The following is a 142,975-nucleotide window of genomic DNA, read 5'->3' on the forward strand; positions in this document are numbered from 1 at the left end:
CTAAGGGCTGGTGTCGAAGTAGGCCTAGCTAAAGGTTTGGGTTGTTTTAGGCGAACCCAAGAAGAAAGGAAAAAACTATTTCTTTTAGGCTGAGAAAACCGAGGCCCAATTAGGCTTGAGTTGGGACCAAAAACACCCATAGTTGTAGCTGGGTGCGCTCGTTGGGAAAAAAGATCTGCATCGTCGCTTCAGGCGGCTATGTTTTGGGACAAAAACTCTCGGGTGAGCTCGCGAGGCAATAGGGATCACGAATATGAACGGAGATAGAGGAATCTCAACGTTTCAACCAAAACCCTAGAAATTCGAATTGGAATTTCAAAGAAAATCCAACGAGATTCGAAGGAATCTTGGTTAATCTACGTCGATGGATGAGCTTCAAGCTGTCGAGACGATGACCCAAGGTCAAGGTTGGGCTATAGGCCCACCTGTGATGTGAAGACACCATTGAAGGCATCGGGTTTTCTGGGTTTCAAAACCAGAAGCCCATGACTCCAGCTCTATGGTCTCGCAACTCAGCTCAGCCATACAGGTTGTAGGCCTGGGCTAACAACTCGAATTTGTAGCTCAGGTCATGGGTTCAAAAAACCCTAGAAAATTTTTTATTTTTTTTTAGATTATAAAATTCAATTGCATGCATATTCAATTTAATAATTGAATGCATGGATATATATTTGATGCAATTCATGGCAATATCAAATTCACATAATTCAACAATTATGGATATGATGCATACACAATTTATGTAGAATCTAAAATTCAAAAAACGTAAAGTTGGGTCATGCATTATGGTGAATGTTCATGCTATCAGGGCCACAAAAATATCGAGATAAAAACCGTTGTTTTGGAAGAACCTGATTACGTGATGATATTGGTGAACTAGTTTGATGCAGAAAACTTCCACGTCAGATTCCTAGGTGCAACGGTATGAGCGTTCTGATAACGCGTTGTAGCCTATTTTATCTGACATGGGATGCGGGCCGGCGACATAGAGAGAGATGTGTTTGTAGGGTTGTGTAGAGGAATGTGTGTTATTCCCTCTACGCAATGCCGCCAAAAAAACCATCACCGCTGCCGCCACTACCGCCATCACTCTCTATCTTGAGAATTTGAACAAGAAGAAGAAGAACAAGGAGGAGCAGCATAGTATCTACTAGCATATTAGATTAGAGATTGATAAGACCGACCACTGTTAAAGGAGAGAATGAAAGAATTAAGAACTAGGAAGAATGTTGGGTTTGGCTGGCACGTGACACACACTTTTACAGTTTTACTTGCAGTTAAATGTTAAATACTACATTTTCTTTCTGTTTCTTTCGCTAACTTATCTGTGAGAAACTTGTTAAAATTGCGGATAACAATCTCAGCTACAAGAAATTTTTCATTGTGATTCTCACAGATAAGGTTGTTATGCGCAATTGTCACATTTTTAAACGTTATTTTTTGTTGTATATGAAATTAAGACTTAAGACTTCAAATTTTTTGAATTTGCATTATGAACTTATTGATTAATTTTTCTTTCTAGTGTTCGAAACTTTGGAACGTTTTTTAAAGCATTGACAGGATTATTGGGCCAAAGTCTTACAAGTTCATATCAATAGAGAGGCCCAATTCGTCTTTTCCTTGCTTTGTATTACCCTTGTGTTGCTTTGGTTTTTACATTGTTATTGTCCCTTTGGCTTCGGCTTCGGCTTCAGCTTTTGGCTTTTGGCTTTTCAGAGTTGTTTAATTTGAGTTTTCCTTTATATTGTGTTCTGTTTCATTTCATAACCGCTTGTTCGAAAAGAAAACCGTGCACGATGGAGGATCATCATCCCTATAAGGCTACATAAGTCTGCTAGCCATGAAAGATTTTTCAAAGTGACCGAAATGCGGGATGGTATACCACGTGTTACTATATAAATAGTGGGATACGTTCCGGTCACAATGAAAAATTTCTTGCTAGACATAACTTAGTTTCATGTGCTTTCATTTCATTGCCAAATACCAAGCACTGCACTAGCAGTTCAAATTTAATAATCTTGGTCAAATATATATGTTTATACCATATTTAGGGCCTCGTATTTAGATCTCATACAAATACTTGTGGGACTTAAATGTAATTATGTGATAAAGGAATAGGCAAATATGTAATAAGTGAGGAGTCCTTATTCTACAAAATGACCCATCACCCTCACAATTGAATGAGGCCAATTCCTAGGCCCTCTCAACCCTCTCAAAGCTCTCACTCTCAGAGCTTTCTCTCTCACCTCTCAGATAAATACATAATCAATGTGGACGTAGCCCAAACCTTGGGGTGAACCACGATACATCTTGTGTTATTTACATTTCTTGCAGATTCACGGTCGGATTTACGTTGTTCCAAGACCTCTGGTTTTGTGCCTCAACGATATATACACAAATATTGGATACATAATTGCAGTAATGGAAGCCTGCTAGCTGCTGCATCTACATCATCGATCCTTCAAACATAAAACCATGCATGTTACATGCATCTCATCTCATCTCGATCCCCCATTCTTAAACATACACACACACACACACACATGATTCCTTTTGAATTCTATTGATGGATCGCAGCGGAGTTAGAGGTTCTCTTCCTTAAACAAGTCTAACAATGCAAGTGCCTGCAAAAGTCAATATTCCAAACCATAAGTTTCAGAAGCAAGCCAACCCAAAAATATTAACTAACTTTCACTATAAAGCAATACATAGTTATATATATATATATATATATATATATATATATATATATATATATATATATATATATATGTATGTATGTATGTATGTATGTATGTATTCTGGCATATATAGAATTGTAAAGAAACAAGTTAATTGTGATGAAAAATGACCTCAGGCACAGAGAGTTGTAAACGGAACTTGGGGCCATCATAATGGTAGAGTATTGGCCTAAATGCATCCTCTTCTAGTGGCTTGCACCTTTCCTTCACTCCAATTCTAAACTGAAATTAATCAAATCCAATTCATTCTCAATTTCAAATGACCGAATCGAAACCTTAAATAAATAGTATGTCAATTGAACTACTAATTGATACCTACTAGCACTGTACCTGTGCTGGAAATCTTGATTCTCCTTTGCACTTCTTGTCTTGCCACGCCGTTGGGTCAATGTTTGATCCTCCAAAGCTTACAGCCTTTTTCACAAAAGATCACACAAAGGTAGTCAATCCAATTCTTAAAATTAAGGATATATATATTATATATGCAGTTGATTATTTGATTATATAGATATAGATATAGCATTATACTAGAAAACTTCCTGCACTCTGTTGTGGGTTTTGAAACTATAATGTAGGACAAGCATAAATTATTTCGACAAAATTATTAATAGATGTATGGTGGAGATTGGTTTATGATCGAATCGTGGAGATTGGTCTAGTAAGAGTTTGTTAGAAGGTTAGAGTTTTACTTTGTAGGCTAGTATAAATTGTAAATTCTCTCTCATTTTCTGTAATTTGTTCAACTATCAAATACAAGCTTCGATTTCCTTCTAAACCTTCATCTTCTTCTTCTCTGTAATTTTGATAGTTTCATGCCTCATCCACTGTAGTTAACATGGTAGGTTCAGGCCCGTGCAAGCCAAGGAGCTTGTCACCAAGAAGGAAACAAGCCATGACTCTTAACATAGAGCCGGCCACTGAGTTCCATTGAAAACAAGTTTGGACTCCATTGGAGCCGACCTTTGAGTTTCAATTACCGATATGTGGATCTCCACGTGTGAACCACTAAATGGGGTTACACGTGAGGGGGAGTCCCACATCAGTGGGTGCAAAAGAAACCAAGGGGGGTTTAAATAGGATTACCCCACTCTAACTAATACTATTAAGACCTTTTGTGATAATACCCTACACCTGACGGATTGGGCAGGTGATAAAGTTGGGGACAGTATTGGTGTCGTTAGAGTGGGGCGGGCCCGGCGATCCAAAAATCCAACATGGTATCTAAGCAGAAGAGTCATATATTGGAGTCTGAACCGGGTGCAGGGCAGACCACTTTGGAGATTGCAAAGATCAATAAGAAGCAGATGTCTCAAATTGTAGTACTCAATAATTTATCTCATACTCACTTTGCTACAATCTCAAACTGGGATACCCCAGTTGAGATTGGGGGGGAGTATTAATAGATGTATGGTGGAGATTGGTTTATGATTGAATGGTGGAGATTGGTCTAGTAAGAGTTTGTTAGAAGGTTAGAGTTAGTTACTTTGTAGGCTAGTATAAATTGCAAAATCTCTCTCATTTTATGTAATTTGTTCAACTATCAAATACAAGTTTTGATTTCCTTCTAAACCTTCATCTTCTTCTTCTCTGTAATTTCGATAGTTTCATGCCTCTTCCAATGTAGTTAACAAAAAAGACACACAAATTGTTGATGATGGCATGTTTTAACGAATCATATTCAAACGCTGCCCTAGAATAGGATTTGAAAGTGCATTGAAGACGTCATAGAGTATGGAACCATCACAAAAATTGCACCATTCCAAAACTTGAAGACAATCCATGGGAAAATAGAACTACAAAAATAATCACAACATTGTAGAGTATGAGTTCAAATGTAAAACCAGAACCATAAATAGACATTGCATTGTAAAGTCTGACTCCAAATGTAAAAGCATAACCAGAAACAGTGATTGCAAGGCAGAGTCTAAATCCAAATGTAGAAGATAAACGAGAAACGAACACTGTAATGTAGCGTCTGAATCCAAATGTAAAAACAAAATAAAAAACAGAACTAGGAGACAAACGTACTGCAACGTAATATCTGAATTCACAAAGTCATGCGAGGTGTGAAGTGTAGGAGACGTGTAAGTGGTGCATGAGATTGACCTGATTCGAAATCAAAGGATTTGCACGCTAGCAGCTGTAGTGGCATGAATTAGTAAATTTTGTTAGATTGACATGTTATAGTGTACCTTAAAGTCTCATTGAAATTTGATTAATATATTGTCAATATCATAACATTATATTAATTTTATAAAAAAAAAAAAAAAAAACTTTAGAAAATAGCCTAGGCAACAAGACCAAAGAGTAGATGATGATCAAAGACAAAGTAGATGAAATGGATGAATCTTGAGAGAAACGGAGCCATATGCATTTAGCAAATTATTCATGTCATGCAAGTGGCATACTATAATTAACTAGCTAAGCCTAAGCCTACATTCGTGGTTGGTCTCATGCATGGGTTGACAACATTGTACGTCAAAGAAAATAAAATCCTCAGATTAAACAGCTTAAGATGATAAGTAGAGAGTAGTCCCGAACAGAAAGGATAATAAATAAATCAAATCACAATAAAACAGAAAGGAAGAGTGCAGTTCAATCAAGTGGCTTGTTAATCTGAAGCCCTTGAAGTTGAAGGTCATCCCCCTACATACATCATACATGTGCGATCGAGCTCTAGCCTCGAGCTATGGCGACTGCATCTCCAACTGTTTGATATTAAGATTTAAGACCAAACCCAAAACCATTAAACCTAATATGAATATTGCCAATAATGCATATAATATTGCAGCCGTCCAAATAAATGTGAAAATCCCAAGAAGGCTTAGTAGTTGGTTTTCCAAGCATTGCTTTGGAAACAATCAAGTATCCCATAGTTATATATTGCTTCTTATTTTCTTGGGATCGTTTATTGCTTTAAATATATAGTTCCTTTAAACTAACTAGAAAACTAGTTAACAAGAGCTACTCCAGAGTCACAATGGAGCACGTGGATTGTATATGATCATTAAGGATCAAACTTCAAATTTGATGGGGCTCATTGGCTTAAGTCTCGATTTAATTACTTAACACTTTCTGTATGTGCTTACTTGAAAATGGAGGAAATCATATGAATCGACATGAGTAGGAATGTGGAACAGAAATGAGTATGGGTTGCACGACATCCCATTACAGGGTGGAAAATGCTTGTATGGACACTACATTGCATCCTCTCTAATAAAAGTTAGACCTAATTATATTGGTGAGTCTTAAATCTATTAGAGAAAGAGTATGTACAGTATAGGTCTTCCTAACATATCATATGTTTGATTGATAAGTGAAGCAGGTGATTAAGAATGATGAATGTTGATGGAAAGTTTGGTACAGATAATCAAGGCTTGATAAAGATTTGGTGGAGTACTCTATTGAGAAACAGACTGATAGGGAATTTACCACCTGCAAAAGTATGGATAAAAACACTTTAAAATACTAGCAAGAGTACAAGGTTATCATAGTATAGCAACTCAAGCAAGGTCGATCTCCACAGGCATTGAATGAATAATTTATGTTAAAACCAAATCTTAATTAATTATTTGAAACAAAATTTCAAAGAGGTTGATTTTATGATCTAAAATATTGAAAACGAATTTAATTAAAAACAATTAAATAAATTGGGAAAATAAATAAAACAAAAGAAAATAGTTTTGAAAATAAATTTGAGCACTAGGGTTCCGCCGTCACCTTAACAATCCTACGTAATTCTTCCAATTACTTATGAATTACACATGTATATTTTGAAGGTTAGGTTTTCCTAAAGTATATCCTACTTGGAACCTCCAACATAGAACGTATATCTAACATGCAACCCGTCTGTCGCGTCCAGATCGAATGTGAACAAGCAAGACTCATTAAGTTTTGTGAAATCCTTTTGAAAAATCATACAACCCTTAACACGTGTCGTCCATCCTAAGAAGTTACACAAATTAACCACAAGAAGCCAGCGCCAATTTCAGGGACAGCCCTCCGCCAAAATTACATCAAATTAGTTTTCTAAATAACCTAATGGTGGCCAATCATCAAGACAATTAAATAGTTTAAAGCACAGTGATTAATAATTCAAAACTTGCATGCATAATATCATAAGCAAATTGAAAATTGTTGATGCACAAAATCAGTGAGGACTTTGGTACAACAGAAAGTGTTAAGTTTGTGACCTTCGCTAGATTGCTTCGGTCACTAGTATGGATAAGTATGTAAATGGATAGAGATAGGGAAGCAAACACAAGATGTACATGGTTCACCCAGATTGGCTACGTCCACGGAGTGGAGGAGTTCTCATTAATTGTGAAGGGTTTACACAAGTACATAGGTTCAAGCTCTCCTTTAGTGAGTACAAGTGAATGATTTAGTACAAATAGCATTAGGAAATATTGTGAGAGAATGATCTCTATTTATAGAAGAGAGTTTCTAGTTTCATTCTGACATTGACATGTGTCGTGTTGTGATTGGCTTCTGATGTTGACACGTGTCGCGCTATGATTGGTTTTTTATGTCGACACGTGTCGCGCTGTGATTGGCCTCCTAGTTGGAGGGAAACTCTTCTGGGTCCTTGACGGTATAACGTTGACCGGTGCTCAGTAGTTTCGAGATTGGTCAAGTATGGTACAAACAGTGCTCCTCTAAGTTCCCGAGTGAGGGAAGCTCCTCGGTTAAGGACTTGCAAGATCCAAGCCATTGAGTAATCACAAAACTTCTAAGTACCGCAGTGTGGTATCATTTTCACTTGCCTTATCTGTCTCATACGTAGATGTGGCATCTTCTCTGGAAGTACTTTTCCTCCATCCAGGGGTGGTATCTTTAACCGATGAAGATGCACAAGGTAATGTATCAATTTCACTTGAAGCTTACTTGTAGTTTCGGGCTTGGTCAAGTGCGATACAAAACCCTATAGTAAGAGTCCCCAAGTCGCCGAGCTAGGAGATTTGCCGAAAGAGGTAACAGACAAGGTAAGCAATCAGACTTCCAAGCAAGCAACCTGGATCGGAGGTTCGATTTCGGCTTCTGGTTGATTGTTCTCCTTCTCCTTGTGTTGTAAACAGCAACAAGGATAAGGAGAAGCAAATGGAGAAGAGATGATATAAGATACTTTTGCTTTTGAAGAAGTAACTTTCCATAGGCTTATTCTTGAACTGGGCTGGAGGGTTTTCTGGTTTCCTCCAGAGTATAAGGCCGACTCAAGAACTTGAGGGTCAAAACAAGTTCATCAAATCAAGAGTGCGTTCGACCTTGATGATATGGGATACTTTTACTGTTGACGAAGTAATAGATGAATCGGCATGTGTTCTGTTGCGCTTGTCTCCACATGCTTCCTTGTATCCTTCTCACTTGCCCTATTTGTTCCTCAGGCAGATGTGGTATCTTTTCTGGAAGCATAAGATGTTGAAGATGAGTACTCGAGAGTAATGCCAGGTAAGTAATCAAACAATGGGTTCCAGGCAATCAGTTCCTGATTGTAAGTTTGATTCCAAGTGCTGACTGATTGCTCTCTTTCTCCTTGTCTTGCAGGTAAGAACAAGGGCAAAGGAAAAGACAGGGAAAAAGCATGATATGGGATACTCTTGCTTTTGACCTTGATGATATGAGATACTTTTGCTCTGGTGTGGCTGGTTTGCATAGGTATTATTGGAGGGAAGAAAGCTGAGTATTTCGAGAGGTTTCGTTAGGAGTGCCCTCTCAGATATGAGGAAGGGTTGAGCATTTTTACAGGTCTGCCTGTCCGTGGAGGATGGAGGTCGACATATATAGGAGTCTCCCTAACAACAAGTAGTAATGTTATTCCTTTACCCTTCTTGGTCGTAGCAACGTAGTGGGAGCTGCAAGCTTCACGTGTTTTAACTTTGTCAGGGTACTTTGAAAAAGTGGTATGTGGTATCTGGAAAGCTAATGTTGCGTGTGAAGATTGCAGACAAGCTTTATCCAAGGAAATCTGGCTCTCAAAGTTTGGAGAGCGATGCCTCTTCGATTTTCGAACAAGCAATCCTGTCGGGGATTTGGCTCTCGAGATTCGGAGTGCGGTGCCTCTTCGAGATTTTTAAGAAAGCAATCCTGTTGGGAGTCTAGCTCTTGAGATTCGGATAGCGGTGCCTCTTCGATTTTTGAGAAAGTAATCCTGTTAGGAGTCTGGCTCTCGAGATTCGGAGGGCGGTGCCTCTTCGATTTTTGAGCAAGTAATAATGCTATTCCTTTACCCTTCTTGGTCATAGCAATGTAGTGGCAGCTGCAAGCTTCACATGTTTTAACTTTGTCAGAGCGCTTTGAAAAAGTGGTATGTGGTATCTGGAAAGCTGATGTTGCGTGTGAAGATTGCAGACAAGCTTTATCCAAAGAAATCTGGCTCTCGAAGTTCGGAGAGCGGTGCCTCTTCGGTTTTTGAACAAGCAATCCTATCGGGGATCTGGCTCTCGAGATTCGGAGAGCGGTGCCTCTTTGATTTTTGAGAAAGCAATCCTGTTGGGAGTCTGGCTCTTGAGATTCGGAGAGCGGTGCCTCTTCAATTTTTGAGAAAGTAATCCTGTTGAGAGTCTTTTCTCGAATGTGAGTAAAGGTTGGGCATTTTTGCCAGTCTGCCCTGCCACGGAGCACGGAGGTTGACACACATTGGGACTTTCTAGTTATCAAGCAGTGGTGCTGTTCCTTTACCCTTGTGGGTAATAGTAGGGTAGCTGGACCTTCAAAATTTATGTGTCTAAACTTTGTTAGAGATCTTTGGCAAAGTTATCTGTGGTACCCGAGGAGCTGATGTTGCGTGTGGAAAGTGGTGCCTCTTCGAAATCCGAAGAGTGGTGCCTCTTCGATTTTTGAACCAACGGCCCTGTTGCCCTTTCTTTTATAAGGGCATCAATTGTGTGCAAAGAGTACATTCAGAGAGTTATTGCTTGTAGGAATTTTCCCCTTACTTCAGATATTTATTGCACCTCATTTCTCCTTCATCATTGGCCCCCATCCTTCTCAAGACAACATATGGCGCCCATCTTTCTTATCCTCTACTGGTCCTCTTACCGTTAGGGACTCTGTGATGAAGAATGATATGATCGCTGCGGTGGTGGCCAGGAACCTTCTCACTCCCAAAGATAACAGACTACTTTCCAAACGGTCTGATGAGTTGGCTATTAAGGATTCTCTGGCTCTCAGTGTTCAATGTGCAGGTTCTGTGTCTAATATGGTCCAACGGCTATTTGCTCGAACCCGCCAAGTTGAATCATTGGCGGCTGAAGTGATAAGTCTCAAATAGGAGATCAGAGAGCTCAAGCATGAGAATAAACAGTTGCACAAGCTCGCACATGACTATGCTACAAACATGAAGATGAAGCTTGACCAGCTGCAAGAATCTGATGGTCAGATTTTACTTGATCATCAGAGGTTTGTGGGTTTGTTCCAAATGCATTTATTGCCTTCGTCTTCTGGGGTTGTACCGCGTAATGAAGCTCCAAATGATCAACCTTCGGCGCCTCCTCCTTCTGGGGTTCTACCTAGTACTGATGCTCCGAATAATCACCCTCTGGTGCCTCCTCTTTCTGGGGCTCTGCCGACTGCTGAGACTTCTCCTGAGCAACCTTTGTGAAGGCTCCCTCCCTCTTGTTTATTTATTTTGATTCATGTATATGTACATATTTGTAACTTATCGGAGATATCAATAAACAAGCTTTGCTCCATTTTAACGTATTGTATTAAATACACCAAAGCCTTCTTCACTAAGTTCTTTGAATTTTTCCTTTTGTTGAAGCTTGTATGTTAAAGCTTTGTGAGTGAAGCATGTAGGTTGAGGTAGTGCTCCCTTAATTTCCCGAGTGAGGAAAACTTCTCGTTTGGAGACTTGAAAAATCCAAGTCACTGAGTGGTCGTGAGACTTCCGAGTATCAAGGTGCAGTAGCATATGGTAGGAGTCCCCCAAGTCTCCGATTGAGGGAGTTCACGAATGAGGCATTTCCTTTCTAAGTGGTAGCCCAAAACTCCTTCTTCATATATATTTGTTACGAAAGTTGTTAGACCCAAAGAAAATGAGGCCTAGACAATTTTTTTTTTTTTTCGAATGATCTAGTACAAATGAGTACAAATGACATTAGGAAATATTGTGAGAGAATGATCTCTATTTATAGAAGAGAGTTTCTAGTTTCATTCTGACATTGACATGTGTCGTGTTGTGATTGGCTTCTGATGTTGACACGTGTCGCGTTATAATTGGCTTCTGATGTCGACACGTGTCACACTGTGATTGGTCTCCTGGTTGGAGGGAAACTCTTCTGGGTCCTTGACGGTATAACGTTGACCGGTGCTCAGTAGTTTCGAGATTGGTCAAGTATGGTACAAACAAAAATAAACTACATATTCTTGCTAAGGCTCATGGTCTCGTCCTAGCAAACGAAACTAGTTATGAACAATCATAAAATAAAATATTATTAAAAATGTGGATAGAAAACACCTTGAAAATAAACTTGAACTCAAAAGCTCTCTAAAGTGTGCGTATGTTCTCCCCCTTTTTTCTCCCCGTTAACATAATGGCTAAATATCTTATTTATACTAATACAAAATAAAATCCTAAAATGTCTTAGAATAAAACTAGGAAACATAATAAATAATAAAACAGAAAATAAAAGGTTTCCTATTTAAACTAAAATTCGGAATTATCAGAAAATTAGTCTTTTAACTGACCAAATCAACTCCGATTTGGTCCTAAAAGGTCTCTTTTGAAAGCTATAGAAGTCCGCTACAAATCCTCAGAATGAATATTCCTCAAAATATGCCGTCTTGACCTTCAAAATACCCAAACGTCCAGGAACGTCAATCTGGGAAAGCTGCACGCTGGGCCTTTATTTTTTCGCCACTATCAAACGGCTTGGTAGAAAAATCTGGAATTTTGACACAATCATTATGAAAGGCACATGAACATCCTCCAATTGGAATCACTCCAAAATTGATCCGTTTGATCACTTTCTGCTCCAGAGGAAGTCGAATATCCTACATTGAGAATACATAACAAAGTATCAAAATTACCAAAATAACCAATAAATTAATATTAAGATTATGGTAAAATATATAGTATAATATTGACTCATCACAGACCTTCTTTATGTTCCTAAACACCAATGATACAAACAGGTCGCCAATTGTAGTTGTATTGCCTCTAATGATAAAAAGAGACATGCTAATTATGTCTCTATAAACAAGATAGAGACAGTTCCACATATGTAGCTATGTAATGAGTTGAATGGATTAACTGATAGATCAAATTAAGGACAGTTAACAAATATATACCACATATGTACCTCTATACGTACATCGAACCGAAGCTAAGAGTTTTATTTCTGAAAATAATGCTCCTTTAAACTTCAATTGGTAACCAGATCTCTACATACCACATGAAGGTGTGACCCAAAATGCCGCATATTGTAACAAAAGGCAGAAGAGTAAGGTTATCTTGGACAGTTCGAACTATGAATTACTTAGTCTCTTATCCATCACGCAACTCGCGTTCAGCATTGGGCTAACCCCAGTAGCTTGAAAGGTAATCTTTTTGCTTTTAAGTACTATGAAACAAAAAAAGAAAAATTAGTATCTGGTCCCTAGTTACTAATGTTTATTGACTGAGATCTTATTAGTTTTCAAATTTTAATTGAAATCCCTATCATTAATGTGATAATGAATTTACATGTTAATTACATAATTTTTTAAAATAAAAATTAGTAATTGATTTAGGGTTTTAATACTCACACTTCTATTAAACTCCTAATTAATTTTCGATTCAAACATTTCCAAAAAAAATAATAATAATACACATTTCAATTTTTAATTTTTAATTTAAAAACTATAGTAACTTACATTATTATATTAATGTCAAGGAATTCGATCAAAATCTAAAAATAGATAAAGTTTCAATAAAAGAATATTGATAGTTAGGGACCACATCCAAAGTGTCCCAACAAAAAATTAATACAAAGTAAAAACTCCAAAGGTGCATGGCGCTGTTATTGATGAGTAAATTGGAGAGAGTGTAACCACTCTCCAAGTTAAGCAGGTGAAGAAGATCGCACGAAGTGTAAATTATAGCGAAAAAGCCATCCTAGTCGTCTCATTCCGTAGACTTGAGTTTTACGATAGCTTTAACCATCTCCGTCGGCGTCGTCACCGGCCGTCAACCATTTCCCATAAATCATAGCCCCCGTTGACAATTAGAATGATATTTAAGCCCCATGACAACATCCCCACGTAAAATTTGATTCATTGTTCAAACTCAAAACACAGAGAGAGAGAGAGAGAAGGGCTAAACCTCTATAGCACTATAGAGCTAGCAAACTTGATTGTTTAGTGCAAATATCTATTTTACATTGAGATTGAGTCGTATATATATATTTGAGATTGGTATAAGTGAAGATTGATGGCTAATTCATCGAGTGGTGGTGTGCCTCCGGGATTCCGATTCCACCCCACGGACGAAGAGTTGCTTCACTATTATTTGAAGAAGAAGGTGTCCTTTCAGAAGTTTGACATGGAGGTCATTAGAGAGGTGGACTTGAATAAGATGGAACCTTGGGACTTGCAAGGTATGAAAACTTTTTTATGTTTTTGCAATTATATTAATTCTACTTTGAGCTCAATTACGATCTAGTTAATTTGCTCAAGAGCTTCGTTTCTAATTAATAAGCTGGCCGGAAACACCCAATAAGCTTCGCTTCTAGTTAATTGAGATTAATATATTCAACTTTGAACTTTGTTAATGTTTTTCTTCAAGATTGTCTTTACTCGATCTTAATTGGTTTCGGTTAAGATTTTTTTTAAGTAATTGTAGCTGGAGTAGAAAAAATTTGATACAAAGAGGAGAAAAAAAAAACGTTTAAAAGATTTGAAGTTTCTCAATTTATGCAATTCCATGAAAAGTAAAAGGGTATGCTAGAAAGATCAAATTCTTAAACCAAATTTTGTAAATTGAATGATGTGATTGTTAATAATTGGATTATTACTTAACTGTTGACTAGCGCGTTTATTTTCTATTGGTGACACATTATTTAACTTGCAAATTTGTTTTAAAAAAAGTATGTTAGGAAGACTAAATTATATCAATATTGGTTGAGTCTTGAATAATATGCAGCGCGCACGACTTAACAATTAGATTCAAAGAATGGTTTGGTTGAACAATTTATATATGAATATAAACCAAGGAATATTAACAAATGCATCATATAACTTAACACTCAAGAGCGGGAATTTACACGTTAAAAAGTTGATGGAATTAGTAAACAAAAATATTATTTATACCATTATTTATTTGTACTATCTATATTCCATATATGTTGATGAGTCTTACCTCTAATAGTGAGATAATACACATAATGGTATAAATAGATCGTAAGTATAGCATTTCTTGTAAACAAATAATTAGCTGGTCTTCCTTGTAGATACGGCTTTCTCAGGCAGTCAAGTCAACCGGTTGCCCAGGACATGCACATTTTGAAATTAATTTTTAACTTAATGACACACACATAATATATATATATATATATATATATATATATATATATATATGCACACAAAAAAAAAAAAACCAAAAAAACCAATTCCTACATAATCTGTAATTATTATTTTTTTTTTTTTTTTTTTTTTTGGTGCAAGTACACAGAGAGATGTAGGATTGGGTCAACTCCACAAAACGAGTGGTACTTTTTCAGCCACAAAGACAGGAAGTACCCAACAGGGTCGAGGACAAATAGGGCTACAAATGCTGGGTTTTGGAAGGCAACAGGGCGGGACAAATGCATCAGAAACACCTTCAAGCAGATTGGCATGAGAAAAACCCTTGTTTTCTACAGAGGCAGAGCTCCCCACGGCCAAAAGACTGACTGGATTATGCACGAGTACCGCCTCGAAGATGGCGATGATCCTGATGGAAACCTATCTAGTGTATGCACTACTATCTCCATCTCCATTTCATTTTCATCAGTCTATATCTCGATCGTCACTTTATGTTATATTATTTATAATAAGGAAATTAATTAGCTAGGGTTTAGGATTTTTGTTACCTAATATATCTTTCATTAATTCGGAGATTTTAATTGGTCACGATAAATATTGCAAACACATGCAGGAAGATGGGTGGGTGATCTGCAGGGTTTTCAAGAAGAAAAATTTATTCAAGGTTGCGAATGAAGGAGGAAGCTCTAGCATGAACTCTTCAGACCATCAGCAGCTCAAAAATACATCAAGCAACAGCCAATTGCAAGCTCGCTCCTTCATGCATAGCCACAGAGACAACCAGTACTTACTACGCCAACAACACCATGCAGCAGCCCAAGCATTCGAGCTAAACAACAACCCAAGCCTTCACTACGCCCACCTGCAGCCACCCCCTCCCTACTCTCTTTTCCAATCCCAAGCCCTTATCCCCACCCTCGCCCACAAGCCCCTTTCCGCCTACGACGACTACTCATCCCAGCACCCCTCCGACGATTCACCTAGCCACGGCATGGTCAAGCAGCTCATGACAAACCCTAGAGACCGCGAAAGTGGCAGTGAGGGCCTCCGGTACCAAGCTTGTGAGCCAGTGTTAGAGGTTGGCACGTGCGAACCAAACCATCAACTGAATACGGTTGCAGGAGGAGCTGGAGCAGCTGGCGGAAGAGATAATAATCATGATCACCAGGGGATGAGTGAATGGGCTATGCTCGACCGCCTGGTTACTTCTCATGACCTTGGAAATGATCAAGATTCGTCGTCCAAAGGAGCAGCCAGGTATGAGGATGCAAATGCACCCTCTTCTGTCAACCAAATTAACCCCCAGCACCTCTCGTTGCGTGGAGAGATGGATTTTTGGGGCTATGCAAAATAATATGGATTAGAGCTAATTACCAAACCAAAATGGCTCTAACCATGCATATTTTATATATTAAGGCAAATATACCAAATTCGACAGCCATGGAAGGAATTTATAGTTGTTCCTTTTAGAGAGAAATTAAAATATTGGACGTTTTTCTGGTTCTTAATGAATTTATTGTGAATTTTCAATTAATTATTTTAATACAAAAGCACTTGATTGAAATGGTTGTCTGCATAGGCCCCTTGTGTTCTCACCTAACGGTCCATCAGGAGAAGGATTCATAATCATTTATTGTGTGCGATCCTTATAAACCGTATATTATAAACTTAATTTTTCATATAATATTGTATCTGTAGCTATTACAAATGCTAAATGTGAACCCTCGCTCTAATTACAGAGCTGAGATTATACACATACATAAGTGTCTCTTTCATGGTATGAATAGCCTGCGTCTAATGCCAAAGATTCAATTTTTTTTAAGAGTGGGCCCAGATGATATACCGATCGAAGTGTGGAAAGTTTTGGGAGAGACAGGTATAGCATGGCTCACTAACATTTTCAATAGGATTTTGAAAACAAAGAAGATGCCAAATGAGTGGCGAAAGAGCACTTTGGTGCCTATCTACAAGAATAAGGGCGACGTACAAAATTGCATGAACTATAGTGGTATTAAGCTAATGAGTCATACAATGAAGCTCTAGGAGAGAGTCATTGAGCATAGATTAAGGCAAGAGACACGGGTTTCGGACAACCAATTCGGGTTCATGCCAGGGCGCTTAACCATGGAAGCAATCTATCTCTTACGAAGATTGATGGAAAGATATAGAGAGGGGAAAAAGGATTTACACATGGTCTGTATAGATTTGGAAAAAGCGTATGATAGGGTCCCAAGAGACATTCTCTGGAGGATTTTGGAGAAGAAAGGAGTACGAGTAGCATATATCCAAGCTATAAAGGATATGTATGAAGGAGCAAAGACTGCCTTAAGAACTCATGAAGGACAAACCAAAAGCTTCCCCATAACTGTAGGATTACATCAAGACTCATCCTTAAGTCCTTACCTTTTTGCTTTGGTAATGGATGAGTTAACAGGACATATTCAAGATGATATTCCTTGGTGTATGCTTTTCGCAGACGATATAGTGTTGATAGATGAAACTCAGGAAGGGGTAAATGTAAAGCTTAACCTTTGGAGAGAAGTGTTGGAATCTAAAGGTCTTCGTCTAAGCCGATCAAAGACGGAATATATGGAGTGCAAGTTCAGTGCAAATGGAGGCCAAAATGAGTTAGGGGTGAGGATCGGAGATCAAGAAATACCAAAGAGCGACTGCTTTCGCTACCTAGGATCTATCTTGCAAAAGAACGGAGAATTAGATGGAGATCTCAACCATAGAATACAAGCTGGATGGATGAAGTGGAAGAGTGCATCCAGCATGTTGTGCGACCGTCGTATGCCACTGAAGCTCAAGGGAAAATTTTATAGGCCGGCGATGCTGTATGGCACAGAATGTTGGGCGGTGAAGCATCAACACGTACACAAAATGGGTGTAACGGAGATGAGGATGCTTCGTTGGATGTGTGGGCACACGAGAAAGGATAAGATTAGGAATGAGGATATCAGAGGTAAAGTATGAGTAGCCGAAATTGTAGGAAAGCTGAGAGAAAATCGGTTACGGTGGTTTGGACATGTGCAAAGAAGGCCTACTGACGCTCCGGTTCGAAGATGTGACTATAGGACAGAGGTTCAGGGCCGAAGGGGTAGAGGAAGATCTAGGAAAACTTTGGAAGAGACTCTAAGAAAAGACTTAGAGTACTTAGATCTAACGGAGGACATGACACAGGACCGAGCACAATGGCGTTCTAAGATTCATATAGCCGACCCCACTCAGTGACTTGGATTTTTCAAGTCTCCAATCGAGAAGTTTTCCTCACTCGAGAAATTAAGGGAACACTACCTCAACCTACATGCTTCACTCACAAAGCTTCAACATACAAGGTTCAACAAAAGAAAAATTCAAACAACTTAGTGAAGAAGGCTTTGGTGTATTTAATACAATACGTTGAAATGAAGCAAAGCTTATTTATTGATATCTCCGATAAGTTACAAATATGTACATATACATGAGTCAAAATAAACAAACAAGAGAGGGCATTCACAAAGGTTGCTTAGGAGAAGTCTCAGCAGTCGGTAGAGCCCTAGAAAGAGAAGGCACCGGAGGTTGATCACTCGGAGCCTCAGTACTGGACAGAACCCTAGAAGGAAGAGGCATCGGAGGCTGATCATTTGGAGCTTCATTACGCGGTACAACCCCAGAAGACGAAGGCAATAAATGCCTTTGGAACACACCCACAAACCTCTGATGATCAAGTAAAATCTGACCATCAGATTCCTTCATCTGGTCAAGCTTCCTCTTCATGTTTGTAACATAGTCATGTGCGAGCCTATGCAACTATTTATTCTCATGCTTGAGCCCTCTAATCTCCTGCTTGAGGCTCATCACTTCAGCCGCCAATGATTCAACTTGGCGGGTTCAAGCAAATAGGCGTTAGGCCATATTCGACACAGAATCTGCACACTAAACATTGAGAGCTAGAGAATCCTTAACAGCCAACTCATCAGACCATTTGGAAAGAAGTCTGTTATCTTTGGGAGTGAGATTGTTCCTGGCCACCACCGCAGCGGTCATATCATTCTTCATCACAGAATCCCCAACGGTAAGACGACCAGTAGGGGATAAGAAGGATGGGCGCCATATGTTGTCTAGAGAAGGCGCGGCTGCATCTTCACCAAGGTTCAAGTCAAAACAACGGTCGGAAGGGCCAGACATTTTCAAAGGTGTTGAAGAGAGAAGAGGTCGGACAAATCAAGATCTTAGAATTGCAAGAATGAAGCTTCTACTGGTGGAGATTCAAGTGTGCTTTGGAACTTAATGCCAGCCTTTATAAAAATCTACACTCGACGGAGCTTCAGAAATCGAAGAGGCGCCTGCTCAGAAATCGAAGAGGCGTTTGCTTTCTCAAAAGCTGGGCTGCTCAGAGACCACGAGGGCCGATCTCAGAAATCGAAGAGGCACCTGCTTTCTCAGCCTTGTCAGCACCTGTCACATGCACACTTAGCTTTGCGAAAATTACGGGCAATCTGTCGAAGATTTCTGGTGAAGTAGAAAGCACGCGAATCTTACTGTTCAATCATCCACTTTCCACACACAACATCAGCTCATGGGTACCACAGATAACTTTGTCAAAGATCTCTGACAAAGTTTAGACACGTAAAGCTTGCAGTTCCCACTATATCGCTATGACCAAGAAGGGTAAAAAAATAGCAAAGAAACAGCACTAACAAAGTTTAGACACATAAAGTTTGAAGGTTTAGCTACCATATTATTACCCACAAGGGTAAGGAATAACACCACTGTTGGATAATTGGAAAGTCCCTGTGTGTCAACCTCTGTGCTCTGTGGCAAGGTAGACTAGCAAAAATGCCCAACCTTTACTCACATTCGAGAAAACACCTCAACAAGATTGCTTGCTCCAAAATCGAAGAGGCACCGCCCTTCGAATCTCGAGAGCCAGACTCCTAACAGGATTACTTTCTAAAAAATCGAAAAAACAACGGCAGGATTGCTTTCTCAAAAATCGAAGAGGCACCGTTCTCCGAATCTCGAGAGCCAGATCCCCAACAGGATCACTTGTTCGAAAACCGAAGAGGCATCGCTTTCTCAACTTCGAGAGCCAGATCTCCTTGGATAAAGCTTGTCTGTAATCTTCACACGCAACATCAGCTTTCCAGATACCACAGATCAGAGTTAAAACACATGAAGCTGGCAGCTCCCACTACAGTGTTATGACCAAGAAGGGTAAAGGAATAGCATTACTACTTGTTGTTAGGGAGACTCCTATATATCTCGACCTCCATCCTCAACGGACAGGCAGACCTGCAAAAATGCTCAACCTTTCCTCATATCTGAGAGGGCACTCCCAAAGAAGCCTCTCGAAATACTCAGCTTTCTTTCCCCCCGATAATACCTCTGCAAACAAGCTACACCAGAGCAAGAATATCTCATATCATCAGGGTTAAAAGCAAGAGTATCCCATATCATGCTTTTTCCCTATCTTTTCCTTTGGCCTTATTCTTACCTGCAAGACAAGGAGAAAGAGAGTAATCAGTCAGCACTTAGAATCAAGCTTCCAGTCAGGAACTGACTGCCTGGAACCCCTTACCTGATTACTTACCTGGCATTGCTCCGGAGTACTCATCTTCAACATCTTATGCTTCTAGAGAAGATACCACATCTGCCTGAGGAACAGATAGGGCAAGTGAGAAGGATACAAGGAAGCATGTGGAGACAAGTGTAACTGAACACGTGTCGATACTTCCACTACTTTGTCAACAGCAAAAGTATCCCATATCAGCATGGTCAAACGTACTCTAGATTTGATGGACTTGTTTTGACCCTCAAATTCTTCAGTCGGCCTTATACTCTGGAGGTAACCAGAAAACCCTCCAGCCCAGTTCAAGAATAAGCCTGTGGAAAGTTACTTCTTCAAAAGCAAAAGTATCTCATATCATCTCTTCTTCTTTTCTTCTTTTTATCCTTCATGCTGCCTGCAAGATAAGGAGAATAAGAACAATCAGCCGGAACTCGAAATCAAACTTCTGATCTGGGAGTGATTGCTTGGAGCTCTGATTACTTACCTTGTCTGTCACCTCTTTCAGCAGATCCCCTAGCTCGGCGACTTGGGGGACTCTTGCTACATGGTTTGTATCGCGCTTGACCAAGCCTGAAACTACAAGTAAGCTTCAAATGAAATTGATACATTACCTTGTGCATCTCCACCAGTTAAAGATACCACCCCTGGACGGAGGAAGAGTACTTCCAGAGAAGATGCCACATCTACCTATAAGACAGATAAGGCAAGTGCGACACGTGTCAACATCAGAAGCCAATCACAACACGACATGTGTCAATGTCAGAACAAGGCTAGAAACTCTCTTCTATAAAAGGAGATCATTCTCCCAAAATATTTCTTAATGCCATTTGTACTAAATCATTCACTTGTACCCATTAAAGGAGAGTTTGAACCTATGTACTTGTGTAAACCCTTCACAATTAATGAGAACTCCTCTACTCTGTGGACGTAGCCAATCTGGGTGAACCACGTACATCTTGTGTTTGCTCTCCTGTCTCTATCCTTTTACATACTTATCCACACTAATGACTGGAGCAATCTAGCGAAGGTCACAAACTTAATACTTTCTGTTGTACCAAAGTTCTCACTGATTTTGTGCATCAACAATCCTTAAGTCCTTACCTTTTTGCATTGGTAATGGATGAGTTAACAGGACATATTCAAGATGTTATTCCTTGGTGTACGCTTTTCGCAGACGATATAGGGTTGATAGATGAAACTCAGGAAGAGGTAAATGCGAAGCTTAACCTTTGGAAAGAAGTGTTGGAATCTAAAGGTCTTCGCCTAAGCCGATCAAAAACAGAATATATGGAATACAAACGGGATGGATGAAGTGGAAGAGTGCATCCGGCATGTTGTGTGACCGTTGTATGCCACTGAAGCTCAAGGGAAAATTTTATAGGACGGCAATAAGGTCGGCGATGTTGTATGGCACAGAATGTTGGGCGGTGAAGTATCAACACGTACACAAAATGGGTGTAGCGGAGATGAGGATGCTTCGTTGGAGGTGTAGGCTCATGAGAAAGGATAAGATTAGGAATGAGTGGGTTGGACATGTGCAAAGAAGGCCTACTGACGCTCTAGTTTGAAGATGTGACTACAGGACAGACGTTCAGGGCCGAAGGGGTAGAGGAAGACCTAGGAAAACTTTGGAAGAGACCCTAAGAAAAGACTTAGAGTACTTGGATCTAACGGAGGACATGACACAAAACCGAGTGCAATGACGTTCTAGGATTCACATAGCCGACCCCACTTAGTGGGAAAAGGCTTTGTTGTTGTTGTTCTCCTGTTTTTTCTTTTTCTTTTTCTCCGAGTGAGTTTGCACTAATAGTGTTTGCCAGCTCCATCATCTCCATGGCTTCCCTGTAAAACATATAGAGAATTTGATTATGAACTTTGAATATTATATCACAGTACCAAGTTAACCACTTACCTGTAGACGATGACATGCTTGTTGGGATTAGAGTTCTTCTGCAGCTCTCCTCTTCAGTATGCAAGGTCTCAAGAATAGGGTTTGAGTTTCTGTAATCTTGCGTAATCAGAGAGAGTGCAGAGACCCTAATACATATACCATACATAGTGGTAATCAACTAGGACTCTTCCCATTGAGTAATCCTGATTGATCTCAACCTTATCACTATGAATTCCTTTATTCATATTAGCTAGAAAGACTTCTAGTAATATCATGAATGTTCCGGCTAATGAATCCTAACATACATGTTCCTTATCAGCTCAGAAACATTGTCAATCTTGATCTCTAATATTCCCACGTGAATAACAAGTGCTAACCAAGTATATAGCTCTCATCAGAACTTACATTCTCTCACTAGAGGTACACTTGGTTAACCATTGCTAACCTTAATGCGAGATTATTCTTAAATGGCCACAAAATCAATATTGACACAAATCATGATTCCAGGCTTAGGTCATTAACCAGCATCTGTAAAGGACTAAAAGGTAACATACTCTTTATCTTGAATAATATTCCCATAATCACATTTACAAAGCTGACTAACACATTAAACCCCAACGAGATATGAAATTATAGTATTGAAAATGTCTGCAAATGTATTTATCATCATCTTAATACATGGTCCTCCTTCGAATTGAAAAATAATTCATCTTGATGGTTGTTAATCTTGATAACAATTGCACATATTGTCATACCATTATGCAAATAAAAATATATACGAACATTCTCGACTAAACTGCATATTGAAGGGAAAACTTTGACAACCTCACAGTTTCAACTTTATTAGTCAAGAATCCTTAGTAGTCTTTAAATAAGATAAACAAACAACCTTGGCAACTAGAAAACAAGAAAATTCTTTAAATAATACTTAGCTCCCACTAGTCAGCTGCATCGAAACTTGCCAAAACACCCATCTTTGCGACATGCTTCTTGAAAACTGAAACTAGTACAGCCTTGTTCAAAGGATCAGCAATCATAGCCCCAGTTTCTAAGTAGTTGATCTTTATTAATCCAGCCATCACCTTCTCTCGAGCAATAAGATACTTAATATCCAAGTTCCTTGTTGCTGAAGATCTTTTGTTATTCTTGGTGAAGAATATGGCTGCATTATTGTCACAGAAAAGCTGAATTGGTCTTGAAATTGAATCAACCACTTTCAGACCTGGGATGAAATTTTTCAACCAAATAGCTTGATCAATGGCTTCACAACAAGAAAGATATTCAGCCACCATGGTCGAAGCTGCCACATTCGCTTGCTTTACACTTCTCCAAGAAATAGCACCGCTTGCCATTGTGAAAACAAACCCCAATGTGGATTTAAGATCATCTGGACACCCAGCGAAGTCTGAGTCACTATAACCCTCAAATACAAGATTATCAGTGTTTCTGTAAACCAACATGTGTTCTTTGGTCTTCTGGAGATACCATAAAACTCTTTTTGCTGCATTCCAGTGAGCTTCACCCGCGCAAGATTGAAATCTGCCAAGCACACTTATCTTGAAGGCAAGATCAGGTCGTGTGCACACTTGTGCATACATCAGGGTTCCAACAAGAGAAGCATATGGTCTTTCCTCCATGTTTTTCTTCTCTAAATCGGTTTTAGGGCACTAAGACTTGCTTAGTTTATCACCCTTTGAGATCGGCATTTCTATGGTTCCACAAGAAGACATGTTGAACCTTTTAAGAACCTTTTCGATATATCCTTTTTGTGACAGCCCTAGTAATCCCCTCCTTCTATCTCTTTTAATTTCAATTCCAAGAACATATGTTGCTTCCCCGAGATCCTTCATTTCGAAATTCTTCTGCAAGAATGTTTTAGTTTCATTTAACAAACATGCAGCATTGGTGGCAAGGAGAATGTCGTCCACATAAAGAACAAGTATGATAAAATTGCTCCCACTGATCTTCATGTAGATGCAAGCATCAGAGGGATTTTCAATGAAACCATACTCTTTCACCACCCTCTGAAACTTAAGATACCACTGTCTCGATGCTTGCTTGAGGCCGTAGATAGATTTCTTCAACTTGCAGATTAGTTTCTCCTTTCCTTCTTCTATAAACCCTTATGGTTGTCTCATATATATATTCTCATCTAAATCACCATTTAAGAACGCAGTTTTAACGTCCATTTGGTGTAAAATTAAATCATAATGAGCAACAATCGCCATGATCACCCTAAACGCATCCTTGGTTGACACAGGGCTGAAAGTTTCTTTGTAATCGACACCCTCTCTTTGAGTGAATCCCTTGGCTACAAGTCGTGCTTTGTGTCTCTCCACATTTCCATTTGAATCTTTCTTTGCCTTGAATACCCACTTACACCCTATTGGTTTCATTTCTTCCTTTTGCTCTACTAATTCCCATACCTCATTGTTCTTCATCGAATTTAGCTTACATTGCATAGCTTCCAACCACTTTTCAGAGTTGTTTATACCATATTTAGGGCCTCGTATTTAGACCTCGTATAAATACTCGGGGGACTTAAATGTAATTATGTAATAAAGGAAGGGGCAAATATGTAATTAGGGGAGGAGCCCTTATTCTATAAAAGGGCCTCCTCACCTTCACAAACCCTAAGCCTCTCCTATCTAGAGCAAAGCTTTCACACTCTCTCCCTCACTTCTCAGAGAAATACAATACAATCAGTGTAGACGTAGCCCAAACCTTGGGGTGAACCACGATACATCTTGTGTTCTTTACATTTCTTGCAAATTCATGGTCAGATTTACGTTGTTCCAAGACCTCCGGTTTTGTGCATTGACATTTGGCACCGTCTGTGGGAAACGACACGAAAAGTTATGTCGGTTCTCCTTCATTTTTTCATCTCACCACCATGAATCTGCAAAAACCTAAGAACCAAATACCTACACAGTCACTGCAAAATCCATACACTCTTCCTCCCACTCATTTCTTATTCAATTATTCATCCTCCATTTCAACTAAATAAGCCTAAATGATTACCTGAAAATCCAAAGATACCCAAATCCATCTTGCTGCTCTCTCTCTCATCCACACACATAGTGGTTTCAAAAAAGACAATGAAATCAGTTCAGAAATCATTGCAAATCCTGTCTCGTGCCTCAAAATTCACAACCACACCACTCTCATTTTCCATCTCCTCTTCAGCTTCTGAGCCAATCACTGCACCAAAACCAACCAAGCAACCCCAACCTGATAGCCTAACCCAAGAAGATTTCACAAAGATCAACCTCATACTCCCGCACCTCTGCCTCTTGAACCACCTCGACACGGCAACCCATCTCGCCATCACCGCCCTGCTCGTAAACCCACCTCTCGAATCCGTCTCAAGCACAACCCACATTCGCATCCCCACCTTACGCCCATCGCAACCATGCCCATTGCCTCATACATTAAGAAAAACAGACCCAGAAAGGCATTCAAGGTGTTTAGCTGGTTGGTGAGGCCAGGGTCCCAGTGTGGGCTCGATGAGAGATTTTGTGAGGTTTTTGGTTAATGGGATTTGTAGGAAAGGGATGGTTCGTGAGGGTTTGAAGTTTCAAAGGGCAATGCTAGGTGCGAATATCATGCCGGGAGGCGGTGTGAGGAAGTGGGCTTATAGGGGGTTGTTGAGGGAGGCTAGGATTAAGGAGGCGGTGGAGTTGAATGAGGTTTTAGGGTGGGTCGGACTTGGGGCGAATGATGATGAATCAGAGGGTGTGAAGAAGGTTTTGGCTTTGTTGGATCACATGATTTTCAGTTGTACAGACTAAAGCAGGTATAGATTTCTGGATTACTACTTGCATTGGCACCGATTGAGTGATCTTCGCCTAGTTGAAACCGAAGCAAAAGCGAAACTGTCCGAAGGAACACATGTGACAGGTGACGAATCTTTCCCATGGCAGAGGAAGGAAAGCCAGATGCCCAACTATTTTAGCTCCTCTTTGGTGTCCTCCAACAAGTGGAAGCATGGATCAATGAAGAAGAAGTTGAATTGCGTTCAAAAAATTGAAGCCCTTGGATTGGAGGTTACAAAACTTCTGTCGCAGTCAACGCAACATCTGGACGAGTTGGAAATAGCCAAGGATTTGGATAAATTATCAGCAAAGTTGGATGATGTGGATGAGATGATTTCTTCAGCGATGGCTACAGATCCCAACGACAGATGACAGCATAAAAAGCAAAAGAGAAAGGCAGTGGGAAACAAAGTGAAAAAGGAAAAGGAAAATATGCTTTTACAAATGGTATCTTCTTGCTTTTACAAACAGGAGCTGGCTACTTTCCAAAGTGGAAAGGAACAGCGTCACGAAGTGGAAGCCAGATCTTTGGCAACACAGAGATAGAGTAGAGAGGTGCGGTGGAAAAGAAAAAGCAGAAAGCAAAAGCAAGGAATAAACACCCCACCAGAATGATGTGATTTACTTTTCTTGTTTTTGTATGATGTAATTTATTTTTCCTATCTTTCGGAGACATCTGTATAAACCCCATCAGAGGGTGTAAAAAAAAAAAAAACGGAAAAGCCCAAAATAAATGGGCTGGCATGTTGTGGAGGGCGAAGGCCCATAAGCACGAAATAGCACCAACCAAGTCATCAAAAGTACGCCCAGTACTCCATAATTATTCGGCAACCTGCCGCTATTACCACCAACCAAGTGATCAAAAGTACGCCCAGTGCTCCACAATTATTCGGTAACCTGCCGCTATTACCACCAACCAGGTGATGAAATGTACAACCAGTACTCTAATATCATTTGACAACTAGCCATTCATGCCACCAACCAGATGATCAAAAGTATGCCCAGTACTCTAAAATTATACATGAGCATTACTCATGTCATTCATACATAAACATTCATGAGTATCACTCATGACAAACATACATAAACATTCATAACCATCATTCATGTCAACATTCATGAGCATCACTCATGTTAACATTCATGAGCATCACTCATGACAACATCCATGAGCATCACTCATGTCAATCAACATAAACATTCATGAGCATCACTCATGTCAATCAACTTCAAAAGCTTCATTTACAGAGCTCTAGCTTCAAAAGCTTCATTTACAATAGCTCTAGCTTCAAAAGCTTCATTTACAGAGCTCTAGCTTTGAAAGCTTCATTTACAGAGCTCTAGCTTCAAAGCTTCACTTGCAAAGCTTCACCTACAAAGCTTTAGTGCAGGGTATACAAATACCGCCTCCGAACAACCACCACTTCAGCCCATACATGGATTCAATTTGAAGTCTTCAGCCAACAGACTCTATTGACTGAAGACTTGGGGGACTACATTATGTACCATATATTGGGCCTCAACTGGGCCTCATGAAAAATACTTGGGGGACTTAGCCCATTACTTATGTATTGAGGAGTAAGCCCTTATTCTATAAAAGGGACTCCCTCACTTTCATTAGAGAGCACCCATTATTCATGTACTGAAAAGTGAGCCCTTATTTTATAAAAGGGACTCCCTCACCATCATTAGAGAGCAACGCCGCCAGCTGAGCAACTGGATCGTCGCGAGTATCACTCCTAACCCATCACTTATGTATTGAGGAGCGAGCCCTTATTTTATAAAAGGGACTCCCTCACCATCATTTGAGAGCATCAACTCTAGCCCATCATTCATGTATGGAGGAGCGAGCCCTTATTCTATAAAAGGGACTCCCTCACCTTCAAACACCACAAGCCGAGCCAACCAAGGCAACATAAGCCACGAGCCGAGCAGCCTCGCAGCGTGTGCTACTTCTACTTGAGCGTCATTTCAGATTGAGCATTGCCTCATATCGAGCATCAGTTCAAGACAGCATCTAGTTACTTCGGCCTACACATGGACTGAATTTCAAGTCTCCAGCCAAAAGACTCTCTTGACTAAAGACTTGGAGGACTACTGTTTATACCATATTTAGGGCCTCGTATTTAGACCTCGTATAAATACTCGGGGGTTTTAAATGTAATTATGTAATAAAGGAAGGGGTAAATATGTAATTAGGGGAGGAGCCCTTATTATATAAAAGGGCCTCCTCACCCTCACAAACCCTAAGCCTCTCCTATCTAGAGCAAAGCTCTCACACTTTCTCCCTCACTTCTCAAAGAAATACAATACAGTCAGTGTGGACGTAGCCCAAACATTGGGGTGAACCATGATACATCTTGTGTTCTTTACATTTCTTGCAGATTCACGGTCGGATTTACGTTGTTCCAAGACCTCCTGTTTTGTGCATCAACAAGAGTTAACACTTGAGACAGCTTCTTTAAAAGATTTTGGATCATCGAACTCAGACAAGTCTATATCATTCTCAGTGTTTTCAGTCATATAAACGAAATCAGTTAGGGCAGTAGTTCTTCTTACCCTAGTTGATTTTCTCAAGTTCATGGGATGAGCTTGGATTGTTGTTTCTTCTTCTCCATGTTGTTCAGGTTCTACCATTGTCAAATCTTGATTAATGACTTCATTTGCAGTTGTGGGCCCTTCCACTTCATCATTGTGTCCTTGTTGCAAGTCATCTGTAACTTCTTCGACATCTTTAATTGCATGCCCAGGTATCTCAATATAAGGCATTGAAGTTGACGTAGTATTTGCATTTTCCACTTCATTCTCTTCTTCAAAAATAAAATCATCATCATTATTCCAACTATCTTGTTCCAAGTTGTTCTCCATGAACATAGCTTTCCCTGTTTCTACAATTCTAGTATCATGACTGTTAGGGCAATAAAATCTGAACCCTTTTGATCTTTCTGAGTAACCAACGAAAAAACAACTAATAGTTTTAGGGTCAAGTTTTCTTCCATTGGGATTATATACCTTGGCTTCAGCCGCACACCCCCAAATGTGTAAATGGTTTAAGCTAGGTGTTCTAGTAGTCCACAATTCAAATGGTGTAGACTCAACGGCTTTTGAAGGGACTCTATTAAGCAAATAATTAGCAGTTTTCACTGCCTCTCCCCACAGAGTCTTAGGCAAATTCACCCTACAAATCATACTTCTCACCATGTCCATTAGGGTTCTATTTCTTCTCTCTGCAACCCCATTTTGCTCGGGTGTGCCTGGGGTGGTATATTGAGCTATGATTCCATGTTCTTGCAAATATAAAGCAAAGGGTCCAGGATGTCTACCAGTTTGTGCATATTTTCCATAATATTCCCCACCTCTATCAGACCTAACAATCTTTATTTTTCTTTCTAGTTGATTTTCCACTTCCTTTTTGTAAATTTGAAAACGTCTAAAGCTTTAGATTTTTCAGAAATTAAGTATAGGTAACAATATCTTGAAAAATCATCAATAAAGGTTATAAAATACTTGTATCCTTCAATTGTTTGTGTAGGGAAAGGACCACAAATGTCTGTATGGATTATTTCCAAGAGATGTTTGCTCCTAGTCGAACCCTCCTTTCTTTTATTTGTCATCTTTCCCTTAACACAATCAATGCAAAATCAAAATCGTTGAAATTCAAAGGAGGCAAAATTTGGTTTTTGACTAAAAGTTCCATTCTTGGTTTTGATATGTGGCCAAGCCTTTTATGCCAAAGGTTTGATGAATGCTTTGGATTCGACACTTCTTTTTCAACATTAAAAACATTCTCAAGATTATTAAGTTTAAATTTAAACATTGCATCACACAAAGAACCACTTCCAATATGAGAAGACTTGTAAAAAACGTTGAAGCCAATGTTATTCAAAGTAAAATAAAAACCTAATAAAACTAGCTTAGAAACTGAAACAAGTTTTCTTCTCATAGTTGGTACGTAGACCACGTTTTCTAGTTCTAAAATAAAACCAAAATCTAACTTTATCCTAGCAGTCCTTATTGCCTTGACTTCAACTCTTCTTCCATTGCCAACTGAAACTTTGACTTCATCCTTATTTGGTGTTCTCTTTGTTATGAAGTCTTGCAATGAATTCGTAACATGAATAGAAGAGCCAGAGTCAAGCCACCAAGCATTGCTAGGAACATCAATTACGTTTGACTCAAAACAAGCAAAAACACTTGAAATTTTATTTTTACCTTTCTTTGCCTCCTGTTTTGCAAGCCATGCCTTGTATTTAGGGCAGTTTCTCTTCATATAGCCTGTCTTTTTGCAAAAATAGCATTTGAAAATTGAAGAATTGTTAAGTTTTAAATTCTTTTTAGAGATTGGAACCTTAGCACTATCCCTTTTGGTAGCATCAGACATGGAATTTTTGTAGCCCTTGTTGTAACTTTGAACATGGTTGACTGACTCCCCTTTTTCCATTCTATCCTTTTTAATCCTTACTTTCACCCACACATATAGAGATTAATTCATTCACATCCCATTTAGCTTGCAAAGCATTGTAAGATACCTTCAATTGAGTGTAGGAATACAAGGAAGGTTTCAGAAATTGGTACCTCTAGCCTCTTGAGCTTTCCAGCAATATCGATCACTCTGAGGATATATTCACGCACACTTCCTTCACCATCATACCTGATTGTAGTGAGTGCATTCATTAGATTGCCTGTTTCTGTCTTCTCAGATTCTTTGTACTTTTCTTCAATGGATTGCATAAACATCTTGGCGTTGGTTGCCTTACGGAAACCTCCATGAACAACATCTGTCATGGTTCTCTTGATTATCATCAATGAGATTCTATTGGATTTCTCCCACTTCTCATATTTTGATCTTTGGCTAGAAGTACTTCCATCGGCAGGCAGTGGGGGTTCCTCAGTTCTTAGTGCCAAGTCCATATCCATAACACCCAAAACTATCTCCAAGTCTTGTCTCCATTTCTTATAGTTGACCCCAGTGAGTGGTTCAACAGTATTCAAGTTCATGGAGTTAGGGTTCATGGTTGAACAATCATGTAACATGAAAGATATTAAACTTTAATCCCCAAACTTTATATCACAAACTCAAGAATCTTTGGATTAAGAGTTGTATGAAAATTTTCTTGATCATGACACTTTCACATCCAATATGCGATTCTTTGTAGCCATAATTACTAACCTTTGTGGTTGCAATAAGTGACTTGGTTAGCATATCGGTATATGAATTGTCATGCCACTATGAAATCAATACATAAACAACTAAAACATCTTTAGATGATCAGTGATTATATTTTGACCCATAGTGCCAATTCTAATTCGTAAACTGTATAAAAAACCATGCATAGCACAGATAGCTTTAGCTACCGTGTTCGAATATATGTCTTTCCTGTATAGTATACCATTAGACCTTAATCTGAAAATTCACACAATTCCTTATGCTTTCTTCTTTTAGGGTTAGTTGGTATGTGAAAGCTCTGATACCAAATGTAAAATATATGGAGAATTTGATTATGAACTTTGAATATTATATCACAATACCAAGTTAACCACTTACCTGTAGACGATGACATGCTTGTTGGGATTAGAGTTCTTCTGCAGCTCTCGTCTTTAGTATGCAAGGTCTCAAGAATGAGGTTTGAGTTTCTGTAATCTTGCGTAATCAGAGAGAGTGTAGGGACCCTAATATATATACCATACACAGTGGTAATCAACTAGGACTCTTCCCATTGAGTAATCCTGATTGATCTCAACCTTATCACCGTGAATTCCTTTATTCATATCAGTTAGAAAGACTTCTAGTAATATCATGAGTGTTCCAGCTAATGAATCCTAACATACATGTTCCTTATCAGCTCATAAACATTGTCAATCTTGATCTCTAACATTCCCACGTGAATAACAAGTGTTAACCAAGTGTATAGCTCTCATCAGAACTTACATTCCCAAGATTATGGTTTTTCTCCTTCCTCAACGTCCTTTCTTACCATTAAACTTGATCACAATAACTATCTTTGGCGTGCATAGATTATACCACTTTTTCGTAGTCCGAATTTTGTCCAAGATGAAACAAGTGTCATTCTCCTGTTCTTCTTGATGAAAATAAAAAATAAAACCGACAAATTATATGAAATTAATGCATGAATCTTATAAGGAATGGAGTTTCCATGAAATATCTTTCCATCCTGGAAACGGAACCATTGAGCTAATTAATTACTCATGTCATGCATGTCCTAATTTACTACCTAAGCCGACACTTGTGGACGTGTCTGTAATGAAATAGCCCATCATCGCATGCATAATATGTAAAACAAACTCTTAAGAAGTGTTTGAATCAAAACCTAAACTTTGGGCTCGAGGAAAGTTGGCCCAAGGTGCAGCCTAAAAAGGAAGAAGCCCAGCCGAAGTCCAGAAGACAATAGAAGCCCGTTTCTGACTAGGTGCAAGCCATGCAGACTACTTGCTCACCTACCCAATGGCCAAGTGGTATAGACCAGCCAACTAATCAGCCCAAAAAGTACTTTTAAATGGCAGTACAAGTAAATAGCTGATGAGTCACTATCCTTCAAACTACATTTGGGCAAGATTATTGCTACAGGAGGCCAAGCCAAGGTGGCTATAAAAGGAGAATGAGAAGTCAGAATCAAGGACACTCAAACAAACAAACAAAAGCACAAACTCTGCTCAAAGCCAGATTTGCCTTCAAAACGAAGTTGTAGTCAGCCCAAACCTTCATCCCTTTCGGGATAAACCCTTTGTAATAGCTCTTCCTGTTCAAACTCTTGCTGTAGTATCGATTTCTTTTGTAAACTCACCTCCCAACCCATTTTCTAAGCTTTCAAACCTTCTGTTAACCCACAAAGATAGGAAGTTACAAGACGATCAGCCTTGCCCGACAAGGTTAAACCTTGCCCGACCTTCTTTGTTTTTGTCTTTTTCATTCATTCGACTAGCAATATGTTGTATACTTCAAGTTGTATCCAAGTTATTTCTAGTAATATGGCTATTAAAAGACTCTCTCAGTGCTTGAATCCGACTTGAATATGTCTTCACAATTCAAGCCAGATCTAAGTTCTAAGCCTTCGGGCATATAAGATTTGATCACACTAAAAAGTCCTTGGCCTCAAGGCATAAAAAAAGAACCTGATGTGGACTTAACCCATCCACTACAAGCTTTGATAACAAGAAGTCCGAAGTTACTTAGGGCGCAAGTAATCGACCTATCACTTAGTTTTATTACTGTTATATTATGATTACCATATAACGTTCGGGGATGGGATGAATTCTGATGGGAAGCCTCAAGGCCTATTCAAGGCCCCACAAAGGCACCTATTTGGATTCATCTTATTTCTCGGGCAAGAACATTGAGTATAGAAGAGGTTCTGATGGGAAGTTTCAAGCCTATTCAAGGCCCCACAAAGGCACCTATTTGGATTCATTCTGCTCTTTGAGCTCAGGTAATCAGAAGTATGATGGTGATAAGACCCATATAATCACCAAAAGGAACCTTATGTGTTTGAGTACTAAGTTAGTTACTTACGAGAAGCCTCAAAGCCTACACCTAAGGCCCCACAAAGGCACCTGTCAATAACTAACATAGTCTCTCGAATACATATGACTCAAACATCCGTTCTACATCTGCCATGCTGAAAATAGCAGTGGCACGCCTGAGCACTTAAAAGTTAATCTTGATTGTGAGCCTCAAGGCCTACACCTAAGGCCCCACAAAGACACCTTTCAAAGTTAACTTTGTCCTTCTCTTTCAGCCTTGCCCGACAAAGCTTTGCCCGACAAGCCCGCCAGTAAAGCAGAAGCCCGACAGAAAGCATCAACCGGCGTCAACCTCTCGGGGAGCTATGTGCTCGTCGGACAGGAAGCATCCTCCACGGAAATTCCCGCCACGAACAAGAAGTATATCGAAAATCAACTAAAAAAAAAACATTTTTAGGGCTTTACGATTTAGTGGTATTAATTTCTTCTCATTTGTATGTGAGAAGTTCAATTTTCGTCATAAGCGAATCAAATTAAAATCAATATCTGTCTTAAGTTTTTAAGTCCCAGATCAAAATTTCAAATGATGACCCATTGTGGATAGATGAATTGATATTTTTTTTCAGCAAATTGATATTTACTTTGCAAAACAGAAATTTCTAGTCCATGTAATTAGTAATCCTTGGAATCCTTGGAATCCTCGTTGTTATCGTAAATCCTATTGCTTTTGGGAGAATACATAAGGATTAAAGGGGCGAGTCAAGGCTCGGTCCAACTTGTCACGGGCCGGCCCGAACAAGCTCAAAAAGCCCTGGCTCGTGTGGACCGGTTGAGTCGAGAAAAACGGCAAGTCGTCTCGAAATTCCAAAGGTATCGAAGCAGAACTGCAGAAGCATTAACAGTGGCATTCCCCCTCTCTCTCTCTCTCTCTCTCTCTCTCTCTCTCGCAACAAAGATGTTGAAGGTGTTGCGCGTCTTGTCCTCTTCCACCACGAAATTCAGGTACCATTTCTCTTCCCGTTTTTTCTTTTACTAATTTCTGTTTTACTTTGAAGGAAAAAGGAAAAACCCTTACAATTTATCTGTTTTACTTAAAACCCTGAAAATATACCCTTCAAGTTCAAAACTACCTTCTCTAGAAAACTGGCTGCCAAGAAATGTAAATTTGCTTCCTTTTTGCAAATCGATAGGTGTATTGGATGTAAAGGCTGAAACTTTGAGTGGCAACGTTTTGTTAATTTCAAAATCTAATTTAATCTGGCATAAATAAATTCTGCCAGTTTATCTGTGTTGATACTAGATACCATCTACTTCCAGTTAATTCTGGTTCACATTGGTAAATCCGTAAAACCCAATTCTTGTAATAGAAGCACATCTCCAGCCTTTTTGCTATTGTTTCAAGTTAAGGTGAAAATCTTGCGATAATTCTTTCTTAAGAATGTAAGTTTTTGAATGGTTCTTCCATTGAATCCCGTTCCTAAGATTACGCTCCATTCTTCCGTCTCTCTTATTATTGTTCTGATTTTCTTTGTGGAAACCAGGAGCCATTTCTGCACTAGAGATGCTTCATCAATGTATGCTTATACTCATATCACCAGATTTTCAACTGCCACTCAGAAATTTTCTGTTAAAGGTAATTAGTTTATGCGGTTAATATTTCGAGTTTTACCTCTTATAGATCAAGTTTTACCTTTTGATCCTGAACCTTCAGGTCCCAGTTCTCATCAAGTATATGCTTCTTTTGATATCTTCAAGGGCAAAGCTGCACTCTCTTTGACTCCTGTTCTTCCAACATTCACTAAATTGGAAGTACGCATGTCTCTTTTCATTCGTAATTTCATTGATCTCATGTCTTTTGAAGGGAGCCAATACCATATCCCCTCATTCGTCTCTTTTTGTATTGCATAGTCTGGAAGTCTTGTAGTTGATCGGCGTGGTTCTGTCATGTTGAAGTTCACTCCTGCCATTGGTGAACGTAAGTATGACTGGGAAAAGAGACAGGTAACTTCTGTACCTCTTCTTATTTACATTATGTAGATGTATATATTGTTTACTTTCCAAACTACTCTCTCTTCATGCTGCTTGACTTATAATTTCAATGACATTTGCTTCCAGATGTTTGCTTTATCAGCTACAGAGGTTGGCGCTCTGATAAGCTTGGGTTCCAATGATTCTTGTGAACTATTTCATGATCCCTCAATGAAATCAAGGTTGATTTTCCTCCCACTATTGTGGAAACATATGTAACAAGGGTTTATTTCTTTTTTCATACGTCATGGAAAGAACCGGATTTTGATCAAAGTTCAAACCAATTTTCAGATGGCATAATATCGACCATGGTGCTTTAATATGAAAGCGTCACTTTTTTATTTTTCCTAAAATTGTTATTATTTTTGGAAATAGATAGTTAGACTTTAATGAGCAATCTGTGCTACAGTAATGCTGGTCAAGTGAGGAAGAGCTTATCGATTAAGCCTCATGCGGATGGCAGTGGCTACTTTGTTTCCTTAAGTAAGCGTGTTATATCTTCTCATATTCTCTTGTGTACTTAATGAATGTGAAGTCCTTAATAAGTGGATTATCTTCTCGTATTTGTTATTTTGTATGTGCTTTATATATAAGAAGAATAATATTTGAAGTTGCGATATATCCAGGCATCGACTTAAAATCTGACCGAGTGACTTGGAAGTTTTTATGTATTGATTATCACATACGTGTGCTTTTTGGTTACTGAAACTTAATATAAAATTAAGTTTTTGAGTCATTTGCTGATGTGGGGATTGATGCTATCTGAGTTGACATTTTCCTCCCGTTTTCATTGGCAGCTGTTGTCAACAACCTGCTAAAGACCAGAGAGAGTTTCTCAGTTCCTGTCACGACTGCTGAATTTGCTGTTATGAAGACTGCTTGCAGTGTATGACATGACTATAAATTTGAAGTTTTCTATAACTGGAAAAACAATGATTGATATGCACTTTAATATTTCAATAAAATTGTATTGCATGTAAGAGAACGAATATTTCTCATGCAGTTTGCATTGCCCCACATCATGGGTTGGGATAGATTGACGAACAAGATGCCAGCAGGTGGTGGTGGTGGTGGAGGAGGGCAAGAATCAAAGGCGGTTCCACAGCTTTTGGAGGAGTGGGATAGATGAAGTCCGCCTCTCGAATCTCATCTTTATAACAAGCTAAAGGAACTTGGACTTGCAAATTTGGGTTCCTACTAGGATGGACTTGTTATGGACTTATGGTGGTGTATGGTGTATTTTGCTGTGTTGCCAAAAGCTTATTTGACCTGGTGTAGGCTTTTCTTTTGGCTTACGTGATTATTTTCAGCATGAAATATATGTAACTTTAAGCTAAAGTAGGAGGTAATTGGGTGAAGATTTTTTCATGTTTACTTTGGTGATGTACTTGTTGAATTTTGATAGTTCAAGTGCCACCAATTGTTGTTATATATCCAACAACAGGAAGCAAGAAGGTGAATTCAACGATTTTAGTTTGAGTGACCCGTCGGATAAACCCCCAATCCCAATCCCAATCCCAATCCCAATCCCTCCTGACCAACAGCCTACGGTGGATGCCATTGCTTTAGTCATACACCCTAACTTTGCCAACGCTCGTTTGGTAAGCTTGGTTTCCTTTACTGCCGGCCGGCTATGTCCCAATTCTTTACATTCTTTCTTACTTTTGTTTTCACCAAATAGCGCCGCTGGAAAATCTCCGACACCTCAAGCGGGTGCACAAGAAATTTGTTCAAGGAGGTCTGTCTCTCTCTCTCTCTCTTAAACCCTAAACCCCCTTTTATGAGAATTAATTCCTTTCCAATTCAATTTTTACAAACAACAAAAACAAGAAACCAATTCAGTATAGTTGATGCATTGAACATCTTTTTACTGCTAATTGTGTTTTTCGGTTTATACCATATGCGGTTTATTCTGTGGTTCATTAAGTATTCATTTTATTCACTGCAACTTTTCCAATGATTTTGAATAAAAATGATAAATCTTAAATTTATTCTAGTTAGTTATTAAAAAGGGTTCATCGGTAGCGAATCGGAGATGTTCATATTCTTTACCAATGAACAAGTTTTTCTTCATTGCATTGCATTGGTCAGACAAAAGATTATTTACTGAGGGAAGGGCCGTAGAAGATTGTCTAACCACAAAGCTCAAAGCAATTGGTCAAACAAAACTACACATCTCTATGATGGATTGGGGCGTTATGTCCTATGTTACCTTTAATATCCTTGCAAACGTGTCTATCAGAACACAATAATCATCAAAGTAATATAAATGCACAAATAACAAATAATCTGAACAAATGTATCGTGCATTCTTATTATCTAAGTGTAATATCTTTTATTCTTTCATGATTGAATACATTATAACGACTAATTAATTAGTTCTTTAAGTTTGATTATCTACTGTATCGTCCATTCTTGTTATCTATTGTAATATTTTAGACATTATAATGACCCCATTTAATGGGATAAGTGTCACAGCCCGTTCCGGGATTTTATATATCGGGGACGTGAAATGACAGAATTACCCTTGACAGGTATTAAGGTATGTGTGTGTGGCATATTATTGGACTAAATTCATTCCTAAACTTTAGGAAAAATATTTAAGTTAGATTAAATTGGGTTGTATGTTTGTGTGGTTATGAGTTAGGAAACAAAAAAAATGGATGATGATGGGTTATGATGGACACACACAATCAATCCTTCTCTCTCTCCCTCCCCCGTGCCTCTCTCTCCTCCCTCACGGCTTTCTCTCTCTCTCTCCCTCTCGAATTGTACGGACAAGGGCCATACCCTCGAATCACCACGGATCGACGCCAACAAGGGAATTTCAAGCTCACAGTGAGCTTAAGGAAGTCCTCACGAGCTTCGGGGTACGTCGTTGGTAGGATGTGGACGTCGGAGGACGGAGAACGGAACTTTCAAAGCTTTTTCCGGTGAATCCCCGGCGAGTTGGGGGTCGAGGCAGGTATGGATGTGTTCATCTCATCAAGATCTTCATTTTGATATAAAGAACGTTGAAAATAGTGAAGAAATGAGGAAGATATAGTGGTTTAAAAATTCCCCAGAAACCGGCAACTTTTCCGTCGCCGGCGAAACCAGTCCGGTGACTGGAGGAAAAAGAAAACGCGCGTGGGGGCGCGTGGGTCCGTGCCCCTCCCGGCGCGTGGGGGTGCATGCGGCCTCAGAAAATTTTTCTAAAAGTTTCTCGACGTCCGTGACGTCGAATAGGTCGATGTGGTATATTCATATACCCAATTTGAGCACCGTATGAGAAGTTATTTTGAATTGTGGGTTATATGCATTAATTAACGTTTTTATAGTTGTTTCGCATATAGGTGACACCTATCCTGAGGACGAGCGCATTCAGGGACGTCACGGGGGTTACGACTGAAGGAAATTTTGTGAAAAACATGTTCATTTGAGCAACATCTATAGCATGCAATTAACAAATTAAAGGCGGAATCATGCTTGCATGCACTCAAAACAAAACATTACCCATTAAATTCAAAGCCTAGTATTTTGGTGAACCAAGACTCAACTCAAAACAAAGTGAGTTGAGATATTTATACCTTTGTAGATACCTCTTTGCTTAAGCAAAGGCTAATCACCCAAAGAGAGGGCCTTCATTCCTTGCATCTTAGATCTATGGATTTGGATGGATGAAATGGTTCTCCAAGTTCCCAAAATTGAGAACCTCTAAGTCTCTACACCAAGGTTAGATTGGAGAAGAAATGAGTGACCTTGGAGGAGTTGGATTGCTAGCTAATCCCTCCAAGGGGCCGGCCTCTTTAGAGAGAAAGGGAGAGACATGTTCTCTCCAATTTTCTCCAAAAGAAACCCTTAATGAATTTAGGCTATAAAGTCCTTTATATAGTCCCTTCAAATAAGTGACCTAAAGAACGAAAAAGCCATTCTTTTAACATGGCCGGCCAATTGAGGGATTTGGGCTTTTGGGCCCTTGTGAATCTTTATTCATTAAGTTGTCATACAACTTAAGTCCATGGGCTTTGACGTTCGAAGCCCATTGGGCCTTAAGGTCCAAAACTATCCCGAGGTCTTCAACGAACTTATTCGTTTGATTAATTAACATATTAATTAATCCTTGCCATAAATAATTAAATCATTTAATTATTATTACTCATCTCCATTGTTTCTTCAATCTCCACCTTACACGGTGTACGATCCATTAGGTTCCTTTTAGCGAGGCAGTGGGCGATTAAAACCATTTCAAATCGATTGTGAATTGAAACTTACTTTCAATTCTCCCTTTAGTGATTATACACGTTTAGGGCTTCCACAAACCATGAGTGACACCTAGCAGCATATCATGGTTACCCAAGCTAATCAGAAGAGGTGGAGAACCTATTCAGTTTAGGATTACAAATGCAATACGGTCTTTCTCTAATACAATACTTTTGACAACATTGTTTGGTTTGATAGTTTATTCATGTCTACTATCCAATGTGATTCGTGTGCTTATATGATTACCTTGAATGTGATTTGGAACGACTTCCTAAATCTCATTCATACTCTTGCCAGAGATTCTTAATCATATCATAGAGTATTCTCCCTCAAACGGTTTGAAGGTTAGAGATCCCTTATTGCGCATTCACTTGCCTCCATAGCTAAGTGACTTAACCCCAACTATGTCGTGGACACCCTCGAATAGAGTGACTTTGACATAATCAAAGATCAAGGACTTAACCACAAGACAACTATGATGCCTCAGGTCAAAGGACTACTTTGCATTATCCCAACCATAAGTTCTCATGTGACATGAATATGAGAACTCTTCGTTGATCGTGTTCAGTGAACTCATTCTCTATTGAGCACCTACGTACTTGTCTTGATGTCACACACACCAATGACTCGAAACTAGTCACTCTCCCTGAGAGAAGACACAGCACGTACTGATCTTAACGGACTGTCAATGCCCAATTGGCAATCCTATGATCAGGAACGTTTAGGATATGTATATGAAAGAATGGTCTCATGAATCTAACTTCTTTAGATTGCATTCTCCCAATCACATATTCCTTGGACTTATCGTTTAAGCATATAACATGTATATGAGACGACTAAAACAATAACCTTTTGCCCTTTATATTTAAACTACATTAGTTTAACTTGTGAAATGTCCGTAAAGTATCATCATATGATTGGTTTTAGGGCACATTTCCAACAACGACCCATCGACTTACCAGTGAGTGGGCAGTTTTGTTTTTCGTATTACCTATATACTATTGATTTTCCCAGAAATTGAATTCATATGAAAGTACGTTTTAAAATGCCGTGCATGCATATTATAGATATATGAATTGATATTGATGCATATATATATGCATGAATTGGTGTTGTGGACGCACAGGTGAGTATCAGGTGAGTTTTATGTTAATCATGTGAATCATTGATGATGTAAATTGTGTTGAGAGCTCATAACCTGCACCCCTGGTGTTAGTGCTTATATTATTCACCGCACCGCACGCTCACCTTGGATCCAAGTAGGTGCATGTCGTACAGACCATGAGAGGGTTCCGACATGCTAGTCGTACAGACCACTAGAGGTGGTTCCGACTAGTAGATGACCTTAGATTATGCGCGCAGATGATTGATGAGAGAAGCACTAGAGCGTATCATTACACCATTCTTGTCGTACAGACTACTTTAGGTAGTTCCGACTTATGTGCAGAGTAGTGCCGTACAGGTCACCGTGGTGACTCCGGCTGGGTTGGATATTGAGCTATGGAATTAACCGTACAGGACCAACTGCAGGGTCTCCGGTTAATTCATTATGTCACCTGTTATTTTGATGCATCCATGTTTTGTTATCGACATTTATGGCATGGCATATTCCTGAATTTGTGATAGATTGGTGATTTGTGACGTATGAGGTTTTATATACTATTATGTTATTTTCTGGGAAAGTATACAGGTTTTACAGTAAGGGGTTAGAAATGTTTTTAATGAAATGTTTTGGAAAACTTTGGTTTTACTGACCCACTCAATTTTGTTTTTGCGCCCCTCCAGGTTCTAGTTAGCAGTTGGTGGCTCACGAGGTTTTCTTCGGCATTCTGACAGACTTCTTGCATGTAGGACTCACATGCGGGTGTTGTAATTTAATTATAGTCCTACTTGACTGCACCTAGTTTTTTTTATGCTCTGAAATTGTGTATTGCACACTTAAACTCACTCTAGTATGCTAGTTGGATATTACTGCTAGTAGTTGGTTTTTCTTCCTTCGTATTTCTCATATCTTTTGCTTCCGCATCACACTTTTGGTTACGTCACACTCACGTGACGGCTAACACGCCTTGATTCTAGGATCGGGGTGTGTCAATAAGGCTTCGTTATTGTTGTTGTTTTATTTCAGAATGTAAACTTCAATGTTTCTCTTTTAAAATTATTGCACAATTAATAAATTTACATTACAAGTTAATTAGCTCGTTGTCAAACTATATGACTTATAAATCATCTATTAATTTGTTTACTTGCTTATGTTTTCTTTATGGAAGTTAGGCCTCCTGTTAATTTACATTAGGTAAGGCTACTTGATTACTTGAGGAACTTTTCTTTTCTTTCTCAAGATTCTTAGAAAGAAAGGAAAACTAATGAAAATGGCTTGAAAACTTTGAGTTTTAACGATAAGAACAAAATAAAGAGTAAAATGAATAGTATCAAGATTGACTTTCTAGTGTAAAAATGTGGTTTTTCATTAAAGTGAACAGTACCAGAAGCTTTTCGTTAAAATTCCCCTGTTAATGGGCTTTGGGGATGTATGATCAAAGTGTTCCCCCTTAGGTAGTCATAAGAGACAAATCCGTGGATTTGTAAGATATTAATTAGTACCACTATTATTCTTCGGTATAATCTTAGAATTGAATGGAATCATTGTAATTCCATTTTACTGAGTTCCATTTAGTGGGATGAGGCTTTGTTGCTGCTGTTGTTATTTTAATTGTGTTTTACTGAATTCCAATCTAGTCTTAGCATTTTGTTTACTTCATTTTTGTGCAATCCCTCGTAGGCCTTGTCTTGTATATACAATGATATGGATCCCTTCCGTATGAACTTACTATCTCATTTTGGATATTGAATCTGATTTGTTTGAGTGTTTATTATTATTAATAGTATCTGGAGAGAATTGTTATTAGCACTCTAAAAATCTTTTTCTACACTCCAAACTTTCTATATTGGGAAAAAAAATACACTTGTGAGGTGAATAAGATTTTTGGAGTGCCAATAACATTTCTCTATCTGAAAACCTACTATTCTTCTGGTAGTCTCCAAATTTATCGTTAAACAAGAATATGGCAAACATCTAAATCCACTAAATTTAGGTTTGCAAGTATGCAGCATCATCAAAAGATGAGTGGGAAGAACAGTGCAAGCTATGGCCAACATCTTATCATCCACCAACCTAGTAAGCTTCTGTTGGGAAAAAAAAAACCTAGTAAGCTTCTGCTCTTTTAAAATTAAATGTAATTTAAGTGTGTTTGTTTACCTAATTGTGTTTTGGCACTAATTTTTTTCTTTAATAATGTATCATTGCTGTTCAGGAGTCTTTAGTTTTTCCTTTCTAAGATTGAGGTGATGAGAAGGTGAAAGATGTTCAGTAAGGATGAACAGTAGTCCTAGAATGATTAAAATCTCGAGATACTATAAATGTTGCCTCAATGATACATGCATGAAGTTATGCTAACACCAACAGGAAAATTAGGCACTTACAAGTATAAGGCATTATATGGGATAGTTACATAAAAGTTCTTTTTTATCAGCACCTCTGCAGTGTGGGTTTGTTACTTCCTTTTTCTGCTGGGGGCTCCTCGTTCTGCATTCCCAGAATACAAATGCCAAATCATATTTGTTTAATATTGTCCTGACTCTTTTTTTTGTTTGTCCTTTACCTTTTAAATACAGTAATATCGAAGGCATTACTGGATTCAGTGAAGAGGACTCACATTCGGTCTTCAGCTTCATGAAGTATGCTATTCAGTTGGCAAAGTCTGGTGTAATTCGGTAAAGTATTACTCTCTCTCTCTCTCTCTCTCTCTCTCTCTCTCTCTCTCACACACACACACACACACACACCCATTATATTTTCTCGATCTCATATCAGCATTGTGCTTTCAGCAGTATTTACGTCATCCTTTTCTGATATGCTTTTAAATATTCAAAATGACGCTAATACTTTAAAAATTCCTAAATGAAATGGAAGGGTTAGGATGAATTTATTCTTGTTCTCTCTTGCAGTCTTGTTATTTACTTATTTTTCAGCCAGTACCCTGTTGTAGTCTTAGTGCTACTGCTGTTCGACATGCTTGGATCAGCATCAGTTTGAGGACAATACTAGCATACACTTGAGGAGATATTTACTTTTCCATTCAAGAATAATGATAAATGATAAATGACCTTAAAGGAGTTGATCATAATCTTGATTCTTAGTTTATTCTAAGCTATGAAACTAAATTCTATGGTAAACTTGTTAAGGTTGATGTAACGCTTTACAACGCAATGTTGATTCATATTACCGACGCATCCCTTCACAAGTGGTTTTATTGAGCAAAACACGTGGATTGAGTGATGTAATGTGACCAAACTGGTCTTAGCACATGGATGGATTAGCTGATAGGCTGATATCGTTTCTTGTGAAAGTTAAGCAATCCAACCTAAAACCAAACGGCAATGGGTGGAGAGTCCAAGGAGTTCATTTTGTGCAATGCAAGGCCTTAAATCAAGGCCCCAGTTCCCCAACACACACATAATGCCACCTCGTGTAGTTTTTCTTTTTCTTATTGACTTTTTAAGTGTCCTTTTAGGAGTTTTTAGAAGACTATTTCTTTCAAGATACCCCTTCTGGCTTTGGATTGGACATATAAGCAGGTTTTCCTGAATGGTTTTTTGGTTCAATCCTACACTGAAACTTAAGTCTGGGGTTGCAGGGGATGTCTCTACGTTTTCTTGATATTAAATGAAAAACAATGCCGTCAGAACATTTGAACAGGCTTTTATGTTTCAATTTCGTCAGCAGACTGGACTGAACTGGATCGGATCGGATCGACCCGGCTCGGCTCTTATCTAAAATATTCAATTCATGGTTTGATGGGTTCATGTTACTTCACATTCCTCTCCATTGAAATATGTTGTAAAAAATCTGATGCCCTAACATCTCTTTTTAATTTATTTGTAATATTATCGATGCCGCGTCATCATTATTTCAAGCAAATGTTCCCTTTGAAACGGTTTGCTCGAAGGGTTGGGCATGCCAGCCTCCCTTCTCCGGGCGAGGAACATGACCGGTTAATGCAATGGTCGGAATGCAAAGATTATAAGTATTTGCCTTGTTACTTGGAAGCCATCCATTCTTCCCCCAAGGTTGGGTCAAGGAAGAAACCAAGAAATAGGAAACATAGATGGTTTTAAAATGAACAAATATTAAACAAGAAAAAGGTTAAGCAAACGACTTTCCAACAGAATGCTTCAATCATTGCATGATGATGATGATGATACGATACACAAAGCACTACCAAAAATCCCAGCAGCAACTACAAGAGAATATTATGAAATTGCATAAAGGCATCCAAACGCTCCCTACTGACTCACAAGTTTATAATTTTCTAAATCTGCATATGCACAAGAAGCAAAGAAACTGTAGAACCAACTATATAACAAATTCCTCCACCATCTGTACCTTCAAATCAAATAGATGCAGAAACATCATTCAGAAGGTTAACATGCGACTCCCGTAGACTTCTCTGCGACAACTGTTTCTTGATGACATGATTTTCCACCTCTCCAGTCACGATCTCAAGCTCCACTTTAGACACCGATCACAACATATTCAACGGATGCACTCGATACCATGACAAATCCATAACCAAATCACAAACAGTATAACACAAACAGCTGCATCAACGGCAAGGACAATTCGCACTTGGCGGCACCACTTCTTTCGAATGCTTTGAGAACCTGACCTAATCCTCATTGATCCCAAATCCTTTTGTAATGCAATTGAAGAACCTGCTCCAGCTTGGTTATTGGAACCCGAATTAGCTGAGTCAATACTGACTCCTCTATCCGTAGATTTCCTATGTTCCTCCAACTCGATGTCTCTCATTGCAATCACATGCTCTTTAGCCTTCTTCTTGTCTTGCTTGCTGGACTTCCCCAAGAGAGGGGCTTTTGTAGAATTGGCAACTTCAATTTGACCATTGGCACTACTTGGTGATGGAGAAAGACCAGCATGAAGTGATGGAGAAGCTTCAGCTGTCCAATTGCTACCACCGTGAGAAACGTTCTCCAAGGAGGTGATCAAGCGGTGGATAACAGGAACTAGCTGTTCTTGTATGCCAACAGAACTCATAACACTCGACAAACTTCCCCTTGAACCCTTCCTGGATACCTTCTTGAATTCGTCTCTCAAATGCTCTAAAAACTGAAGAACCCCGGTATTCCCCAAACTATCATCAACAATTGTGAAATAAACATAGGCATCTTCAATTAAGAAACCATAAGTCCTTTTACCAACCGTCTCAAAATACCACCTATGAAAAGGAGGAGTCTTTTCCAAACACAAAGAAGCCAAGTTGTCAATTTCACCATCTCCGCTACTATGCACGTAGAGGATCCGGTTACCCCTTGACACACAACAGTAGTAAACTGTATTTTGAACGGAACCCATCACTAGTACACCGTTAGAGTTAATACGCAATTCCACTTGTAGTCTGCAAGCAATTACAGTAGAAGCTCATGCTCAGCATCACCAAAACCGCCTTGGTCTTTCATTCATTTTACCTAGTGTCAGACGATGATTTGAAAATTGGATTCCTTAAAGGGTTCCGGATATGATTTTATGTTGAAGTCAAACTCAAGGATCCGAAGACCATAAGCTATTTTCGTCATCAAAAAAGCAGGACCAAATGAAATGCAAACAACACATGCGCTACAGAATCAAAAGCATATCCAGAAAAAAGCAACAAGGGTGGTTGTTCAGCTAAGTAGTTGACGTCGGCGTTGTAGGCTTGTCCGACTCTCAGGAGCAAGATGAGAAACTAGTCTCTGAAGGTACTAATCCTAATCCGTGATTACAAGGAACGGAGAGCACTCAGGACATTGGAAGGAAGGTTTCAAATTAAACAAAGACATCAAGTTTGGGGTTTTCCACAAGTCTAAACCCCAAATTAAGTAAATTCAATGAGAGTAAGGTAAATTCAAATTGGTTATTGGTTGAGAACAAAATAGCAAGATGGCAGTCAATGAGTGTTTGCTAATTGGTACGGAGAAATAGTACAAATACAGGGCGGTGTGAGTTTACAAGATTAGACACAGATTTCTCATCGACCAACCAAACAGATCCAAAAAAGGTTCTAACAACACACAGATTCAGATTTACCTCCGAAAAAGGCAAGCCTTGAGCATACGGTGACACGTGACGACTGACCGACGAGACAGACACCTGGTGCCTGCTGCTGCTGCTGCTGCTGCTGCTGCTGCTGCTCAAACTTCAAACGCCAAACTCCAGACTCCAAACTCCAAAGTTCAAACTGAGAGGATTATAAGATGCGATGCGAGTTAAACAAGAAGTGAAGTCAAGTAGTACGCTACGCGTTCTTTCCGGTTGACATTTTGACTTGTCTTGCTTTGGGTTTGGCGACTTTGCTTGGGTCTTCTTACCATCACAAATACATGTTACAATACGGACGCGTAACTATGAATTGAAAATGACATGATAAATACTAGTCTTTCACACTCAGTATATCCGCTGCTTTTTTTGTTTGATTTTCGCTATTCTTCGTAAAAATAATTTTCATGATTTAAGGACAAAAGAAACGGAATGACCATATTAGCATTTTGTAATTACAAATTGAGATGAAATTGTGTTTTTTTTTGGAAGATTTAAATGGTCTTATTTGGGTGTCTAATCTAATCCATGCTTCTATGCTTAATGCTCATGAGTCTGAGAGGAACATATATCTTCTGATTGTCGATTGGAAGATTTAAATAAGACAATATTCTCAATTAGTGAGACTACGTAATCCTTGCAAAATACCATACAATGCTCGCTCTCAGTGCACACTAAACCCTTGTTCAAATCACGTCTTAATTCTCATACGCCAATCCATTGACAATCACATAACAGTGGATGTCGCTTATCTATTCATTCAGCAAATGAGAATCGTAGCCGCTCACAGTGTTCTTGGGCACGGGGATAAACTTGCCTACAACCAAACCAAAATTGTTAACTACGTTCCCACCCAAGCAAGACCAATGCCAGATCAATTTGGAAACTCTGCAACGAAGATGTGGTTTCCCATCTGAAAGCATCGATATACTTTGTTTGTTCCTGCATTCATCAGTTGTTCTTGGTACCTCCCCCCTTGCTGATGCGGAGGTCTAGGACCTCAACATCAAAAGAAACATCTTCTCGTTTGTTTTACTTTAGCTGCTTCTTGGCTTCTATATACAGAAGCATATGGCCAAATATTCTCTCAACATATGGCATGTTTGGAAGCTTTTATACTAACCGCCGCATCTCACTTGGATACTAGTATGCAGACTGCAGCAATTGAATTCTTGATGGTACCACCAGCTCTAATGCCTCAAATCAAGTCCATCTGCATGGATAGACAGACAACCAGATGTCATTAGCTGAAAATTTATCATATGGAATAAAATTAGTATATTGGCAGGGAAGGAGACAATTTGGACAATCTTCCTGACAAGTGGTTTGGGAAATGACTAAAACCAGATTTTATTATCTGGCAATCTACCCAGACAAACAATCAGCAGTGGAGGCCGATGACTTGGGAGATACAACGGATTAATTACTTTATTACTTTCTGTACTACTTGCTAGTGCAAATGAGAGGCATTTGTTAAACATATTCACAAATGAGAGTTAGTACAAGAAGTTGTGTCTCATAATCTTAAAGTTAAAGACAAAAAATAAGAAAAAGGCACAATGTGCATCACCATATGACGTTCAGTGGAAATGTAATAATCAAATTATGCTAATTGCATTTAAATAATAACAGAAAAACCATTTTTAAGCAAACTGTTCTGAAAAGGGGGGCAAGAAGGCAGGAAAAAGAAAATCAGTTAAGCTAATCTTCAGCAAATCACAAATTACCAGATGATCCACCAGTATGCTGATGCACTTGAGTTGCATTTCCTGCATCCCTCAATCCTCTCTTGCAATCAACCCACTCAGAACTTGCATCTTCTTTGGAACTGTTTTGGGCGCTTGTTGGTTCTCCATTCCTCAACCCAGAAAACTCTGTAGCTTTTGTTTCTTCACAAGCCTGAGGCATCTGAAGAAGAGATGTTAGACTATTATTCACTGCAACAGAAGATTCATGACTCGGTTCCACTGGTACATCAGGCGATTCATTTTGATATTTATGGGCAGAAAGGAGGGATGAGCGGCAGAGTGGACAAGTGCTGTGGGTAGAAAGCCAGCTGTCAATGCAATCAATGTGAAATGTATGGCCACAGGATGGTATCTGTTGAAGTCTATCCTCCGCTACATAGTCACCCAGGCATACTGAGCATCTGCAAAAAAATACAAAAGGTGCCTCATTTGTTGAGAGAAAGCTTAAGATTTGAAGGCACTATTTTCATCTAAAAATAGCACACTATACTGGAAGTAAATTTGAAGCTATTGTAAACCACTGCAAACACATCATGCTAAATATAAAATTATGGACAATAAGCGTTCTAGTTTAAATATGATAAATTATTCCAAAGTCTAAACAACCACAAGATGTCACCATCACCGTTACTTTCCTATTTTGTTTTGTTTTATAGTAATATCCTGAAAATATAATTCCTTATCATCAAGTTTCAGTACCGATGAGAAATCAAGGTAGGAGTGAGGGGTTGTGTGGTTGGTATAATTGCATCAAAGGAAAATGATTCAGAGAAATTAAATCATACTTATTTGGAAACTAAAGCCTATGCCTCAAACAATTTGATTTTGCACAAACAATCATTCACATAAGTCATTCCTATAGCCTTGTCTGTTTTAATATTCCTTCTTACGGATTTTCATACAGCCGATCCCACTTGGTGGGATAAGGCTTGGTTTTTGTTGTATGAAGTACATACACTCATTGTTTCACAACTCTTGTGATGTAGGACAATAAGAAGGGATAGATAAATAGAATAGAACTCACTCAGGCCTGTGGCATCACACCAAAGGTGTATTGAATCACTCCAATAGAGAAGTTAGAAAAATTCCGGCATCACATGGGCCTTCAACTTGACGCGGAAGATGCCTTGGAATCACTCCAAGGTTGTTGTGCTTCACACACAAGCAGGAAACCTAGAATTTCTGTTCTCTAACATTTAAAAGCTTACAAAGTAGCCCCTTTTATAGGCTAATTGGTACATGGATCTGGAAAGATTCGCATTATTATCCTTAGGAATTCTGAAGACTAATTTGTGGATAGTCATCTTGTCAACTTACTATATCACTCTTGTCTCTTTCTGTGGCATAATATGAGATTACTTAGAACAACATAATGACCAGTGATCTCACTACTGGAGTCAAATCTCCACACACGAAAAAATGTCAATAACTCATTGCTATCATATTGAAATCAATGAAATGTAAAAACAGTAGCTTTTAAAATGTTATAATCAACTGAAAACTAAAAGATCAGAAAATATAAAAATAAGTAGCTCCATATGATTCTTTATTGTATTACACAAGACAAATTGTTAATGCTCATCAGGAAACATCCAAATATGGACCCTTTGCTTCGGTAAAGTTCTTCCAGGCTTGAAGAATGATATTTACACTATGAATCAATGATATTCCTTTTTGGCGACTACCAAACATAGCATATGTCAAGAAGGATGAACCGATACGCAAGCTATAACTTTCTATTATCCCCGCACCAAAAACTGTACTTAAAATACCAAACTTGACCTCATCTATATTGCTTTTACCATGTTCAATGAAAAGCATTTCTGTCAATTTCAAATTCTAATCATATTAGAACTCATCGTCTATATTGCTTTTACTGAAGATATCATGTTGAAAGCCAAGCTGATAATTTTCTTATCACCTTGGCCCACAATTCAGTTACCGTATCATTCAAATGATAATTCCATTGATTGATTCCATGTTTCCAGGATACTGAAACAATCGATTGAATTCCCATTCCTCAAAGTTAAATAATAAAAACAAAAAATTAAAAAAAAAGGCAATATTAACTAAGAATTAAGGAAAGAAAAAGAAACCCCACTCACTGTGTATCTCTGACGGAGAAGCTCTCCTTATATACAATAATGGGCAGCATCTCCCTGAGCTCTTTCTTCAACCCCAACTCAACCTGACAGTTGCAGGCAGGAAGCCAATTTAAGAAACATATATAAATGGAAGAATGAATGAAAGAATGAGGTAACACTTACAGTGTGATTCCCCGGAGGCGGAAGAGATGTTGTCGTTCGGAGGGAGGACCAACTGAGGCGTCGAGGGCGAATATAGAACAAGTAGAAGACGAAAAGGAGGATGAAAGTGAACAAGATGGGGATGCAAAACACCAAGAATTGGTACATCTTGAACCAACTTTCCTCCCTTGATGATGATGACTTACTGTTGTTACAAGATTCTGAATTAGCAGAAGACGACCTCGGATATACATGATTATAACACATCCTTCCTTCTTCACTACAAATTTAATCTAATCGAATCGAATCTGATTATTACTAATATCTTGAGAAATGGCTAATACTTATGATAACTGGACAAGTAGAAGTTTAATTTGGACAAAACCCAAAACCCAGAAGAGAGAAGATTTGTCTAATGGAAGTGTACACAGACAGTCTACAGATTCAGAGAGAAAGAAGCAAAGAAGGAAGGGCAGGCAAGTGGGAAGTGACAAGTAGGAAGTGAAGAGGCAGGTAGGCTGGCAGATCTCATCTACGGATACGATACGATGACGGTCAAAACTCAAAAATATTCAAGACACAAAGAGCGTATCAAACTTAAGGGCGGTAATTGCTCGGGTTATCATGCAATTGGCAGTTTAAAAGTATTTTTACACTGGAAATGAATTGTCCGAACCATTGGCATTAAAAAAAAATTGAGAAAAATTAATATCATGTATAATTTCAAACTCTCCTAAGTTTAGATATTTTCTCATTTTTCTGTGCTTTGTTTTTAATTTTTTTCTAAATGAATAACATAGACCGTTGGATTATAAGTTTTTGCAACCCAACACCCCAGGTTGTGCCACGTGGGCTCAACCCTTTTTTACATTTTTTTTCTAAATTAAAAAAGATAGATTAACAAGGACCATCAAATCTAAGAAATCCAACGGCCCACATGAAAGACAGATTAATGTGGCCTGCAATGCCAAGCCCCGCAGACACTTTTTGGTCAGTCACTCTCCCCTAATCACAAGTGCAGGCCATGCACCCAACGCAAAATAAAATAAAACGTGTCTAATGCCAACATATCGTTAGATCACCTCAAGCAAAGCCTCAAGCCATTTTACCCCAACTACTTGGTCCATGGGAGTTAAGCCCATCCAATAGGTGGGCAATTGGCATACTTGAGTGTTCATCAGTTTTGATGGACTAGGATTCTCTCCCTTTACCTAACCCAAGGTGATCATTATCACCCCCTTCATGTCATTGTCATGTGTCAATTTAACTATCCATAATTGCCTATGCATTTAATTAAATATTTTATGAAAAAGAAAAACAATTGAATGACTTAAAAATAAAACTTACCATTTATTCTTTCATCTATATCTCACCTACTTGATTTGATTTTTTTTTTTTAACAAGCAATATTATGGTAGGGGAGTGGACTAAGGGGCGGTTTGAGAGTGAGGTGCTTAAAAAAAAAACACCCATGAAAAAAAGCTGTGAGAGTTTTAGGTGTTTGGTAAACTGAAAAAAAAAAGACTTATTTTGGAAGCTGCTGTGAGAATAAGCTGAAATCAAAGGAAAAAACTGAAGCTGCTATTTGCAGCTTTGGAAAACTGGCTTTTTTTCAAATCACACGGAGCTACAGTGCTCCTTTAATGAAAAGACCCACTATCAGACTGCTTTTTTTTCCAAAAACACTTTTACAAAAAAGTTTACTAAACACTCTGCTGATTTATTTCACAGCCGCTTATTCTCATAGCACAGCCGCTTATTCTCACAGCAACCTTTTTTCAAAGCACAGCAATACCAAACCAATCCTAAGCCTCACAATGAGTGAGCCATAATAATGTGATTCGAATTTGTTTTTTGCGAGAATCGAACTTAAGACCTCTCACTTATAAGTAATGAGAAATACTACTAGACCCTAGTATTAAGTGACATCTATTTCATTTGATTTGATTTGCTTAGTTTAATTAATTTAGATTAGCATTTGCTTACACACTTTTTGTGTATGAACACATTTTTTTAGAAAATGAGAATGAGAGGGGAGAGAGGGAGAGAGAGAACATAGGAGGAGTGGGACGTTTCTGTTTTTGGTATTTTTTTTTTTAATAGTGGAGGTATTTTAACATCACCTATAGATGAGGCTTCAATAAAAAACAGTAAAATTTGAACTTGTGAAATTACATTATTGCCCATCATATTTTTTTTTTTTGTGATAAAGGACTAATTTGTCTTTTCACCCTCTTTTGGTTGACAAAGAGGATTTCATTAATTAGTAGAGATTTATGTCCAAATTATTGGTTTTGATAACCAGAACTTAAGAACCCTAGCAATGCTCTTAAGTATGAAAACTCACATAAAATATTGAACTGTTATTCTCATTAATTTGTTGAAGGAAGATTACAATTTTAAAGGGAAAATACTGAAAACAAATAACTTCTCTCCCACGATCACATGCTGATTTCGTGGAGATCTCAACCCTAAGCAAACCAAGCAAACCTAATCGTGGCACAACTTCTACAAACTAGGACTTGTGCTTGACTAAGTCTCTGCATAATTAGTCAGCATTATTTAATTAAAAAACTTAATTAAAACTTAACTAAAACTCTTAACACCCTCTCTTAAACTAATTTCTACTGAAAAACTGTTTAGGGTTTAGACACCATCACGAAATCTTCATCAGCTTCTTCAACCATCACATATCCTGCCAGGTTTTCAACCCACTCCTTCTCAAGATGTTTGAGTGAATGCACTCCAAGTAGCTTCTTCAATTTCTCGAAAATGAGAGTGACTTTGTGAGTATATCAGCCAATTGATTTACACTCTTGCAATCCTCGAGCTCAACTATACCATCATTGCACAGATTTCTCAAAAAATGAAAGCGAACATCAATGTGCTTACCTCTTCCATGCATTACAGGATTTCTTGATAACTTTATGGCATAAATGTTATCACAGAAAATGATTGTTGAACCCTCTTGCTTGTCACCAAGTGCTTCTAGCATCATTCTCAGCCAAATAACTTGACATACACATGAGGCAGTTGCCACAAACTCAGCCTCAGTAGTGGATAGGGTCACAATTTGCTGCTTCTTTGAGGACAATGTAATTGCTCCATAATTTAGCATGAAAACATGTCCTGAAGTACTCTTCCTATCATCAATGTCCCCAGCGTAGTCACTGTCAGTGAAGCCAACAAAATATGAACCTCCTTGACTATTGTAGAACACTCCATAATCAATTGTTCCCTTTACATATCTCAGAATTCGTTTTGCTGCATTCAAATGCATTTCAGTTGGTCTCTCCATGTACCTGCTGATGACACTTACACCATACATTAAATCAGGTCGTGTGAAAGTCAAATACATAAGACTTCCCACGAGTTGCTTGTAGAATGAATTATCCATTGCTACTCCATTGATATCTTTACATAACTTCAATCCAGGCTCTAATGGTGTTCCAATCTCTTTACAATCAGCCATTTTAAACTTCTAAAAGATTTCCTATGCATATTTCTTCTGACAAATAAAATTCCCATCAGCCTTTTGAATGACTTCAACTCCCACAAAATAACTCATAAGCCCGAGATCAGTCATCTCGAATTCCTCCATCATAGACTTCTTGAACTCTTCCATCATCTCAACATTGTTACCAGTATATATCAAATCATTGAAATATAAGCAAAGAATTAACATTTTACATATGTTTGTACCATATTTGACCAATCCTGAAACTACTGAGCACCGGTCAACGTTATACCGTCAAGGACCCAGAAGAGTTTCCCTCCAACCAAAAGGCCAATCACAGCGGGACACATGTCGACATCAGAAGCCAATCATAGCACGACACGTGTTAACATCAGAAGCCAATCACAATACGACACGTGTCAATGTCAGAATGAAACTAGAAACTCTATTCTATAAATAGAGATCATTCTCTCACAATATTTCCTAATGTCATTTGTACTAAATCATTCACTAGTACTCACTAAAGGAGAGCTTGAACCAATGTACTTGTGTAAACTCTTCACAATTAATGAGAACTTCTCTACTCCGTGGACGTAGCCAATCTGGGTGAACCACGTACATCTTGTGTTTGCTTCCCTGTCTCTATCCATTTACATACTTATCCATACTAGTGACCAGAGCAATCTAGCAAAGGTCACAAACTTAACACTTTATGTTGTACCAAAGTCCCCACTAATTTTATGCATCAACATTTGGCGCCGTCTGTGAGAACGACACTTATTCCCACTATTTTCAGCTTTGTTAAGGTGGTTTCCACCATTCGTACACTTTCTTTTGATCAGGCATCCCTTTCCAACATGGGGAGCGAAGGAAGCCACAACACACAGAATGACACCCCTCTTGCACCTAGTGTGAAGCAACGAAAGAAAGAACAAAAGAAGTTTGCCCTTCAGGCTAAAGTCGATAAGCTGGAAGCTCAGAACAATAAGATAGCGATGAAGAATGAGATCCTCTAAGAGCAATATGAGAAGGTCTTCGAGATGCTCCACGAGGCTAGGTATATTAAACACACGAGCTCATCACCCATGTGGAAGTCAACCATCAACTGGGTGCCCCCCCAACACGGAGGGTCATTTGCCCTCGACATGGGTATTCCTGTTGAAGAGCGAGCTACTCATCGAAATGGTGATCAACATGAGACTTCTCATTGACTTTGGTTCTGAAGACCCATTTGACACCAATAGCTTTGTGTCCCTTAGGCAAATGTGTCAGCTCCCATATATTGTTCCTTTCAATGAACCTTATTTCACTTTCCATCGCATATTTCCACTTCACTTCCTTTGAAGCCTCTTCAATAGTGATTGGATCACTGTCTACAAACAGTGCAAAATGAGCATTGTCATCATCTGAGCTTGTGTAGCTTGTATCGTAATCCATCATCCAAGCTGGCCTCTTTCTCGAACATTCACCCCTTATATTGTATCTCTTTTCTTCAACTTGTAGTGGTACTTCTTCAATTTGAGGTGAGGTTTGAGCCATGGTGTTTTCACCATCAAATTCATCATCAACTTGTATATGTTGCATGGTTGTTTTGTTTGTAGAACAACTTCATTTTGCATTCTCATCAAACACCACATCTCGACTAATAATGATCTTCTTAGTTTCAAGATTGTATAACCTGTAAGCTTTGGATACATCACTTACACCAAGAAACACACACTTTTCACCTTTGTTGTCCAATTTCTTCCTTTTCTCATTAGGAATGTGTGCATATGCTATGCACCCAAACACCTTGAAATGCTCTGCAGATGGCTTTCTCCCATTCCAAGCCTCTTGGGGTGTCATGTTTTTAACAGAAAATGTGGGACTTCTATTAAGAACATGAACTGCCCAAAGAACTGATTCAGCCCAAAACTGTTTTGGAACTTCTCCTTTTGCTAGCAAGGTTCGAACCATGTTGAGTATGGTTCTATTTTTCCTCTTCGAGACCCCATTTAGTTGCAGCGTGTAGGCTATAGTAAGCTGCATTTTCATTCTACTTTCATCACACAAGGCTTCAAATTCTTTCGAACAAAACTCTCATCCACGGTCAGTACGCAAGCACTTGATTTTCTTCTCAGATTCATTCTCGACAAGAGCCTTGAAGCTCTTGAATGTATCAAATGCCTCTTATTTCTCATGCAAGAAATACACCCATGTTTTTCTATTGAAATCATCAATAAACAAGATAAAATACCTCTTCCTTCCATTTGAACGTGGATTGATTGGTCCACATAGGTCCGAGTGAACCAATTCCAAAACTGAGTGAGCCCTTGTTGCTTTCCCACTTGGAAGTGTTTCTCTTAGTTGTTTTGTTATGACACACTTCTCACAGACCTTAGTTTGGTTTGTGATTTTGGGCAAACTAGTCACCATCTTTTTCTGATAGAGTGTTCTTAGTCCATTGAAGTGCAAGTGACTAAACATGTGATGCCACAACCATGTTTCATCATTTTCCTTTGCAACCATACAGGTGTTTACACTATTAAGCTTCAACGAGAACAACCTGTTTGGTGATATCTTCACCACAGCGATAGAGCCTCTCCTTGGATCATATATTTCACATTCTCCTTGAAATATAGTGATCTTATACCCTTTATCTTGAAGTTGTCCAACACTTAGAAGGTTTGTTTTCAAATTAGGAATGAAAAAGACATTTGAAATTGTCTCAAAGAGATCATTTTTGGTCTTGATTTGAATCTCTCATTTTCCCATCACGTTCACTGTTGACTTGTCTCCAAAGCTTACAATTGTATGAAAGCTTTCATCCAAATTAACAAAGGATGTTTACACCCACTCATGTGATTGCTGCAACCAATGTCCACATACCAAGTCTCCTGGTCAAAGTTCTTCATAACATGAAATGCCATCAACGGTGTTTCTTCCTCATTTTTCTCAATAAAATTTGACTTCTCTCCCTTCTCCTTAAGAAGCTTGGTGTAGCACTCATTTATGTAGTGCCCATAGTTACCACATCTGTAACATTCAACTTGTGATTTGTCAAACTGCTCTTTGCCTTTGCCTTGACGATCATCTTCTTTCTTGGAAACATAAGATGATTTGCTATCATCTCTATTCCCAAACCTTCAACCATCTCGATTTCCTCGACCTCCTCTTCCACGACCACATCCACCTCTTCCACGTCATTTTCCTCCTCTTGAACTTGAAGATTCAGTGAAGGTGGAAACCTTAAAAGCTTGCTCTTGGGAGCCTCCACGGTTGAGCTTTTGCTCATGAACAAACAAGGAGCTTTGTAGCTCATCAATTGAGATATCCTCTATGTCATTTGACTCCTCAATTGAGCATACCACGTAGTCGAACTTAGGAGCCATTGATCTTAAGATTTTCTCCATGACTTCATTGTCTTCAATCTTGTGACCATGGATTCTCATCTTGTTAGCCATTGACATAGCTTTTCCAATATACTCATTCACAGATTCTCCATTCTTCATTTGAAGAGTCTTAAAGTCTCTTCTTATGGCTTGAAGCTGTGCTCACTTCACCTTTTTCGATCCTTGGTACTTTTTCTTCATTGACTCCCATATTTGGTGAGAGGTATCCTTCTCGAGAATGGTTTCAAGAATGGATCTATCAATCGCCTGGAATAGGTAATTCTTTACCCTTAAATCTTTCAGTTTCAGTTCATCAACCTTCTTTTGTTGTGTCGTTGTCAAGATATCTTCAGGTATGTCAATTCCCGCTTCCACAAGGTCAAAGTACTCTTTGGACCTTAGGAAATTTTCCATTAACATGCTCCAAAGGTCGTAATGACCATCGAACTTAGGAATGGCTGGTTGCACGAAGCTTTCAGTTGCTTTCTCACTTGACATTGTTTCTTGCTTTGCAAGTTCACTTTCTCACTTGTGTTTCTTTCTGAGATCCTTAAAAACTGGCTTTGATAACCAAAACTTAAGAACCATAGCAATGCTCTTACGTAAAATATTGAATTGTTCTTCTAATTAATTTGTTGAAAGAAGATTACAGTTTTAAAGGGAAAATACTGAAAACAAATAACAACTTCTCTCCCCTGATCACAGGCTGATTTCGTGGAGATCTCAACCCTAAGCAACGGAAGCAAACCTAATCGTGGTGAACATCATCATCCACGACTCCTACAAACTAGGACTTGTGCTTGACTAAGTCTCTACATAATTAGTCAGCATTATTTAATTAAAACTTAACTAAAACTCTTAACACAAATCATACAAGTTTGGTATATGCTTATGAGTTTTGTGAATGTCCAAATCATTGAGGGACCATTGCTTAAATAGGTTAAAGTTGAAAAACCATTTCTTGAGTTGGATTAAAGTTGAGGGACCAATGGTAATGGATTTTTAGTTGAGGGACCATGGCTACACGTTTTGATGAGTTGAGGGACTTGTCACAGCCCAACCCCAGGCTCCACCACATCTCAGGGTCGTCTCCGCTGTAGCACGATATTATCCACTTTGGGCTCCGACCACGCCTTCACAGTTTTGTTTCTGGGAACTCACGCGAGCAGAACTTCCCAGTAGGTCACCCATCCTGAGAATGCTCTGGCCCCTTTCTCGCTGAACTTCGAAGTTCCTACAGAACCTGAAGCTAGTGAGCTCCCAAATGACCTCGTGCTAAAGGAGGTGAGCATGCACATATAAGGCATAGAGGATCCACTCCCCTAGGTGATGATCTAACAGGACCAATGGTAATGAATTTTTAGTTGAATGACCATTGCTCCAATTAAGTTAAAGTTAAGAGACTATTGCTACAATTTTGGATTTTTAATAAAATATCATCCATATTCTATTTTGGGTTTTTTTTTTTATATTTAGAAATCTGAATTTGTCTCTTGTACTAGAAATTTATTTAAAACATAATATTTATTCAATTTAACATAATTTTACTATTGTATTCATATTGTGCTACTAATTGCTACTGAAATGTTGGCTTTTTAGCCAAAATGATCCTTGAGATTTGCATAACACATCACTTTGGTCTCTGAGATTGAAAATCAATAGAAATGGTCCCTAAGATTGTTCACCATCCATTATTTTGGTCATTTCCATTAAAAACTCCATTAAGTGTCCCAGAGCTCTTGGCCGAAAGTTTTGGTAATTTTCAAAGCTTCGTAACGCAATCGTTTCTTAACCAAATTCGACCCCTAATAAATCAAAATGAAGATAGGAAAGTGTTGAACAAGATTATGCCTATTTGGAAGCCCAATGGTTGCCGGAGATGGCTCGAAAATAGCCTGAAAGGTGATTGGTCTGCGGGAAAATTGGAAAACTCGCCAGAAACTGAGTAAACTTTAAATGTTCATAACTTCTTTAATACTCAACGAAATCGAGTGATTCAAAAATGAAAATCATAATTGTCGACGAGACGAAGAGAATGGTACATTTCTCAACACTACATTGCCGTGGTTTGGCCGAAAAACGACTTGAAAGTGGTTGTCTTGATCTCGAGTTAGCCACTTTCGAGTCGTTTTACGGCCAAACCACGACAAATTAGCCATCCAAAAAGGTACCATTCTCTTCGTCTAGTCGAGAAGTATGATTTTCATTTTTGAATCACTCGATTTCGTTGAGTATAGAAGAAGTTATAAACGTTTAAAGTTTACCCAGTTCCCGACAAGTTTTCCAATTTTCCCACAGACCAGTCACCTTTCAGGCTATTTTCTGACCATCTTCAACAACCATTGGGCTTCCAAATAGATATAATCTTGTTCTACACTTTCCTATCTTTTTGATATATTAAGGGTCAAATTTAATTAAGAAACGATTGAGTCACGAAACTTTGAAAATTGTCCAAACTTTCGGCTAAAAGCTCAAGGACACTTAACAAAGTTTTTAACAGAAGAATCAAAATAATGAATGGTGGGCAATCTCAGAGACAATTTCTATTGATTTTCAATCTTAGGGACCAAAGTGATATGTAATGCAAATCTTAGAGATCATTTTGGCTAAAAAGCCTAAAATGTTTTGATTATTGGAAATATGCCCTGAAAGTCAAATGGCAAAGTGATAGATGACTCTTATACATCAAATGGCAAAGATACTATTTAGGACTATCTCAATTAACGATATATGTCCTAAATAATGAATCCATGGACAGTGGATCGATTGAAGAAGTAATCTAATGATGTTAGACTACAGAGACCTTCTTCACATAACCATTATGTCCAAAAAGGTTCCTGGTCATTGAATTGTCGGAGGGATACTGACAATGCTTAGACCGGTACATATTGTGTCCGCTTCAAATGGAAGAATGGAAAGTCTCATCCGATTTGTGTAGTGACACTAAGACAAGTATGTAGGTGCTCATTAAGGGAATGAGTTCACTGAACACAATCGAACGAGAGTACTTGCATGGAGGTCTACTCACATGTCAAGCAAGTAACTCTAATGGTTGGAATAATGTAAGTAGTCCTTTAACCCGAGGCATCGTCGTTGTCTTGTGGCTAAGTACTTAATCTTTGATTGTGTCAAAGTCACCCCATTCGCGGATGTCCACGGCATAATTGGGGTTAAGCCACTTAGTCATGAAGGCAAGTGTATGCGCAACAAGGAATCTCTAATCCTCGATAAGAGAGGAAGAATACTCTAAGATATGATTCGGGAATCTTCGGCCGAAGTATCGAGCGTAATGAAGGAAAGCGTTCCTATACGACTCAATAGAATCATATAAGAAGGAATAATCACATTAGGGGTTTGACATAATATATCCATACCCTAGTAATGTGATTGAGAGTATTGTTTTAGAGAATGATCGAATTACATTGTAATTCCAACTGAATAGGTTCTCCGAACAACTTCTACATTAGCTTGAGTAGCTATGACATATGGTTAGATGTCACTCATAGCTTGTGGGTTCTTCTAGATGATTAAATGTAGTCATCAAAGAAGAAGGTGAATTAAAAGGAAGTTTTAATTCACTAAGTGATTGAATTAAATATAATCAATTGGATTGATGCCAATCACCTCACTGCCTTGCTAATTATAACCTAAAATGATTGTACACCGACACACTATTGTAGTGAGTAATTAATGGATGAATGAATAATTAATTGGATTAATTAAGTGTTGTGATTAATTTAGAAAGTCTAAAGAAATCATAAAAGCGATAAAGATCGTTTTGGGCTTAAAGAAACGTTCGGGTTTAATTGGGCCCATTGGGCCTAAACCCATTGGGCTTTTATTCAAGCATAGGATGACTTGAAATAATAAATGCCCAAAGCCCAAACCAAACACTAAAGGGCCGGCCACTTAAAGGGTTTGGGAGAGATATTTAGTCAAGTTGTTGACTAGGTTTCTTTTTGTCTATATAAGGAACTTTATAGAGATTTATTCCCAAGGGTTTTTTGTGTGTTTTAAAACAACAAAGAGGCAAAAGAAACATCTCTCTAAAACCACAAAAGGCCGGCCACCTTGAGGGTGTTTTAGCTAACAATTTTTCACCATTTTGGTTATTCCTCCATCCATCTCACTACACTAGTGGGTGTGGATCTTTAGAGGTCTTCTCCTTTGGAGACTAAAGGAGAACCTTGGAGCACTCTTACCAACAAAGTGGAGGAGGCAAGGAGGGAGGCTAGGCTCAAGGAGTTCAAGGAGCAAAGGGCTTGGAGGTGGTCCATCATTAGTCTCAAGTCTAGATCAAGAGGTATAAGACTAAACTTTCACTTTGTTCTTCTCTAAAATGTTATGATGCATTATATATAAACCTATGAACCTTGAAGGGGATTTGCATGACTATAGCTTTGATAATTTGTGTTAAATGCTTCCGCTGCTTTCGTATATTAAATTTGATTTGTATATGCATGATAGTCATTTGGAAATCCCTATGTGTAAAACTCATAATTTTCCCTTCAAGTGGTATCAGAGCCAAAGGTTTATGTATAATGTGTCCTTTTGGATTTTATGCATATGGGTATTAATATTATGTATGACATGATTATTGTTTCATTCAAAATATGTTTATCTTTTGTTTTTCAATAGTTGAAAAATGTTAGTCAAAAGTTGAGAAAGATATGTATGCAAAAAGTGTTTTGTATGCATGAATGAAAATTGAGTTTAGAACTAGTTTGACATATTATTTCTTCATTCAAAGTATGTTTATCTTTTGTTTTTCAATGGTTGAAAAATATAAATCAAGAGTTGAAAAAGATATGCATGTAAAAAGGTGTTTTGTATGCATGAATGAAGAGTAAGTCATGAACAAAATTTGGGTTTTTGAACCAAAGGGAGGGCACGGTTTTGGGGTGGTTTTTTGGGTTGTGTTTGTGTTTTATTGTAAACCACTCACACATCCTTTTAAAGCTAGAAAATAGAAACCTTGTCACTTTTGTTTTTGGGTTTGAAAAATCACCAAGAATACACAAATCTTGAAAATATGTTCATGGTTTTGTTCATGGTTGGTTTTTGGTGAAAATGGTTTTATTTGGTTTTGATGCATTGTTTTGTGGTTTTGGATGATGTTCATACCATCCATAACCATATCATAAATTTATAAAACCCTAGACTTGACTAGGAGGATTTCCATCACTCTTTTCACTAAAGTCTTCAAAGCAAAACCAAGTGACAAGCAAAATTTAATTTTTTCTACATAATGTGGAATTAATGCATGTTGTGTAAGAATGTGTAAGAGACTTCCCATCTCCCCTTAATGTGGCCGGCCTCCCCTAGTGGATTTATCCACTTGTGGGGCTATTTTGTAATTTGGAAAAAGTTGATATTTTATACTTTTGAGTATTTACGGTTTGACCCCTAACTTTTTCTTATTTGCATTTAGGCTCCTACTAACTAGAAAGTTAAAATATTTGATTTTAATTTTGTTAGTTGTTTAAACTCATAATACCATTATGCCCATATTCACTAAATCTAAATGTTCATGTTGCATTCCATTTTGATTATTTAATGTGATTAAGTAGTTAAAAAGGGTGACTATGGACTTATGCCCTAAATGATAATTGAGCTATGAGATAAGGCGCTAAAATCAAATTGTTTGAACCTTGGGAATGTGTTTTAATTACTGTTTTATTGGACCTTGTCACGTTTGACATTAATCTATCTCTCCCTCTTAGTATGTGTAATTTGTAGGAATTTGTACAAATCGGTTTGTAATTCTTATTATTTCTTAATCTCTTTTAGTTAGTTGATTGCCTCTAGTGCTAGACTAGAGTTTCTTTAACTATTGGTAAGGAGACATAACTAAAAGAGGGTTTTGACATGAGATTAAAGATTAAATGGGTCCAATGCCCTAATTAACAATGAATGATTGTCTTTCATTTCTAATGGCTCAATGAAAATGTTTTAATTGGATTGAAAAGCACGTAATTAAATTAACACAACCTCCCCGAGTTTATATTCAACAATGTTGGCTCATTGTTGCAATAACCTAATAAGTCCATGGTCATCCAAGAGCCTAAGATAACTATAAAGTCCAATTTCAAAGGAATGCAAAAACCTTAGTAGTAGTAGTTACTTCCAATATTTGAAAAATTCGTTTTTGATATTGATTTGTTTTTCTTAAAACAAATAGTGGGAGTATCATACGCTACTAAACTATAATGAATACAATTAGTAGTTATATATATCTCCAATATTTTGAAAAATGTTTTGATATTGATTTGTTTTATGAAAACGAATAGTGGGGATATCATATGCTACTAATTTCATTAACTTTGGACTAGTAGTTGTAATAGTACATTATTTATTTGAATATGATTAAATAAATAAAATTGATGAGACCTTAAAATCCCTCAACCAACATACAATATTAAGTTGAAAACGTAAGAGTGCTTTGAACACTTTTTCGTGGCCTTCCACCGTGGTAGGCTCCAATCGTTTATGACTTGTACATCGCCTTCACCCTATCATGGGGGAGTGCAAAGTGCATGCTTATACTCAGGAGGAGTTTATTTAAAACATTTGATGAGGTTAAGGTAGGCAACGAGTGTGGCCAACATCGTATCATCGTGAGGTCATGCTTGAACCCTTATCTAAACCGGCATGGTGGGAAAGAACTTAACTAAGAGAAATGATGCCAACATCGTATCATCGTGAGGCATTGCTCTCTAGAGGCCAAAAAGATGGGTAATCACAAGAGGTTGTTGTGAATGGGTAATTGTACCCTCTCATTATTATTTTTGCTAGCCAACATCATATCATCGTGAGGTGGGCTTGGTAATAGTGAGCCTCCCATAACCCGCTAGGAGCTTTCTTTGAAAACTCCCGGATTCCATCTTGAGGGATATGGAATTTGCCAAAAATGGTGGGTGGTGTCATTCGGTTTAAAGACCCGAATCGTTTGACTTAATCGACAATCAAACTAATTATTTTATTGTTTATGTATTTAGATATGGTTGGAAGCACACTCGCGAAAATACTCGACAAACATTGCCTAGAGGGGCACAATTTCCCATCGTGGTATCGTAATGTCAAGATTCTCCTAACATTGGAGAAGATTGTTTACGTACTAGACAAGGCTCCACCTCACATACCTCTCGGCCCTGAGGCTACTGAGGATGAACGTGCTAAGTTTGACAAGCACTTTGAGGATGACACACAAGCCAAGTGTTATCTGTTGGCTTCCATGAATGAGGAGCTACAGAGACAGCACGAGGGCATGGACAGTGCATCTTCCATAATACTCCATCTTACGGAGTTATATGGGGAAGGGACGCGCAACCGTCGTTTTAGCACTGTTTGTGAACTTATGAAGACCAAGATGGTCAAGGGGGCTCCAGTGCATCAACATGTACTGAAGATGATAGGATTCATTGAACAATTGGAGAACCTTGGTACTCCACTTGACGGGGAATTGGCCCAGGACTTCGTATTGGCTTCTCCTTCTGATTCATTCGCGCAGTTCGTAATGAACTACAATATGAATAAGATGGATAGTACTCTCTCTGAGTTACTAAATATGTTAGTAACTGCCGAGAAGACTATGAAGAAAGAGAACGTTGTAGGGACTTCTGCAGTAGTCTACAACAAGCCATCCTCTTCCAAGGCCAAGCCGCAAGGCAAAGGCAAAGGGAAGGAGAAGAAGCCACCCACTCCTAAGCCGAAAGGAGGAGTGAGGAAAAAGAAGGCAAAGGAGCCCAAAGGGACTTGCCACCACTGTGGAAAGGAGGGGCATTGGAGGAGGAATTGCAGGTTATACCTTGCAAGTCTTAAGGACAAGCCACAAGGTATGGTTTATGTTCTTATCTTCAATTCTAATTGTTAGATCTTCTAAATATTTATATTTGATATAAAGAGCTAATCACTTGTATAATTGTATATAGGTGGAGAAGCCAAGTAGAAGATGAACAAGCAAGGAAAATGTGGTGAAGGGTTCGGTCACTATATTTTTGCTTACTACTTAGGAAGTTTGTTAGGCATTTAAAGATTGTCTTTAAACTTTCTTATTTTGTTAAGAACTTATTATGTGGCTTCAAATGATGGAAGATCACTATTATTGCCTAAATGTATAAAGGTATTTATATTAGTCTCTAAATGTATAGAGCTAATACTTTTTGTATTAAACATTATGAATGTTTGAAATATCATATTAATGTAATGTCAAGAATGCCTTTTTAATATACTATTTCCTTAAAGTAGTGTTATGAATTGAAAATTGTCTTGTTGTATCCTAGATGAGATACAAGAGTTATATCACTTATTGTAATGTGATAACCAAACTTTAGATTTATCAATTATGGATAGATCTCACATGTAGGACATAAAAGGATACAATGAATCTTTAGATTTGGTTCCATTTGTCTACCTATGAGTTCTATATGAATTGACAAAAGTCTAGAGAATCCTTTCTTGAAGAAAAGGAAGATCACATTATAATGATATAAGTAATAAGAAAAACGTTTCTTATATGGTTGTCACTTGAAACACAATGATCAAGATCACTCGTGATTCAATTAGTAATTTAGAACAACTAATTGGGCAATTTTAAAAGGGTTTTAAAATGTCAATTGTGTTAGTGATTAAACCAAGAAAGAAGTATCTAAATCTATAAAATGTTTAAAGACTTTAGTCACTTAATGACAAGACATTAACTTAGTGAAGATTGAAACAAATGAGCTTGAAATGTTTTAAAGCTGCTACACAATGTCTTCTACCAATGTACTCCACTTTTATACATTTTGAATGTATGAAATGATTTCTCATTAAAGTCATGAGAAATAGTGGGAGGTGTGAAAATGGATATAAACTTGATTGTGATCGGTTTATAGTTGTCTAAAGGATAATAGTACTTGACTATTATTAAGAGTTTGTAATTTTAATTGTTAAAGAACTCAAGCTCTTCAAACGTTAAAATTCTATGTTGTGTGACATTCTAAAGAATAGTCTTTGAATGTTGGTTTCGTCAACCTAGCATAAAATGGTTATATGTTGGGAGTTGTCCATCATTCTCTTTTATGAGAACAAGCTAAATAACTAAGCATATGGACAAGTTGATGAAACAAAAGGGAAATAGTTTCAAAATGAGTCACAACATATGGTTTAACAACAAGACAATCCAAATTCAACATCTCATGTAACAATATTGCTCTATGTAGTTTTAATAAAGAATTATATCAACCACCTAGAAGGAATGGTTGAGTTTCTATATCCTTAGTAGGAGCCATGCTTCCACTAAAGACTTGGATAATTCTTATATGACTACATTAAAGGTCTTAGTATGACTAAAACTTGAAGTATGGTGTATGACACCATATAATTTAAATGAATAGACTTAATGAAACAAGTCACACATTTCAAATGGAATTACTTGAGAAGGAATTCTTTTGTGTGTGATTCATTTAAGTTAGTGGGAGCAATATGCATTCAAATCAAGAAAATATAATTGTTATTTTTGAATGAATGCTAAGGTACAAAAAGGCCAGTGGGAGTGATGTCATAATTTGAGCAACAAGATGTGAATAAAGTCTATTCGATAGACTTCATAAAACATAAGTGTTACTCGAGAAATGACAAAACATGACATGGTCAATTTTGAAGTATAGACTTGAAATTGGGCTTATTGATATAGCAAGGCTATCTCAATAATGTTATATGGGAATTAAATCTCAAATGTTGTGGATTTAAGAAAGCATTTTTCTATGTGATAGAAAAACACTTTCATAACCCTTATAATGAATATGTCACAAAATCACAAAAGAGACACATGTATGGACTTGTGAAGTAGATATCCAAAAGTGAAGAACCACAGGGGTTGTCACTATAAGATATTACTAAATCCCAGGATCAGAACCAAAGCAGTTGAAAGAGTATTATTGCCTTTAAAGAAAGAAACATCAGAGTGGGACTCTGGAAGCGTGCGTTCACTTAGGTTGTTAACCAAAGTGAAAATAAGCCATTTTAACAAATGAAACTTCATAATGGATGAAGTACTAATCATATGAATGCTTGTTAGTATTGTACTACAATGGTCTCAAGGTTGGAGCAAAGTTTGTATAAGGTATACAAACGAAATATATGACGATATATTGTTTTAGAAACTGCTTCAAAATGTGTTTTGAATGAAGGGGTTCTTATAGAACCAATGATTGAATCCAAACCATAAGGTCGTTAGTAGGATACTACGACGTAATGGGGCGATAGCTCAAGCCATGGAATCAAGATCTCATCAAAGTATTCGAACACAAGAAAGAGACATCATCAAATGTTTTGGAAACATTTGATAAGTAAATCCCTTTAAATAATAAAAGGGATTAATGCATAACCGAATTAACCTACGAGCATAAGCTCACTCAACTAGCATGTATAAGATACACTAGTGATTGACTTTAGTGTAAGTGGGAGATTGTTAGAAATATGCCCTGAAAGTCAATCTTTGGAAGAAACCTTTCAGGACAAATGAATCGATGTATAGATGACTCTTATACATCAAATGGCAAAGATACTATTTAGGACTATCTCAATTAACGATATATGTCCTAAATAATGAATCCATAGACAGTGGATCGATTGAAGAAGTAATCTAATGATGTTAGACTACAGAGACCTTCTTCACATAACCATTATGTCCAAAAAGGTTCCTGGTCATTGGATTGTCGGAGGGATACTGACAATGCTTAGACCGGTACATATTGTGTCCGCTTCAAATGGAAGAATGGAAAGTCTCATCCGATTTGTGTAATGACACTAAGACAAGTATGTAGGTGCTCATTAAGGGAATGAGTTCACTGAACACAATCGAACGAGAGTACTTGCATGGAGGTCTACTCACATGTCAAGCAAGTAACTCTAATGGTTGGAATAATGTAAGTAGTCCTTTGACATGAGGCATCGTCGTTGTCTTGTGGCTAAGTACTTAATCTTTGATTGTGTCAAAGTCACCCCATTCGCGGATGTCCACGGCATAATTGGGATTAAGCCACTTAGTCATGAAGGCAAGTGTATGCGCAATAAGGAATCTCTAATTCTCGATAAGAGAGGAAGAATACTCTAAGATATGATTCGGGAATCTTCGGCCGAAGTATCGAGCGTAATGAAGGAAAGCGTTTCTATACGACTCAATAGAATCATATAAGAAGGAATAATCACATTAGGGGTTTGACATAATATATCCATACCCTAGTAATGTGATTGAGAGTATTGTTTTAGAGAATGATCGAATTACATTGTAATTCCAACTTAATAGGTTCTCCGAACAACTTCTACATTAGCTTGGGTAGCTATGACATATGGTTAGATGTCACTCATAGCTTGTGGGTTCTTCTAGATGATTAAATGTAGTCATCAAAGAAGAAGGTGAATTAAAAGGAAGTTTTAATTCACTAAGTGATTGAATTAAATATAATCAATTGGATTGATGCCAATCACCTCACTGCCTTGCTAATTAGAACCTAAAATGATTGTACACCGACATACTATTGTAGTGAGTAATTAATGGATGAAGGAATAATTAATTGGATTAATTAAGTGTTGTGATTAATTTAGAAAGTCTAAAGAAATCATAAAAGCGATAAAGATCGTTTTGGGCTTAAAGAAACGTTCGGGTTTAATTGGGCCCATTGGGCTTTTATTCAAGCATAGGATGACTTGAAATAATAAAAGCCCAAAGCCCAAACCAAACACTAAAGGGCCGGCCACTTAAAGGGTTTGGGAGAGATATTTAGTCAAGTTGTTGACTAGGTTTCTTTTTGTCTATATAAGGAACTTTATAGAGATTTATTCTTTAGGGTTTTTTGTGTGTTTTAAAACAACAAAGAGGCAAAAGAAACATCTCTCTAAAACCACAAAAGGCCGGCCACCTTGAGGGTGTTTTAGCTAACAATTTTTCACCCTTTTGGTTATTCCTCCATCCATCTCACTACACTAGTGGGTGTGGATCTTTAGAGGTCTTCTCCTTTGGAGACTAAAGGAGAACCTTGGAGCACTCTTACCAACAAAGTGGAGGAGGCAAGGAGGGAGGCTAGGCTCAAGGAGTTCAAAGGAGCAAAGGGCTTGGAGGTGGTCCATCCTTGGTCTCAAGTCTAGATCAAGAGGTATAAGACTAAACTTTCACTTTGTTCTTCTCTAAAATGTTATGATGCATTATATATAAACCTATGAACCTTGAAGGGGATTTGCATGACTATAGCTTTGATAATTTGTGTTAAATGCTTCCGCTGCTTTCGTATATTAAATTTGATTTGTATATGCATGATAGTCATTTGGAAATCCCTATGTGTAAAACTCATAATTTTCCCTTCATTGATAACATTTTTTGGTGTTAATTAAACTTAAGCTTAGCGCAGGAAGGATTCTAAGAGATTATAGAAATGGATGAGTCTTGGCACGGTGGTTGGGGCTATTTGGTCATGTCACAAGCAGCATATATTATTCAGCAAAATCTAACATGTTTAACAATATAATAAAACAGATGTCCCCCTCTACTTATCCATTGCCATCTCCTTCTCCTCCTCCTCCTTGCAAGCAACACTGTAGATAGCCAAACAGTCTCGTATTTACTTATTTGTTCCCCACAGTAATTTGTCAACGTTGGTAAAAAAAGAAAAATAAAAAAGAACAGGCTACAAGTCTACAATACAGGCAGTATTGTGAACTTCGGAAGTAATCAACTAAACTTATACTTGCAAAAAAAAAAAATATATATATATATATATATATATATTCATCCGTATTCCATTATTGTGCGCCCAACGCTGAAACCCCCTCTCCCTCTCTCTGAGATTATACATTAATACCCATTCCGTGAATGAGATGTCTTGCACCGCAATATATCCGGTGATGCAGAGCAATAGAGAGAAATGCTTCAGTTTCCCTGTCAAATTAGTTTATCACATCATCAGACTTTCATGGACTTCTGCTGTCCAGAAGCCCCCTTGGTTAAAATATGAGACAGCAACATCATAAAGCATCATACTTATACGAGAAGAGAGCAAAGTAAGCATAGTGTCATCAGTGCTGGTCTATGTACATGGGGTACTAATAATGTCAGAAACATGTGAACAAAGTGGCCTGTTTATGCCACAATAAATAACTGTATGGTTATTACAATGTTAATCAGGCGTCTCTTACCTTAAGCCTGACTTCTGTGGGTGAAACTGATTTCTTTGGGCTCAAAGGAGCAGCACTGAACTTGGGAACCAACACCTTAAAACATGGTAAAAAGACTATGTACAGAGCTGCAAAAATTAAGGGAGCCGCAACAAGCCATCCCAACAACTGCAAAGATTGATACGAGTTAGACGTGATGGTTTCATAAACATAGATAGAGAGAGAGGTTATGACTACAAGGTGTTATGTTGGCAACCTACCGCATGCGCAATACTTATTAAGACCTCATTTGAAGCTTGGCCAGTTAACACTTTCTTGAAAGCGTCAGAAGTTAAAGGAAAATGAGCTCCACCAGAGATAAATTCACCAAAGCGCAAGAAAGGTACAACCAAACTTGAGAGCAAAACAACAACAAAAAAAAAAACAATCAGATAACAATCGTATATGTAGCATAAAATGTAACAGGCATGGTACAAGAGCAACCGAAAGCTTCAAGACAAGTTCTTTTGTATATACTGTTTCTATTCTCTAGGGCCTCTATCAACATAGAGACGAAACGGTGTACCAAGTCCGAGACCAATCCACAATCAGTGATCGTTTAAACATTTTATGAAGGACGCACAAACACAATTGGTCGCATGCAGAGCCATTACATAAACGTAAGAATATTACAAGATGCTAGGATAAAAACACAAGTACCTCAGCTCTATTGGTGTAGCAAGGACATTAGCCAGCATGACAGTTGGAGCATGGCAATGGGATCCCAGCAATGCGATTACCATTCCACACAGAAGCACAGTTGTCCCTATTAATGAAACATCAGTTAATATGAGATGCTTATCAACATTTCGAGAATCCAACACTAGTTCTGAAAATAAACTCCAGAAATACCAGATCCATTACAACAACTACAAAGGGGGAATCACATCAACATCGGCCGAGTTATATCCAGCCTACAATTTCCTACGCGAACCTTGCACTCTCAGATAGCAATGCCCTTCTGTTCTCTGAAGTGATAAAAGGCGGCAACTACTCCTCGTAAGTTTTATTTAAGGAGGGTCCTATATTGCATATTACTGCCACACTGCTGAGCCACGTAAATATTCACTAATGAATGATGTAATGAACAACTAACACTGAGATATGTTGGGCATTTAGAAGTAAAGCGTGACACGACAAAATCTGTTCGGATGAGCGTAGGAATAAGAGAAAAATCTGTTCAGGTGGGGAATCAACCGCGCAGTATGGGATTTGAGAAGATAAAAGATGCATACGTACCGCATATTGGAAACAATCCAATGGTAAGGCCAAGAGCTGCAGAGAATGCCAACAGCTTAGGTTCTGCACCCCTTCAAAATCCAAATCAAATTTTACAACTTTCTTTCTTTCTCAGCAACCGCCAAATACAAGTACCAATGAAACATGATTTTGTTTTAGGAAATTGTTGCACCATTATCAATCAATCAAACCAAAACAAAAAGAAAAAACAAGAAAACAAAACAGAAAGTGTGAATCTGAAATGGAAAATGAAAATCAGAGAGAGAGAGAGAGCGTAAAGGCCAGGGTACCTGCGGAGGATTTCGAGGAGGGGATCGACCACCTTCTTGTTGAACCAAATCGACACCCCATTACTAGTTGCCGCCATCACAACCCCTTTACAAATTTCAACGACTAATTCTTATATTTTTTGTTTCAGTGAATGGATTTAGGGTTTGAAATTGAATGGATTCAGGGTTTTTCTCAGGAAAAGAACACCTCTAGTCTGTCTGGCAGATCTAGTACAAGCCAAAGAAAGAAATACAAAAACAAAACAAAAGATTTGAACAATAAACAACAATTCAGAATTCGCCCCACGTTTGATATTTGCTTTTGTTTTAATCAAAATTGAAAATTTGGAAATACTGGGTTGGGTTTGGTTTGGTTTGGTTTGATCCGAATTTCAGAAAAGCAGATGGAGAGATATTTTCTGCTCTCAGGCTTGCCTTTTCCTTCCTTTGTCCTTGTGAATTGAGAGATATTTTCAGAAAGGCAGATTGAGAATTGAGAGGCCGACGGTTGGGTGTGAATTTGAATTACAACAAGTCAAAGAGAAAGTTTTATTCCAATGCGGATAACACTACGGTGTATGGATGTGCCCCAGAAGCAGAGGATAATCACCTGCAAAGCAACGTGGACGTTGGAATGCCGCTAAAATTAACGAACGTGAAGTTGGTGCTCTACGCTTCTCTTAAAAAAGTGAGTGTCTGGACTTTTTTTTGTTACCTTATGGTTTTTGCATAATTTTTATTCTAACATTATAAATTATGTCAAAAACATAAGTGGCAGAGAGTTTACGAGAGTCCTATTTTGATGGAGTTCCATTAGCAATTGCATCAAAACCTGCAGGGGAAAAAATCTAATTTAGTTTTTCTTTTGTCCAAACAGTCCATGTAGGAGTTTTTACCGGTTTTTGTTTTCCCAATCTCCTAATCCATTGCCAGCCGTTTGATTGACTCCCATCAATCCTCACATTTCATTTCGCGTACGTGTCACTAATGATTTATAAAAAAATTCATAGCATTACAGAGAGTTAGTTGCGAGAGCGTCGTATTCACTCATGAAAAAAGGAGACGGTAAATTGTTTTTAGTTTAGGTAGTACATTGTATAAATCTATGCGATGCATTGTTCAAATGAAGCGCAAGATTTAAACATTTTAAACGAAATCATCATATTTGTCTGTCGAAACAAAACGATGATATGAAATACATTGCCGTATTGAACAACTTTCCTAGGGACGGACGTCCAGGTGATACTTGAGATTTTCAAAACAGTCCACTACCAATTTCCCTTTTTGTTTTTGGCCCAAATGTTCCGCTACTTGAAATAGACAGGTGCTATTCTGATAAGGAAAAACCGTGCTCCAGACACTCTCTTTTGATATCTTGCATTAGACCTTGAAGTACAGTTGGGTTGCTCGTTACGACGGCATCAATGTGCTCGGACAACATTTCTTGCATGGAATCCACATCATCGACAGTCCACGCATACACTTTCTTCTTTCTCCTGTTAGAAACCCGGACGCAAAGCATGAAATTTCATCAACATGCATCTATACACTCTAGGTATCTTACCATGCTAAAGCATCTAAGTTGCAGTCATACCCATGCAGATTTCTCACAAGCTTCTCATCAATCAATGGGTGGTACACACCAACAACACCAGCACCCTTCATCCTCAGTAAGTTGCTTCTGGCCCCGGTTGACGGATCCATCATAACAATGTACCCGACCTGCAGTAATATCACCAAACGCTCATTCAAAACATCACATAACTGCCTTTTGAACTGAAACATCTGGTATTAGTATCAATATTTTTTCCCACTACCATCGTGCGTGACTACAAACAATTTCATTGACTAACCCCTGCCAGGACATCAACAATAAACTGAAACAAAATATACTTAAATCTAGAAAGGTGTTCATAGACTGGCATTTGCACTGGACAAAAGGAGGTTTTGGGCCAGGATAGTGCTGTACATCACGTTTTTTTTTGAAGATCTAGAAGCAGTAAGCAAGTTGTTTTGCCACTCATATGTGCACAATCTGCAGATTTTTTTAATTTTTGTTCTTTTAATACTCAAAAACAGTTCAAACTCAAAGAGCAAGAAAAGGGTTTCAAATGACAACTTACAAACAAACTAATATACAATTATTAACATCAATCAGTGTAAGAGAAAGGCCATTCTATTGCTAAGAAAACAAAAATAGAATGGACCTGGTTAATAAGAAAAAGGCTGGTTCAGAGTACTTGATAAGTCAGAAGCATAGAGACCTCATCAAATCCAAATACCGGAAAGGAGAAACAAAGATAGAAGAATCACTTCCTTGTGCCAGCAAGTGTTAAAACATTTATCAACATCTGCTCAAACTCTTGCGACAAGAGTTTACATTTGTCAGCATAAGTGGTGACTTGCTGTGGGCAATGACAATCAATCCCAACTCTTGGTAGTAGTGTTACCATTGTCGTTACTATTTACTGTTTTGAGAAACAAAACTATCTAACTTACAAAGTAAATAAAATATGACATTTTTGTAAACCACGCCTAGCAATATTTCATATCATGGTTAGCATGGTTTCTTCCTAGCACACAAATCACACACCAACTTATACTTTGTTGGTTAGTTTAACTCACTCAATGCAGGTCTCCCCACGCTCAAAAGGCCACATGGTTCAGTGATGAACCTAACTGTACACCTGACAAGTTGAAATAATGCAGAAAAATAAAAGAACAGAGAAATAAACCTTCTAGCTCTTAAACGAACATGTTTACAAGAAACTTTATTTAACATGTAGACCCCTGGTACTCAAGATATGCGATGATTGCAGTTAAATGGGAACCTACAACTTGACCACAATTATGCACGTAAAGAAACCACTCTCTTGAGATAAAATTCCCCAATTAATCAAATGATCAAATTCAGAAACGAACACAAACCAATAATATCCTTTAATTCAAACGTGTTTCTGCAGATATTATGCAAGAGACCAGAAAAAGAAAAATCGCATGTTGCTGGTTACCGTGACATCTGATGACAGTCTGATTACATCCCTTGCTAAATTGTCACTTTTAGCCCATACAAGGCAGTTCTTACACTGCACCCTCTTAACCTGGAAAAAGTTGTGAAGCTTGAGGTTACTTGGATAATAATGTTAACTGAAATTACAAATGTACCTGAATAATAACAACAATAACAATAATTATAAAAGTAATGAAAAATATTTCACATGACTTCAGTAAACATGAAGATGTTGACTACTTTGGGGATTCTAAGTGTAAATTGTGACTGTAACATTTTAAAAATAAAGAATAACAAGGCCAGAAGATGAAGCAGACAAACTTACAACAGAGAGTACATCCTTAGCGAGCCCTTTTTCAAATGAGGGAGGCCCGACTTTTACATCTAGAATCACCTGCCGAACTGAACCTGAAACTAACTGAAACAATAATCAGAACCGGAGTCAAAGCGCAATTTGAGGGAGGGGGCTGCTAAGGCACACCAAAAGGATCATTTACATTGATGTAATAGCAGATCATGAAAGATACCTCCAAAGCCTCTTCAATTGTAAGAATATTTTTATCAGGGACCTTTCCATAATGATCCATGGAACCAAGATCTTTTATCTACAACCACAAACCAAAAGTATATTCTCATTCAACATTATCACAACCACCTAACAGTATAATTAAAAATGAAGACAAGATGGCGTTCTCAAGAAATCCAGGATAGAGATATTTATTAACATAGTTCAAACGAAAGCTTGATAGCAAACTCACCTCTTTCATACTTAAGTACCCAACCTTAGAAGTATTGTTTCCAGTTATCCTCTGCAAATCCCTGCCTGTGGCATTTGAGAATCAAATCTTTCAACTAAAATTCTAACAATGCAAGGCATAATGATAGTTCAGAACTTGAAATCAAACTTTTAGTTGACATGGTATTTCAACGTCGCATCAGAGATCCAATAACACCTAGTCCACATAATTCAAGTTTGGTTGGGACCATTTAAACCAAAGCTTCAATGTTTGTTTAGTTACAATTACGTCTAGACTTCTGATATGATCAATGACGAGGATTTGATTAGTAAGAGGTATTCCAAGGATGCAAATGCTGGTATTGCTGGAAATACCATACGGATAAAATATGAAACCTTTTATATATGCCAAATCAATTAATAATGTCTCGATTGAACATGTAACATTTATAAAATATCTTTGATAAATCATGTCCCACAACGGGCAAAAACTGTGCTCATTACTGAAGCACGTCTTCTTAATATAATTTTTCTTATGTTTATGAAACCACATAGAATAATGTTTTGGTGTGGTTTTGGACAGTAGGACGGTCATCTAGTGTCTTATTATATAGTAAAGCATTGACGGGAAGTTCATTGCAGATTTTTTGTCGTTAGAAAAAGAAAAGCTCAGTGAAAATAATTGTTAATATTAAATTGGTGCATGATGACAACAATCAGATATGGAGTCGAACTAGGAACATTATGTGAAGTTTGTGAATCACTCTACCTGTCATGGAGCGCAAGCAAAACTCCATCTAAAGAACGAGAAACATCAATCTCAATACAGTCTACTTGAGATCGAAGAGCAAAACGATATGCAGCCATCTGTGAAGTAGTGAACAAAAGGATAAAAGTGTGTGAGAGAGACAGGGATAGCCGGACAGGGAACTCAATAGTCAGAGCTTTTAAGTTAATATAAAAGTTTGATCACATTAGCCTTTCCCTGGGAATACGGACACTAGATTACCCAACCATGTACCACAACAACAACAACAACAAAGCCTTTTCCCACTAAGTGGGGTCGGCTATATGAATCCTAGAACGCCATTGCGCTCGGTTTTGTGTCATGTCCTCCGTTAGATCCAAGTAATCAAGTCTTTTCTTAGGGTCTCTTCCAAAGTTTTCCTAGGTCTTCCTCTACCCCTTCGGCCCTGAACTTCTGTCCCGTAGTCACATTTTCGAACCGGAGCGTCAGTAGGCCTTCTTTGCACATGTCCAAACCACCGGAACCGATTTTCTCTCATATTTCCTTCAATTTTGGCTACTCCTACTTTACCTTGGATATCCTCATTCCCAATCTTATCCTTTCTCGTGTGCCCATACATCCCACGAAGCATCCTCATCTCCGCTACACCCATTTTGTGTACGTGTTGATGCTTCACCGCCCAACATTCTGTGCCATACAACATCGTTGGCCTTATTGTCGTCCTATAAAATTTTCCCTTGAGCTTCAGTGGCCTACGACGATCACACAACACGCCAGATACACTCTTACACTTCATCCATCCAGCTTGTATTCTATGGTTGAGATCTCCATCTAATTCTCCGTTCTCTTGCAAGATAGATCCTAGGTAGCGAAAACGGTCACTTTTTGTGATCTTCGCCATATTGCTCCGGTCATTAGTGTGGATAAGTATATAAATGGATAGAGATAGGAAAGCAAACACAAGATGTACGTGGTTCACCCAGATTGGCTACGTCCACGGAATAGAGGAGTTCTCATTAATTGTGAAAGGTTTACACAAGTACATAGGTTCAAGCTCTCCTTTAGTGAGTACAAGTGAATGATTTAGTACAAATGACATTAGGAAATATTGTGGGAGAATGATCTCGTAACCACGAAACTTCTAAGTACCGGAGTGTGGTATCGTCTTGATTTTCCTTATCTGTCTCATAGGTAGATGTGGAATCTTCTCTGGAAGTACTCTTCCTCCATCCAGGGGTGGTATCTGTAACTGGTGGAGATGCACAAGGTAATGTATCAATGTCACTTGAAGCTTACTTGTAGTTTCAGGCTTGGTCAAGCGCGATACAAACCATGTAGTAGGAGTCCCCCAAGTCGCCGAGCTAGGGGATCTGCTGAAAGAGGTAACAGACAAGGTAAGCAATCAGAGCTCCGGCTGATTGTTCACATTCTCCCTATCTTGCAGGCAGCATGAAGGATAAAGAGAAGAAAAATGAGAAGAGATGATATGGGATACTTTTGCTTTTGAAGAAGTAACTTTCCACAGGCTTATTCTTGAACTGGGCTGGAGGGTTTTCTGGTTTCCTCCAAAGTATAAGGCCGACTGAAGAATTTGAGGGTCAAAACAAGTCCATCAAATCTAGAGTACGTTCGACCCTGCTGATATGGGATACTTTTGCTTTTGACAGAGTAGTGGATGTATCGGCACGTGTGCTGTTACGCTTGTCTCCACATGCTTCCTTGTATCCTTCTCACTTGCCCTATCTGTTCCTCAGGCAGATGCGGTATCTTCACTGGAAGCATAAGATGTTGAAGATGAGTACTCGAGAGCAATGCCAGGGTAGGGGGTTCCAGGCAGTCAGTTCCTGGCTGGAAGCTTGATTCCAAGTGCTGACTGATTGCTCTCTTTCTCCTTGTCTTGCAGGTAAGAACAAGGCCAAAGGAAAAGACAGGGAAAAAGCATGATATGGGATACTCTTGCTTTTAACCCTGATGATATGAGATATTCTTGCTCTAGTATAGCTTGTTTACAGAGGTATTATCGGGGGGAAAGAAAGCTGAATATTTTGAAAGGCTTCGTTGGGAGTGCCCTCTCAGATAAGAGGAAGGGTTGAGCATTTTTGCAGGTCTGCCTGTCCGTTGGGGATGGAGGTCGACATATATAGGAGTCTCCCTAACATCAAGTAATAATGCTATTCCTTTACCCTGCTTGGTCATAGCACGGTAGTGGGAGCTGCCAGCTTCACAAGTTTTAACTCTGTCAGAGCACTTTGAAAAAGTGGTCTGTGGTATCTGGAAAGCTGATGTTGCGTGTGAAGATTACAGACAAGCTTTATCCAAGGAGATCCGGCTCTTGAAGTTGGGAAAGTGGTGCCTCTTCGGTTTTCGAACAAGCAATCATGTCGGGGATCTGGCTCTCGAGATTCGGAGAACGATGCCTCTTCGATTTTTGAGAAAGCAATCATGCTGGGGGTGTGGCTCTCGAGATTCGGAGAGCGGTGTCTTCGATTTTTGAGAAAGTAATCATGTTGGGAGTCTGGCTCTCGAGATTCGGAGGGCGGTGCCTCTTCGATTTTGGAGCAAGCAATCTTGTTGGGAGTGTTTTCTCGAATATGAGTAAAGGTTGGGCATGTTTGCTAGTCTACCTTGCCACGAAGCACAGAGGTTGACACACAGGGACTTTCCAATTATCCAGCAGTGGTACTGTTCCTTTACCCTCTCTTCGATTTTTGAGAAAGTAATCATGTTAGGAGTCTGGCTCTCGAGATTCGGAGGGCGGTGCCTCTTCGATTTTGGAGCAAGCAATCTTGTTGGGGGTGTTTTCTCGAATGTGAGTAAAGGTTGGGCATGTTTGCTAGTCTACCTTACCACGAAGCACAGAGGTTGACACAGGGACTTTCAAATTATCCAGTAGTGGTACTGTTCCTTTACCCTCTCTTCGATTTTTGAGAAAGTAATCATGTTGGGAGTCTGGCTCTCGAGATTCGGAGGGCGATGCCTCTTCGATTTTGGGGCAAGCAATCTTGTTGGGAGTGTTTTCTCGAATGTGAGTAAAGGTTGGGCATGTTTGCTAGTCTACCTTGCCATGAAGCATAGAGGTTGACACACCGAGACTTTCCAATTATCCAGCAGTGGTACTGTTCCTTTACCCTTGTGGGTAATAATATGGTAGCTAGGCCTTCAAAATTTATGTGTCTAAACTTTGTTAGTGTTGTTTCTTTGCTATTCTTTTACCCTTCTTGGTCAGAGCGATGTAGTGAGAGTTGCAAGCTTCACGTGTCTCGACTTTGTCAGAGAACTTTGGCAAAGTTATATGTGGTACCCATGAGCTACTGTTGCATGTGGGAAGTGGGTGATTGAACAGTACGATTCATGTGTTTTCTACTTCGCCAGAAATCTTCGACAGAATGCCCATAATTTCCGCAAAGCTGAGTGTGCGTGTGACAGGTGCTGACAAGGCTGGAAAAGTAGTCTCAACTTTGTCAGAGAACTTTGGCAAAGTTATATGTGGTACCCATGAGCTACTGTTGCGTGTGGGAAGTGGATGATTGAACAGTACGATTCATGTGCTTTCTACTTCGCCAGAAATCTTCGACAGAATGCCCATAATTTCCGCAAAGCTGAATGTGCGTGTGACAGGTGCTGACAAGGCTGGAAAAGTTGGTGCCTCTTCGATTTCTGAGATCGGCCCTCGTGGTCTCTGAGCAGCCCAGCTTTTGAGAAAGCAAACCTCTTCGATTTCTGAGATCGGCCCTCGTGGTCTCTGGGCAGCCCAGCTTTTGAGAAAGCAAACCTCTTCGATTTCTGAGATCGACCTTCGTGGTCTTTGAGCAGCCCAGCTTTTGAGAAAGCAAACGCCTCTTCGATTTCTGAGATCGACCCTCGTGGTCTCTGAGCAGCCCAGCTTTTGAGAAAGCAAACGCCTCTTCGATTTCTGAAGCTTCGTCGAGTGCAGATTTTTATAGAGGCTGACATTAAGTTCCAAAGCACACTTGAATATCCACCAGTAGAAACTCCATTCTTGCACTTCTAAGATCTTGATTTGTCCGACCTCTTCTCTCTTCTACACCTTTGAAAATGTCTGGCCCCTCCGACCGTCGTTTTGACTTGAACCTTGTTGAAGAGGCAGCCCCGCCTTCTCCAGACAACATATGGCGCCCATCCTTCGTCTCCCCTACTGGTCCTCTTACCGTTGGGGATTCCGTGATGAAGAATGATATGACCGCTGCGGTAGTGGCCAGGAACCTTCTCACTCCCAAAGATAACAGACTACTTTCCAAACGGTCTGATGAGTTGGCTGTTAAGGATTCTCTGGCTCTTAGTGTTCAGTGTGCAGGTTCTGTGTCTAATATGGCCCAACGCCTATTTGCTCGAACCCGCCAAGTTGAATTATTGGCGGCTGAAGTGATGAGTCTCAAACAGGAGATTAGAGGGCTCAAGCATGAGAATAAACAGTTGCACCGGCTCGCACATGACTATGCTACAAACATGAAGAGGAAGCTTGACCAGATGAAGGAATCTGATGGTCAGGTTTTACTTGATCATCAAAGATTTGTGGGTTTGTTCCAAAGGCATTTATTGCCTTCGTCTTCTAGGGCTGTGCCGCGTAATGAAGCTCCAAATGATCAACCTCTGATGCCTCCTCCTTCTAGGGTTCTGTCCAGTACTGAGGCTCCGAATGATCCCCCTCCGGTGCCTTCTCTTTCTGGGGCTCTACCGACTGCCGAGACTTCTCCTAAGCAACCTTTGTGAAGGCTCCCTCTTGTTTGTTTATTTTGACTTAAGTATATGTACATATTTGTAATTTATCGGGGATATCAATAAATAAGTTTTCCTTCATTTCAACGTATTGTGTTAAATCACCAAAGCCTTCTTCGCTAAGTTCTTTGAATCAATGAAACTAATTAATTAAGATTGGGAGCTTACCGTGTTAGGAAAGGCCTTACTAGAGTCACCCCCGTGCGCACATACAAGAGGAGGCTCATTTAGCCAACCACACTTTCTCGACTGCATCTGTAGAAAGATTAAAAACTTACACAGTAAATTATCTGAGCCTCCCGAATGAAAAATGTTATGTCCTTTATACACAATATGTAAATACCGAATTACGAGCATACACAACTTGCAAATTTATTATTTATGGGGAAAATATGCATCAGTCAGTTTGTCGCTGGCGTCGGATTCTATGTAGCTACAATCAAACTCTCAACACTCGACAATCTAAGCAGTACAATAAGCCTCAATTACACAATTCCTTCTCTTTTGTAAAACGTTGAGTAACTTTAAGAATTCTCCCAAATCAAGTTAAACCTAATGAGATATCACGATTTGTTGTCTGGTGGCACTCAGCCCTACGATTCAATTCCGGCATTCTCAATTTATAATATGAATCAAAAATGTCAAAATTAAGAAATTGATGGGTATTTTGCGTTAGTAGAAACAAGAAGAAGGAGGAGCTGGAAAATGTACAAGGAAAGAGTACCCGATGAAAGAGTTTGAGTCTGAAGAGGAAGAAAATGGGAGGGACAAAAGCGATGAAGGCCACGCTTACGAGAATCGCGCGAAACAAGACTCTCTTTGAAGAAAATCTCCACCGCTGCCGTCTCTGCAGACTCTGATGCAGCAACGGTTGCCTCCTCCCAACTCTCGTTGAGATCGCCATTTTTGGTATACGACTCGTACTCGGCTGAAACTTCCACATATATGAAAATTGGAACTTTAACAAAACCATCCGGCTACTGTTTAGTTTAAGAAAACCATATTTTTACACTAAAAATCAATCCTGGTACTATTTACTTTACCCTTTATTTTATCCTTATCATTAAAACTCAAAGTTTTCAAACCCTTTTCATTAGTTTTCTTATGAAAAATATGATAGGAGAATAGGCTATTTCAAATTTTAATTTCCCAATTCCCAATTTTTATTTGATAAATTAATTCCATTTTCATTTTTCATTTTCTTGAAAACTAAAAACTAGTTTGTTTTCAACGTTTAAAACTTTGAAAGTTGAAAGTTGAAATTAAAAGAATACATGACACACCCGACCTAAATCGAGGCATGTTGGCTGTCATGTGGGAGTGACGTAACCATGTGTATAATGCAGAAGCAATAGAGATAAAAGGAGTTACGAATAACAAAAACCAAATCAACTAGAGTACTAGCTAAGATAGAGTGCTAGTGCGAAATTAAGTGTGAAACACACAACCAGAGCATAAATATCCTAACTGCAGTCAAGTAGGACAAATACTAATTATTCAACGCCCAAAGGTGATCCTACATTAATGGTATTCTGTTAGAACCCTCGTCGAAACCCTCGTGATCCACCAAGCACTTCTACCTAAAATATGGAAGGGCGCAAAACAGAAAGTGTGAGTGGGCAAAAACAAAGTTTTTCAAAATCATTTCATTTCTCAAAAGTTCTAACCCCTCACTGTAAAACCTGTATAATTTCCCCAAAAATAATAGTAATAATAAGCTATATCAAAAATCATACTCAAGATGAAAATCCATAAAAGTATACCATGCCAAAGTATCTCAATGCTATGCTACAAGTATCGATGTCAAATAATGCATCAGCCAAATCCCTCTAACTCAAATCAAATCCTGCACATGAGTCATAACCACCTAAAGTGGTCTGTACGACAAGATTAGGTGTAAAGTAAATATGCTCTAGTACTACGATCACGTGAAAGCTGTGCGAATAATCACGGGTCACTTACGAGCCGGAACCACCTAAAGTGGTATGTACAACAAGTCTGTGCACCTAACTTGGATCAAAAGTGAGCATATGGTGCGGGAGGTGAACATCACATAAAAGATTGTGCCCTAACTCTGGGCGGGAGCACTAACACCGGGGTGTATGTTCATGAGCTCTCAATACATCACATCATATCTCACATAACTGAAGTAACCTCATATCTTTAATTTATGAACTTACCTGTGCGTCCGCAGCACCAATCATAAATATATACAACTACTAATGCATAATAAAATAGACAGATACTTTGCATGGCATGTCAAAACGTATAATCATTCAAATTCATTTTTTGGGAAAAACTCAAGTATATAGGTATATATGGAAAACCAAAAGCCCATTCACTGATATGTAGAAGGGTTGTAGCCCCCGAGCCTCGATTGATGGCGCTCATCCTCAGGATAGGTCTCACTTATATGCGAAATAACTGAATAAACGTTATTTAAAGCACATACACAAAACTAGGAAATAACTTCTCATACAAATCTCAAATGGGGTATTTGAATATATCACCATGATCTACTCAACCTCAGGAACATCCCCATATTTTTAGAAAAATTTCCTGACCTCCTACGCGCCGGCCAAGGCGCGGCCAGACGCGCCCCCACACGCGACCAAACCCTAACTGAAGCTTAACTGCTGTTAGGAATATTCCGTTAAATCTTAACAAAAGTTAACGGCATTACCTGATGCCGTTAGAATATTCTGTCAGACTTGATGGAATATTCTTCTTCGTCTTCCTTGGATCGCCGGAGATAGTTGCCGACACCGGTTTCTGCAAAAACAATCAAACCTTTATATCTTCTTCGATTCTCAACCAAAATTCACGAAATTTATACCAATTTGAAGCTTAGGATGAGAGGAACAAAACCTTACCACTTTAATCCCTAAAATCCACTGGATTTTGCCGAATAACCCTCGATAATCCGGCCAAACTTGAAACTCGCCAAACTCAACTTCCCGACGTCCAATTCACTTTGTTTTTCTTCTTCGAGCTCCGTGAAGAAGTCCTAAAGCTCACTAGCAGCTTAAAATCTTCTAAAAACTTCAAAATCACGAGGGCATGAACAATGCTCAAATCGGAGATTATGGTTTCTCGGGTTTTTTGAGATTTTCATGTCCAACCATCACTACCATTTGACTCCTAAGCTTGCAAGGAGTCCAAAAACATCGATCACAACCTCGATATGTGAAGTTTGAAAGGGTTTTGAGGGTTGTCCGTACAGGTTGTATGAAAATGGCAAGAAATCCGAGGGAGGGAGGAGAGAGAGAAGTCAACGGGAGTGGTGTGTGTGAGTGTGAGTGTGTGGTCCAGTTTTTGGGCTACTAACAACCACAAAACCATAATTTTTAAGTTCTAAAAACTTAGGAACTAATTAGATTAGTCTAACACCCAAACTCAAACTACAACACTACACCATATACTTAACATCTAAGGGTATTCTAGTCAATTCACACAATCGAAAATATATTTTGGGACGGGCTGTCACAATACAAGTCAAGGTGTGAGATAAATTTTCAGGGTCAGTTGACAATTATTTTGTTTTTCTTTTAATTTTAACATTTTAAAAATTGAAAGTTGAACTTGTCTTTTTTTGTTGACAACAGGGCATAAGCCCGAAAGGAAAGAAAGATTATATAAGAATATCATGAGGTCATAAAATTCCAACTATATCTGCAGTTGGCAACTGATAATAAAAAAGAGGAGTTGCTCAAAAAAGACTAGACCCAAACTGACAAACCCAAACGAGCCAAATCATCAGCAACAAGACCAACTTTGGTGCATAAGGGCACGACAATTCAGCACTAAACTTCCTGGAGGGTGATTTATCCACTTTTACATTTGAAATCAATTGAACTGCAAGAGCAAAATATAGTCCTACCATAATCTTCTTAATTCCATAATTTCATGCAAGTTGCAGTCCAATAAAAACACCTCAAACTTCAACACATAGAATCTCACATCGACCAAGATTAGCACAAAAACCAAAAATCCATGCCCCCGACAAGTTCCATGAGGACACCACTAGCACCAATGAAAACTAAAAACGAAAAAAGTTGAACTCTTGTTTGATGAAGTTGAACTTTTTTAAAAAGTTAAAACTAAAAATAAAAAACAAAATAGTCATCATTAGGCTTCAATAAATTTATCTTACAGTTCAATTTTATTGTTTTGAAAATTAATAATAAAAAGTGAAAACACAAGGCGAAATTTTGAAAATTAGAGAAACTAGTTGCTGGTTTTGGTTTTTAAATTTTACTATTTTGAAAGAGGTATTTGTCAAATTTTTTCACATATTTGTAATGAGGAAAATTGTCCATTTATAAAGTTCAGAGGGTTATCAGTTAAAATCAAAGTCCATAGAAAAATTGTCAACTTTATACAAATTCGGTGGACAAATTAGTAAATAGGTATTTTTAAATTAAAAATTAAAACTAGTTACCAAATGATATTTCAGTTCTCCCTGCAATACTTACCGGCCTTTTAGCTTGAAACCGTAAGGTCCAGTGCTAATGCACTTTTCCACAAGGCCGACGAGAAGAAGACCGGTTTGGTGTGAGGTGAATGAGGTGTGTCAAACCATCACGCTAGGTATAATTTACAGAAAGTTATCAAATTATTAAAAGTGTATGTGACATAAAATGAGGTTTGTAAAAATCACCACCTAAAATAAATTGTGAGCACTCAATTGTGTTTGGGCCAGTAAAAATCAGCAAAATTTGTTTGGGCCCAATAAAAATCAGCAATGTCTGTTTGGGCTGGGAAGTAAGGGGATGTATCTGGCGACCAGAACCTCGATCTTCTACTCAACTTTCCCTCCAAAAATCAGCGATTCCTAAATCCCAACCTTCACTTCACAGTTGATGATTGACATACTCTCGCTCTCTGTGAGCTAAAGCTGTAAAGAAAGAAAGAAAGTAAAGAAGAAGAAGAAGAAGAAGAAGAAGAAGAAGAAGAGGAAGAAAATGGAGGAATACTTGCAGTACATGAAGACATTGCGCTCTCAGATGAACGGTGCGTTTCCATTTCGAATCCCTCTCTTTTCAATTTGTTGATATTTTCCTCTTTTTTTTTTTTTTTTTTTTTTTTTTTTTCTGAATTAATTACGCAAATTTCGACCGATTGATCTGTTCTTTTTTAATTCAAAAAATGTATAGATGTGGAAGATCAAGCTGCAAAGGTCTCAGTGGAAGAGCAAATGCAGTTGACCACCATTCAGACATTGGAGAACGATCTCAATTCTGGTTCTTGTCTTCTTCTTCGCATTTACATTTCGTGCTTAGTTTGACGCAATTTTTGTATGTGTGCAGGCAGTTTGCTCATTCTTTTAATCTGTGTTTAAAATTAATGAGTGCAAAATTTTGATTCGTTTCCTTCAATCTAATACCCGTATTTTTCTCAAATGTTGGAACATCGAATTTTGCTCCTAGCTTCCTACTACAGTAGACTCGTTTTAAATGTAAATTTAATGCTAATTATATGACCAAAATGCCAGCAATTTATAAAGGACAGCCTTCAAACTGTTGAATCAAGTCTATCTTGACTCTTTGCTGCTACCCTATGCTTCTCAGACACGCGAGAAGTGAGATTGAGGCACGAGATGCATTCAATTGGATTGGATCTGTGTTCAACTTGTTTGAATATTCTAGTTATTCAAGGATTTCTGTTGATTATAAGTCCTTTACAACATTTCAAGCAATTTAATGCATTCAAGTCCAGATGTTTTGGTCATTAAGGTTTCCTTTTAATTTGTAGTTAGTTGGGAAAGTAAAATCCAGCATCTTCCATTTGAACATTCGAGCAGTTTAATGCATTGAGTTCCAGATATGAAACTATTTTCTATTTGCCATTTGTTCTTCAGTTAGTTGCCTTTTACACTTCTGAATTGTGACTCTTTTCTGTTGCAGCAATATCAGAAATAAAACGATTCATGGAAGACATTGAGCAGATGAAAAATGCCAAGGGTCAAGTATGCTCACTAATTTTGGAAAAGCAGAGAAAGATAGCTTCTTTGGAGGCTGATTCGTCCACCCTGATCCAGGTAGCCTTTGTGTGTTTGTGTGTGGCCCTGCTGGTGTATGCTAATTAAGATGAGGTTAAAACTTAAAGCAATCAACTTGGCAACATGTAGTATGTACAAATGGAAGTTGTGAGGTGTGCAAATTATTGTAATAATCATCAATTTTCATAAAGTAAAACAGTGAAAAATGTAGAAACATTTTAAATCCAAGTGGACAGCTGCATCATCTTCCTCGTGCCTTCTGTTTTAACTTTTGAAAAAGTCATTTTCTTCCTTATGTCTTCTGTTCAGATGGAATTTCTAATTGCCCAACAAAGTTCCAAACACATGGCTTAAACTTTACTTGAAATAAAAAACATTGACCTGTTCTGAGCAGCTTCACGTCAATGGTATAACTATCTTGTATCCAATAGAAGCCTGTTTGATATTACGCTTTTGTTGGTGTTCCATTTTGAGGTCAATACTTGGACTTTGGTCATTTTATTTTTCTTTGGTTTTCTTTACATGTTTAACTCATAATCAGAAGCCCTTTCTTCTCTATAATGTGCGGTAGCCTTGCTTATATTCAAGTGCGTATAAGCCATGCTTTTCTGTACATTTTTTTAATACCATATAGATAAGTTTTTTAGTTCTATTTTCTGGCCATGCATGTCTGATTGTAAGAAGTTAAGAATGCAGGGAGTATCTAACAAGTTAAAAAAATTCAAAGTTCTGATGTACATTACTATTTTGCTGACTACACTTCATTTGAGAGTCTGGGTTTATCTGTTTCGTATAAGACAAAATTTGTTTCATAAAAATATTTCTTTTGACTCTTTAATGGAATAGTAAAGGCGAGTTGAATTATGCATGTAGTGTTTATCATTTCACATCCCTGACTAGTATTCATTTTACTTTCCAAGAGAAATGAATAAGTTTATCATATGTTCAATTGCTCATGCGTCATGACAATAAATATTTTGGTACCTATGTAGACTCTGGAGCTTATCGAACAGGAAAGAATCAACTTATCTTCCAAGCTTATAGAAAAGAGGTATTTCAATACGCAAGCTAAATTGTTTAACATGAAGCTGATATTTTATATCAACTTATTCCCAGTGAGGACACACATAAATCGAGAAAAAAAAATACTTATTGACTTTCCATGTTTGTCATAACAGCACTCACTACATGAAGGTTAGAGAGGATGTCAATGCCAAATTGCAGCTGCAACAGGTTTGGTTTTGGAGTCACCTTCATTTACATTGTGCTCTTTCTTCATTGCATTTATTGTTCCCTTTTTAAATTTTGGTTAGGATTGGGTCTATTCTCACTGCACTCACATGGAACCGGGAGAGCATGGAATGGTACAACTTCATTCTTTTTTGTCTTTCTTTATTTACACATGTGATAGCTTCTTTAACGATGTTGGCTATCTTTCTAGTTTACTGTAATACATATGTGTACAATTTCCTCACTTCTTTGACTTGATGTCTTGACTCTTGATTGAAGAAACAGTAATTTTTATGCCATGGAGGTGGGACTCCTGCGGGTAATGAGAAGCTTAAAAATTGAAGCCCATTTCTTTAAAATCCCACTATAGTAATGAAATAGATTTTAAGGGTGAGCCAGTACTCAACAAGAGCCCCATAATAACCCATGAATCTATGTTTCCAACTGTGGCAAGTCCTTTTCCCCTTTCCTTCATAAAAAACCGCTTATTTCTTCAGACTTATTAGGGTGTATTCAATTAGGATTCTGAGAGAGTTTCAGGGAATTAATAATTCTAGGGGTATTCAATTAGGATTTTAAGTGATTCTCTGAAATTCTAGGTATATTCAATTAGAATTTCAAAATAGTTTATTAAAATTCTTAGAAATCCAGGTGTATTCAATTAAGATTTTAAAGAAGTTTATAACATTCCAGGTGTATTCAATTAGAAATTGATTTTAAAGAATTTGAGAAAGACAGAATATATGGAGTGCAAGTTCAGTGCAAATGGAGGCCAAAACGAGTTAGGGGTGAGGATCGGAGATCAAGAAATACCAAAGAGCGATCGTTTTCGTTACCTAGGATCTATCTTGCAAAAGAACGGAGAATTAGATGGAGATCTCAACCATAGAATACAAGCTGGATGGATGAAGTGGAAGAGTGCATCCGGCGTGTTGTGTGACCGCCGTATGCCACTGAAGCTCAAGGGAAAATTTTATAGGACGGCAATAAGGCCGGCGATGCTGTATGGCACAGAATGTTGGGCGGTGAAACATCAACACGTACACAAAATGGGTGTAGCGGAGATGAGGATGCTTCGTTGGATGTGTGGGCACACGAGAAAGGATAAGATTAGGAATGAGGATATCCGGGGTAAAGTAGGAGTAGCCGAAATTGAAGGAAAGATGAGAGAAAATCGGTTACGGTGGTTTGGACATGTGCAAAGAAGGCCTACTGACGCTCCGATTAGAAGATGCGACTATGGGACAGAGGTTCAGGGCCGAAAGGGTAGAGGAAGACCTAGGAAAACTTTGGAAGAGACTCTAAGAAAAGACTTAGAGTACTTGGATCTAACGAAGGACATGACACAGGATCGAGCACATTGGCGTTCTAAGATTCATATAGCCGATCCCACTCAGTGACTTAGATTTTCCAAGTCTCCAACCGAGAAGTTTTCCTCACTCGGGAAATTAAGGGAACACTACCCCAACCTACATGCTCCACTCAGAAAGCTTTAACATACAAGCTTCAACAAAAGAAAATTCAAAGAACTTAGCGAAGAAGGCTTTGGTGTATTTAACACAATACGTTGAAATGAAGGAAAGCTTATTTATTGATACCCCGATAAGCTACAAATATGTACATATACATGAGTCAAAATAAACACACAAGAGGGAGCCTTCACAAAGGTTGCTTAGGAGAAGTCTCAGCAGTCGGTAGAGCCCCAGAAAGAGAAGGCACCGGAGGGGGATCATTTGGAGCCTCAGTACTGGACAGAACCCTAGAAGGAGGAGGCATCAGAGGTTGATCATTTGGAGCTTCATTACGCGGTACAGCCCCAGAAGACGAAGGCAATAAATGCCTTTGGAACAAACCCACAAATCGCTGATGATCAAGTAAAACCTGACCATCAGTTTCCTTCATCTGGTCAAGCTTCCTTTTCATGTTTGTAGCATAGTCATGTGCGAGCCGGTGCAACTGTTTATTCTCATGCTTGAGCCCCCTAATCTCCTGTTTGAGACTCATCACTTCAGCCGCCAATGATTCAACTTGGCGGGTTCGAGCAAATAGGCGTTGGGCCATATTAGACACAGAACCTGCACACTGAACACTGAGAGCCAGCGAATCCTTAACAGCTAACTCATCAGACCGTTTGGAAAGTAGTCTGTTATCTTTGGGAGTGAGAAGGTTCCTGGCCACCACCGCAGCGGTCATATCATTCTTCATCACGGAATCCCCAACGGTAAGAGGACCAGTAGGGGAGACGAAGGATGGGCGCCATATGTTGTCTGGAGAAGGCGGGGCTGCCTCTTCAACAAGGTTCAAGTCAAAACGACGGTCGGAGGGGCCAGACATTTTCAAAGGTGTTGAAGAGAGAAGAGGTCGGACAAATCAAGATCTTAGAAGTGCAAGAATGAAGCTTCTACCGGTGGAGATTCAAGTGTGCTTTGGAACTTAATGCCAGCCCCTATAAAAATCTGCACTCGACGGAGCTTCAGTAATCGAAGAGGCGCCTGCTCAGAAATCGAAGAGGCGTTTGCTTTCTCAAAAGCAGGGCTGCTTAGAGATCACGAGGGTTGATATCAGAAATCGAAGAGGCGTTTGCTTTCTCAAAAGTTGGGCTGCTCAAAGACCACGAAGGTCGATCTCAGAAATCGAAAAGGCGCTCGCTTTCTCAAAAGCTGGGCTCCCCAGAGACCACGAGGGCCGATCTCAGAAATCGAAGAGGCACCTACTTTTCCAGCCTTGTCAGCACCTGTCACACGCACACTCAGCTTTGCGGAAATTATGGGCATTCTGTCAAAGACTTCTGGGGAAGTAGAAAACACATGAATCTTACTGTTCAATCACCCACTTCTCACACGCAACAATAGCTCATGGGTACCACAGATAACTTTGCCAAAGTTCTCTGCCAAAGTTGAGCACGTGAAGCTTGCAGCTCCCACTACATCGCTCTGACCAAGAAGGGTAAAAGAATAGCAAAGAAACAGCACTAACAAAGTTTAGACCCATAAATTTTGAAGGTCTAGCTATCATATTATTACCCACAAGGGTAAAGGAACAGTACCACTGCTGGATAATTGGAAAGTCCCTGTGTGTCAACCTCTGTGCTTCGTGGCAAGGTAGACTAGCAAACATGTCCAACCTTTACTCACATTCGAGAAAACACTCCCAATAAGATTGCTTGCTCCAAAATCGAAGAGGCACCGTCCTCCGAATCTCAAGAGCCAGACTCCCAACATGACTCACTTTCTTAAAAATCGAAGAGAGGGTAAAGGAACAGTACCATTGCTGGATAATTGGAAAGTCCCTGTGTGTCAACCTCTGTGCTTCGTGGCAAGGTAGACTAGCAAACATGCCCAACCTTTACTCACATTCGAGAAAACACTCCCAACAAGATTGCTTGCTCCAAAATCGAAGAGGCACCGCCCTCCGAATCTCGAGAGCCAGACTCCCAACATGATTACTTTCTCAAAAATCGAAGAGACACTGCTCCCCGAATCTCGAGAGCCAGACCCCCAGCATGATTGCTTTCTCAAAAATCATTGAGGCATCGTTCTCCGAATCAATCGAAGAGGCGCTCGCTTTCTCAAAAGCTGGGCTGCTCAGAGACCACGAGGGTCGATCTCAGAAATCGAAGAGGCACCTACTTTTCTAGCCTTGTCAGCACCTGTCACACGCACACTCAGCTTTGCAGAAATTATGGGCATTCTGTCAAAGACTTTTGGTGAAGTAGAAAGCACATGAATCTTACTGTTCAATCACCCACTTCCCACACGCAACAATAGCTCATGGGTACCACAGATAACTTTGCCAAAGTTCTCTGCCAAAGTTGAGCACGTGAAGCTTGCAGCTCTCACTACATCGCTCTGACCAAGAAAGGTAAAAGAATAGCAAAGAAACAACACTAACAAAGTTTAGACACATAAATTTTGAAGGTCTAGCTACCATATTATTACCCACAAGGGTAAAGGAACAGTACCATTGCTGGATAATTGGAAAGTCCCTGTGTGTCAACCTCTGTGCTTCGTGGCAAGGTAGACTAGCAAACATGCCCAACCTTTACTCACATTCGAGAAAACACTCCCAACAAGATTGCTTGCTCCAAAATCGAAGAGGCACCGTCCTCCGAATCTCGAGAGCCAGACTCCCAACATGACTACTTTCTCAAAATCGAAGAGAGGGTAAAGGAACAGTACCATTGCTGGATAATTGGAAAGTCCCTGTGTGTCAACCTTTGTGCTTCGTGGCAAGGTAGACTAGCAAACATGCCCAACCTTTACTCACATTCGAGACAACACTCCCAACAAGATTGCTTGCTCCAAAATCGAAGAGGCACCGCCCTCGAATCTCGAGAGCCAGACTCCCAACATGATTACTTCCTCAAAAATCGAAGAGACACTGCTCTCCGAATCTCGAGAGTCAGACCCCCAGCATGATTGCTTTCTCAAAAATCGAAGAGGCATCGTTCTCCGAATCTCGAGAGCCAGTACCACAGACCACTTTTTCAAAGTGCTCTGACAGAGTTAAAACATGTGAAACTGGCAGCTCCCACTACCGTGCTATGACCAAGCAGGGTAAAGGAATAGCATTACTACTTGTTGTTAGGGAGACTCCTATATATGTCGACCTCCATCCCCAACGGACAGGCAGACCTGCAAAAATGCTCAACCCTTCATCATATCTGAGAGGGCACTCCCAACGAAGCCTTTCGAAATATTCAGCTTTCTTTCCCCCCGATAATAGCTCTGCAAACAAGCTATACTAGAGCAAGAATATCTCATATCATCAGGGTTAAAAGCAAGAGTATCCCATATCATGCTTTTTCCCTGTCTTTTCTTTTGGCCTTGTTTTTACCTGCAAGACAAGGAGAAAGAGAGCAATCAGTCAGCACTTGGAATCAAGCTTCCAGCCAGGAACTGACTGTCTGGAACCCCTTACCTGATTACTTACCTGACATTGCTCTCGAGTACTCATCTTCAACATCTTATGTTCCCAGGGAAGATTCCGCATCTGCTTGAGGAACAGATAGGGCAAGTGCGAAGGATACAAGGAAGCATGTGGAGACAAGCGTAACAGCACACGTGCCGATACATCCATTACTCTGTCAAAAGCAAAAGTATCCCATATCAGCAGGGTGGAACGTACTCTAGATTTGATGGACTTGTTTTGACCCTCAAATTCTTTAGTCGGCCTTATACTCTGGAGGAAACCAGAAAACCCTCCAGCTCAGTTCAAGAATAAGCCTGTGGAAAGTTACTTCTTCAAAAGCAAAAGTATCTCATATCATCTCTTCTCATTTTTCTTCTCTTTATCCTTCATGCTGCTGCAAGATGGGGAGAAGGTGAACAATCAGTCGGAGCTTTGATTGCTTACCTTGTCTGTCACCTCTTTCAGCAGACCCCCTAGCTCGGCGACTTGGGGGACTCCTACTACATGGTTTGTATCGCGCTTGACCAAGCCTGAAACTACAAGTAAGCTTCAAGTGAAATTGATACATTACCTTGTGCATCTCCACGAGTTAAAGATACCACCCCTGGATGGAGGAAGAGTACTTCCAGAGAAGATGCCACATCTACCTATGAGACAGATAAGGCAAGTCAAGACGACACCACACTCCGATACTTAGAAGTTTCGTGATTACGAGATCATTCTCTCACAATATTTCCTAATGTCATTTGTACTAAATCATTCACTTGTACTCACTAAAGGAGAGTTTGAACCTATGTACTTGTGTAAACCCTTCACAATTAATGAGAACTCTTCTATTCCGTGGACGTAGCCAATCTGGGTGAACCACGTACATCTTGTGTTTGCTTTCCTATCTCTATCCATTTATATACGTATCCACACTAATGACCGGAGCAATCTAGCGAAGATCACAAAAAGCGACCGTTTTCGCTACCTAGGATCCATCTTGCAAGAGAACGGAGAATTAGATGGAGATCTCAACCATAGAATACGAGCTGGATGGAAAGAGTGCATCCGGCGTGTTGTGTGACCGTCGTAGGCCACTGAAGCTGAAGGGAAAATTTTATAGGACGGCAATAAGGCCAGCGATGTTGTATGGCACAGAATGTTGGGTGGTAAAGCATCAACACGTACACAAAATGGGTGTAGCGGAGATGAGGATGCTTCGTGGGATGTATGGGCACACGAGAAAGGATAAGATTGGGAATGAGGATATCCGAGGTAAAGTAGGAGTAGCCGAAATTGTAGGAAAGATGAGAGAAAATCGGCTCCGGTGATTTGGACATGTGCAAAGAAGGCCGACTGACGCTACGGTTCGAAGATGTGACTACATGACAGAGGTTCAGGGCCGAAGGGGTAGAGGAAGACCTAGGAAAACTTTGGAAGAGACTCTAAGAAAAGACTTAGAGTACTTGGATCTAACGGAGGACATGACACAAAACCGAGCGCAATGGCGTTCTAGGATTCATATAGCCGACCCCACTTAGTGGGAAAAGGCTTTGTTGTTGTTGTTGTTGTTTGAGAAAGTTAAAGAATTAGAGGGAATTGGAGAGATTTCGTAGTGTATTTTAAGTATCCACAAATCTCACCTCTTCCCATGAGATTTCGAGGGAATTGAATCAAAATTTTATATGGAATCTCTACAAATCAATTAAACTCCATAAAAATCCATGGATTTATAAATCCATTAAAATCTCTCACATTCTCAATTGAATACACCCTTCTTAGACTATATAAAAGATTTGGATTTTTGGAGATGTGAAACTCATGCGTAATTATGTATTGCTGGGTCTTTTTTTATCTTCTTGCTTGTGCTTCTGATATAAAGTTTAAAGTAATGCAGATAGAAGTTAATTGTGTCACAGGACTAATTAGATTTTATGCAGGTTAAGGATAGATTTGATGAGAAAGAGTTTCAAGGTATGGCCCTAGACTACTTAACTATATGCTCTTCTGAGTTTGGGGTCTCTATCATCAACTTTCTGTTGTGCATATAATATAATGGCAATGAGATCAAATAAAATGTGATCTATTAGCGAAGTTATTTATGCCTTCTAAGGCGAAGTCCTGAAAGAAAGCTGGTGATTTAGAAACCATTGCATTCAAATTGTTAATATTTTGCAACACAGTTGAACCTAAAAGCATCATGCTGGAGCTGATGAAACTTCTTTATGCATGCTGCCTTTGCAGTTTACACCCTACCTTCCAAATGAAAGTATGTAATAATCATTCTGTTTAAGAAAGAAGCAAGGCCTTCCTAGCCAAAACAAATTTTCCAATCATATTTTATGATCTGTTTCTTTATTTTAAATTAGCATATAAATTGCAGTCTATAAAATGGGTTAAGAACAAGCTGTACCACTACCAAATTAGGTATTGTAAGAGCAACTTGCCTCAGTTATACACCAATGATAGGGAAAATATATCATGCTCCATATGATGCTAGCAAGGTGTCTTTAATTCAAGACATGCCTCTGATACACAGTAATTTTACTTGTAATATTATTATTTTTACTCGTCTTATACAGGGAAGGCTAGTTTTGATAACCACCTCAGCCTGGACAACCAGGTATGGAACTACTTTGGTTGATCCTTAAGATGTATGGAGTTTTATGCAGTGGCAACCTTTCGATTTATTTTGTCATAACAGGGCAATGATGCAAGGAAGAACCTAATGAACATGTTGGACTCTGCTAAAGCCAAGCTTGATGATATTTTACAAATGAACTCTGAACTTGTTATCGAGAACTGCAAGGTTGCCTCCACAAGATTTTTTTTGGTTCCATTAAATTAGCATATATTGATTCTTTCTTTTAGATGGGGTATACATAAGGTATATGTTGCCAGAAAGTTTGACATGCTACTTTCTTAGACAGTCAATTTAGGTGATATTTAGACAACCTAAACAACAGTCTAGGCTTGCAGGTTGGCAACATCACATGTCAGAGTCTGACAAGTGAAATTTCTCTCTCTCTCGCTCTCTCTCTCTACATGTATAAGCAGGAAACATTCTCTGGAAGGCAGTATGATATACTTTGTCGTCAGATTGTTTGAACCTTTATTTAGATGGATTCTCGTTCTATGTATGATTTAGATTGACACTCTGACAACAGAATATTTTATACTTTTTGCAAAAGAACGGAGAATTAGATAGAGACCTCAACCATAGAATACAAGCTGGATGGATGAAGTGGAAGAGTGCATCCAGCGTGTTGTGTGACCGTTGTATGCCACTGAAGCTCAAGGGAAAATTTTATAGGACGACAATAAGGCCGGCGATGCTGTATGGCACAGAATGTTGGGCGGTGAAGCATCAACACGTACACAAAATGGGTGTAGCGGAGATGAGGATGCTTCGTTGGATGTGTGGGCACACGAGAAAGGATAAGATTAGGAATGAGGATATCCGAGGTAAAGTAGGAGTAGCCGAAATTGAAGGAAAGATGAGAGAAAATCGGTTACGGGGGTTTGGACATGTGCAAAGAAGGCCTATTGACGCTCCGGTTCGAAGATGTGACTATGGGACAGAGGTTCAGGGCCGAAGGGGTAGAGGAAGATCTAGGAAACTTTGGAAAAGACCCTAAGAAAAGACTTAGAGTACTTGGATCTAACGGAGGACATGACACAAAACCGAGCGCAATGGCGTTCTAGGATTCATATAGCCGACCCCACTTAGTGGGACAAGGCTTTGTTGTTGTTGTTGTTGTTGTGGCCGTTTATATACATGAGTTGATTAGAGTGGATCTTGGTTGCACAAAGTTTTGTTGGTTTTCTGTTTTTTCTTTTTATTTGGTATGTTCAGGCTTAAGTATTTAGCTAAAACTGACAATGTATTTTCATGAGAACCTACCGGTATGATATACAATTTGACTTGAAAGGAATCATATTAAGCTTATTCTGCTTTTCACATCACATCCTATAGAACAACTTCCTTTATTAAATTAATATTGCAACTATTCGACCTCTCTTTGAGATCTGCTTCACAGTTTGAGTTGTGATTGTTTCTTATGCTGCTTTCTTGTGCTGATTCAGATGAAGCAGGCTATTGAGCAAGTAAATTTGAGGGAAAGTGATTTTAAGGTCAGTTGGTTGCTAATACAAATAGATTGATGTCTTTGTGGATGTATACATGCCTGTGCGGGTGCTTTCAGAAACATAGGATTTAAAATTCGATGCTAAGATATGCTCTGGGAAGTTGGTCTCACATGATTACTTTATTTTCTGCTAGTGTGTGTCCTTGGTTTTACTATCCGGAATATGGAGTTTTGGTGGATTTTGAATAGAGTGAACTAATTTTTCATTTCTCTTCTCACGTGGGTGATTCCAGCCAGAGCTAAGGGCAATGGATATAAAGACCCTGGAAGAAGAATACGATGCTCTTCTATCAGACAAAGCTGGAGAAACTGAGTACTTGAAGACTCTGCAGGACCAAATTGAGAAACTGAGGGTAAACTGTTTATTGGGTTTTTCTTTGGTGTTTACAGATTTACAGAAATTTGTTACCATGCGACCATTTGGTGATATGGCCAATCAAAGTGCCAAAGCTGGGTTTGTTGGAGAAAGGGTTCTCACTTAAATAGACTTGAAAAGGAATTATCTGGCATTTTGGTGCCTTTGTTTCCATGGAAATTTGATGGTTTTGAAATGTAGGATAATTGAAGTCTATCTTCAGTGAATATTTTCTGGAAAGAAGATGATTTTATTTGAATAAGAAAAAATTCTGTGTCCTTCCTTTCATTGAAACTATGCTTTTGACAGGGAATATCTCATGTGGTTATATGCACTTGCGGAGAGGAATACAAAGTGGAAGTGGGCATCTGTGCATAAAAAAAAAACTTGAAACAGACGCATGAATTGCGGAAGATGGAAGTCTGAGAATGAAATCATCAGTTGGCTAATGGCTAGAGCCTAGAATACTTGGCCTGCTTTTCAGGTAACTGTTCAAACAAGAACCGAAACCAAATCTAGTTCCTTTCTTGCAACAGGGACATAATGATATTTGATTTAGTTGTTGGTATGGTGCAAGTTGAAATTAATGTCTTTTTGTGCATTGGCATTGGTTAAAGTTGTACAAATTTCCATCACAAACACTATACAATAAGTGAAAATGTCTTTGTGTAAGTGAGAAATTAGTTCTCTTGGATATACACTAATGGAAAAATGTCTTTGACATTCACCTAGCTAACTTGGCTCTGGATAGCAGTCTATCTGCCACTAACTCACCACACATACATTGGTAGTTCTTATACTCCATGCTAACATGGGCTAACGAATGCTTAAACAAAGCACTTTAAGGTGCGTTTGAATGTCCAGTAGACATCATTCATGAACGGGAGGGAGCCCTTTCTGTAGTAGTCAGTAATGAAATTAAAAGATATATAGGGTAGGGTGGAAACGGAAAATTCAGTTATTTTGTATTTATATGCTTGCTTGCACAAAGAGAAATTACTTACAGGTTGTGGAGATGTATATTCCCTTATATGTGGCACTCAGACTTTTGCTTGAGTTGTCGAAATATATTCCCCATATAAACAAGTAAAGGAATGGAAAAAACTAAAAGCACCTGATCCCAAGTGCTTCAAGTGCTGCTGAGATATCATGGGCTTGGTAGTTCTCCACGAGGGCAATGTTAAGGCTATCTTGTGGGACCACATCTTCTCTTTTGAAACTGTCTTTACCGTGAATAAGCTTCTCACTGCCATACTCAACAGAGCCTCTTAGAACTAGGGTCTTGTGGAGGCCGGCCAGCAAGTCTTCATTGTCTGTATCTCCTTTTTCCCCGACAAATACAACCACTTTCGAAAGATCAATGGCCCACCTGACAGAAAGATATCTACATAGGAGAATAGAAGAGCAGCTTAGTAATACCAAAATATTCTGATGCTTTCATCAGTGTAGTGTTGCGTAATAATAATACAGTAAGCAAATGAAACCCAACCTTAGTGCTTGTACTCTTGATGCAACTAGGGGTACAACATTTAACCTTGAAGCTACACGAGTGTAGACAAGGTTGCATCGGAAGCCTCTCATCCGCAACAATTGGCGCAGGTCATCAACCCGTCGAGTCTACAATTGTTACAGCAGATCATAGATATTTTTTATTATGAAACTACAAATATGTCTTAGGGAACCACTTTCCATTGAGGTTAGTAGTTTCTCGACAGTATAGCAAGTTTCTCACCTTGGCTCCTGGTTTCACACTATAAGAGTAGCACCTAGAGCTACTTGATCTGGCATACTCCACGACATCATCCTCAGCTCCAACTTCTAGCCTGGCTAGCCTTGGAACCATGGACCTCACATTCTCCCCAGGCCATCTGTACTCGATATGGGTTTCATAATCTGCATCAGCTGCTAAATCCCTCCATGGGTAGTACATTTCACTCCCACTTTTGCAGACCAACGCGTCAAAATCTTCTATGTTTACTTGGCACCCTTTAAACGCTTTCATGATATCTTGTAAGCTGGAACCAGTTAACAACACAATGCCTACTCGACCCTGGCCATAGCCTAAGCCTGCTGCTTTCTTTACATTCACTAGAATTTCTTGAAATACCTGGGTGCCGTCTCCATTCTGGTCATAACAGTCGATGGCAATTACAAATAGACTCTGCCTTCTGCCAGGACCATAAGTAGCACCTACATTGCTAGTGGACGAAGACATTCTAGTTATGGCTTCAATCAGTTCCCTCTGTCTAGTTGCTGCATCGAGCTCTCCATTATGCTTGAAGTCTCCTTCCACAGAGAATCTCAAAGAAAGGTCTTCCACATCTTTTAGAGAGTCACTCAATGGTTCTTCAGGAATTGGCGTGATCTGACGACGGGTAGTGGGGTGACGGTTTCTGGAATGTTCAACATGGGAGAGGTAGTTTCGGCAGTGTTCTGGCCACGAAAAGCGGTGGATGTTCTTCAGACCGTTATTTCTGCATTCAAGCCAGAGGTTTTTTTCTCCGACAAGTTTGAGCAGTGCCTCTTCTATGGCTTTCTGGTCATGTGGGTCAACTAGGAGGCCGTTATTTAGTGCCTGGTAATACAGAGTCAGCTATCCGTTAGTTCATTAGACACAAAGCAACAATAAGTATTCCACGTCTCTGATAGTTGTGAGAATCACTAATACAAGTGAGCCACCTCTGTTTGTGGAAATAATGAGGTAACTAAATGTGGTATAAATAATATAGTTACCTTCAGAATATCCACAGGCCCTCCATTTTTGGTGGCGACCACTGGTAAACCATAAGCAGCTGCCTGCAAACAAAACCACAAGAACATTATATACACTGTTTGCAGTGAGGAATTTAGGACAAATAATTACCGTTTCATAAGAATATCTGCACTAGAGCCTAGAAGTGAAGCAGATGATCATGAAAAGCTCACCTCTATAATTGTGAGCCCGAAAGGTTCCACGAGAGCTGGGTTGATGAAAACTCCCTTCAATAGAAATCACTGTAATTTGTTACTCTCAGAAATTGAAGTGTTGAAAAGAAATGACCAGCAGGTAGCATAGTACGAAAACAGATTATTTGGGGACGATGATACAAGGGTCATCTGACCTTGTGAAGTCAACCAAGGCTCATTTTTAAAGAAATAATTGAAGCCCTATATGATACAGTGTGTATGTACCTTTGTTTTTGCAGCTAGACGATAAATGTCTGGCACATCTGATTGCTTGTGATGCTTAGGATAGGCCACTTGCCCATACAGATCATACTTGTCAATGAGCTTGAGTACGGTTGTAAGAACAACCGAGCTACTATTTGACATTTCTTCAATGTCATCTCTGTTACCAAGTATTAGTGTCTGCATAAGCAACAAGTGTAACCCAGCATTAGTGTCTGGTTTAAGAATACATGATCCAGTTATCGGAAATCAAAGTATGAACTTTACCAAGTTGGCTAGCTCCCGAAGAGCTCGGCATTCCCCAAAGGCCTTGAGCAAGGTAGTAACATTTTTCTTGGGGTCAGGACGAGACAATGCAAGTATAGTGGGCTTGTGAGGGTTGGTAAAAAATCGCATTACCTGCATTGCAACAAACGAAATCAGCATCAGCAGGCAATAACATGCCTATTGTAAGTCAGTCTAAACCTAGTTTATTTATAGGAAGATCTCCATTCACTCTTTCCATGGAGGATCGGAAATGCTATGGAGGAGATGGGAGATTGTTTCATTTCCGGTGGACAAAATGCATATATACCTGTATAACCAATTGAAGGGAATGGGAATATGTGAAAGGAGAAATAGGTAGAAGAATATGCAACCTCAGACCAGATTGGAGGCAGATGCCTTTTGCTTTGACCTCTATCAGAGCCAATCAAGGATTTGAGATCTCCATCTCCTTCGGAATCATGGGCAGTAACACAGCTGAAGTCCATGCCTGGCGGTATAACCTAAATGTCGTCACCACATAGTGATTAGTCTGTATAAGACTTTGGGAAGAAAAGAATGAAATATGAGACATGACGTTGTTAAGTCATTAATCTTTCATTTGGAAATCCACAATCATTGACAGTGAGGAGAAGAGAATGTGAAGTGTTGCTTACCACCATTCTTGGCATGTATCGTCCAAGGCAACTGACTCCACGACGTCTCCTAACCCTAAGTTTCCTCTCCAACTTGAGGTCAAAGCCATCGTAGAGTCCCCATTGCTCTTCGATTTCTTGCCTAGTGCTGGTGACCACCGTTTCAGCAGAATCCAACCCCAGCTCCTCACCCTCGATCCTCCTCATGATTTTGTAGGTTGCGTTGATGTCCTCCTTTGTCAACCTCCCTTGTTTGAGCAATTGTTCAAACTTGTTTCGGCCTAACGAATGCCCAGTTAGCACCATTGGCACGTTCAAAGCCCCGGACAAGTGAGCAGCCACCTCCCCAGCATCGGCATAGTGGCCATGGATCACATAAGGCCATGTGGGTTTTCCCCCATTGACTTCTTCACCAAGAGCTCTTGCCATGTTCACAATGTGGCCGATAGCCCCATCAACGAATTCAGGTATGTGAGGCCAAAGTGACTCTTTGGGTATATACCTGCAGGCAGCATGCCTCAATCAAATTCATATTCACATCTGGAGTTGGACTAGGTCACTAGACACGTACTAGGGCAGTAGGATTAAGAAAAAAAGGGTTGAAGGGTATTACTTATCGTGGGGTCCACAGGGGAGGCGGACAATGTAGGCTCCACAGCTGCCACTTCCATCAGGTGGACATATGAGCATCTCATTGGGTTCACCGTAGCTGGAGTCTACCTCCGGTGAAGTAATTTGTCTCGTTAGCAGATCAACTCGGTAGACTCCCTTTGTATTAGCCAGAGCACGAGCAAGTTCAATCACATACTTGACCTGAATATCGCAGGTACCATGCATACGTAAATCCATACACATTCCATTAGTATTAATTTCATACATGATATTACTTCTTGATGAATATATTATCATTCTGAATCAACGGATCATTGTTCTTACCTGACCGCCTGTATCGGAATCTCTTCCGAGTTCCATGTTTTCTCCACGCACCAACCCATGCATACTACAACATGTCATTGATGTCAAGAACAAGAAACGCGCTATAATCAAATTGTACGGCACACTTTGACTTTCAACTGCATATGTAAAAATATATACGTACCTGATCAGGACAATGTAAAGATGCCTAGACTTGTTAACATCATCGGACCACACAGGCATGTCGGATTTACTTCTTAAAATATCCTTCACTGTTGGTTCTGCGCAACTCACGTCCCCTTTTTCCTTCTCGCCTTCAGACAGCTCGGAAAGGTCATCCTCCGCGTCACGGCGCCCTTGCTCCCTGTCCAGACGTCGTTTGACAAGCCTTTGAGCGTCATCCCATGCCATCTGCACTCACTCACCCACACACCAAGTTCGAACCAGATTCCTTCTTTTCCTTTGTCAAGTAGCTAGTTTTAGTTGAGCACTTGATTCACTCACCTGTTTCTTTTTACGGGCGAGATGCCAAATGCGCCAGCACGTATTCTCAAGCCTATTGCTGTGTTCTCGGCTATTCCTTGTAGCTATTACCTGCACCACCATACCCATTAATTTAATACTTCTCACACTAATTTAACTTTTAAAACATGAGTTTTATTATCTAGTTAGTTTTTTATTTTTTATTTTTTTTATCAACACTAAACAAATACAGAATATTGCATCCACCTTTCATGAGATCAGAGTTTTAGGATTGGACCAAAAAAATGGGAACATATATGTACATGAGAAATGTTTTAGTGCGTCGAGAGGACGGTCCGGTACACCAAGTGTATCAATACAATTATTTGGATTTTTTTTCTTCGAGTTTTCAACCAATTATATTATTATACTTGATGTACCAGATCGTGTTCTTGACACACTGAAAAATCTCTTATATATATACACACACACATACATAGTTAGTGTATCGGGTCATGTTTCCAGCACATTGAAAAAGCTATCATATTTACGTGCATTTGTGGGCCCCAAATAGTATACAAAAACCATTTATTAACATGGGGTCTACTAAACTTAGGAGAAAATCAGTGTAAACCCATCTGTGGCCCCCACAATTCTCAAATATATGCTCATCACTCATGGCTCATCACATCCCCATCCCATATTGGAACCATTTTTGTGAATCAGATTCTCTCTATTTTATATGTCACTCAATTCACTAAATCCTTACAATTATATATACATCGAGTGAAATAATCAATTCACTGCCTTTCATCATTTCTTTGTGGAAATGCATTGTTCATGAATTCAAATTTAGAAAAAAAAAAAACCCTAAAGTTTTGCAGGAGATGTGAGACTTTGAGGGCCACAAAACGAATGTTAACTAAAGTTAGTACGGGAGGGCTCTGATATAAGCTTATGAAAGACAGCCTGAACTGCAAAACCTTAATTACTGAATTAATTAAATTAGTATTAATTTTACATGAAATTAAAAACAATTGGTACCTTAATCCATGTCCTGTGGAGTTCAGACTCATCAAAGCTATTGACAACTTCTTCTACAAAGTACTTGGTCGGATTGAACAACTTCTCGGCCTTTACTTGCTCTTCAAACTTTGAAATTTTCTGCCTCCCGTCGTCCCTCTTCCTCGTGTTATTTCCTGCATCCAAAATTGCTTCCAAATAACCGTTTAACCAGTCGTTTCCGGCCATCTCCCTCCCTTGCTTCTCCCTCTTTGCTTTGAGACGGTGGAAGACTACTATTGATTCAAGCTTCTGGTATGTGAATTAAGAGATGTTTGATTATGTGTTGCGTGTGTGTGTGTGTGTATACATATATATTTATTTCAGTAGATGCTACTAAAAGTTGTGAGAACTGAGAATAGTATACTTGTAAAGTTTAATTCTTGGAACCTTGCAACAGTGCAATAAGAGAAAATAAAATACTGTAAATACTGGATTTACAATATATATGTATGTATGATACTATCGAATATGTATAGTTTGATGCTGTTTTGAAAATATATATATGCTTTAGACTCCCCGAGAGAGAGAGAGAGAGGGAAGGATGGTTTCAAAGAAACTAAAACTTTGAAACCATCTTGGGTAAAGAAGCAAGGCTCCTTATATAAAGGCTTCAACTGTCAAATTGGCACTAATTAATTTTTAAGAAAGCATATACCTACAAATATGTCAAATGTGGATTGGGTGGGTTTTCGTTCTCTCATTTGCTTGCCGAGGGTTCACACAAACAGCCACGTTTTTTATTTATTATTTTTTTCCTAAATACTCAAAAAACTTTATACCAAAAAATGTTATTTAAATTTACTAAGAGAATCCAGTTCCATTTATGTACAATATAACAGATTTACATTCTCGATTGAATATTTTTCCCTTTCCCCCTCTAAGAAACTTTTTCTCTCCGGGTGGCGTGAGAGTTTTTCCTCCTCTGTGAGTTTCCGCCGTGGTGCGTGACTTCGTCTTCTTGTCTCGAGGTTGGTGTGGGGTTTTCCTTGTTTCTGTTCTGGTTGTGTTTGGATCTGTGGTTTGGAGTTTGTTTTCGTTTGTCTTTGGGGAAGGATCTGGAAGTTGTTTGGTGGAGCTTTGCTCTGGGAAGGTTATTTACTTCTGTCAGGGTTGGTTTTATCAGTTGCTGCTTTCAATTGGAGTCTCAGATAGGTGGGTAAGTTCGATTTCACTCTTCCGCGCTGGATGGGTGGGGTCAATTTATTGCATCTTAATTTGGGGATTTTGTTCTCTCTCCTAATTAGGGTTGACATCGTTCTGAAATTATCTCATTGGAGAACATGGATGTTTGTTTGGCACAGAGAGGGGTTCAGCTTATTGAATATTGGTAGGTTATCTTCCCGTATGGGCATTAATTGGTTGCAGATAAGGTGGGTGGTGAGTTTTAACAATTTTAATTTTCAGAGAGAGGGTCAACAAGGGTGTCGCTTGTGGATAGTGTCACACAACAGGAACTGGTATAGGACAATTTTTGTTCTTCTGGTAATTTCAAAGGTTGGATATCAGCTACTGAGTGGTGCCTTTTGTGGTAGTCTATTGAGGCGGTGGTCTTTATCTGATATATTTAACTCTGGTGGGTTACAGTGGTTGTTCTTGCTTGTCCAGGGGAAAGTGATGACGAGTAGTGGGATTACAGATCTTGTGGTTCAGCTTGAGGAAGCTCTGGATTTGTCTGAAATGGAACAAGGAGTAAAATTAGTGGGTAAGGTTCTTACGAAAAAAATTCTAAATAAATGGGGAGTTAGGAATATTCTTAGATCGGCTTGGAAGGAATTTGGGGAGGTGGATGTTAAATGGGTGAAGGACAATGTTTTTGTTATCACAGTCTCGGATGAAAATGTGGCCAAAAGGATTCTTGACCAAGTACCATGGGGAATCATGAAGAAGAACTTGTCTGTTAAGAAATGGTTTCTGCATCTGGCGTTGGAAGAAATTGTGATGGAGCTGGTACCTTTCTGGATTCAAATTAGAGGCATGCCACTTGGGCTGAGTACGTTGGCGAACGTTAAGAAATTAACGCAAGCTGTAGGCGAGGTGTTAGATTTGGAGGATACGGCTAAGGCTCGAGGCTTTTTGAGGGTGCGAATTCTTGTAACACTGTCAACCCTTTATGTATCGGATGCTGGCTTAGGCGGGGGTCCACTCGGGACACGTGGGTGGAGTTTTGTTACGAAAGACTCCAAGATTTCTGTTACAGGTGTGGGCATATTGATCATATCAATACGGAATGTACCTTTGAAGTTGATTCTAGTGGGGCTGCTGGGTATGGCGAATGGACTAAAGCGCAACCTATAAGAGAGGAACTGGTCCCATCGAGACCTCTAGCGATGGGAGTAGGTGAGCGAAGACAAGCTGGAACAGCTCGGGACTATGCTTTGCCTACCAGTCATAGACATGAAACGGGTCCTAGCAAGAATCTGCCAAGTGAGGGGTTACCGACTAGAGGATTCGTTTTAGACATACAGCAGCGGCTTATGAAGTGATGGAGGAGACGTGAGCGGGGACAGGTCTCTAGTAATATAAGTTCTGAAGCTGTTTTGGCTGAAGATAATCAGATAGCGCATGAGGTATCGATTATTAGTCAACTTGCTAGTGATGAACCTGGAATTCTTCCGAGGGTAGAGGGGTGGGATTTTACACCCTCAGGGGAGTTTTTGAGGACATGGGCGATTATGGATCACACATATGCTGAGAGAAGTGGTCTGAAAAGGGGAGGGTGGTTCCAAAGATGGGAATTTCTTCACAACCCCCTTAAGAAAGCTAGAGGGCTAGAGTTTTTGAGCAATCATTCTGCGGTGCTGGAAGAGACTTGGCTAGGTCGGAATTTACCAGAACGTTGCTTAATGATTGAACGGGCTGTCTATACAGAGGGTGAGACTATGAAGGGTTCAAGTGGCAGTCAACGTATGGGGGTTTGTCTGGAGGAAGTCTGTGAGGATGCTCATGTAAAGGATATGCAATCGGATTCGAGCACTCAGGCTCGGGGTGGTGGCGGCTGGCCTTTAACAGCTGCACGGTCGCCATGAGTTATATATTCTGGAATTGCCGTGGTCTTGTGTCGGACACGGCAGTTCGGGCTCTTCATGGGCTCATTAGAAATAGACGACCCTCTATGATCTTTCTTTCCGAAACCAAAATGAAAAATCATAGAATAAATAGTTTAAGAAGACGTTTAAGGTTTGCAAATGGGTTTAATGTGGAGCCCATTGGGAAAGCTGGTGGATTAAGTTTATGGTGGGATGAGTTCATGGAAGTGCAAATTGTTTTTTCCTCTAAGCATGTGATTGATGCTATAGCCAGAGTTAAGGGTGAGCAACGTTGGGTGCGAGTTACTGGTGTTTATGGTACGCCGTATAGAGGGGAAAAAGCTAGTTTTTGGGATTGGATGCACTCTCATTTTTCTCATTCAGACATTCCTTGGTTGTGTGGGGGGTGATTTCAACGAATTCCTGTGGGATCATGAAAAATCGGGGGGGGGGGGGTGGAAGGTACCTATAAAAGACCTCGATATTTGGCGGATTTCCTGAATTCGACGGAGTTATAGGATCTTGATTTTGACGGTCCAGCCTATACTTGGAGGGGTCTTCGGAATGGGGAGTGGGTGGAAGAAAGGTTGGATAGGGGATTAATCAATGGGCTTTGGCAGGAGGTTTGGCCTACTACTTTTGCTGAGCATGGTCCTGTTCTTGGATCAGATCACTGTCCAATTGTTATCATGTCTGATTCGGGTAGGACTTTGGGATGCAAGCTGTTTCGGTTTGTGGCGTTTTGGGCGAAGGAGGAGGAATGCCAAAAGATAGTGGAGGAGTGTTGGGCAAGGCAATGGGTCGGACTGATGCAGGTGAAATGGGTTAAGAAACTTAATGACTGTCGGTTTTGCCATACTAGGTGGAGCCGGAATAAATTCAAAAAACGGGGACAACAAATTAAGGAGCTTACTGCGCAACTTATGGAGCTTCAAAAGCAGTGGGGAACTAATTTTAAGTCATTCAAGAGAAGCAAAAGCTAATTGATGATCTTCAAGCTCAGGAGGTGAGCTTTTGGCCCCAACGATCCCGCGTTAAATGGTTGCATGAAGGAGACTTAAATACCAAGTTCTTCCATTAGTCTACTTTACAACGACGACGAAGAAATATGATTCTGAAGCTTAAGGCTGATGATGGGCAGTGGGTTGAGCACCCTAGTCGGGTTCGTAAGATGGTGGAGGACCGTTTTCAGAATTTATTTAAATCAGGGGGACCCCGGAACTGGGGTGCTTTGTTAGATTGTGTTCCACCTGGAATTACTGAGGAAATGAATAGAGACCTGATTGCGCTGGTGTCTGATGAGGAGATTAAGGCAACTGTCATGAATATGGGGTGGCTTAAAGCTCTTGGACCAGATGGTTCCCAAGGGATTTTTTACCATTCGTTTTGGAAGGATCTGAAAGCAGATGTTAATTCTTTGTTCATACTATGCTACAAGAGGAGGTTTGCCCTGATACTTTAAATGCTACTCATGTGGTTCTTATCCCCAAGGTGCCTAATCCCGAAATGGTTTCTCAGTTTCGCCCGATCAGTCTATGTAATTATTCTTATAAGGTTCTGTCTAAGGTTTTGGCCAATCGATTGAAGGTGGTGTTGCCGAACATTATTTCTCCATCTCAAAATGCCTTTGTGGCGAGTCGGCAGATACACGATAATATTGGAATCGCCCATGAGATGTTTCATTTTCTGAAAGGGCGTAAAGCTAAAACTAAATATGAGTTGGGCCTTAAGATTGATATGTAGAAGGCCTATGATCGAGTGGAATGAGACTTTCTTGATGCTATTATGGGCATAATGGGTTTTTGTAACAGGTGGTGGCAATTAGTAATGGGTTGTGTGTACTCTGTTCAATTTGTTATTCTCCTGAATGGCTAGCCTAGAAAAAGCTTTGTTCCTTCTCGTGGGATCCGGCAAGGGGATCCACTATCTCCTTTTCTCTTTTTGTTGGTGGGGAAGGTTTTTTCTTGTTTAATTCAGAAAGCGGTGCATGATAAGCTGCTGGATGGTGTGAAGTTGGGTGCTTCTGGGCCTATTATTTCTCATATTTTTTTTGCTGACGACACTTTGCTGTTTCTTAAGGCTGATGGAAAAAATTGTCGGAATTTAGTGGACTTGATTAATATGTACTGTGATGTGTCGGGACAACAAGTTAACTTTCAAAAATCAAGTGTCTATTTTGGAGCGAATATTCCTGAGCGGGTCTTCGCTGAGTTGGCTAATATTCTTCGTATCAAGGTTGTGCATGATCCCGGAGCTTATCTGGGTGTCCCTGCTATATGGGGAAGATCGAAGAAACGGGGGTTGGCTTATATTAAGGAGAGAATGATGGGGAAGGTACAAGGATGGAAGCATAAATTTTTATCCACTGCGGGGCATGAAGTTTTGGTTAAAGCGGTGGTCCAGGCTATTCCAGCCTACCCAATGTATATTTTTAAGTTCCATGCCATGGTGTGTCATGATTTCGATACTTTAGTTGCTGATTTTTGGTGGGGGAGTCAGGGTGCTAAGCGGAAAACCCATTGGGTCTCGAAAGAGGTTCTTGGCCTCCCTAAAGATTTGGGTGGTTTGGGTTTTAGAAACTTTTCTGAATTCAATGATGCCTTATTAGTGAAGCAATGTTGGAGGTTGATCTCTGATCCGACTTCTCTTTGGGCCCGAGTAGTTAAAGCCCGCTATTTCCCGAATTGTTCCTTTTGGGATGCTACGAAAGGAGGACGCGCCTCTTGGGCTTGGACTAGTCTCTTGGTGGGTAGGGAAGTTATTCAGAATGGGTCTCATTGGAAAATTATGGGAGGGCATGATGTTAGGGTTTGGGTGGATTGCTGGCTCCCTTCTTTAACTTCTGGTCATCCGGAGGCGCTTGGGGAAGTGGCTGTTTCTCCCAATCTGCGTGTAAATTCTCTGATTTTCCATGAGTCGCTGGAATGGGATATTGATTTTTTACAGCCTTTTATTTTTGAGGAGGCCCAATTAGTGATTAAATGTCTTCCTCTTGGTGATATAAGGTGTAAGGATCAGTTAGTTTGGGATGCTAGCAAGAATGGTAAGTACTCGGTTAAGTCGGGATACCGTTGGTTGCAAATGAGGTATCTTGCTTCAAGGGATCATAGGCTGCCCAGGACTCGTGTTATCCCCAAAAAGCTGTGGAATCTGGTTTGGAGTCTGCCTGTTCCTGCTAAGATTCGTCTTTTCTTTTGGCTGTCTCTGCACCGTGGTCTTGCTATTAGAGAAATTTTGTTTCGGAGGAAGGTTTCCCTTTCCCCCATTTGCCCAATATGTAATTGTCAAGACGAGACAATCGAACATCTTTTTCTCCAATGTCCATGGGTGACTGCCATCTGGTTTGGTGGCGAAAGTATTTCTTCTTGGGCGGATTGGTTGCTAGAGGTCCTTGTTCGTTACCCGGGTTGCACGGAGGAAAGGAAATGGGTTTTTTCCTATGTTGCGTTTACTTGTTAGTTTATCTGGCGAACCAGATGCTAGATTGTGTTTAATCAGGTGCCCATTAATCCTATTAAGGTCTTGTTGGGGGTGTCTTCTGCTATCGGTTATTACTGGGAAGCCATGGGGTGGACGGGTAATCGTGCTGCTAGGCCTTCTGCATGTTGTGAATAGGTTCCTCAATGGATACCTCATCTTTCTTCTTTCTATAAACTAAATGTTGATGCTAGCTGGTCTCATACGACTCATTCGGGTTTTGCTGGAGTGATCATTAGAGATGCTAATGGTCAGTTTATGGCTGCTGAGAGATATGCATTTTCTTCCCCTTCTGTTGCTGCGGCAGAAGCGACTGCTCTGCTGCGTGGTTGTGAATTGGGGACTTCTTTGGGCTTTCAATCGGTTATTTTGGAGTCGGATTCTCGTGAGTCCATTGATTGGCTCTCTGGAGCTGTTGATGTTGGCAGTTGGGAAGCTTATCCTGTTCTGACGAGAGTTAAATTGGTGAGTGAAGATTTTCAGTTCTGTCGTTGGTCTTGGGTGCCAAGAACAGCCAATGGAGCCGCGGATTTCCTTGCGTCGCGGGGTTTTCAAGAGATGGGTTCTCGGGTTTGGGTTGACAAGCCCTCATCTTCTTTGGTTCTTGTTTTGAATAAGGATGGTCTTCCTTGCCCTCCTTAATTTTGTTTTGGTGGTGTTGGGGGTGACGCTCTTTGCTGGAGCGTCTGTGTGTTGGATCCCCTCTCATTGCTTTCTGTGTTGCCTGCCTCTGTGGTGTTAGCCTCCTGGTAGGCTTTTCTGTTCTGGTTGTTTGTCTTTCCTTTCAAAAAAAAAAAAAAAAAAAAAACAGATTTACATTCTCCAATCCAATTTGAATTCAATATAGGGCCTATTACAAAATTAAATCGAAGGAAATAATTTAATGTCCTTAAGGGTGGGGATAGTTTATTGTGCGATTTCTTTATCATTGAGAAGACCAATATTATGAGCTCTATAACACGTTAGTCAAAGATCAATCATATATGTATGCAATTTACTATTTGATTCTGACAAGTTTTTGTAGATACACTCAAAACCTAATGTCCATATGTTAAGTGTTTAGAGGATGTGAAGTTAAGGTTCCATATCGGAGGATTAAGAAACCTTACATAAAGTTATTGTTGAATATTTATATTTAAGGCTAGTGAGTCATGGTTATGTGGTGGATTGTTGTGGTAGTTCGGCTATTCCTTTTTAACTCATTGCATCCCGAGTTCAAGCCCTCTCCCTCCTCCTTAGTGTGGATTAGTGTAGAATACCGTTTGTACTTAAAAAAGGCTTATGCTATTTGTAGACAATTCACCTCCACAACTTGTGTGCCAAAGGAAGATACGAATTTTTGTGGATGCAAAGCTTAGTTAAGGTTGTGCACACTCCTAATACAAAACCCGGACCAAAAAATAACAAGAACATCAAGGTTAAACAAGAACAAAAGTTGCAAAATTTTGTTGTTGGTGCTTTTGGATATCAATGAAATGTTGGAGAGAATTAAAAGCTTTTTCTTGTAGCACTTGTATATGATTTGTAGGGTAGTAAATGAATTCGTCCTCTATTTATAGAGGTTTAAGTGTCTATTTCTGAAATGGTTCAACAAGCATTCCAAGCCATATACCTCTTGGTTTGCAGCTGCACCCTTTTAATAAGAGTCAGGTGGAACATGTCTGTATATATGAATTCGAACTATAGCTTGTCGAATATGTTTCTGAAGTGTTTCATATTAAGTAAGGGGTTACAAAGTTTAAAATCGAATGAACGCCTCTTTACTTTCAAAAGGGTATACGAAGAATTTTGAATTGCACAGCAAAACCCACAGGTTGTTCGACACCTCCGACTGATCGATTAGATCAAAGAGCTACTTGTGAATTTTGTGTTGTTTTACTGGTCGTTCGAGGTCGCCCTTGTTACTTTTCTCAAAACCTAATTTCTGCTTTACTCATTTCAAATTGGTTTTGGTGTGGAATCTCATCTTTTATGATACTAGAGCAAGTTTGTCCACATATGAAGCCAGCAACCACATATACTCCATGTGATCAGTTAAAATTGTTCACGCGTTAGTAGAAGTGGATGCATTGAGGGGCAGGGGGGTCAGCTGAGCTTCCGAACATCGGTGAATGTCCATAGATAACTCGAGTGCTGACCCCCGAACTTCGGTGAATGTCAATGGATAACTTTGGTGGTGCCCCTTTGAAGATTGGAGTTGGCTTCATACATGCCCTCCAACTGTAAGAGTGGCTCTTCTTATTATTAATTTTTTTTAATAAATATTACTTTGTTAGTTTTGGACCCTTAGTTTAATAAAAAATAAATAAACACCAAGAGCCAATACAATAAACGCATGGATGATGGATATGTTACTTGAGGGAGATCACGGCATGGAGCTCAAAGAATCATAGGGCTCATTTGGATGTGCTTTTAACATGATTGAAAACGCTTTTAGAGAAAATGTTTTTGGGTTCCAAAAGCACTTTAAGTGATTTCTACAAGAAGCACCAGTTATGTGCTTTTTCCCGAAAGCACTTTAAGTGCTTTTCCAGGATTTACTAATATTTTTACTAAGGATTGTTTCCAAAAATATTTTCACCAGAAGCGTTTTAAGTCATTTTAAAAGCACATCCAAATGAATTCATAAACTTCCATCATTATAATGTGGAGATCTTTGTTGCTATCGTTGATAAGCAACTTGTGGAATTAAATAGTTGTTTTGATGAGGTAATTACAGAGTTGCTTCTTTGTTTGGCAAGTTTGAGCCAAAATGATTCATTCTTGGCTTTTGATGAACAAAAGCTAATATGTTTTGCACAATTTTATCCGAATGAATTTACTACTTGTCAACTCTTGGCACTTGAAGATCAAATTGGGCATTATATTATTGATATGCGTTCAAATAGTGAATTTTCTCAATTGAAAGGAATTGGTTGCCTTGCAAAAAAATGGTGGACACAGGAAGGAATAGAGTATATAATCATGTGTATTTTCTAATTACATTGGCTTTGGTTCTACCAGTTGCTACTGCTTTAGTGGAGAGAGTTTTTTCCTTCAATGGTTGAGTGATAGCATGGTGGTTTATATTGAGAGGAATGTTTTTTCTTCCATTGACAATGAAGCTATAATGTAACGTTTTTAAAATATGAAAATGCGTCAGGGACTATTGTAACTTGTATTGTTATTTGTTCTATAAGTTATGAATGATGGAACTATAGTTTAATTTTTAAGGTTATTATATGTCTAAGAAATGTTTATAAACTTTTATATGTGACCGCCCGAAATATTTTTCTTGGATCCGCCACTGCATGTTAGACTAAAAAATTTGTCATACATAAAAGGGCGTGTGAGAATGTCAAGTTAAAGTCCACATTGGAGAATTCAGAAACTTTGCAAGGACTTAGAATGAGTTGGACTGTTCCCTAATTGGGATCGTGTAAAAATGTTAAGTTAAAGTTCCACTACATCGAAGAGAAAAATATCTTGCATCAACTTATAATGAATTGACTACTCCTCTATTACCAAATAACTATGAACTTTGAATTTATATGTCGTGGTAAGATTTATTGTATTTGTGTCACATAACGTGTTTAATAAGCATCTTAAGTCCGTAAAGAAATTGGCACATTCAAGTGATCATGTCTTAATCGAATTAATTAAAAAAATAAAGAAAAGAAGTGCACAAAGGCAAAACAGACTGGCTGATATATCATAGTAAGAGTGAGAATCATTTCATAGTAGAATTTGCTCTACACGCATAGTTATGCATTGTCCGTCTCTGTCAATATTTTTTGGCATGTGAAGACAAAAGAAACACACACGACGCACCCTCATTAAGTTTGTTTTTGTCTTAATCCGCACAACAGGACAGACGTTTAGTTGTTTCCAAATCCGCTCTCTATTATTTGTCACGTTCTAATGCCATATGCATTGCATTGCATCCCTTCGTTTTGCAATCACGGCACTAACTAATCGAACGTTACACTGCAGAGTGCAGAACATTCGTTTAGTTGCAGGCTTTTGCAACGTTATTTTTGAAGTCATCACACAGCAATATATTATGCATGTGAAACTAGTCTTCCTTCGTCTTGTCTTTCTATTGGGCTGCGCGATTTCTTCTTTTTTTATACGAATTTCTTTTGGGTTGACTCACGTCCATCATGCACGAGTAGTCATGACTAGTTGTCCTCCACCTCACAACTTACTTTCAGGAATTACAACTTTTGAGTGAAGTAGGTATTTTCGTTAGGCATCAGATACTGTAAAGCAGGCAATGGCCATCAGAGGCATGCACCCTCCACTTACTAATGTCGAGGAGCCTAGCTAGGCTGAACCCTCTTGCAGAAAAAAAGATCGAATGAAATTTGTAATTGTAGGCAAAAGAAGAAACAAATCTATTGGTTATTCTTTTGGACCTCGGACACATGTAATATTATTTTATTATATCTTAGACTTCTGTAAAAAATTGAATTAAATGCAGAAATGAGAGAGTTTAACATTCACAAAAGATTAAATTAACATTAAACCTCTCACATATGAACTGTATATTATTTTGTTATATCTCTAAAGTGGTACTTTATTCTCCTACGTTTAAAGATCGTCATAACCTTGTTAAGAAGAAAAGAAAAAGAAAAGGAATTTAATTATATTAGGCCGATTGAAGGAAAGAAACAAAAGAAAGTTAGAAACCATGAAAAGAGTAGTGTAATGTATGAAGATGGGAGTTCAGAAAGTTACATCAAAACGATAAGGAGACGATATAAGTGCGCAACTAGATGAAATGAGGTGATGAGAGTATACATTGGCCATATGGGATTATGGGGCTCAAAACTGATGGAAAGGAAAAACCCCCTTTTGAATTTCGAATTTTTGGATATTTTAAGGAATATCCAATGACCTTACGACTCTATCATATTTCAGTCCATTCAGGTATTTCCTTTCTTTTGTTATCTTTCTTCCCATCCCATGACAACATCTAACCAACTTGCACTTATTGACAATACATCCGCTTAATAATTAGGCTTCAGTTCAGTATGATTTCTTGTTTTCTTCTTGTTAGTGGAGAAGAAGAGATTGGAGTTTAGAAACTTAGATTGAGATCATCCTGTAACTTTCGTGACCGTCACTATCCACAATTTGAAATTGCATAAATAATTTGCTCGGCTATCGCCCCGATTTAATTGGAGCCTCAAAAAGCAAAGAGAAAATAACATAATTAACTCAACAACTGCCTTAAACTCTCAAAATCCACTAAGTAACAACATTTAAGCAACCAACTTTAATAAACTAAATTTCAACAACAAGGGACTTGTGCCATAACCATCCAACAGTAAAAGTAACTCTTCCGTATAACTAAACTACACTAAACTAACGGGGCTGGTCAAGCGCACTTTTGCAATTCTTAACCGGCCTCTCATTGGTAGGAGTCCACCGGGAAAATCGGCTTGACATGCTCCAGTCCAATCAAGGAAACATATATAAGACTTCCTATCACCACCCGTTCGGGCTTCGGTGCGGGGCAATAGACCCAGAGATGGAGACAAAGCTCATCTTCAACCGAAGGAGCCTAGAGAGCCATATGTCAAAAATAACTGTGTGATAAAAAATCATCTTCAACTGAAGGCTATAGGGTCAAACATAATTTATTATTTAAATTTAAAAACTACAATAACTTAAATTTAAAAACTACAACAACTTAAATTAAAGGAAAAAATGAGAATTTTTTAATATTTTTTTAAAAAATTTTGGCCAAAAAAAATAAATTCAAATGCAACGGTAACTGACGTCAACTAGCCGTTGGATTTGAATTTTTTACTTTGGATCCTCTTCGGATTCCAACTAGGGGTCCTCATCTAATTCCGAATTGGAAGAAAAATGGGCGCAGATGAGATGAGAAGATGAGGAGTCTGATGAAGAAGATGAAGCATGGTGCAATACACAATATGTGGCAGCCATGGCTGCGGTCATGGTGTCTCAACCAATTGAGGAACAACCTTAATGGGGTGGCTCTGTTGCTCGTCGCTTCCTGACGAGGCGTCATGTCTTCGAGCGTTTACTTCATGATGTCCAGCAGGTCAATCCATACTTTCGACAGAAGCTGGATAGATGTCACGCCCTGGACCCGGGGTCAATAGGAAAAATAACTCTGAATCTAAAACGTGAGATAAAAGCTAACTAATTAAAATAAAACTGAAATAACGGAATGAAAAATAAAATTCTTCTTATTTAAAATAACTCAATAATTCTTTACAAGGCTAAATAAATAAATACAAAATTCTACCCTCACACTTAATCCGTTCTCATCTCGTCTACCCTTTTTTGACTGTTTAGTTCTTAAACCTGCATAACAATAGAGGGGTGAGCTTCAACAGCTCAGTAAGGACATAACCTTATCACAATAAATTGACAATATTAAATTAAGTGTCATAAAATCTTGTAATCAAGTACCAAATCAACAATGCATGAGTGCGATACAATACTCTTCATCTCTACCTGTTAATTCATATAATAAAACACGTGAACCTGCACGTCCCATACTATGCATTTTACCTCTGCAGTGGTGGTTCGAATGTTCTATTATACAAATTAACCCCATGTAACTCAATCATCCCAATTTCCCCTTTTGTTAATCATCTTGCCAAAACCCTTCGTCGCCAATCCCGAATTACCCTTAAAGAAACTGTGCACTGTGGGCTCGCCTGAGACTTGGTACCTACTAAAAGTTTGGCTTAACTACACAAAAAATCCTTTCCAACTACCCTAATTTCCAGTTCCTTTCTCAACACCGAACATCCAACTATTCTCATACATGAGTAATATGCACAAATAATCTCAGCGAATATAACTTCACCAATAATTCCATAACCAATAAAAAGTAAACACCCAAGAGTAGTATTTATCCAATTAGCAACCTAGATCCCATTAATCAACAAGAAGATTAATAAGAAGAATATAATATTTCACGAAATTTAATAAAATCAATCTCCGTAAAGGTCTGCCGTATTTCCCTTACTTGGATTCCAAAGTATAGCTCCGAGATAATAACACAAGAAACCACAACTGTGATAAGCTCCTATTCACAAGTATAAGAAAATCACTATATGCAAGACAAGAACTTTAATCCCAGTCAAAGCACTTGAGATTACTAACTTAACAACACCCATTTCAAATGCCCTTTTGGTTGATCTAAAATAATAACATGGTCATAAGAGAACGTTTGAATGAATACAACTTGTAGAACAAGGGACATGTGAAATACAAATATAAATATGCATGCTGTCTTCTTGGTGTATAAGCTGGGAACATACATATGATTAATGAATAAGTATATTAAACCACATATATAAGCAAATCACCAAATGCATGACATGAACTCTAATCCTAATTAACATAACTAAGTTTAGCGATTCCGCAATACTAATTCACAAGTTATTATATATTGATCAACTCCAAACACATGCTTTACTTGATACAGTTGAAACTATACCTATGAACATATGCAGATAGTTCCATGCCGAGAAAGCTAGCTTGGTTTGCTCTGGCTTGTGCAAAGTTATATGCATGAATACCAACATATACATATATAGTTTCTCTGTTCGAATTAATATGCTCAAGTCCTCTTTTATACAACAACCTCTAATAAAGGGAAGAGATAATATTTAGCATGTGATAATTATATATAGGTTTAGTCCTATCACTTTTGTGCAGGTAAGATGATCTCCAATTGTAAAGTCTGATAGCCAAACGTCTATGCAGATATACTTACATATATAATACAAACCAACAGAGATGAAACACGACTGAGTTCTACAATATATAGAGCTATGGAAAGACTAAAGAAAATATGAGAATCATTACCCTGCTACAGATTTGACATCGCCGATTAAGAAGCACCTCAGCTTCTGGTTTCTTACACCCTTCTCTTTCTCTCACTCTCTTTTCCCCGTAAGATACTAATGTCTAAAAAGAAATGCAGGTGTAGCTCCCTATTTATAGTCGGAGAAGGTAGTAGCTTCTTAGAGTGCTGAACAAGCACTTAGAGCACCTTGCTGGTAACACCCCAGCCACCCTTATCCATATATTTCTTTGGCCATCTATAAACTTCACACGTCCAGCTTGAAAGAGTGCTTAGTAAGCACCACTAATGGCTGCCTTAGAAATTGAGACACCTCATAAGACAAATAAAATATAAACTAGTAAAAAGAATATAAACCATTACAAAATTAAAATGAATAATTTAAAAATATAGTTTTTAAGTCAAATAATATTTTAAAAGTCTATTAGACTTATTTGATCAAAATAAATATTTTTTTTATAAATATAAAATACAGGTCTTTACAACAGAGTAGGCCGCCCTGGTTTCTCACCTCATCAGAAGGTTACTGTTGCACTACGAATGATGGCCTATGCCTCCCCAGCTGATTCGATGGATGAAACATATGGTATGTCTGAGTTTACATGCCTTGATACTCTTGTTGAATTCTGTAACACAATTGTTCAACTTTATAAAGAGGAGTACCTCCGCGAGCCAAATCAAGAAGATTTGGATCGGCTCCTTCGCAAAGCTGAAGACCGTGGGTTTCCGGTCATGATAGGGTCATTAGACTGCATGCATTGGAATTGGAAGAACTGTCCCACTGGATGGCAATGAAGCCTTAGCAGAAGGTCGAGAAGGCCAACTGTTGTGTTAGAGGCGGTTGCCTCGTATGACACATGGATATGGCATGCTTTCTTTGGAGTCCTTGGATCCCAAAATGATATTACAATTCTTGGGCGTTCACCCATCTTCAATAAGCTGATGGAAGGTAAGTCACCTTAACTTGACTACTACATCAACGTGCGTCAATACAATATGGGGTATTACTTGGCAGATGACATCTACCCAAAGTGGGCGACACTTGTCCAAGCAATTCCAAACTCAGTGAATGATGCCGAAAAGTGGTTTACCTTACAACAAGAGGCATACCGGAAAGATGTTGAGAGAGCTTTCAGTATTCTACAAGCACGGTGAAAGATCATCAAGGAACCAGCAAGAGGGTGGAGTCGAGAAAATTTGGACTCCATCATAATGTCTTGCATCATATTACACAACATGATTGTGGAGGATGAGCGAGATGGGTATATTGATGGAGAGTCTGATGATGACCAATATGATTCAAATAGGTCAAGAAGGGCTCGTGCAAAAATATATGATGGGCTTAATTTGCCTTTGAATCCAAGAATTGGTAGTATCTCTTTAAATGAGTACATGAGGCGCTATAGGATGATACGTTCTCGTGCCATAAACAAGTACCTACAACAAGATCTTGTTGCACATCTTTGGGCCAAAAGAAGCATGGAGTAGGCGTTTAAGTTTTATGTTGTTAAATGTTTTTAAAAATGTTGTTTAAGTTTCATGTTGTTAAATGTTTTTTTATGTTGTATAATTTTTATGTTGTTAATTTAATGTTATTTAATATTGTTTAATGTTGTTTCATGTTACTTAATGTTATTTAATGTTGTTTAATGGCTTAGGAAGTTATAGGGAAAAAATAGAAATTTTAATTTTTTTTTAAAAAATTTTGTAAAAAAAGAAAAAAAAATTCAAATTTAACAGCTAGTTGACGTTAGCTAACCGTTGCATTCAAATTTGTGGCCTGGTTGGATTGGGCCAACAGGTTAGCCATTTGACCCTTTTTTGTCCTGTGGGGCTCACGAGCCCTTTGGCCTAGCACTCGGTTGTAGACAATTTTCGGGCTATTTTCAGCCTTCTGGCCCTCTAGACCATTCGGTTGGAGATGGCCTAAGATCCCAACAAGTATTGACCTCATATATAACTGCTTGTAGCGATTAAGTTCAACCCACTTGCCCAAATATGCTTCAAAGACTTCGCGCAAACTTGGCAATTAATATAAACCTTGATTGCTGCTCTCTCTCTGGACAACGGATTTCTTCGACATGTGCGTATCCTATTCTCATCTCTGAATATCATAACTTGGAACCGCTTATTTTTTGTTTTCATTTAAAGATCATATCTACAAAAATCATTCAATTTTGAGATCGTTTAGTCATTCATACTTATTTAACCAATCAACAATTTTGGTAATAAGTAGCATCTTCATGATAAACCACCATTTGTTTTAAGGAGTTTTAATGAAAATGGCTTTTCAAAACTTTTAATTAACCAAAAACTATCTACTAACTTTATTTAATAAAAAGCGCTTAAACTTTAATAAAAAAAGGGTTCAAATTTTAATGAATATGACAAAAGTTTTACATAATAATAATAAAAAAAAGCCAACAAATACTGACACGCGTCACATCACACACATACACACACTCTTCCTCACTTAACCGTTCAACCTCTTTCTCTCTCTCCCTCTTTCACATATTCTGATCAACTTTCTCTCCTTTTTTTTCAAGGAAATGGATCCTCTCCGGATCCCTTTCCACCTAATCTGTAGCCGTTTGATCAAATTTCAACGGTCTGAATTCCGGACTTGGTGGATTAGGTGGAAAGGGATCTGAAGAGGATCACTTTCCTTTTTTCACCTCTCCCCACTCCTCTCTCCTTTCACCTCACTCCATAAACATTTTATTTTTTTATTTTATTTTATTTTATTATTTGTTTATTTGACCATTCTTTTAATTTTTTAGAACAAACTAAGTAATAATATTACATGATAAAAAATAAAGAAAAAATTCATTATTCAGTTTTATGAACACTAATACTATCACTATTTCTTAAACAGAATATTGACTACCTCTTAAACTGAACACTATTTCTTAAAATAAACATTGACTACTTCTTAAACCAAACACTATTTCTTAAACTGAACAATATTTCTTAAACTAAACACTGACTATATCTTAAATGGAACACTAATACTATCACTACTTCTTTAACTGAATACTGACTAGACGCTAGTACTATTACTATTTTGTAAACTAAACACTGACTATTTCTTTAACCGAACATCTTGTAAACTAAATACTGATTATTTCTTAAATCTAACACTAGTACTATCCCTATTTCGTAAACTAAATAGACTATTTATTAAACCAAGTAATAGTACTATCATTATTTTGTAAACTAAGCACTGACTATTTCTTAAACCAAACACTAGTATTATCACTATTTCGTAAACTAGTATTGTCACTATTTCGTAAACTAAACATTGATTGTTTCTTAAAATCGAACATTAGCACTATCACTAATTTTTAAACTGAACACTGACTATTTTATAAACTGAACACTAAAAGATTCAAAATTTGAGCTCTTTTCTCATTATCATATGAATCACTGACAATAATATTTATATTCTTACAGAGTTAGAATAATAATTTTCACATTCCGATTTGTTCTTTAACATTACTTCAAACAATTTATTTTACTTTCCTTTAATTTATTCAATACAAAATTAACAACAAAAGAATAAATGAAAGATCAGAAAAGCAGCAAAAAAACTAATGTGCTTTCATTGAGGATCATAATCTAATATATATATATATATATATATATATATATATATAGATTTTAGCTGGTTAGGGGGTTAAAATTAATAAAGAATTCCATAATTTGAACATGGGGTGATGATGAGAGGCTACTCCACGTGTAGGGCTAAGTGGTGGTCATGTATTGATGTCAGCAATATATATGTATATATTTTTTTATCTCAAATTTCTCTCTCTCTCTCTCTCTCTCTTTAATTTTTTTTGGGGTTTGTTGATGTCAGTTTGAATGGATTTAGTTGGCATTCTCTTCCCTCTACCCTCACAATCACACACACACACACACACACACACACACACACACACACACACACACACACACACACACACACACACACACACACACACACACACACACACACACACACTCTCTCTCTCTCTCTCTCTCTCTCTCTCTCTCTCTCTCAACTTTTTCCTTCCTAATGAAATATTTAAAAAGTAATTTGTGTGCTGCTTTTGCACTATTGGTTTTCTGTTGAATTGGTAGATGCTTGCTTTTGCACTGCTTGCATGCGCAAGCGCTTTGGGTTAAGTAAGTTTTTGTTTTTGTATTTGTTTTTTTATCTCTTATCCTTACACTAGTAGAAAAAACAGCTTACATGATGAACAATATTTCGTTGCGCAAGACGTACTTGAGCAATGAAAAATAAACTTCGTCGCCCAAAATAGCGTGACGAATAGTTTCGTCGAGTAAGAACACTTTGCGCGACGAATAATCTCAAAAAATTGTGTGACGAAGATTTTCGTCGCTCAAGAACACTTTGCGCGACGAATAATCTCTGGCGTCGGGTAAAGTGAGCATGAAAACGCGGGGTGGTGTGAAAAACTTGAGTGACAAAATGGAGAATTTGTGCGACCAATAATTCGTTGTGCAAGTTCCTGTCAGTTTTGACCATTTACTGCAGGTGAATCTGAGGAATTAATACCGAATTTAATACAGGTGTTTGCGCGACAAAGAATTTGTCGCGCAAAGGTCCTAACCCACCTATAAATATCCGTTTCTGCTGTCCTAATTCTTCACAATTCTATTATCCTTATTCTTCAAAATTCTGTTCGTGCTAGGATGGCGGATAAGAACAAGGGTAAGACTGGACGTGATGCCAACCCGCATGATTTAAGGGATCATTTTGAGTTTGCGCATGCGATCGCTGTAGCCATGGGGAATGATTGTCCCACTGCTGAGTGGCGTTCTTGGAAAGATGTACCTAGAAATGTGAAGAAGGCTGTGATGGATGAAGTATTAGTGAGTATATTATTCTTGATGGATTAACAATTAAGCTTGTGAAATTTTTAGTTATATGTTGAAATTAATTATTTGCATATATGTGTAACAGTGTAAGTATACTCTTGATGATGATATGAATGAACAGTTGATGAAGTTGATGGATAATGCGTTGGAGGGAGGTTACAACCGATGACGTTATGAAGTCTTGCGGAATGGACTAGGATCATCCAAATAGTAGTTTTAAATTTATGTTTTGTATGACAATTGTCACAGCCCGTCCTGAATTATTTTATCATTAGTGTGAAATGTCTATTTTGCCCTTAGACGTTGAGGTGTGGTGTGTGACATGCTTTTAGAAGTGGACCAATATGTTAAGTTCCTAAGTTTTTGGACCCAATTAGAACTTAAACTTTTGTTTGTTTTGATTGGTAGCCCAAACTAGGACCACACACTCACACCCAATCAACCCATTGACTCTCTCTCTCTCATCCCTCTCTCGGACTTCTTTCCATTTTCGTACAATTGTACGGACAAACTTCAAACCTTCACTTCCAGTCACTGATCAAGGCTGTGAAGGTGGTTTTCGTGTTCTTTATGAGCTCAGGAGCTCATCCATACCCTTAGTTGGACGTGAAACCTTCGAAAACCCGAAAACCATAGAACCCCGATCGTGAGCACTGTTCATGCAGTCGTAAATGTGTACCTTTCAGTGAGTTTTAAGGTCATAGGAAACCTTAAAACATCTTCAGAAGCTCGGGGAGTAACTTTGGAGTGATTTGGACGTCGGGAGGCTTGGGTTCGACGAGTTGCAGAGATGGCCGGATTATCGTGCCTTTTTCCGGCAAGATCCCGTGGATTTTAGGGATTAAAATTGGTAAGGTTTTGTTCTACTCATTGTAAGCTTCATTTTGGTTTAAGTTTCATGAATTTAGGTTGAGAAATGAAGAAGATATGAAGTTTAGAATTTTTTTCGTAGTTTCTAGCGACGGTGACTGAATTCGGTGACTCGCTGGAGAAGAAGACGAATATTCCGTCAACTTTGACTGAATATTCCTAACGGCGATTGACGGCGTCAGGTATAATTAACGGTATATGCTTATTTAACGGAATATTCCCTAACGCCGTTAGGGAATCCGTTTGCTGTGCCTTGGCCAGCGCGTGGGTGCTCAGAATTTTTTTCTAAAAATATGGGGATGTTCATGGTGTTGAGTAAATCACGTTGGTTTATTCAAACACCTCATTTGAGTATTGTATGAGAAGTTATTTCCTAGTTTTGTATATGTGCTTTAAATGACTTTTATTCAGTTATTTCGCATATAGGTGAGACTTATCTTGAGGATAAGCGCCATCAATCGAGGCTCGGGGGCTACGACCCTCCGAAATATCAGTGAGTGGGCTTTTTGTTTTCAGTATATACCTATATACTTGAGATTTTTCCCAGAAAATGAATTTGAATGATTATACGTTTTGAAATGCCATGCAAAGTATCTGCTTATTTTATTTATGCATTAATAGTTACATATAATTATGATTGGTGATGCGGACGCACAGGTAAGTTCATAAATTAAAGATATGAGATTACGTCAGTTATGCGAGATATGATGTGATGTATTGAGAGCTTATAAACCTGCACCTCGGTATTAGTGCGCCCGCCCAGAGTTAGGGCACAATCCTTCACGTGATGTTCACCTCCAGCACCATATTGAAGGGAAATTTATGAGATTCTAGAATGGGATTTCATAATGACTATCATGCATATACAAATCAAATTTAATATACGAAAGCAGCGGAAGCATTTATAACAGATTATCAAAGCTATAGTCATGCAAATCCCCTTCAAGGTTCATAGGTTTATATATAATGCATCAAAACAATTTTTTGGAATCAAGAACAAAGTGAAGGTTAGTCTTATACCTCTTGATCTAGACTTAAGACCAAGGATGGACCACCTCCAAGGCCTTTGCTCCTTGAAATCCTTGAGCCTAGCTTCCCTCCTTGCCTCCTCCACTTTGTTACAATGAGTGCTCCTAGGTTCTCTTCAAGTTCCCAAAGTAGGAAACCTCTAAAGATCCTCACCCACTAGTGTAGTGAGAAGGATGAAGGAATAACCAAAAGGGTGTAAGAGAGATTAGTAAAAACCCCCTTTGGTGGCCGGCTTTTGTGGTTCAAGAGAGCTATTTTCTTTTGCCTCTTTTGTTGTTCAAAACTCACAAAAACCCTAATGAACAATATCTTATAAAGTTGCTTATATAGACAAAAAGAAAACCTAGTCAACACTTGACTAAATATCTCTCCAAAACCCACATAATATGGCCGGCCCTCTTGTGTTGTTTTTGGGCTTTGGGCTTTTATTATTTCAAGTCATCCAATGCTTGAATAAAAGCCCAATGGGTTTAGGCCCAATGGGCCTAATTAAACCCGAACGTTTCTTTAAGCCCAAAACGATCTTTATCGCTTTTATGATTTCTTTAGACTTTTCTAAATTAATCACAACACATAATTAATCCAATTAATTGTTTCCATCATCCATTAATTACTCACTACAATAGTGTTGTGGTGAACAATCTTTTAGGTTCTAATTAGCAAGGCAGTGAGGTGATTGGCATTAATCCAATTGCTTATATTTAATTCAATCACTTAGTGAATTAAAACCTCATTTTAATTCACCTTTCTTCTTTGACGACTACATCTAATCATCTAGAAGAACTCACAAGCTATGAGTGACATCTAACCATATGTCATAGCTACCCAAGCTAATGTAGAAGTTTATTCGGAGAACCTAGTCAGTTGGAATTACAATGTAATTCAATCCTTCTCTAATACAATACTCTCAATCACATCATTAGGGTATGGATATATCATGTCAAACCCCTAATGTGATTATTCCTTCTTATATGATCCAATTGAGTCGTTTAGGAACGCTTTCCTTTATTACGCTCGATACTTCGGCCGAAGATTCCCGAATCATATCTTAGAGTATTCTTCCTCTCTTATCGAGGATTAGAGATTCCTTGTTGCGCATACACTTGCCTTCATGACTAAGTGGCTTAACCCCAATTATGCCGTGGACACCCTCGAATGGGGAGACTTTGACATAATCAAAGATTAAGTACTTAACCACAAGACAACGACGATGCCTCAGGTCTAAGGATTACTTACATCTTTCCAACCATTAGAGTTACTTGCTTGACATGTGAGTAGACCTCCATGCAAGTACTCCCGTTCGATTGTGTTCAGTGAACTCATTCCCTTAATGAGCACCTACATACTTGTCTTAGTGTCACAACATGAATGGGATGAGACTTTCCATCCTTCCAATTGAAGCAGACATAGTATGTACCGGTCTACGCATTGTCAGTATCCCTCCGACAATCCAATGACCAGGAACCTTTTTGGACATCTGTTTATGTGAAGAAGGTCTCTGTAGTCTAACATCATTAGATTACTTCTTCAATCGATCCATTGTCCATGGATTCACTATTCAGGACATATTTCGTTTATTGAGATAGTCCTAATTAGTATCTTTGCCATTTGATGTATAAGAATCATCCATACATTGATTCATTTGTCCTGAAAGATTTCTTCCAAAGATTGACTTTCAGGGCATATTTCCAACAATCTCCCACTTGCACTAAAGTCAATCACTAGTGTATCTCATACATCTTGTCGAGAGAGTTTATGCTCGTAGGTTAACTTGGTTATGTATTAATCTCTTTTATTAAAAGAGATTTACTTATCAAATGTTTCCAAGACATTTGATGATGTCTCTTTAATGTGTTCGAATACTTTGATGAGACCTTGATTCCATGGCTTGAGCTATCGCCCCATTACGTCGTAGTACTCTACTAACGACCTTATGGTTTGGATTCAATCATGGGTTCTAAAAGAACCCCTTTCATTCAATACACCTTTTGAAGCAGTTTCTAAAACTATATATCGACATATATTTCGTTTGTATACTTTATACAAACTTTGCTCCAAGCTTGAGACCATTGTAGTACAATACTAACAATTCATTCATATGATTAGTACTTCATCCATCATGAAGTTCCATTTGTTAAAATGGCTTATTTTCACTTTGGTTAACAACCTAAGTGAATGCACGCTTCCAGAGTCCCACTCTGATGTTTCTTTCTTAAAGGCAATAATACTCTATCAGTTGCTTTGGTTCTGATCCTGGGATATAGTAATATCTTAAAGTGATTAACTCAGTGGTTTCTTCACCTTTGGATATCTACTTCACAAGTTAACACATGTGTCCCTTTTGTGATTTTATGACACATTCATTATAAGGGTTGTGAAAGTGATTTCTTATCACATAGGAAAATGCTTTCTTAAATCTTCAACATTTGAGATTTAATTCCCATATAACATTATTGAGATAGCCTTGCTATATCAGTAAGTCCAATTTCAAGTCTATACTTCAAAATTGACCGTGTCATGTTTTGTCATTTTCGAGTAACATCTATGTTTCATCAAGTCTATCAAATAGACTTTATTCATATCTTGTTGCTCAAATTATGACATCACTCCCACTGGCCTTGTTATAACTTAGCATTCATTCAAAAAATAACACTTAAATTTTCTTGATTTGAATGCGTGTTGCTCCCATTAACTTGTCTTGGATCCATTGAGATCCATTAGCTTATTGATGATATCTCAACAATTTTTGAGACCATCAACAACCCTAGCTAACACAAGTTATTTAAATGAATCACATACAAAAGAATTCCTTCTAAAGTAATTCCTTTTGAATATGTGACTTGTTTTATCAAGTCTATTCATTTAATTATACGATGTCATACACCATACTATAAGTTTTAGTCATACTAAGACCTTTTAATGTAGTGATATAAGAATTATCTAAGTCTTTAGTGGAAGCATGGCTCCTACTAAGGATATAGATACTCAACCATTCCTTCTAGGTGGTTGATATAATTCTCTATCAAAACTACATAGAGCAATATCGTTACATGAGATGTTGAATTTGGATTGTCTTGTTGTTAAACCATATGTTGTGACTCATTTTGAAACTTATTCCCTTTTGTTTCATCAACTTGTCCATATGCTTTGTCATTAGCATGTTCTTATAAAAGAGAATGATGGACAACTCCCAACATATAACCATTTTATGCTAGGTTGACGAAACCAACATTCAAAGACTATTCTTTAAATGTTACACAACATAGAATTTTAACGTTTGAAGAGCTTGAGTCCTTTTAACAATTAAAATTACAAACTCTTAATAATAGTCAAGCACTATTATTCTTTAGACAACTATAAACCAATCACATTCAAGTTTATATCCATTTTCACACCTCCCACTATTTCTCATGACTTTAATGAGAAATCATTTCATACATTCAAAATGTATAAAAGTGGATTATATTGGTAGAAGACATTGTGTAGTAGCTTTGAAACATTTCAAGCTTATTTGTTTCAATCTTCACTAAGTTTAATGTCTTGTTATTTAAGTGACTAAAGTCTTTAAACCTTTTATAGATTTAGACACTTCTTTCTTGGTTTAGTCACTAACACAATTGACATTTTAAAACAATTTTAAGAATGCCCAATTAATTGTTCAAAACTACTAATTGAATCAAGAGTGATCTTGATCATTGTGTTTCAAGTGATAACCATATAAGAAACGTTTTTCTTATTACTTATATCATTATAATGTGATCTTCCTTTTCTTCAAGAAAGGATTCTCTAGACTTTTGTCAATTCATATAGAACTCATAAGTGGACAAATGGAACCAAATCTAAAGATTCATTGTATCCTTTTATGTCCTACATGTGAGATCTATCCATAATTGATAAATCTAAAGTTTGGTTTATCACATTACAATTAAGTGATATAACTCTTGTATCTCATCTAGGATACAACAAGACAATTTTCAATTCATAACACTACTTTAAGGAAATAGTATATTAAAAGGGCATACTTCACATTACATTAATATGATAGTTCAAACATTCATAATGTTTAATACAAAAGGTATTAGCTCTATACATTTAGAGACTAATATAAATGCCTTTATACATTTAGGCACTAATAGTGGCCTTCCATCAAATGAAGCCATATAATTAGTTCTTAACAAAATAAGAAAGTTTAAAGACAATCTTTAAATGCCTAACAAAACTTCCTAAGTAGTTAGCAAAAAACATAGTGGCCGAACCCTTCACCACATTTTCTTGCTTGTTCTTCTTCTACTTGGCTCCTCCACCTATATACAATTATACAAGTGATTAGCCCTTTATATCAAATATAAATATTTAGAAGATCTAACAATTAGAATTAAAGATAAGAACACAAACCATACCTTGTGGCTTGTCCTTAAGAGTTGCAAGGTATAACCTGCAATTCCTCTTCCAATGCCCCTCCTTTCCACAGTGGTGGCAAGTCCCTTTGGGCTCCATTGCCTTCTTTTTCCTCACTCCTCCTTTCGGCTTAGGAGTGGGGGACTTCTTCTCCTTCCCTTTGCCTTTGCCTTGCGGCTTGGCCTTGGAAGAGGATGGCTTATTGTAGGCTACTGCAGCAGTCCCTACAACGTTCTCTTTCTTCATAGTCTTCTCGGCGGTTACTAACATGTTTAGTAACTCGGAGAGAGTGCTATCCATCTTATTCATGTTGTAGTTCATTACGAACTGCGAGAATGAATCAGAAAGAGAAGCCAATATGAAGTCCTGGGCTAATTCCCCGTCAAGTGGAGTACCAAGGTTCTCCAATTGTTCAATGAATCCTATCATCTTCAGTACATGTTGATGCACTGGAGCCCCCTTGACCATCTTGGTCTTCACAAGTTCACAGACAGTGCTAAAGCGACGGTTGCGCGTCCCTTCACCATATAACTCCGTAAGATGGAGTATTATGGAAGATGCACTGTCCATGCCCTCGTGCTGTCTCTGTAGCTCCTCATTCATGGAAGCCAACAGATAGCACTTGGCTTGTGTATCATCCTCAACGTGCTTGTCATACTTAGCACGTTCATCCTCAGTGGCGTCAGGGCCAAGAGGTATGTGAGGTGGAGCCTTGTCTAGTACGTAAACAATCTTCTCCAATGTTAGGAGAATCTTGACATTACGATACCATGATGGGAAATTGTGCCCCTCTAGGCAATGTTTGTCGAGTATTTTCGCGAGTGTGCTTCCAACCATATCTATATACATAAACAAATAAAATAATTAGATTGATTGTTGTTTAAGTCAAACGATTTGGGTCTTTAAACCGAATGACACCACCCACCATTTTTGGCAAATTCCATATCCCCCATAATGGAATCCGGGAGATTTCAAAGAAAGCTCCTAGCGGGTTATGGGAGGCTCACTATTACCAAGCCCACCTCACGATGATACGATGTCGGCTAGCAACAATAATAATGAGAGGGTACAAGTACCCATTCACAACAACCTCTTGTGATTACCCATCTTTTTGGCCTCTAGAAAATAATACCTCACGATGATACGATGTTGGCATTATGTTTCTTAGTTAAGTTCTTTCCCACCATGCCGGTTTAGCTAGGGGTTCAAGCATGACCTCACGATGATACGATGTTGGCCATACTCGTTGCCTACCTTAACCTCATCAAATGTTTTAAATAAACTCCTCCTGAATATAAGCATGCACTTTGTCACTTCCCCATGATAGGGTGAAGGCGGTGTACAAGTCATAAACGCTTGGAGCCTACCACGGTGGAAGGCCACGAAAAAGTGTTCTAAGCACTTTTACGCTTACAACTTAATATTGTTTGGTTGAGGGATTTTAAGGTCTCATCAATTTTATTTATTTAATCACAATCAAATAAATTGTCCTATTATAACTACTAGTCCAAAGTTAATGAATTTAGTAGCATATAATATCCCCACTATTCGTTTTCATAAAACAAATCAATATCAAAACATTTTTCAAAATATTGGAGATATTTATATAACTACTAATTGTATTCATTATAGTCTAGTAGCGTACGATACTCCCACTATTTGTTTTGAGAAAAAACAAATCAATATCAAAACCAAAATTTTCAAATATTCGAAGTAACTACTACTACTAAGGTTTTTGCATTCCTTTGAAATTGGACTTTATAGTTATCTTAGGCTCTTGGATGACTATGGACTTATTAGGTTATTGCAACAACGAGCCATCATTGTTGAATATAAACTCAGGGAGGTTGTGTCAATTTAATTACGTGCTTATCAATCCAATTAAAACCATTTTAATTGAGCCATTAGAAATGAAAGACAATCATACATTGCTAATTTGGGCATTGGACCCTTTTAATCTTTAATCTCATGTCAAAACCCTCTTTTAGTTATGTCTCCTTACCAATAGTTAAAGAAACTCTAGTCTAGCACTAGAGGGAATCCACTAACGAATAGAGATTAAGAAGTAATAAGAATTACAAACCGATTTGTACAAATTCCAATAAATTACATATACTAAAAGGGGAGAGAAAGATTAACGTCAAACGTGACAAGGTCCAATTAAACAGTAATTAAAACACATTCCCAAGGTTCAAACAATTTGATTTTAGCGCCTTTTCATATAGCTCAATTATCGTTTAAGGCATAAGTCCAAAGTCACCCATTTTATAACTACTTAAACACATTTAAATAATCATAATGGAATGCAACATAAACATTTAGATTTAGTGCATATGGGCATAATAGTATTATGAGTTTAAACAACTAACAAAATTAAAATCAAATATTTTAACTTTCTAGTTAGTAGGGGCCTAAATGTAAATATGAAAAGTTAGGGGTAAAACCGTAAATATTTCAAAGTAAATATCAACTTTTTAAAGATTACAAAATAGCCCCACAAGTGGATAAATCCACTAGGGAGGCCGGCCACATTAAGGGGATGGGAGTTCTCTTACACAATCTTACACAACATGCATTAAAAGCCACATTATGTAAGAAAAATTAAATTTTGCTTGTCACTTGGTTTTGCAATTAAAACTTAGGTGAGATGGGTGATGGAAATCCTCCTAGTCAAGTCTAGGGTTTTATAAGTTTTTAATATGGTTATGGATGGTAAGAACATCATCCAAAACCATAAAACCATGCATGAAAACCAATTAAAACTATTTTCACCCAAAACCAAACCATGAACACCAAGAACAAAACCATGAGCACAATTTCAAGATTTATATATTCTTGGTGATTTTTCAAACCCAAAAACAAAAGTGACAAGAACACTACTTTTAAGCATTAATAGGGTGTGTGAGTGGTTTACAATAAAACACAAACACAACCCAAAACCACCCCCAAAACCGTGCCTACCCTTTTGAACAAAACCCCAAATTTTGTTCATGACTTATTCTTCATTCATGCATACAAAACAACTTTTACATGCATATCTTTTTCAACTCTTGATTTACATTTTTCAACCATTGAAAAACAAAAGACAAACATACTTTTAAATGAAGAAATAATATGTCTAACTAGTTCTAAACTCATTTTTCATTCATGTATACAAAACACTTTTGCAAACATATCTTTCTCAACTTTTGACTAACATTTTTCAACTATTGAAAAACAAAAGATAAACATACTTTGAATGAAACAATAATATGTCATACATAACATTAATACCCATATGCATAAAATCCAAAAGGACACATTATACATAAACCATTGGCTCTGATACCACTTGAAGGGAAATTTATGAGATTCTAGAATGGGATTTCATAATGACTATCATGCATATACAAATCAAATTTAATATACGAAAGCAGCGGAAGCATTTATAACAGATTATCAAAGCTATAGTCATGCAAATCCCCTTCAAGGTTCATAGGTTTATATATAATGCATCAAAACAATTTTTTGGAATCAAGAACAAAGTGAAGGTTAGTCTTATACCTCTTGATCTAGACTTAAGACCAAGGATGGACCACCTCCAAGGCCTTTGCTCCTTGAAATCCTTGAGCCTAGCTTCCCTCCTTGCCTCCTCCACTTTGTTACAATGAGTGCTCCTAGGTTCTCTTCAAGTTCCCAAAGTAGGAAACCTCTAAAGATCCTCACCCACTAGTGTAGTGAGAAGGATGAAGGAATAACCAAAAGGGTGTAAGAGAGATTAGTAAAAACCCCCTTTGGTGGCCGGCTTTTGTGGTTCAAGAGAGCTATTTTCTTTTGCCTCTTTTGTTGTTCAAAACTCACAAAAACCCTAATGAACAATATCTTATAAAGTTGCTTATATAGACAAAAAGAAAACCTAGTCAACACTTGACTAAATATCTCTCCAAAACCCACATAATATGGCCGGCCCTCTTGTGTTGTTTTTGGGCTTTGGGCTTTTATTATTTCAAGTCATCCAATGCTTGAATAAAAGCCCAATGGGTTTAGGCCCAATGGGCCTAATTAAACCCGAACGTTTCTTTAAGCCCAAAACGATCTTTATCGCTTTTATGATTTCTTTAGACTTTTCTAAATTAATCACAACACATAATTAATCCAATTAATTGTTTCCATCATCCATTAATTACTCACTACAATAGTGTTGTGGTGAACAATCTTTTAGGTTCTAATTAGCAAGGCAGTGAGGTGATTGGCATTAATCCAATTGCTTATATTTAATTCAATCACTTAGTGAATTAAAACCTCATTTTAATTCACCTTTCTTCTTTGACGACTACATTTAATCATCTAGAAGAACTCACAAGCTATGAGTGACATCTAACCATATGTCATAGCTACCCAAGCTAATGTAGAAGTTTATTCGGAGAACCTAGTCAGTTGGAATTACAATGTAATTCAATCCTTCTCTAATACAATACTCTCAATCACATCATTAGGGTATGGATATATCATGTCAAACCCCTAATGTGATTATTCCTTCTTATATGATCCAATTGAGTCGTTTAGGAACGCTTTCCTTTATTACGCTCGATACTTCGGCCGAAGATTCCCGAATCATATCTTAGAGTATTCTTCCTCTCTTATCGAGGATTAGAGATTCCTTGTTGCGCATACACTTGCCTTCATGACTAAGTGGCTTAACCCCAATTATGCCGTGGACACCCTCGAATGGGGAGACTTTGACATAATCAAAGATTAAGTACTTAACCACAAGACAACGACGATGCCTCAGGTCTAAGGATTACTTACATCTTTCCAACCATTAGAGTTACTTGCTTGACATGTGAGTAGACCTCCATGCAAGTACTCCCGTTCGATTGTGTTCAGTGAACTCATTCCCTTAATGAGCACCTACATACTTGTCTTAGTGTCACAACACGAATGGGATGAGACTTTCCATCCTTCCAATTGAAGCAGACATAGTATGTACCGGTCTACGCATTGTCAGTATCCCTCCGACAATCCAATGACCAGGAACCTTTTTGGACATCTGTTTATGTGAAGAAGGTCTCTGTAGTCTAACATCATTAGATTACTTCTTCAATCGATCCATTGTCCATGGATTCACTATTCAGGACATATTTCGTTTATTGAGATAGTCCTAATTAGTATCTTTGCCATTTGATGTATAAGAATCATCCATACATCGATTCATTTGTCCTGAAAGATTTCTTCCAAAGATTGACTTTCAGGGCATATTTCCAACACATATGCTCACCTTGGATCCAAGTTAGGTGCACAGACTTGTCGTATAGACCACTTTAGGTGGTTCTGACTCGTAGGTGACCCGCGATCATTCGTACAACCTTCATGTGATCGTAGCACTAGAGCATATTTATTTTACACCTAGTCTTGTCGTACAGACCACTTTAGGTGGTTCCGACTCGTGTGCAGGATTTGATATGATTGAGATTGGTTATGAGCTATATACTCAGCCACGCAGGTGACGTTAGGTGGATCCAGCTGATATGATGTCTGGCATTGATATATTTTAACTGGATTAATTATGACATTTCATTGAGATACTTTGGCATGGTATATTTCTATAGGGTAAATCACTAAAATGGTCCCTGAGATTTGCAAAACTCATCGCTTTGGTTCTTGAGATTCCAAATCGATAAAAGTGGTCCTTGAGATTGTCCACCATCCATCATTTTGGTCATTCCGTTAAAAACTCCGTTAAGTGTCCCGGAGCTCTTGGCCGGAAGTTTGGGCAATTTTCAAAGCTTTATAACTCAATCGTTTCTTAAACAAATTCGATCCATAATATATCATAATGAAGATAGGAAAGTGTAGAATAAAATTATACCTATTTCAGAGCCCAATGGTTGCCGAAGATTACTGGAAAATAGCCTCAAAGTTGACTGGTCTGATTGAAAACTTGAAAACTCGTCGGAAACTGGGTAAACTTTAAACATTCATAACTTCTTCAATACTCAACGAAATCAAGTGATTGAAAAATGAAAATCATACTTCTCGATGATATGAAGAGAATAGTACCTTTTTTAACAGCTAACTCGTCGTGGTTTGGCCAAAAAACGGCTTGAAAGTGGCTAACTCGAGACCAAAATAGCCACATCGAGAAGTATGATTTTCATTTTTGAATCACTTGATTTTGTTGAGTATTGAAGAAGTTATGAACGTTTAAAGTTTACCCAGTTTCCGGCGAGTTTTCAAGTTTTCACTCGGACCAGTCAACTTTGAGGTTATTTTCCCACCATCTCTGGCAACCATTGGGCTTTGAAATAGGTATAATCTTATTATACACTTACCTATCTTCATTTTGATATATTATGGGTCGAATTTGGTTAAGAAATGATTGAGTTACGAAACTTTGAAAATTGCCCAAACTTCCGGCAAAGAGCTCTGGGACAATTAACTGAGTTTTTAACGGAATGACCAAAATGATGGATGGTGGACAATCTTAGGGACCACTTTTATCGATTTGGAATCTCAGGGACCAAAGTGATGAGTTATGCAAATCTCAGGAACCATTTTGGCGATTTACCCTATTTCTATGAGTTTTCATCCTGAGCATGATTTCTATTATTATATATATATATATATATATTTTTTTTTTTTTGGGAAATTATACAGGTTTTACCACGAGGGGTTAGAAGTTTTGAGAAATGAAATGATCTTGAAAAGCTTTGTTTTTGCACACTCACACTTTCTATTTTGCGCCCCTCCAGGTTTTAGGTAGAAGTGCTTTGGTGGCTCACGGGGATTTCGACGGTGGTTCTAATAGAACATCATAAATGTAGGATCACCTTTAGGTGTTGTGTAATTAGTACTTGTCCTACCTGACTGCACTTAGGCTATTTATGCTTTGATTGTGTATTTCACACTTAATCTTGCACTTGCACCTTATCTTATGTAGTACTTTAGTTGATTTGGTTTTTGTTTATTCGTAATTCCTTATATCTCTATTGCTTCCGCATTGTGCACATGGTTACGTCAACCCTCACGTGACGGCCAGCATGCCCTGATTTAGTTCGGGGTGTGTCAGTTTGGTATCAGAGCCTAGGTTTGCAGTCATGTAAATCTTCTAATTATTTTGATGTCTTCTGTCAGAATTATGCCACCTCGTAGAGATCCATTTCCTTTTGTTGAGCCTAGTTTCCCTGATATCGCTTAGTTAGGAGAAGTTATTGCTAATGCTATTCAATCTTCTCTTCATCCTCCCCAAAGGACACCTCTTGAGATTGTTCAAAATTTGAAGTTGAATCATTTCATGGGTAATGAAGGATCTGAAGGAGCAGAGAAATAGATTAATCATCTTCACAAGACTTTCCGTTTGATGAATAGACAGGGAAATCTTCCGGAGGATAGGTGGGTTGAGACGACTACTTGGTTTTTAGGGGAGTAGCCTGCATCCTGGTGGAGACATGAGTCTTATCAGTTGTCACCCGAAGAAGCTGTTGATTGGGAGGTTTTTAAGCAGCTATTCCATAAGAGATTCATTCCTCTAGAGTATATAGATCGTAAGAAACAGGAGTTTACAAATCTGAAGCAGGGGAAGACGACGACTAATGAGTACTACAGGAGGTTTACTGATTATCTTGCTATCATCCAGAAGTTGCTGCTAATCCGGTTGAGATGCTTCATCGCTTCAGATTGGGTACTAAAAAGAAGTGGCATTCTATGGCGACCACAGCTTCCTGTGCTACTTACCAAGAGTTTTATGAGGTTCTACTACGAATTGAAGATTTAGAGAATATGCCCAGTGATAGTGAAGAGGAAGAAACTGATGGGAATCAGAGGAGAGATGATAAAGGTAAAGGTCAGTCTTCTCATAAACCTCGCAAGACTCAGAGCTTTAAAAGGAGTGGAACTAGTTCCAGTTTTTCTATCGGAGGTTTTAGTGCCACTGGTCAGAGGAGAGGTAGTAGATTTTCAGAGGGTCCTAGATTCCAGAGGCAGGGATATGATGGAAGAGGAAGTGCTCATTTGTGTCGTAGATGTAATAATAGGCATTTTGGGGAGTGTAGGAGAGGCAGCAGTGGATGTTTTACTTATGGGCAGATGGGACATAGAGCTATAAATTGTCCCCAGAGTCAGCAGAGGCCCTAGCAGCCTTCTATGCCACCACCAATGCCAATCCATCAAGTTCCAGGGTTTGGTAGTTATGGTCAGATGGGTCGAGGTGGTGCTTACCATTAGGGCGATGCCACTCCTTATGCTTCAGGGCAGTATCAGTTTTCGTAGGATCCTTATTACCAGAGTGGGTATTCTTAGTATCCTGGATGGTATACGTCGCATTCTTCCATTCTAGCTAGTGGATCTTAATGGTATCAGGGAGGACATCCCCAATAGGTAGAGATTGCTTCCAGTAGTGCATGATCTTCAAGGCAATCTGGTCAGCCAAATCAGGGGCGAGGTGTGTTGGGACGAGGTAATCAAACTAATAGAGGTCGTGGGGGACGACAACAAGCCCAGGGACGTATTAACAATATCTCTCTGCAGGATGCTCAGAATCATCCGGACTTGATCATGGGTACGTTAAGCATTCTTGGTCACTTTGCAAGAGTTTTAATTGATTGTGGTGCTACACATTCTGTCATTTCTTATACATTTGCTCAAGTGACACAACCTCATCTTACACATCTAGGGTATGATTTAGAGTTTGCTATGCTTAGAGGGGAGAGATGTTACGTTGATTGTGTATATCTAGGATGTCCAGTGATGGTGGATGAGGTGATTATGCTAGCTAATCTTATCCCATTAGATATTGTTGATTTTGATGTAATTTTAGGCACAGATTGGTTGCATTATAATTGTGCCAAGATAGATTGCTACAGGAAAACAGTTGTTTTCCATCATCCTGGATTACCTGAAGTTACTTTTGTGGGTGATCGTAGTGGGGTGAGACACGATGTTATTTCTGCTGTAAGAGCAAAAAGGTTGTTATCGAAAGGTTGCTAGGGTAATTTAGCTCATGTAGTGCTGAATGATATTGCTTCTAGTAGTGTGAAGGATGTTCGAGTAGTCAGGCATTTTCCTGACATATTCCCTGATAATTTACCAGGATTGCCACTAGACCGAGATGTGGAGTTCACTATTGATTTGCTTCCAGGTACGGATCCTATATCTTTGACTCCATATAGAATTACTCCTACTGAATTGAGGGAATTGAAAGTCCAGTAGCAGGAATTAATCGATAAAGGTTTTATTCAGCCTAGTACTTCACCCTGGTGAGCTCCAGTTTTGGTTCTAAGGAAGGAAGACGGGACTTTGAGGCTATGTATTGATTATAGGCAATTAAATCGGGTAACAATTAAAAACCGTTATCCGTTGCCGCGTATAGATGATTTGTTTGATCAGCTTCGAGGTGCCTGTGTGTTTTCTAAGATTGATTTGAGGTTTGGTTATTACCAGTTGAAGATTAGCAGTGAGGATGTCTTTAAGACTACTTTCAGGACTCGTTATGGTCATTATGAGTTTCTGGTGATGCCATTCGGATTAACGAATGCACCAGCAACTTTCATGGATTTGATGAATCAAGTATTCCAGCCATATATATATAGGTTTGTCATTGTTTTTATTGATGACATTCTGGTATACTCTAAGTCTACATCAGAGCATGTTCGACCTCTTACCTTGGTGTTGAAGAAATTAAGGGAACATTAGTTGTATGCTAAGTTTAGCAAATGTCAATTTTGGTGTTGAATCAAGTAGCATTCTTGGGACATGTCATTTCTGCTCAAGGTATTCAGGTGGATTCTCAGAAAGTGGCAGTTGTGGAGAATTGGGAACAACCACGAACCATCACTGAGGTATGAAGTTTCATATCCTAGCAGACTATTATAGACGGTTTGTTAAGGATTTTTCAGTCATGGCTTTGCCATTAATGAGGTTGACAAAAAGAGAAGATAAATTCGAGTGGGATGATAATTGTGAGCAAAGTTTTCAACAATTGAAGTATTATCTCACTCATGCACCTGTTTTGGCACTCCCAGATGATAGTGGTAATTTTGAGGTCTATAGTGATACTTCTTTAAATGGTCTGGGTTGTGTGTTGATGCAGCATGGTAGGGTGATTGCTTATACTTCACGATAATTGAAGCCTCATGAGATGAATTATCCTACTCATGATCTGGAGTTAGCAGCTATCATCTTTGCTTTGAAGATTTGGAGACATTATCTTTATGTGAGAAATGTAAGATCTTCACAAATCATAAGAGTCTTCAGTATCTTTTTACTCAGAGGGATCTTAATCTTCGGCAACGAAGGTGGATTGAGTTGCTTAGTGATTATGATTGCACGATTGAGTATCACCCTAGTCGTGCGAATGTAGTGGCTGATGCACTTAGTAGGAAAACTCCAGTTAGACTTAATGCCATTTATGATTGTCATGTTCCTCTTCTTGCGAATTTAAGGTCCATTGGAGTGATGTTAGGAGTGGAAGATCGAGAGGAAGCCTTACTTGCTAATTTTCAAGTCAAGCCAATTTTAATTGATCGTGTACTTGAAGCCCAGATGGATGATGAAGAGACCCAGGAAATAATTCAAGCTAGGAATCGGGGGAAAAAGAAAGACTTAGAATTTGAGAAACCGATGGCATGCTTATGCAGTAGAGTAGGATGTATGTGCCGAATAATATGGAATTAAAGAAAGCAATTCTTGATGAAGCACATATTTCGGCTTATGCAATGCATCCAGGAGGTACAAAAATGTATCATACCATTTGACCATTTTATTATTGGCCAGGTATGAAAAGAGAAATTGCTGAATACGTGAGTAGGTGTGTCATCTGTCAACAAGTCAAAGCAGAAAGAAAGAAACCTTTTGGATTGATGCAGCCACTTCCCGTTCCACAGTGGAAATGGGAAAATATTACTATGGATTTTATGTACAAGCTTCCTCGTACACATAATGGTTATGATGGCATTTGGGTGATAGTTGACCGGCTTACTAAGTCAGCACATTTTATTCCTGTGAGGGAGAAATATCCTTTAAGCCGATTAGCTGAATTATTTGTATCGAAGATCATGAAGTACCATGGGATTCTAGTTAGTATTATCTCGGATCGTGCTCCTAGATTTACTTCTAAATTCTGGATAGCATTCCAGGAAGCTCTTGGTTTGAGATTACTTTATAGTACAACATATCATCCTCAGACAGATGGACAGTCAGAGAGAACCATTCAGACGTTGGAAGATATGTTGAGATCTTCAGTATTGCAGTTTGGTGACGCTTGGCATAAGCAGTTAGATTTAATGGAATTTGCCTACAACAACAACTTTCATTCAAGTATTGGTATGTCACCGTTTCAGGCACTTTATGGTAAATCTTGTCGTACACCTTTATGTTGGTCAGAGGTTGGTGAAAGAGTTTTGGTGGGCCCTGAGATCGTGGATGAGACTACGCAGAATGTTTGGGTGATTAAGTCTAACCTGAAAGTGGCTCAGGATTGACAGAAGAGTCTAGCAGACAGATATGCCACTAACCGGATGTATAATGTAGGTGATTGGGTATTTTTGAAGCTATCATTGTGGAGAGGTGTGGTACGGTTTGGAAAGAAAGGCAAGCGGAGTCCTAGGTACATTGGATCGTATATGATCACTGAGCAAGTCGGTGAGGTTGCTTATAGACTTGAGTTGCCTCCAGAGTTATCAAAAGTGCACAATGTTTTTCATGTCTCTATGCTTCGTCAACCTTTGGAAATTAATCCGGATTTGTCTTATGATGAGGAGCCAATGACTATTTTGGATTGGAAAGATAAAGTTCTAAGAAATAAGACGGTGCGCCTAGTGAAGATTTTGTGAAGAAATCACTTGTTGGAAAAAGCCACCTGGGAGACAGAGGACCAGATGAGAGATATGTACCCAAGGTTGTTTTATGACTATTAATTATTGTATGGAAATTTCGGGGATGAAATTTTCTTAAGGGGGTAGGTTGTCACAGCCCGTCCCGAATTATTTTATCGTCAATGTGAAATGTCTATTTTGCCCTTGGATGTTGAGGTGTGGTGTGTGACATGCTTTTAGAGGTGGACTGATATGTTAAGTTCCTAAGTTTTTGGACCCAATTAGAACTTAAAATTTTGTTTGTTTTGATTGGTAGCCCAAACTAGGACCACACACTCACACCTAATCAACCTGTTGACTTTCTCTATCTCCTCCCTCTCTCGGACTTCTTTCCATTTCCGTACAATTGTACGGACAAACTTCAAACCTTCACTTCCAGTCACGGATCAAGGCTATGAAGGTGGTCTTCGTGTTCTTTGTGAGCTCAGGAGCTCATCCATACCCTTAGTTGGACGTGAAACTTTCGAAAACCCGAAAACCAGAGAACCTCGATCGTGAACACTGTTCATGTAGTAGTAAATGTGGACCTTTCAGTGAGTTTTAAGGTCATAGGAAACCTTAAAACATCTTCACGAAGCTTGGGGAGTAACTTTGGAGTGATTTGGACGTCGGGAGGCTTGGGTTCAACGAGTTGCAGAGGTGGCCGAATTATCGTGCCTTTTTCTGGCAAGATCCCTTGGATTTTAGGGATTAAAATTGGTAAGGTTTTGTTATACTCATTGTAAGCTTCATTTTGGTTTAAGGTTCATGAATTTAGGTTGAGAAATGACAAAGATATGAAGTTTAGAAAATTTTCCCAGTTTCCGGCGACGGTGAAGGAATCTGGTGACTTAATGGCGATTAACGGCATCTGGTATAATTAACGGTATATGCTTATATTTAACGGAATATTCCCTAACGCCGTTAGGGAATCCGTTTGGTGCGCTAGGCATGTGCTTGCACGTGGGTGCTCGGAAATTTTTTCTAAAAATAATGGGATGTTCGTGGTGTTGAGTAGATCATGTTGGTATATTCAAACACCTCATTTGAGCATTGTATGATAAGTTATTTCCTAGTTTTGTATATTTGCTTTAAATAACGTTTATTCAGTTATTTCGCATATAGGTGAGACCTATCATAAGGACGAGCGCCATCAATCGAGGCTCGGGGGCTACGACCCTTCGACATATCAGTGAGTGGGCTTTTGGTTTTCCGTATATACCTATATACTTGAGATTTTTCCCAGAAAATGAATTTGAATGATTATACATTTTTAAATGCCATGCAAAGTATTTGCCTATTTTATTTATGCATTAGTAGCTGCATA

General features: G+C 38.6%; 12 protein-coding genes across 16 annotated transcripts; 5 read left to right on the plus strand and 7 right to left on the minus strand.

The window, feature by feature from the left end:
• Nucleotides 1–13,022: 13,022 nt before the first annotated feature.
• LOC103409386 (protein BEARSKIN2-like) lies at nt 13,023–15,807 on the plus strand. Its single transcript, XM_008348199.4, has 3 exons — nt 13,023–13,318; nt 14,392–14,672; nt 14,857–15,807. The coding sequence occupies exons 1-3, from the start codon at nt 13,153–13,155 to the stop codon at nt 15,595–15,597; spliced, it is 1,188 nt and encodes a 395-aa protein (XP_008346421.1). The 5' UTR covers nt 13,023–13,152; the 3' UTR covers nt 15,598–15,807.
• Nucleotides 15,808–22,626: 6,819 nt separating this feature from the next.
• On the minus strand, nt 22,627–23,325 carry LOC139196637 (secreted RxLR effector protein 161-like). The gene has a single exon (XM_070823016.1). It carries the CDS (start codon nt 23,323–23,325, stop codon nt 22,627–22,629), a length of 699 nt encoding a protein of 232 aa, XP_070679117.1.
• Nucleotides 23,326–33,838: 10,513 nt separating this feature from the next.
• Nucleotides 33,839–36,441, plus strand: LOC103411877 (single-stranded DNA-bindig protein WHY2, mitochondrial-like). Of its 2 annotated transcripts, none has more exons than XM_008350494.4 (8): nt 33,839–33,984; nt 34,527–34,615; nt 34,694–34,791; nt 34,891–34,983; nt 35,098–35,192; nt 35,420–35,493; nt 35,808–35,896; nt 36,014–36,441. In XM_008350494.4, the coding sequence occupies exons 1-8, from the start codon at nt 33,938–33,940 to the stop codon at nt 36,137–36,139; spliced, it is 711 nt and encodes a 236-aa protein (XP_008348716.1). In that variant the 5' UTR covers nt 33,839–33,937; the 3' UTR covers nt 36,140–36,441.
• An 8,030-nt stretch (nt 36,442–44,471) lies between these two features.
• Nucleotides 44,472–46,712, minus strand: LOC103429426 (phytolongin Phyl1.1-like). 2 transcript variants are annotated; one of them, XM_008367575.4, is made up of 2 exons: nt 46,400–46,712; nt 44,472–45,731 (listed from the first exon to the last, which is right to left on the minus strand). In XM_008367575.4, exons 1-2 carry the CDS (start codon nt 46,423–46,425, stop codon nt 44,849–44,851), a joined length of 909 nt encoding a protein of 302 aa, XP_008365797.1. In that variant the 5' UTR covers nt 46,426–46,712; the 3' UTR covers nt 44,472–44,848. The 2 variants fall into 2 exon arrangements, with proteins under 2 accessions (XP_008365797.1, XP_008365798.1); XM_008367576.4 differs by having other exon boundaries at nt 44,472–45,801; nt 46,400–46,709.
• Nucleotides 46,713–46,964: 252 nt separating this feature from the next.
• LOC139196311 (RING-H2 finger protein ATL7-like) lies at nt 46,965–51,005 on the minus strand. The gene is made up of 4 exons (XM_070821999.1): nt 50,424–51,005; nt 50,262–50,344; nt 48,136–48,557; nt 46,965–47,621 (listed from the first exon to the last, which is right to left on the minus strand). Exons 1-4 carry the CDS (start codon nt 50,667–50,669, stop codon nt 47,599–47,601), a joined length of 774 nt encoding a protein of 257 aa, XP_070678100.1. The 5' UTR covers nt 50,670–51,005; the 3' UTR covers nt 46,965–47,598.
• A 2,155-nt stretch (nt 51,006–53,160) lies between these two features.
• Nucleotides 53,161–53,874, minus strand: LOC139196638 (secreted RxLR effector protein 161-like). The gene has a single exon (XM_070823017.1). It carries the CDS (start codon nt 53,872–53,874, stop codon nt 53,161–53,163), a length of 714 nt encoding a protein of 237 aa, XP_070679118.1.
• A 15,809-nt stretch (nt 53,875–69,683) lies between these two features.
• On the minus strand, nt 69,684–72,505 carry LOC114824726 (uncharacterized). 3 transcript variants are annotated; one of them, XM_029101814.2, is made up of 6 exons: nt 71,951–72,505; nt 71,661–71,731; nt 71,082–71,187; nt 70,643–70,775; nt 70,404–70,550; nt 69,684–69,803 (listed from the first exon to the last, which is right to left on the minus strand). In XM_029101814.2, the coding sequence occupies exons 1-6, from the start codon at nt 72,025–72,027 to the stop codon at nt 69,759–69,761; spliced, it is 579 nt and encodes a 192-aa protein (XP_028957647.1). In that variant the 5' UTR covers nt 72,028–72,505; the 3' UTR covers nt 69,684–69,758. The 3 variants fall into 3 exon arrangements, with proteins under 3 accessions (XP_028957647.1, XP_028957648.1, XP_070678101.1); XM_029101815.2 differs by having other exon boundaries at nt 69,684–70,146; XM_070822000.1 differs by lacking the exon at nt 69,684–69,803 and having other exon boundaries at nt 70,232–70,550.
• Nucleotides 72,506–72,951: 446 nt separating this feature from the next.
• LOC114824727 (glycerophosphodiester phosphodiesterase GDPD4) lies at nt 72,952–82,118 on the minus strand. The gene is made up of 9 exons (XM_070822001.1): nt 81,885–82,118; nt 81,329–81,415; nt 76,445–76,542; nt 75,698–75,758; nt 75,467–75,544; nt 75,265–75,357; nt 74,941–75,030; nt 73,524–73,651; nt 72,952–73,425 (listed from the first exon to the last, which is right to left on the minus strand). Exons 1-9 carry the CDS (start codon nt 82,101–82,103, stop codon nt 73,257–73,259), a joined length of 1,023 nt encoding a protein of 340 aa, XP_070678102.1. The 5' UTR covers nt 82,104–82,118; the 3' UTR covers nt 72,952–73,256.
• A 3,798-nt stretch (nt 82,119–85,916) lies between these two features.
• LOC103429423 (uncharacterized) lies at nt 85,917–98,521 on the plus strand. The gene is made up of 12 exons (XM_070822002.1): nt 85,917–86,173; nt 86,317–86,403; nt 87,067–87,200; nt 88,154–88,212; nt 88,340–88,394; nt 88,475–88,525; nt 95,228–95,261; nt 95,870–95,910; nt 95,992–96,096; nt 97,374–97,421; nt 97,669–97,788; nt 98,100–98,521. Exons 1-12 carry the CDS (start codon nt 86,125–86,127, stop codon nt 98,166–98,168), a joined length of 852 nt encoding a protein of 283 aa, XP_070678103.1. The 5' UTR covers nt 85,917–86,124; the 3' UTR covers nt 98,169–98,521.
• A 204-nt stretch (nt 98,522–98,725) lies between these two features.
• LOC103411875 (sucrose-phosphate synthase 4-like) lies at nt 98,726–104,914 on the minus strand. The gene is made up of 14 exons (XM_008350490.4): nt 104,279–104,914; nt 103,277–103,366; nt 102,957–103,183; nt 102,794–102,857; nt 102,471–102,670; nt 101,879–102,359; nt 101,597–101,725; nt 101,226–101,357; nt 100,962–101,138; nt 100,716–100,769; nt 100,524–100,586; nt 99,523–100,365; nt 99,280–99,407; nt 98,726–99,174 (listed from the first exon to the last, which is right to left on the minus strand). The coding sequence occupies exons 1-14, from the start codon at nt 104,483–104,485 to the stop codon at nt 98,895–98,897; spliced, it is 3,075 nt and encodes a 1,024-aa protein (XP_008348712.3). The 5' UTR covers nt 104,486–104,914; the 3' UTR covers nt 98,726–98,894.
• A 3,519-nt stretch (nt 104,915–108,433) lies between these two features.
• On the plus strand, nt 108,434–111,444 carry LOC139196639 (uncharacterized). Its single transcript, XM_070823018.1, has 5 exons — nt 108,434–108,768; nt 109,137–109,149; nt 109,303–110,574; nt 110,824–110,894; nt 110,997–111,444. The coding sequence occupies exons 1-5, from the start codon at nt 108,434–108,436 to the stop codon at nt 111,442–111,444; spliced, it is 2,139 nt and encodes a 712-aa protein (XP_070679119.1).
• A 4,157-nt stretch (nt 111,445–115,601) lies between these two features.
• On the plus strand, nt 115,602–119,434 carry LOC139196640 (uncharacterized). Its single transcript, XM_070823019.1, has 2 exons — nt 115,602–115,713; nt 119,115–119,434. Exons 1-2 carry the CDS (start codon nt 115,602–115,604, stop codon nt 119,432–119,434), a joined length of 432 nt encoding a protein of 143 aa, XP_070679120.1.
• Nucleotides 119,435–142,975: the final 23,541 nt, after the last annotated feature.

Source organism: Malus domestica, chromosome 05, assembly GCF_042453785.1.
Source record: "Malus domestica chromosome 05, GDT2T_hap1".
NCBI classification, from domain to species: domain Eukaryota; kingdom Viridiplantae; phylum Streptophyta; class Magnoliopsida; order Rosales; family Rosaceae; genus Malus; species Malus domestica.

Excerpts from the sequence above, each read along its gene's own strand:
- LOC103409386 (XM_008348199.4), top strand. The coding sequence starts at position 13,153 with ATGGCTAATTCATCGAGTGGTGGTGTGCCTCCGGGATTCCGATTCCAC. Across the intron at positions 13,319-14,391 it reads GGAACCTTGGGACTTGCAAG|AGAGATGTAGGATTGGGTCA; the intron begins GTATGAAAACTT and ends GCAAGTACACAG. Across the intron at positions 14,673-14,856 it reads CTGATGGAAACCTATCTAGT|GAAGATGGGTGGGTGATCTG; the intron begins GTATGCACTACT and ends AAACACATGCAG.
- LOC139196637 (XM_070823016.1), bottom strand. The coding sequence starts at position 23,325 with ATGGAGGAAAGACCATATGCTTCTCTTGTTGGAACCCTGATGTATGCA.
- LOC103411877 (XM_008350494.4), top strand. The coding sequence starts at position 33,938 with ATGTTGAAGGTGTTGCGCGTCTTGTCCTCTTCCACCACGAAATTCAG. Across the intron at positions 34,616-34,693 it reads TCAGAAATTTTCTGTTAAAG|GTCCCAGTTCTCATCAAGTA; the intron begins GTAATTAGTTTA and ends CTGAACCTTCAG. Across the intron at positions 35,897-36,013 it reads TTATGAAGACTGCTTGCAGT|TTTGCATTGCCCCACATCAT; the intron begins GTATGACATGAC and ends TTTCTCATGCAG.
- LOC103429426 (XM_008367575.4), bottom strand. The coding sequence starts at position 46,425 with ATGCTCAAGGCTTGCCTTTTTCGGAG. Across the intron at positions 45,732-46,399 it reads AAGGCTTGCCTTTTTCGGAG|ACTACAAGTGGAATTGCGTA; the intron begins GTAAATCTGAAT and ends AATTGCTTGCAG.
- LOC139196311 (XM_070821999.1), bottom strand. The coding sequence starts at position 50,669 with ATGTGTTATAATCATGTATATCCGAGGTCGTCTTCTGCTAATTCAGAA. Across the intron at positions 50,345-50,423 it reads CGCCTCCGGGGAATCACACT|GTTGAGTTGGGGTTGAAGAA; the intron begins GTAAGTGTTACC and ends TGCAACTGTCAG. Across the intron at positions 48,558-50,261 it reads TTCTCCGTCAGAGATACACA|ATGCTCAGTATGCCTGGGTG; the intron begins GTGAGTGGGGTT and ends ATTTTTTTGCAG.
- LOC139196638 (XM_070823017.1), bottom strand. The coding sequence starts at position 53,874 with ATGGCTGATTGTAAAGAGATTGGAACACCATTAGAGCCTGGATTGAAG.
- LOC114824726 (XM_029101814.2), bottom strand. The coding sequence starts at position 72,027 with ATGGCGGCAACTAGTAATGGGGTGTCGATTTGGTTCAACAAGAAGGTG. Across the intron at positions 70,776-71,081 it reads GCTACACCAATAGAGCTGAG|TTTGGTTGTACCTTTCTTGC; the intron begins GTACTTGTGTTT and ends TTTGCTCTCAAG. Across the intron at positions 69,804-70,403 it reads CCACAGAAGTCAGGCTTAAG|TGTTGCTTGCAAGGAGGAGG; the intron begins GTAAGAGACGCC and ends GGCTATCTACAG.
- LOC114824727 (XM_070822001.1), bottom strand. The coding sequence starts at position 82,103 with ATGTGGAAGTTTCAGCCGAGTACGAGTCGTATACCAAAAATGGCGATC. Across the intron at positions 81,416-81,884 it reads GACTCAAACTCTTTCATCGG|ATGCAGTCGAGAAAGTGTGG; the intron begins GTACTCTTTCCT and ends ATCTTTCTACAG. Across the intron at positions 75,031-75,264 it reads CTAAGGATGTACTCTCTGTT|GTTAAGAGGGTGCAGTGTAA; the intron begins GTAAGTTTGTCT and ends AACTTTTTCCAG.
- LOC103429423 (XM_070822002.1), top strand. The coding sequence starts at position 86,125 with ATGGAGGAATACTTGCAGTACATGAAGACATTGCGCTCTCAGATGAAC. Across the intron at positions 86,404-87,066 it reads GGAGAACGATCTCAATTCTG|CAATATCAGAAATAAAACGA; the intron begins GTTCTTGTCTTC and ends TTTCTGTTGCAG. Across the intron at positions 97,789-98,099 it reads ACCAAATTGAGAAACTGAGG|GGAATATCTCATGTGGTTAT; the intron begins GTAAACTGTTTA and ends TGCTTTTGACAG.
- LOC103411875 (XM_008350490.4), bottom strand. The coding sequence starts at position 104,485 with ATGGCCGGAAACGACTGGTTAAACGGTTATTTGGAAGCAATTTTGGAT. Across the intron at positions 102,671-102,793 it reads ATTCCGATACAGGCGGTCAG|GTCAAGTATGTGATTGAACT; the intron begins GTAAGAACAATG and ends TGCGATATTCAG. Across the intron at positions 101,358-101,596 it reads TGCCTCCAATCTGGTCTGAG|GTAATGCGATTTTTTACCAA; the intron begins GTTGCATATTCT and ends GTTGCAATGCAG.
- LOC139196639 (XM_070823018.1), top strand. The coding sequence starts at position 108,434 with ATGATTCTGAAGCTTAAGGCTGATGATGGGCAGTGGGTTGAGCACCCT. Across the intron at positions 110,575-110,823 it reads AAATTTTGTTTCGGAGGAAG|GTGCCCATTAATCCTATTAA; the intron begins GTTTCCCTTTCC and ends GTGTTTAATCAG. Across the intron at positions 110,895-110,996 it reads TATTACTGGGAAGCCATGGG|CTGGTCTCATACGACTCATT; the intron begins GTGGACGGGTAA and ends TGTTGATGCTAG.
- LOC139196640 (XM_070823019.1), top strand. The coding sequence starts at position 115,602 with ATGGGGCTCAAAACTGATGGAAAGGAAAAACCCCCTTTTGAATTTCGA. Across the intron at positions 115,714-119,114 it reads TCATATTTCAGTCCATTCAG|GTCTTTACAACAGAGTAGGC; the intron begins GTATTTCCTTTC and ends TATAAAATACAG.